The sequence below is a fragment of the Dermacentor andersoni genome, chromosome 1 (genome assembly GCF_023375885.2).
Source record: "Dermacentor andersoni chromosome 1, qqDerAnde1_hic_scaffold, whole genome shotgun sequence".
Classification (NCBI taxonomy): Eukaryota; Metazoa; Arthropoda; class Arachnida; order Ixodida; family Ixodidae; genus Dermacentor; species Dermacentor andersoni.
This window is the reverse complement of record NC_092814.1, coordinates 353,843,502-353,982,652: the sequence shown is the minus strand read 5'-3', so window position 1 is coordinate 353,982,652 and position 139,151 is coordinate 353,843,502. Positions and strand designations below refer to the sequence as shown.

Sequence of the window (139,151 nt, the reverse complement as noted above, 5' to 3'; positions counted from 1 at the left end):
GTCCGCGCAGCAGAAGGCCGCTGCGGTGACGTAAGCTAGTTTCCGGTTCCGTAGTGCGTAGCAGACCTAGTAGCAGACGACAGCGCGGGTCAAGCCGCACATAGAGTTTCCTGGAAACTCTATGAAGCCGCAAGGCGACGAAACCGCGGAATTTGATCACTGCAGTTGAGGTCGACGTAACATTCTGTTTTTCTTTCAGTCTAAACACACATCGGAATAAGCCGGCTTGATGCGGTTACTTTCAAAGAGGTTTCTGCAAGTTTCAAAACACATTAGTGACTCACTGAATCGCCATACTTTTTTTTTCGATCGAAATTAACCGAGCTGCGGTAGACGCTATTAAAATCATTGACGCCACGGCGAGCTGGTGCGGGAACTGCAGGGCGGCTTCGGGGACACCCGTCTTAACCCTGTGAAGCACGAACGTCTCTTCAACGTTAAAATTTATCCAAACGTCAACGTCTTGGGATCACGTACATGATGTCTCGCGTACGTACCGTTTCTATAAGAAAAAAGCATGGCTATGTATAGGACGTACCACCTACATGATTGTTAGCCTCCAGGATAACGTATTGCAGATGCATACAGCCGCGGCCACTGCTAGCGGGAACAGGGGAGCCCGTGGATGGATGGATGGATGGAGTGTCCCCTTTTGGAACGGAGCGGTGGGTTGCGCCACCAAGCTCTTGCTATTATACTGCTTAATGCCCTACCAATGACTCCTTTACTAGATGCCTGTCACGTTGTCCGGTAAACTCGGTTCCGGGCCCTCTTCCTTTTCTCTCCTCTGCGAAAAGGCAACGAGCGCCGCTTGTGGCGGACATCTGCAACCTAGTACACGTGCTGCGGCCTCTGAGATTACCATGGCATCTGTTGCCGTCTCGGAGGCAGCAGGCGCAGCGCGCGGCGGCACAGTTGCGGAGAAGGCGGCTGCGGGAAGCGCGTTGCGCGTAGCCGAGCAGACGACAGGCTATGCTACGTTTTTTGTTTGAATGTTTGAATAAAGAAATGAAATCTCGATGTGTGTTAAGAAATGCCATGAAACATGTTTTTAAGTTTTCGAGAGTGGTTTACACAATTCTTAAACGCGCTTTACCAATATTGGGACAACAGTTGGAGTTAGCAGACGTGTTGCTTTGCATCAGTTTGTTTGTGAAGGATTTCGAGTTGACAAACGTACTTCGTAGCAGGACTTGTTTAGTTGAATGCCGGCTCTTTACGCTCGCACTTCCTGCACCTTACCCGCCGTAGTTGCTCAGTGGCTATGGTGTTGGGCTGCTGAACACGAGGTCGCGGGATCGAATCCCGGCCACGGCGGCCGCATTTCGATGGGGGCGAAATGCGAAAACACCCGTGTGCTTAGATTTTGGGCGCACGTTAAGGAACCCCAGGTGGTCGAAATTTCCGGAGTCCTCCACTACGGCGTGCCTCATAATCAGAAAGTGGTTTTGGCACGTAAAACCCCATAATTTTTTTTTCCTGCACCTTTTATCTGTCATTTATCCATCAATTTAAGGCCTCCTAAATGTGAATCCTTCTACCCGTGGTGTCCAACAAAGACTGCAGTCTTCATGCATTATTGCTGTGTGCCGCAATGTAAGTCAAGCACTCAATGCCGACGTCCCGGCGTATCGTTTCATGAAATACCGGTCGACAGCAGCTTGAGTGAAAGATGACTTGAAGCTATTCCTAGGGAGAACTGGATGCCCACACTAACTTCAAACTGTTCTGTAGTTTGCACTTTCGGGAGTGCGATTTCAGAGAAAGCTACAAAATGCGAAGTCGACTTAAGCCTGGAGCGGTTCCCAGCTTGTTTAGCGAGCGCTTTTCGCGAGAGCCAGACGCCGGGTGTACCATAGCGGAAAAACGTAAGCGAGATCCGTTGCCCACAGGCGCGCTTGGCTGCATGCTGCCTTCTGAAAGCAAAGTACTTTGCTCGCAGCCACACGATGAACAGTCAGCCGAGACAAACTTCAACGAGGACCCTTCTGGAACTGCCACAGAATTTTGCCCAATAGCTGTTCCCGGTTGCAGTTTGGAACCTGTCCAGCGAAACCAAGAACAACCCGCTATGAGCAACTTTTTATTTGGCGTGGCAGCCAGTAAAGATACACTATACGAGGACTCGGCGCCTAATCGGAGCCCTGGCTGTACTATTCCGATTTGTTCCTTGCCATCTGGTGGTTTGCAAGTTAACTCAGAAAACAATGGAGCGCATTTTTCAGAGCCTGCTGCAGGGAAGGACAATGACGCACAAACAGAAGACCAGAGCGCTCTAACAGATTCAGTGAAGTCTGCATGTAAGAAGAAGAAAAGGCAACCAACAAAGGCTTTACGCTCGTTCGAGACGCAAACAAAATGGAACTCATTCACGTCAAGCGTGTTTGTAGAAAGAAAGCAATGGCGACGAAAAGAACATGCGCTGCGAGTAGAAAATTATAAACTGCGCAGAACTGTAGACGCCTACAAAGAAGAACTTCAAAAATTGAAAGAAGAGTGCTACGTCTCTGCATTTCTGGAAGTTGTGGCTGACGCCGAGGAGGGTACGGCAAAAGCAGTGCTGCTCCTCGACCAAGTAAAAAATTATAAAAAGAAAACACCACGCTGGTCGGAAGTAACAATGAGGCATGGCATCGTAATGCGACACCGCTCGACAAAAGTCTACGAATACTTGAGGTGCGAAGAGCTTCTAAAGCTACCTTGCAGAACAACGCTACAAAAATACTTCGGTACTACGTCCGGCGAAGTCGTTTTCCCCGAGTTGGTTCGCTCCCGCCTGGAAGCGGAGCTTGAGAATCTGGACACACCACAGCAAAAGTATGTAGCCTCGTTGTTGACGAGATGAGAATTAGACAAAAGCTGCTCTACCACAAGCAAAGGGACGCGTTCGTTGGTGATGTCGACCTAGGTCCTGACCTCGAGTACCTTGCTCCTGCAGCTGAAGGTGAACATCTGGCAAATTCACTGCTGTGTTTTCTGCTTGGTGGCCTGCAAGCAAGATATAAGATCCCTGTTGGTTATTTCTTCACCAAAGGTTGCGCTGGAGACCAGCTCGCCGAGGTCATTCGTCACGTCGTCATCAAAACAGCCACCATTGGTTTTGACATCATCAGAGTTGTAACCGACAACCACAAAATCAACGTAACTGCTATGGAAATTCTGAGTGGCGGAGAAGCAAAAACAAGGGCACCACATCCAGCAGGTCCGTCAATTGATATATTTTTCGCATTCGATCGGAGCCACGTTATAAAGAACATCAGGTCTCAATTCCTGGCCAAGGAATTTGGTGAAAACAAGGAAATTTCATCAAAATACATCGAAATGCTCTACAAGATGCAGAGACAATCAACAGTGCGGCCAATCAGGTTCCTTACAAGAAAGCCCGTTTTACCGTCGAATATTGAAAAAATGAATGTGAAGACAGCCGTGCAGTTATTTTCTCCTGCAGTAACTGCAGCACTCAAATACCTCAGGGATCAGGCAGGTCACAGCTGCGATTTTGAATTTGCATCTGTGGGGCCGACTGTTGAGTCCATGGAAGCCTTCCACAAATGATTCACATGCATAATTGTAAGCAATCTTCAGCAGCACATCCATTGCAACGACGAAGATACTCGTCAGTTTTCTGAAATTTTTCTGAAAAAAGCCAGTTATGTAGTGTTCTTTGAAAAACGCATTTGCCGCATAGTGAAATTTCACTATGCGGCAAATCACTATATCACTATACGGCAACGCAAAGCTAATAAGACGTATGAAATGGATGATCTACCAGCACCGTGCTGCATAATATAAGACGCGGGCAAACAGTTGCGATAATGAAAATGACTAACGAACGAACATATATATATATATATATACTCTAAGAAGAATTCCGGGGAAAACGGGAGTAACTACGCAGTTAGTTCCAAAAAGGGCGCTTTCATCCCTCAAGGGAGTAACTGCATGAATGTGCGTGCCGTGTGCAAATTTTGGAGAGTAACCGCCGTATTCATAAATGTAACTTAACTTCAAGCTCATGCTTGACTTGATTTAAATGACGCCTGGCATTAACGTGCCCAAAGACGCTCACTGCGTTTCCTTCGGCACGTTCCCTATAGGCGTCACTTAGATCAAGTCAAGCATGAGCTTCAACTTAAGTTGCATTTCTGAATACGGAGGTAAGTGTTTAGTCCCTGGTCGGAAAGAGAGCAACGGGAGGAGGAACGGCAACAGTTACTCCCCATGCGCTCCGCTGTTTTCGTCCGTGTCGTGCAGTGATGCGGCAAAAACTGTATTGTCTATAAATCGTGAATAGTTCGAAGTTCGTGCACTGTCTATTAAACTACATGCAAAGCAGCACTTTGCCTCTTCGTGAGAAAATTGCGTGAAATTTAAAGCTGGAATGTGAAGAGCCATGCCCTTCGTGCGCACACCATAAGTGAGCGATACACATTAAACGCGCAAGTCATTGATAGACTGCCAGATTTTGTTGGTCACTAGTACCTAATTCCTTCCATTCCAAGGAGATTACGAACTTAACTGAAGCGATGTGTAGCTCAAACGGGACACACTAAGCGACAGAGCAATTGTCCGTCTCTGTCGTCTTAGGTGCCCCGTTTGAGCTCGCTACACGTTTACATCGCCTAGTGCCTCAGTTTAAAGCACCCTAAGAATACTCGGGCAGATTTCCTTTCGCACTCGCTTATGGTTGCAAGTACACTTAACGTTACACTCTCCCCGCACAGCATACACAAACTGCCGAGTCGCTTTTACATTGCCGCGCCTGCGTTCTCATGCTTAACCTGTCTCAATTTCCTACCCCGTCAAGCAATCTGCCGTGGTGCAGTGGTTAGAGTAGCTGACTTGAGGACGTGAGTTCGAATCCTACTTTCGAGTTTTTTTTTTCTCTTTTTTTTCAGCTCAGTAATCATTTTTATTAGGGTATAAATGCCTAATTTCATTAATTCCACCTTTGCGGAGCATCGGAAATAATGACCGTTACTCCCTTGAGGAGTATCGGAAAAGAGCAACTGTTAGTCCTCGGAGGAGTAACGGCATGGGGAGTAACAGTTCATCCCCTCGCACTTACCTCCTCAAGGGAGGAATGGTTGTGGCAGATCAGTTGCTCCCCTAAAGGAGTAACCTCAGTACCCCATTTCCTCCTTTTCTTCTTAGAGTATATATATATATATATATATATATATATATATATATATATATATATATATATATATATATATATATATATATATATAAGGACGCCGACGAGAACGCTCGCTAGCATCCGCCGTGGTTGCTCAGTGGCTATGGTGTTGGGCTGCTGAGCACGAGGTCGCGGGATCGAATCCCGGCCACGGCGGCCGCATTTCGATGGGGGCGAAATGCGAAAACACCCGTGTACCTAGGTTTAGGCGCACGTTAAAGATCCCCAGGTGGTCTAAACTTCCGGAGTCCTCCACTACGGCGTGCCTCATAATCAGAAAGTGGTTTTGGCACGTAAAACCCCATAATTTAATTTTTTTAACGCTCGCTAGCAGGCGCACCCGCATACTGGCGCTTAGAGTTACTGTATATACTACCACAGCTACCTTTGGTAGCATATACAGTAACTCTACTGGCGCTATCGATGCGCCAGCGGAGGGGCTTTAGCCGGCGGAAGCAGCCAGCCGCGGCTGCCGCCACCGCCGGAAGTTGAAATAAAACCCCTCAATTTTTCAAAAGTAGCGCCATTCTTAGATCTTTCCGCCACCTCGCTCACTCTGGCGCTTCCTGCTCCACGCCTCCTGTCTCCCCAGCCTCCTCCGCTCCCACATTGGCCAATCTGTGTCACGTGGAAGCAGGCGCCGCACTTTTGTTTATTTTTTTCTTTCCAGAGCGGAGCAGGCGCCGTGCTTTTGTATATTTTTTCTTTCCAGCGCGCTCCGACCTCCATTGTTGGGCCTGCGCGACGACAGTACGGCAGGCGGACAGACAGAATGCGTTAGGGCCGATTTACGCTCGAGCCACCCATCGCCGCAAGCCGCACCGCACGCTTGCGGTCGCGTGAAAAATTGCACGTATCCCGCACTTGTGCCCAAATTACCATTTACACTGTGTGCACAGTGTATACCTTACACATTGTAAGCCGAAATTTGTGCACAAGTGTTTGATACGTGCAATCTTTCGTGCGACCGCACGCGTGCGGTGCGGCTTGCGGCGATGGGCGGCTCGAGCGTAAATCGGCCTTTAGCGTAATAGAAGGTGTTGGGGCCGACAACTTAATTGCGATGCCGTGCTGCTGCGCCTTCGGTTGCCGCAACAGACACAACGAGGGCAAAAATCTTTTTGCTTTGCCATCCGGCGAGCGCAACGCAAAAAGAAAAAAAAGTGTGGATTCACAGGATCGGGCGGGTTGACTTCGAGGAAGCGGCAAAGAACGCACGGCTTCGTGAAGTGCCACGGCTCCTCACAACCTCTTCTTTTGAGCCTAGTTGACACCTTCCGCTTCGAAAAAGTGTATGTGTTCATTCTCTGCCTGGTTTTTAGCGCGTTGAAGTTGACCTTTTTTTTTTTTTAATGTGCTCTATCTGTTTCATGTAGTTTGGTCCTGCGGTGAAAGTGCACGCATTTGCAGCTGGCCTGTGATAGCAGCGACTTTATTCTCGGTGTGTTTTGAGCTCCACCAGAAGTTAGCACATTCTCGACGCTTTTGCAAGGCTGACTATGACTTATGGATGCACTCTTTTAGCTTCGAATGTACGCCCGCATGTATTGATTTGGTGTGTGGTAATTAACGTTTTTAACGTCCCGACGCGTCTAACGCTACGATGAAGGTCGTAGTGGATGGCTCCGGATAACTTTACCTAAGTCGCCAGGGGATGTTTAAAGTGCACTTTGATCGTAGAGTCATACGTGGGCCGGTAAATTCCTCGTTGGCGTTTCATAATTCTCGCGCGGTCGCGCTAGCGCTGCTTTAGAAGTTGGCGCCTCGGCGCGATTGTATTCAATATATTTTATTTACTAGTTGTAACAACGTGTCATTATTTCGTACTATTGACGGCGCCTCCAGTGCAATGGGAGCACTAAAGCTAGAACAGTGCTGGATCGGCCTGTGCATGCCAAGGGAGTAAAGATAGGCTGCCCGCTATAGCGGACAGCCAATTTTGTATGCTAAGACTCCCTGCGCCGCCTGCTTTATTGTAATGTCACGTGCTCTTCAGAGGCCTCCGTTAGCCGTTACATGTGCCCTCCTGGAGCAGTACCTGTAAAAAGAAAACAATCTATCGTCACGATTACCAAAGCACCCCGCAATGAAAAAAGCAGCCCTGTTGCCAGGCATTGCTGACCGCAGACAGTCGGAATCTCTCACGCGCCGGCCGAACAAAAGTATCCTGCAGGTACGTAAGTGAACCTACGAAACCACGTACACATACTTTCACGCTGTCAAAACCTGAAACTCTGATAATTGCACGCGTGTTTGAGCACACCGCGTGCTTGAGTCGTGTTTCAGCAACACGAACACAACGTGCGCGCACTTTACGCCTTAAATACGCCTTGAATAATGGTCCTTTTCTCTATTTCTTCCACAATTCCAACACTACATTTTTAAGGCCAGTTACCGACTGACGAAGCAAGATCTCTATTAAAAAGACTGCTCCGCAGGGCTCGAACAAGCTTTTCCGCGGATTTCCTCCCGTAGCGTGTTAGCCATCGTCTGCTACGGCAGGCCCAGCACCGGCGGCGCCACCGTCGAGGCCGCGCCGAGCGGAGGAGGAGGGAAGTGAATGGCGCTACTTTGGGAGATTGAGGGGTTTCAAGTTGAAAAGGCAACGAGCGCCGCCTTACGGAATTTATGCTGAACTAAGGGGGGACCCGCCGCTGCAATGGGAAAGCGAGCAACGCGGCGGACATCTAGTGGTCCTACCTAGGTTAAAAAGAAAAAAACAAAAACACTATGAACTCCCACAACCAAATTTTCTGACGTACCCCCTATTGCGAACTTTGCTTTTGTTTTGTGTCGTTTCCCTACTTTTCTTCCTCCAATCCTCCAATCGCCTCTTACTAACATGTTTACTTTTCCCCTGCTCTCGCCGAACCCAAGGGCTTCAAGGAGGCCAGTGGTGCATAAATCGACCGCTGGGCAGACGTCTTCACATTCTAATAAAACATGCCCCATAGTTTCCCTAGCTTTACCGCACCAAGCACATACTTCTTCTTCCTTCTTATATCTCGCTTTGTAGGTGCGTATTATCTCGATCTCGCTTCGAAAAGTAATGAGCTTCCTTTTGATCGAGTTATCATAAAGTGTTTCGCGGTATCGCTTCGGTGACCGCCACCACCGGCGCCTCGTGAAGTCTTGGAACACGACTCATCATGACATATAGGACCTCGCCAGGCTTTTCGCAAATCACTTTTATCGCGCCTAAATATATCGCCTAACAATTAGGCGTCCATTCTGTATACATATAGTCGACAAAGAAATATTTGAAGAAATCCCCTCTTGAATGAAGGCCGGTCCCCGCGGCCGTAACGTCGAAATTAGATTTGTTGTGGTTTTCAACGTGGATTTCAAGTGTGTGCGTGCGTGCGTGCGTGTGTGTGTGTGTGTGTGTGTGTGTGTGTGTGTGTGTGTGTGTGTGTGTGTGTGTGTGTGATCCACGATGGTGGATCAGTCTTGTGTGCGCAACGGAGAAAAGCGGGGAGGAAGCGCGCCGCCTTCCGTCGCGCGCGATGCATCGGGAGCAGTGGAGGGAGGGAGGGAGGGTGGGCGGCTTAGGATTCTGTGATCTGTGATTGCGCAACATGTTTATTTGCCTGGTTTGACGCATTCTACAGGGTCTTTCAGCTAACTTTAGCCAGTGTTTAAAAATATGTCGATGCACTCTAGGACGCTACCAAATCCATGTTGCTCACTTTTGTATGAAGTGTGTCACGATATTTCTTGTATTTTGTTTAATTTGATAATTAGTCAATGAATTAACCAACTTCTGAATCAACGATCGCAGCTAGGAAAAAATTCAAATTAGAAAGTTGCAGAGCGGTTTGCAAAACGTCTGAATAAACCGTTTCTGGCTTTCTATCTATTAAGTATTAGTGTTTCTCAGCTTAATGCGGACGCCCGCGAAATACAAAAGAAAACACACACAACGTTACATGCCCGCTTGCGCGTCGTGATTGCACTGCTCCCAAGCGTTCCACGCACAAACAGCCATAGATGCAAGCATTGGCTGTTCGATTTAAGCTAGCAACCGCTATCGCTCGCGCTGCATAAAGCGACTGACGGACGTGGTGGTGGTGGTGGTAGGTGATAGTTCCAGACAACGATAAACAGACCGTACATCGGCTGTCAAAGTACGAGCAATTTCGTGGTGCCTTTTTTCAACGAGGAAAAAGCAGACATGAGCCTTGCCCTAGGAGCTGCAGGCGGACAGAAACGGCATGCTGCAAGCATATTTTGAAGCTGGCACCCGGGTACACGACCGAACCAGATGACAATATTCAACACCTACGAGACGAGTCGCTGAAGCAAACTGGCAGCACCAGAAGGAAGAAGCGTAGAGCTTCAGTCATAAATTATGAGGTTCGCTCCAATGTTTTGTTTTTCATGGCGGCTAAGCCACACCCCGGCACGCGCAGCGTGAGCGCACAGCTCGGTGTGTCCAACTCAACTGTCTGGAGGATTTTGAAGACACCTGAACTGCACCCCTACCATATGCAGTTGCGACAATGCCTGGAGTCAAGGGACCTCCAAAAGAGACTCGACTTTGCGAATTGGATTTTGACTCAGGAAGAGCAGGATTCTCACTTTCTCACCGAGGTACTTTGGGCTGACGAGGCGAACCTTTCGCGAAATTGCCAAGTAAATGTCCACAACGCACACTATTGGAGTGCGCAAAATACCCACTGGCTAGGAAGATACCGCCACCAATATCATTGGTCGGTTTGGTGCGGAATATATGCCAGCACAGTCATTGGCCCAGTGATTTTTAACAACACTCTGACCGGCAATAGGTATGTAAGTGAGTTCCTCAAAGGGCCGCTTGAAGACTTCTGCTGCAACATGCCACTAGCCCGGCTTGACGCAATGTGGTATCAGCCCCACGGGACCCCAACCCACAGCTGCAGTGAAGCACCAGCATGGCTTGATGTTACCTTCCCGGGGCAATGCATATGGAGAAGCGGGCCTGTATTGTGGCCGGCAAGGTCACCCGACCTCAACCCTCTTGACTTTTTCTTGTGGGGCTATAATTAGGACCACGTATACACGACGGAAATGACGACTCCAGAGGACTTACAAGGGAAGATAATTGAAGTCTGCCGCAGCATTTCACCGACGGTGCTCGAGGCAGCGACAGCAAGCCATCTCAGAAGGTCCCAGTGTTGTGTCACTGCAGAAGGTTATCTCTTCGAGCACTTGCAGTGAAAGCGCGTGAAAAATGAAAAATAAACGTAAATTCAGGGAAAGACTGCGTCGGGCCATTTAGGATACTCTTATTCTACCATTCTCAGCCTTCTGAAAACTGAGTTTCTTTATTTAGGGATGTTCAATTTGCTTACAGCTATCGCGAAATGACGGACCTGTTGCTTCCGGCAGCGCAAGCGATAACCGCTGCGTCTGCTTATCGCTCTAACGAACTTTCGCGAGGGGAGCACATCGCTGGCGTAAATGGCACAGCCAACGCCTACGTCGCTACCCTGTCGCCTTTTAAGTGGCAGCGCGCCTATGGCTGCTTGTGCGCGGAACATTTGGCAGCAGTGCAATCACGACGCGCAAGCGGGCATGTCACGGGGTGTTTTGTATTTCGCGGGCATCATCAGTAAGCTGAAATGCACTAATACTTAATAGATAGAAAGACAGAAACTGTTTATTGGGATGTTTTGCAAACCGCTCTGCAACATTCTAATCGGAATTTTTTCCTAGCTTAGTTGCTTCAGAAGTTCGTTAATTAATCTTGACTAAAAATATAATTAAGCAATATATAAAAAATAACTTGACACACTACATACAGAAGTGAGCAACATGCATTTGTTAGCATGGTCTTAGAGTGCATCGGCATAGTTCTAAAATCTGGCTAAAGTGAGCTGAAACACCCTGCATACAGTGACTTTTGCTTAGATGCGTATATTTATTAGAGATTTATACGTATATTTAAATATCTTGTTATGAGATTTTGTGGATACATGCAGTGAACTTTGTTTCCAGTGACACTTTTTTGTCCTTTATCAAACTTTATCTTCGCATTTGTGTATTCCATTGCATCTTCGCATTTATAGTGTATATTTTGCAGAACTCCTGCTTTTTATATGTGATCTCTGTTGCTACTATAATTTCGGAGCAATTACAGTGCACAACCGGTGACAGCTACTCCTGTGCAATACATTGGGACGAAGAAGAGCGTCATTTAGATTTTTCCCTGGCCGTTGCATAAATACAAAAATGTAAACAAGTTTCATTAAAATATTTTACCTCAACTTGCTCATTTCACGGCATTTACATTTATCATATCAGTGGCATGCACTGTTTTGCTGGTTTCGAACTGATATATAGTTCTAAAGTTCATGTGATATTTTCTTTACTTATTAAATAGACAAAAACATGGAGGCATTGATATTGTTGCTTCTGCCACAATTTTTGGGACACACGAATATATTCTTTTATGAAAAAAATACATATATTACTTGTCTTGACAGTGTGTAGCATCCAAGAATTCCTTTGCAGCATCTTTGGCAATGGCAATGCAGTTATTATTCTTGTATTTGATCCCTCGACAAATTATGTAAGGAGGAGGCCGATCTCCAACGTGAGCCCCCCCGCACCCACCCCCGAACGAAATTTCTGGCTATACGCCACTGCTCTACTCTCCTAATTTCTGATTAAATTCACTTTTAAAACGTTCACGAATTCCATAAGCTATGCCAGGTGAATGTTCCAGAAGAATGAGTACTCTGCACGTCCTCATGGTGAGCGGGCGCGCGCACATATGAGGCACGTGGTACCTACCTTTCGCCTCAGAAACACTCCAAGACGCGCTCTTAGAATGTACTGTTTCGCCAGCTTTCTGGTAGTATAGTTGCACGCATGTTTTGGGTGAGGTTCCGAGCAAGCACGCGTTCTCGTGATGCCTTTGTGTCCCTCTGCGTGTTGCGGCATTTGTGCTCTAGAAGCGACGCGGCACATGGCCCTCCGACGTTCTCAGCCACAGCAAGCTATGTACCCGATGCTGCTGCGCTTGCGGGGTGTATTGCTAGAATGTTTGTGGTTTATATACCTCGTAATGGGGCGAGGAGGAAAGGGTGCGCGGCGAGCATTTCCTCCTCTCTGGCTTGTGCGAGCCGGCGCGGCGCTGCTTGAATGTGCCATCGCCTGCTGCGGAACGATTTGGATATGTTTTAGTTCATTCTCCGTGAAATTTACATGATGGCCGCTCATACGAGGTTGTCAAAGAACCACTGTGTCGCCAGTATGCGAAAATTTCTGCGCATACATACATGCGCATACTTGCGACGCGCACCATCAGCCGCGGTGTGTGTATGTGTGAACTGTTTTGGCTGTATTGGTTTTACAGTGGAGCTGTTAGAAGCTCGCTGGGTTTCTCTTGACGTTCGCAGCTAGCTGGGTGAGGGAGAGAGAGTGAAAGCAGAGTATAAAAATAGCATCGCGCAGCATAGCGACGCGGCGAGGGTGGGTGGAGCCTAACGGGGGAGAAGGAACGGCGCGGCGGGGACACAGCTGGTGTGACGTCATTGCTCTCCGATAAAAATGCGCGCTCGCCACGGCGGATTTCAAGAAGCTACCAAGTACACGGCGTCGGAGTTATAGGCGCGGCGATTGGCGCCGCGTCACGTAGGTGCATCGTCTGGCACACGACACCGACGCATATGGCGTCTCAACAAATCGCTTCTGTTGCGGCGGGCGCCTCAAATGGCGCGCCATCCCAACCGAAACCCCCACAGGGGAAGACGGCGTGGATTCTTGTGAAGCCTTCCCTCAGCTCCGCTGGTCTCTCTGGTGATTGCGATAGCAGGGCCACGCATATTTTTTTTACTTGACCACGCTATCAGCGTGATCAACGGCCAAGGACAAGAGGTAGCAGCGGCCTCGGTAAGCACTCCAGACATTGACTGCGCGGAAGAAACGGCGATAGCCCTGGCGGCCACTACGGGCCAGCGAGAGGAAGATCTAATCACGATCATCACCGACTCACAAACAGCATGCAGAAATTACCAAAAGGGCCGCATTTCCAAACAAGCCCTGAGCATCCACGAAAAGCGAGACAATTTTCCAGAGGTGTACATTGTCTGGGCCCCGGGACACGAGTCCCTGGCGGGTAATGTAGCGGCTAATGCCGCTGCCCGAGATGACATTCTCCGGGCTATCCCACCAGGTTCACGAGCACCGGTAGACCAACAAGATAGCGTCCCGAAAAGATACGCCGATATCCTGAGCCACTACAGACTGGATAGAAGAATCTATCCACCCCCGCATCCCCAGCTGACAAGAGAAGAGGCGGTGATCTTCCGAAAACTACAGACCGGCACATTCCCGCACGGCACCCTGCATGCTACACGCAATGTACCCTACGACCTATACTCACAAATGCGCCTTCTGCTCTACGCCCAATACCCTCTACCACATGGTATGGGAATGTCAACAAAATCCATCGACACCGCCCATCACCGGACCAACCGTCGAGCAGTGGGAGGCCCAACTGATAAGCTCGAGCCCTGAAGACCAGCATCGCCTGGTGAGCAGGGCCAAGCTATCAGCTCAAGCCCACGGTATCCTGGACTAGGGACGCCGCCCACCTCGGACGATTTTACCGTCGGCTCATTTCAACTAATAAAGTTTATTCCTCCTCCTTGACGAAGAGCAGCGGTGAATGTGAATTGCCCGTGTGAATTGGAAAATTTCACTATCTTAACGCTTGGCGTAAGAACTAAAACAACAGTTCAGGGGGATCTCGTATTTCACAGAAGTGCCGACCACGCACCGCAATCCCCACAGAGTAGTCGTGTACGGCCAACCCATGATGCAACCCCGAAACACCTAAGCGCGAATCGCTACGAAATATGAGTCAGCCACCGACACTGTTCTCATGCACTTCAAGTCTAGTAGACCTCCAAATCACTACATGCTACGACTACGTTAGCCTCCTGTAAGAGGTCGATAAAGTTGTTCTACACAGCAATCACTGCAGTTGGTAAACCAGCATGATATACATATATGATTTGTGTTTCGGCATTGCCTTTTAGAGCGCAGCTCTTATATGCGCCCGTTCCTGCGGCGAGCGTCGGCGTTGTCCCTCGTAATCGAGCGAACGAACACAGTGAAAGATGAAAACGAACGCGGATTGCAACGGGGGATGAAAGACGCGATGAAGAAAGCGGAGGAGGAGTGGCAGCGGAACCATGAGGCGGAAAGTAGAGGAGGAGGGTATTGCGAAAGGGTGAGAGAAGCATAGTGCGGCGACGGTGGCTACGAGATGGCTCCAGAGTCGCGTGCTTCGTCTAGGAGGTCTGTCGGCGGCGGCTGCTGTGAATCGCGCCACGCGTCAGCCACGCGCTGGCTTTCGCGATCTCCCGATCAGCGAGGCAGTGGCGACACGCTTCGCTCCGTTGGCAACGTGCCGCACGAGACAGATTGTCCGCGCCAGCCAATATATCGCGAAATGACAACACATATAGAGCTGCGCTCAAATTTCGCATTAGGGAGTATTGTAATCATCGGCGAATTGTTTTACCTGTAATCAGTAATACCCAAAGGGGATGGCATTAAAGGAACCCGACTGCCGTTTGTGAGGACATAATTTCCCTAAAACGGGCGAATGCGTCGTAAGGACGGGACGAACCCAGTGACAACAATGACGTCCTATGGATATCCTTTTGACTACACGTATCCTAGGGATGTGTCGAACACGTCCGGCGGACGCCCCTCACATGATCGTTTGGCCACACTTTCCGTGTCACGCGGACATCCCTTGCATGTTCGCGAGGGGCCTTATGGAGTCATTTAACGAGTACACGCTGTGTGGCAGATATAACAGGCAGAGTGCGCATGCATCAGGCACAGACACATTGTGTGCGAACGTTACTGCGCACGCACTGTGACAGCGCAGTGTTACGTTTCGCCTACGACGCGCGGTATAGCCGGCGCGGATGCAACGGACGCCGGGGCTTCGTTCAAAGCGGCGGACATTTTGGCCCGTTCAGCGCTGCCGCAACGCCTCCCGCTGCCGCAACGCCTCCCGCCAAGCGCGTCCAGGCATGTTTCAATGCCACGTGTCTTCGTGTGTGCGTGTGTGCATGTTGGTGCCCACGCTTGTCAAAGCGCGGCAGCCGGGGAGAGGAGCTCCCCAACTGTGAAGCGAGGAGGTCCGACCGGCGCCGGCCCGGCGGATGCGTCACTTCTTGTCTCAACGTGTCCGTGCGCCGCCGTCACGTGCGCCTCTATCGAGGCGTTCCTTCTTGCCCTCGACTCCGAGAGTATAAAAGCAGCTGCCCCCGGACGCCAAGAGAGGCTTCGATTTCTTCCGTCGAGTAACGTGCTCTCCCGTCTCTCCACTTCGGTCTACCTGACCGACCGCTCTTTTGCGATGCTATAATAAACAAGTTGTTCTGTTAGCAATTGACTCATCCTTTGCCAGGACCTTCGAATGCTTCCAGCTGTGCCCCAGGCCGCCAGGCCAACGCTACCCTTGGGGCTTGCGACCCATTTGCAACAGCAGTATCTCCTCATTCTTCTGGGCCTTCCGCCAAGCGCAAATGGCTTATTCAAGTGACTAAATTTTCCAAAGTAAACTGCGTCAGAACGTAGACACGAGCTGTACTCATTATAGCTTCGGATTGTAATTCGAACATGTTACGAGGAAACTTATGAGACATAGCTTCAATTGGAGGACAAATATTGACGTGCATGCCGAAAAAAGTTCATGTGCGATATCCTTGGGACTTCCGCGGTCGGATATCCGAAACTGGACGTCCGGCGTATGTAATTATTTCCGAACTGGTGCATAGAAATTGGGACCTGATTCAGGCGTCCTATTAACGAAGTGTTTTCACTGGTAACAACAACAACAACAACAACAATCGGTTATTTCATCCTCTCTATTCGCTAAAGAAAACGAAAAGACACTGGCTAACGCTGCAATAAGACCTCCCATGGCCATGCCACTTGGTTGGACCATGCGCTATAAATAACAAACATATCTATAACCCACCACCTGCCACTGCTTCGGACGCTCGCACAGTGCGCAGCCGGTCGCTCGACCAGTCGACAAGTGTGAGTCACACTGTACGGTGTGCTGTTATTACCATTGCCGTAGCCAGGGGGTAATCGAACCCCCCCCCCTTCCCCCTTTCCCACGGAAGAGAAAGTTTCAGGAGGTGGGCTCCGAAAGAGCGACATGGATGAAACGGAAAGCTTGAATGAGAAAGCAAGGCCAGGGCTAGTGGCGGACCACAGGGGTGTGGGGGGTGATCACCTCTCCCATGCGCAGAACATTGCGGCTCCACTAATGGCGCGCCTCTACTTCATTCCGGATCGTGTTCACCATAACTGCTGAGGAGGGATAAGCGCTAAAAAAGTCCCCGCACAGATAAAGATGGGACGAGCGCGTGCATAAAGCATGGATGCATTGTTGCTCGCCACCAGGCCTTCGTGTCGTCGAAGAGTTTCTAATTTCTGGTACTTGATTGTTCCGTCGACCACGCTGAGCGGAAGAAAATCATTCCCAAAATACAGAGACTTGCTTGTTTAGAAAACGCATACCCCGCCCCCCCCCCCCCCCACTTTTTTTTTCTTCTTTTTCTTTCCCTTGTCTCCGGCTTCCATCATGTTAATAAACTTGAAAACAGCTTGATGTTAAGCTAGTTTGTACACACTGTGAAGAATTAAAACAGGGCAAAAAAACGGCAAAAAAAAATGACCGACAGAAAGCTGACTTGCGCACGGCAAGGAGGAGCAGATTTTAATGAAGAGAAAGGAGGAGAGGTCAGCCTGGAGAGCGTCTCTAGCCGGCTACTCCTCACTGGGGGAAGCGGGAGATACAGGGAAAGGTTGGTGGCAGGTGATGATGATATGATGATATGAAACAATGAACAACTACTTACATGTTGCCCAGTACGCGGATGCGCGCTTTAGACACAATACACACAGGGACAATCTTGTCCACAAAAACGTTATCGTGCAAACACATTTCGCGCTGTCTTTGCGTCTCACAGGTTCTAGAGACGACCGTCTAAGCTAGTCTCACATAGAAATATGTCAAGGACGGGGGTGCTGGGCCATGGTAGCTAAGAAACGGCCGCAACAAACAGGCGGGAGAATGAATTAATGAAACCACGTTTATTCCACATTAAAATGCGCCGAAGACGCTGCGGTGGAAAGGGAGGGGTATTATTGCAAAAGGGGAAGGGTGAGGCTGCCTCCGTTTTATTAACGAACGTCCTGGAGGCAGCTAAGTGGGGGCCGCATGACGCTTGTGGCTGTCGCGGAGCCGATCGCCGACGGGTGGTGCCGCCGGGCGGGAGGGCAGGTAGGTGAATGGCCTCGAAGTAGATGGGGATAGCTATAGGGGCTTGCTTTACTAATGAATGTGCTCTCGTTTTTACCGCTATTCGTGACTGTCTTAACCCACTAGAAGTGACCTTTGGAATGCCATGTGACGGGAGGATTAGATTCCTTGACATCAAGTTTGTGCTCACCGATAACAAAACCTGCTGGTGTTACGAACCTAGGGCAAGTAAGCCACTTTTACCATTTCATTTCGCGCATGCAAAGCTTGTGAAGAGGAGAATCGCGAAGATGTGTTTCAGCGAAGCATTGAAGAAGTCATGCCAGCACTTAATGCACGATATCTATAAACAAAAGAAAGGTTGCTGTCATATGCCCTACATACATAGCTTCTCCCACAGAATAAAAAAGATTGCTGGAAGGAGCGGCATCCGCGTTGTCTTTTCGGCGCCTAATAAATTGGTGAGCCTGTGTAGAAACACAAGGCCAGAAAGAATCACACGTACTGCACGCGAAAAGGAACATAAAAAAAAATTCATTGGTTGCATCGCGGGTGTGGTATACCGCATTCCTTTCGGTACACTGGACGATCCTGCATTGGTCAAACAGGTACATGCATAAATGACAAGCTACGAAAACACAATAACAAACAACGTGGCTGCCGACTGCTTTCTTGCCATCCATTGCTAGAGATGCAAATGCAAACCCAGATTTAAAGAAACAGTCATCATGAGTAGAAGCAGGTGTGAGACGACGCGCTTGATAATAGAAGCTAGACGCATATCAACATTTGGTGGCACATGCGTCAGTAAGCCTTCCATTTCATTATCCACGAAAGAGCTCGATTATCTTTGTTCGCGTTGAACGCGTACATGTATGTGAATATGTGAGGCAAAAAAGTGCTTGCATGTTGTTTCCTGTTTTTTTTTTTGTGTGTGTGTGTGTGTTCATTTTTACCGAAATTTTACTCGTGTTGCATGAAGTTTCGAGGGTGTATTTATAGCGATCAGAACTGGAAATAAATCTATTGCTGAAAGTTAGCGCTGTGTGTGTTGCATGTGCCTTTTTGTTGTCCTTGTCGTTCAGCTTGCGCTACAACAAAATAAGATACGCCTCGAAGTCCACGCAGAAACAGCAATACTATCTGAAATGATAGCGGCCACCACGCCGCTTAACAACTCGGTGAATGTTGAAGAGTATGACAGTGACAAATGCAAAAGAACTTTAAGAAGGGGAGTGGGGTGATGGAAAGAAGTTGGCGGCTAATTATGGCCACAGGGAGAGCGTCACTTCACTGCCCGATCGCTCAACACCAGACGGTCGTGGCCGGTCGCCTATCTGAGGCTCACCTACCCCGTCGTAACACGTGATTAGGGTGGCCACCCTAATCCGGGTGGCCACCCTAGCCACCCTAACGTGATGCTTGCTGCGGAGAGCCCATCCTAACTAAACGTCTCGGCAATTTTCATAATAGACGGGTGTCAGGAGACACGACACTTTCAAATCTCTCGGAGCTACTGGCCCTTATTTCACTGCGAACTATGGGTGCCGTAATTTTCACAAGGGCTTCTAAACGTGAAGCAGCCCTGCTTCGGACTGTCTGCCTCATGAGTTCCCGAGTGGGACCAAATAACAATGTGCATCGCGTGATGACTACAGTTCCATGATCGCAGGTTACTTCCAAACATTTCTTCAAACAAGTCGGACAGCAGGTCACCGAAAGCGAGTGAAACTTGCATCATATGATACTATGGAAGTTCTATCACAAGAAGCCAACAAACATTGACAACAAGGACAACATAGGGGAAGTTCTAGCGGTTCTAGCGCAAAGCTTCGTTCCTGTTTCTTTAAATCTAGAGAATAGAGCGTGCCCACAACGCCGAATGAGCGATTGAGTGATAGGCGACTTGTAAAATAGTGCCTGCCCTCTTCTGCACGTAGCCGTAGCTGTACCATTCACTAGAAACTCTGGCCGGAAAACAACGGTTATCTCCACTGTTAGCTGGGCTGTAACAAGTATTGCCTACAAACAAGAAGACACACGATATACGCTGTCTTGTTTTCGTTTGGCCCCATTTTTAGCACTGCTAGATTTCCCAAGTCATGTATACCAGCCAGGTCATGACATGCACTGTATGAATGCATCAATTCATAAGTAAATTTTTTTCAATATCATCATTTCAAAAATAGCATAAGGATCATAGCATAATTCAATGTGACTTGGCTGCACGCCTTAACAATGAAAAACTTTTGTCAGGAGCTAAACAAAGTGTTGTTTCGGCAACGCAAAAACACGCATCTTCGTTGTTAAAGGAAATGACAACCACTTTTCATTGCACCTATTTTTTTTAATGCAATAGAAAGCTGACCAGTCAGAGTGTCTAATCATAAAGTGGTAACGCGGAAAAAGCCGTGGGACATTCATTATCAGAATTTTCTGACCTGTAGTGGGGATGTAGTCGCGCAGTGGAAGCATGGTGAAAACGGTGACATCAGGTGACATAGACGGTGATAGGTGAATGCGATGGCGATTGTACCCATTGTGCACCGGCATTAATGGGAGGCAGACGACAAGTGTGGCCGTAACTGTGAGAAAGTATTATTTTGTTTATCAAGTCGATGCTCCTCCGATTTGTGTTTCCGGAAGTGTTAAAGTATTTCTGCGATAATAGCTATGCGTTTTCGCGGTATCCTGTCCAAATGCTTTGTTATTTGACCAGTGAAAACGAAACGCATCGATTCGAAAACGAAACGATGCTTTTACATGTGATATGCAGCAGCATGTTGCCGTAGCCATGCGTGCGCTTTTGATTTCCGAAGCATAAAATAAAGCCAAGTGTCTAATAATAAAATACATATATATATATTATATATATATATATATATATATATATATATATATATATATATATATATATATATATATATATATAGAGAGAGAGAGAGAGAGAGAGAGAGAGAATAAATTTCTGGCTACGCCACTGGTTATTACTATAGCCAAGACTATTCGTGGGCAGGAACCTCGTCCAACAAACGAGGTAGTCGCGCAGTGCATCTGCCTATAACTATTTGAATGCTTGTAAAAGTAAACAGCACAAGTTATTTCGCAGCAGAACGGTACCCACGCTGTTAGGATCATCATATGCTTCGTAACTATTCCTCGCTGCTAAACCAGAGCTGAAAATCGCAGTGAGAATGCTGCAATAAGGTCACATATTCATGAAACGAATTTTGAGAAATACAGAACTGATCTCCAAGGCTGATTGTAGGCTCAGACAGCACGCACACATCGCGCTGCGTGGGTGCTCCGTCTACCTAAACGCCTTTAGAAACTCCAATCATGCCGACTTAAATCCCTTCAGTGCGTCTCACAGGGCCGTTTCCCACGTAGAAGACGTCACGCCATACGAAATACTGTAGACCGCGTGAGCGAGAAGACAGCCACCAAAAACTGCCGCCGAGCGTATACCTGGCATACAACACGGCGCGCTAGCGTAAGCCAACATAGTAAGTTTGTTCCTAGTCCCTTTTAAAACAGGGCAGGCATTCTAGGTGCCACAGGAAAATTAACGTTTTTTGCTGTCTCTCACAGTTCCCTCTGCCAACTGCACCTATAGATGGCGCCACTGCTTGTACAATATGGCGGCGCCCACGAAAAAAAAATTGCGTTTTGCGGTTTTTATGATGATGATCTCTCGATCCACTCTTCGAAGCAGGGTGACGACAAAAGCCGCCTGTACCTTACTTGAGCTAATCATGATTAACTCCGAGTTTACCGAGCGTCCTTTAAGAGTGCCGTGCACGTGATGCGTGGCTTTACATGCCGTGGACAGAGTTTTCGGAACGCATAATCTGAAACAGCTCCATTTTGAACGCTGCTGGGTCTTGTTCCAGCTTTCTTCGGTGAACGTGAATGAGAACCTGCATGATTATTAAATGACCGAACGCATATGTCACTGACTGATTGATTGATCGGCAACGTGCGCCAGGCTCCTATATAGTACACGCGGCCGGGGAATCGCAACCAAGGGAATTCCTGGCTCACGGCTCACTTGTAACCTCAGCAGGCGTTCAAAGTTGATACCATGAGAAAAGGAAAGACTGATTCGGTGATTTCCTGTGGCCTTATATTGTACCTGCGCGTTCCCAGCTCGGATGCCCAAAGGAACGCGCGGCTATCCTGACGTCTCATCCCATGCAGTGTAGGTTTCTAGCGCACAGACGAGGCAATATACGATTGCATCCGGTCGTACCTCATATGAGCGCACTGTTATATAGCCATCCTAGCACCGTTAATTCAGCACATAGGTATGCATTGCCTGCAGTTGTCTTCAGCAAAGAAAACTTGCGTACATCCCTGAATAATTTTTGAAAATCATTGTGGGATGTCATAAAAAATTGTGTGGAACGTAACACTGATAACATTAGAATAAGGGATATCCAAGTGCATATAATTTAAAAAAAAAGTATGTTGCGCCACGCTTCTGGTATCTCTCTCTGCCTTTCTTGTTTCTTTTTCTTTTCTTTTTCAATTAAGTGAGCTGGTGAACCGAATCTATAATCGCTCAGCTGCTAGTTTCGATAGATCTGCCCTGCTTTCGTGACATAATTTCTATATTTCAATTTATTTCTCGTTCATTCAAACGAGGGTAGGCTGAGGCTAAAGACATAAAGCCTGACAAAGGTATCAGTCCCCGCAAACGACAAGTTTGACCGCAGTTTACATATCTATGCACAATTTTGAAAGACGCAACACCGTTGATTACTCTGAAATACCGTGGTAACAATGTCTATTATCATTATATTCAAATGTCATCAAATTTATAAAGCCATATACAGAAACGCCATGCGTACAACAACAAATGATCACATTCTAGTTGTGTGCTAAAATTATGCAAAATAAAATGAAAATAAAAACTGGAAACAGGATATGAACGCACCCAAATATATTTGTCTTAATGTAAAAAGACAATAAAAATTCATCGAAATTATATATCATGTGGATCCTGAAAAGAAAATATATCTCATTCATGGCAGAAACACTATGTTTCGTTCTGTAAGCTCATTTATTAAATTTTAAAGTCCATATAACTTTTGTGTTATTTCTTTTTTAGGTGCCCTTAAAGAAGTATTTAAGGATACAGACTTACTGCATCTGTTCATAATTTTTGCGGAGTGATAGCCAGCCAATCGTTTGTTCCTCGTAATTGGTCCTTATTTCTGGTGTGTGTTGTGTGCTGTTACGTTCATTACTTTGTACACCTGGGTTTCCTTTTCGGATTTCTATAAAGAATAATTTTCGTATAGTATATCCTACCCTCACGCAGCATGCAATATTTTTGGAATAGTGGCGCTGTTCATAGACGTGAAGAACAGCGATATTAATTTACATACAAACGAATAAATTAGTTTTGTAAGATAATCAATTTCGTGTAATTTGTTCTCGTGGCGGAACCCCGAACGAATATTCTGTAGCTAAGTTTTGAACAAATAAGTGCATAATACAGTTGTTTCAGCCACCGCAGGATCAGATGTGCAATTTTATAGATTACACAGATGTTTTTAGATAATTCACTACAAATGAAATTTACGTGCGTACTCCATGATAATCCTTCTCTAAAATGTATTCCCATAAACTTGCGTTATTGCTTGAAGTGTTTAACAAAGACGCTGCTAAACGTTACTTGCGTCGTACCCTCAATGCTTTTATTTGGCGCCTTAACTATACTCAAGGCAGTTGCGTTTAGCTGGAGTTTGTTAGTCGTGATACATTCAGATAAGAACGTTTGATGTTATTGCGATATCAATTATACGGACACTCCAAGTGCATCTCTGCCTTCCCCATCGTCGTGAGGTTCCGTATAGCGTTAAGTGCGATGAGATCGTCGCCGCGCGCCGTATGCTGTATGCGCGAGTGAAAGCGTGCGAGGGTGAGCCGGCGATCGCGGCTCAAACCGGCGCGCGCGAAGGAAGAAAGCGGAGAGCAAACGCGCCGTCTTCCGTGGCGCGAAAAGCCGTGGGGGGATGGGAGGGAGGGAACGTTGTGCTCCGGCAGCAACTGCGCATTTCGTGACTGGGCGCAAAGGGATCTGTCGATTGCAGCTATATCTCGCGCGCCATTTATGTATGAAAGTGGGGAGGTAGCGCGAGAGGGACAGTAGGGCGGCTTAAAATTATTATTAAATTATGGGGTTTTACGTGCCAAAACCACTTTCTGATTATGAGGCACGCCGTAGTAGAGGACTCCGGAAAATTTCGACCACCTGGGGTTCTTTAACGTGCACCTAAATCTAAGTACACGGGTGTTTTCGCATTTCACCCCCATCGAAATGCGGCCGCCGTGGCCGGGATTCGATCCCGCGACCTCGTGCTCAGCAGCCCAACACCATAGCCACTGAGCAACCACGGCGGGTTGGGGGGGCGGCTTCGACTCCGTCGCACGCGCCGTGTCTGGAAAGGGATCTGCAGACGGTTAATACCTTTGCGCGCGCTGTTTTCTCGCCGCTCTTGAATTGAAGCGATAGACAGCACGAAGGTCGCTTTGCTAGCTGCTGCTGCCGCACTTGCTTAAGCCAGCGTTCTGACAGCGAGTGTCCGCGCTCATCGAATGTAATGTGTTCATGCTTGCTCGTGCGCCCTGACACTATGCTTGTTTAATTCTTAGTAAGCGAATGTTTCCAAAGTTATACGGCCGATAGAACTACTATCTCTTGCTTCGTATACCTGTCTACTAATTTGCTCTCGCAATCGATGCTTCACTTTTCGGGCGAAACTACGACTTTTTAATTTACGTACTGCTGCAATTCTGTCCAGTTGTCGGCTGTAAAGAACACATTTGTATCATCTATATCGCCATGTATTGCGGACCTGGTAAATCTGTAATACCATTTACGTAAGTTAGAAATAGTAACGGGCCTAACTTTGAACCTTGTGGGAGACCTCGCTGCAGTGTAAGCATGTCAGGTGCAGCAGTTACCAGCTGAACAAACTGTTTTCGATTACATAAATAATTTATTATCAAATTGTTAGCAACCCCTCGCACTCCGTAGCTTTCTACATTGTTTTTCGGTTAAAATATAGCGGTCAAAAGAGTCAAACGCCTTTCTCAGGTCCAAATATAAGCCAAGCGTTAACTTTTTTTTCAGTTCCATCTTTGTAATTCTTCGATGTTTAATATCCAGTAAACTTGCTCAGTTGAGATTTTTTTTTTTGATAGCCGTATTAGCATTGCGCATTATAATATTGTGCTAAATTGAGCTAGTTTGGAAAAAAACGTCTGTGCACTAAGAGACAAGTTTTCGCGTCCCATTTCGTGGAACGTACATTTAACCGTAACGAGACAGATACTGTCTACTCCATGCTGAGACGTTGCATGATTTAATTTCTTGGTAATATCACATACTTTACCGACGCAAGCTGGTTTCAAGAAAAGTGAATTCAACATATGGCTCTGTCAGGGCCTGCCGACTGAATCTTTAACCGCAATAATTAAGCTAGCACTTAATTCGAGTTTCAGACAATGAGAACAATGCACGGGGGACAGAGAGGTCAACAACGGGAGACGAGAATCTGTCATCAAGTGAAAATGGTATCATCAAGTGAAAATGCATTGCAACGATATCATTTGGCCAAGAAGGACACACACACACACACACACACACACACACACACACACACACACACACACACACACACACACACACACACACACACACACACACACACACACACACACACACACACACACACACACACACACACGCGCGCGCGCAGCAAGACAGAATTCTGTTTGGGCTTGTGATGGTCTTCCTTTCGTGTCCTATTTTGATCTCTCTCTCTCTCTCTCTCTCTCTTCTAAAGTATCCAATAGTTACTATTTCTCAGGCACGTACTCAGGACTTTTTTTCAGGGGGGAGGGGTAGCATTACTATAGAACAAATGTGAATAATGCCCACAATTCGCCATAAAGACGCGTAAACCCACAAAAGAGAAATGAAATAAGGTGTATCTCACAGACACTACGCCTGTGAGATATATACACCTTGCCTTTACTTGGCAAACAAGGAACCACATCAAATGGACTCGCGCAGGAAAGAAGCGCAGGAAGAACACTGCCAAGAACAAGTAAACAAGCGAAAGTGTAAAATGAAGATTTCTAGTACCGTTTTTCGGATTAGCTCTGCAAGAATTATAGAGATATTTGTAGATAATTATAGAGAATTTCTGGGGCGAGGGCCGCCCTCCCCCCTGGGTACGTGCCTGCTCTTTCCCTTCTACATTGGTGCATTTTGCATCCACAAGTACCTTAATTAATGCGATTGTATACATTTTTTCACAGATGAAAAAGAAGCAACCTCCTCCATCACCCCCGGATCTGCCGATCACTGCATGCATTGAAGTTGCGCGAAGAAGTGGAAGATGTCATTGCTTTACCTACTAAAGAGCATTATAAGCAATCGCTCTATGCATCGAAAGAAAATGCGACTCAGCTCAGAACAAAGTGAAAGTGTTGCAACCAAACAATTGGAGGCTCAGCCATGGAAAGAAGCCACCAGATGATTAAAAAAAAATGAAGGCAGACAAAGTAAGGGTTGTTCTTTCAGAGCTTATATTTTTTAATAATCGGTAAAGGCTATGGTCCTTTAAGTGGCACAGTTGTTAAAGCAAATATGCCATTTACTCAATGCACTAGCTGCTATCTTAGAAAAGACAGTAGCTGAAATAAAAATATTTTTCATGATACTTGTATGCTGTGCTTTAATCCTTACAGGTTAAAGAAATATGCAAAGGACGGGAAGGCCTTCTCAAGTACGTTAGGCCTTGGCTCCATGATGTTCCTGCCTATGGCAAGATGACCGCCGCCCGCATAGCCAGGCTTCACTCCCTAGCATTGGCACCTATAGGAAGCCTCCACTGCAGCAAATTTTATTTAACCTCCTTGTCTATACACAGGACAGCCGACTAATCAAGCGATAGACAACACTAGAGGAAAAGATGCGCGAATAAAGCGGCAACCGCAAAGGCGCCGCCATGTTGCTAAGAATCATTTTAGTAGCACTAAGAATATTCAAAATAATATGCAAAAACGAGCATTTACACATAGCACGTACATAATGACAACGTTTAAAGGGACACTAAAGCGAAACAATAAATCATTTTAGACTAATGAAGTATTGTTTCAGAACCCTGCAGGCAGTCCTTTAAAAAAATAGCTTGATTATTAGATGAGAAAATGAAGGTCCAAGTACCAGTATTTGAATTTCGCGCCGAAACCCCAGCGCTTGTACGTCAGTGTGACGTCAGGGATTCCAAAGTATGTTTTCGCATTTGGGCCGCGTTGGCTGAGTAAAGGTTCTCGAAACTTGCCATGTTTAATATTTGGTTCCTTTAGAACACAATGTAGTCAATCTGTACCTGCATATATAATTAGTAGGCCCTAGAAGATGCCATAAATGTCCATGACGTCACAGCCACCAGGTGCGGGAACTTAAGTATAGGCGTCGCCACCCGTATATCGTTATTGCGCTTTTTCTGGTTTACCAAACGTCTTATCGTTGTAAGAGTTGTGTTTCTGGTGTTGCATAAAGGTAATCTACTGATGCAGAAGAAATCACTTTTCACTTTAATGTCCCTTTAAAGTTCATTCACTATATTCTTTCAGAAAAATCGAATGGCTATTTATATAACTCGGATGCGAAATTTACGGTGCCTGAAAAGCTGCGTTTGCAGATGCCTGCAAACGAAGGACAGAAACGTGCAGACAGAAACGCGCGGAGGTAGACGGGTACGAGGCGTACACTTTAATTGTTTCACTCCTCTCGTGCGCGGTCGGATATTAAATTCAGAGACGTTATCATAGCTAAGCTAGTTTACGTAATATACAGTCAAGAGAGGGTTTATTTTAAGTCAAGGCGGTATCAGGTGGAAGCAATCAGTTAAAGTTAGCAACACGCAAAGCACATCACTTTTTTGCACTCTGTCATACCCAGCTTCGTTATTTTCTCGCCGTCTGCTATGCGGGCCCCCTCTACCGCGTACTTTTTCACTCTTTCCCTTCCCTCAGCTTGAGTAGCTGACCAGAGGAATTTACCTCAGCCTAATTGCCCTGTCTTCCTTATAATTAAACTTTTCTCGAGTTAGATAAAAAAAATATATCTATATAAATATATATAAATGTATATATATATATATATATATATATATATATATATATATATATATATATATATATATATATATATATATATATATATATATATATATATATATATGTAACTTCTACCATTGAGTTCATCCGTCACGTGCGACGCATCTTGAGAGCATCTCGACTGCCCACCAACGTAGTTGTTCATCTGCTGCGTTTCGTCCCGTAATGTTAGAGACGTCATTATAAAGCATTGCACCGTCATGATGGAGTGCACGACCTGGACAGATCTTCAGAGGCGGAGAATTGCTCTTTCACCTCTATACTCCGTTTCATACATCAGATGCAACGCTGTGGAGGCTAGAGATACTTTTTGCAGTGGCTGCGTTCGCACCTATAATTAATAGAACAGTGTCGTGTCTTTTGATAGGTTATTGTGAAAATATTCTTTATATATAAGGTCCGTTCTGAACGTAAATGAGAATTTGCCCTCAGAAGCAAACGAAGCATGTGCTCATTCGGCTGCTAACACGTTCTTTTATACCAATTTGCCTTTCGTTGTTTTGTATTTGCAACTAGTCGCGGCAGCCTCACGCGCATGCTCGAGCGAGCAGACGCAGCTAGCGCGCAGCGAAGCATAGACAGAACGCGCGGAGTGATAAACTTTGGTGACCGCACTTCTTGCGTAGCTTCCACAGCGTCGCACCTTATGTATGAAACGGAGTATAAGTGTAGGTTTCGATGGAATCCAGAGTAATCAGCATTTTTTTACCGTTATATGTACAGGAAACCAGCTTTCCCGTGCTATAGCACTCCGGCGAAAACATCAGTAACTGAACCACCTGTTTTTCGCGCATTGTAGTCGGAACCTTTGCTGTGCCATTAAAATTCGAATTTACTTATCGAACCCCTGAAAGCGTTGAAAGTAGAGTGTACTGACTATGGTCGAAAGCTACCGCGGATCATGGCATCAACAAACACATGGACGCGCCCTGTTTCTTGTGTACCGTGTGTACCCATAGATCGGTAACATCCAACATTATGTACAATCCGGAAGTGTGGACATAATAATTATTCGTAACCACCATTCATGCAGGCGACATCGGCGGAATATTTTACGTGTACTTACGTACAACGCAAAAAAAAAAAAAATTCAGCTTTCGCGCTTTTGCAATTCGCGCTTATTTTAGCACATGGTTGCTAGATGCGTACAGATGCAGCTACTGCTTTAGAGACTACACGGCTACACGACGCTGTACCAGGCACTAAGAAGTACATACAACACAATATCAAAGCGAACAATTTACCATAAAAAGCCAGTGTGAATTAATTGTGTCTGTTTTAAATGACAAAGCAATCACTGTCAGTTTTTAATGGTACAAGCTGCGCAACTTCCCTTCAAAAGTCCGCATTTTTTTTGCAAATCAGTTTGCACATTTAACGTACAGCTGCGCCGCCTAACGTCAATTAGCTAGTTATAAATATGTTTTGACTTTTCTGAAATACTTGTAAGGTATCTTTGAACAACCAATAGATGGGGCAATTAATTTCGTAAGCTAAGTTAAAACTTTTTATTGGTTCTGCTTTTTTAGCAGTAGGCGTTCATCAAAGAGCGTTTGCTTTGCAGGTTAGAGACATTTTGGACTAAATTCAGGTTGCCGTGGGCAACCGGGTTTTGGGTGGTGACTCGTCTTCGGGTGTTTAGTGAATCCTCCTGGCCTCCTTTTATTTTGAGGCAGGCAAGTCAGCCAAGTGTATATCAATGTGCCTAGGACGCGTGTAGTCGCTACTGATCGGGACGTTGGTGAACTGGGGCGCGTGCGATTGTTCGAGTGCGCGCGAAGCAGCTGCCCTACCCGATGGAGGTAGCAACAGCGGCTGTCTTCGTTCACTTCGTGGTGGCGGTGCTTCATCGGATGACAGCGAGCCCATCCTAGCTACGGAATGCGCATCGACGCTCTCGGGTCACTCGTGCATTAGCATTCGTACAACTCACTCCCTCATAGGTTCCCACCGATTTCTTAAATCGCCCGTCGTTTTTCATTCGTCGTGGGCAGCGTTTATGATTTTGGGGAGTGCCGGTTCACGGCGAAAGAAGAGACCGAAGTTCAAGGTTGGAGGCGCCCCTGTGCCGCTCGCACATTTGTTGCTGGTGAGCGGTTCCTTCTTCTTTTTCGCTCAGTTGCGAGCTCGTTCGTGGCGTGTCGAGTGTAAATGCTGCCGACAAGGATCATGTAAAGCCTTTTCGGGCGGGCGCCCCGTGCCTAAAGTGCTCGGAGCGGTCAGCCGCGAAGGCTTACGTGACGGCGTCTAGTCGTTCGCACGCGACGCCGCCACGAAAGGGTTTTTAGTTTAGCGGCGGCGTCTTTGTCCCCCCTGGTGCTCTTCAGCACCCGTGGGTGACGTTCGACGGACGCCGCTCGCAAGGGGGAACGTGCGGCGAACGCGAGCGCGTGCGTTCGAAACCACCTCGTGCCATCCGCAGGTGCTACCGCCGTCACTTGGAAGACGACGACCATGGCGAGCAGCGACGTGATCGAGGTGTTCATTGAGACGCTGCACGGCACCGCCTTTGAGCTACTCGTCTCACCTGCGGACACTGTGGTTTCGATCAAGTCGAGGATATCAAGACTCGAAGGTGCGTATTTAGCCACCTTCCACTATGTTTTTCTTACACTTGGCGTCAGAACTGCGCCGCATTCAGGCTGCCTCGATGCGGCGGCGTTCTGGAACGCGCCCAGGCAGTATGCGATCACGACGCGAACTGCGGCCGATTGTCCAGTACTTCCTAATTTGGGCTTGCTTTTCCTGTTTTCTTAGCGGCACGGCGGCAGATTTTCGTTTATGCCCTCCAATAAATGTCAACTGCGCATTACAGAGATGGAGACCAACCACCTAGAACGCGTTCTTTCCGCGTCTGTGTGTGTGTCTGGGGAAAGCCGAGCCGGCATTCGGCACACCGGACGCGGGACACCAGGAAAGGCCTGTTGATATTTTTATTCGAAGTGGCAGAACACTTTGGTTCGAAACGGCAGCTTTGATTAGTGATACGTTGCGCTTTGTGCATTGGCCTGCTATAATCCCGGCGCCGCACGAGCGGTATCGAAACCAGGGAGGCTTGTCTTTTTCAGGCGCAGAAAAGTGTAGGCCTTCTGGGCTGGTCGGCAAACGTGTTGGCGTTTATTCATGCGGTACCGTGAAGCGAATATATGTTGAGAGGGCGTAGAACAACGTCCAGCCCGTGCCACGTACACGGCTCGTGCCGAAGCGTTCGAACGACGGGGCCCCTTGCGTCGCGCGTGGGTTGGCGACTGCGCGTGATGTTATCGCAAACAAATGTCGGCTCTTGTCTGATGCCGCATTGGTGGTTACGCAGGTTTACGTCTGTCGGCGCTTGTTTTAGGTCCCCGTTACTAAATAAAAGTAAAAAGCCTTTCGAATTGAAGTCTAGGACGATCGTTGCAATAGTAGCATCGGATGGGTGACACGTGCGTCACGATCGTTCACCTCGAACGCTAAGCAGCGTCTGCACTGGCCGTGTTATTATTTTTGGACGTGTTTTTTTTTCCTTTTCCCTCTGGCCCGGAACGTAACGTGGGCGTGCGTGGCGGTGGGTTGTTTTCTTTTTGGCCGCACGTTCTTGCTTGGAGCGTGGAAAACGCGACGCCAAGTACCCATTGCAAGTACCCATCTACTGCATCCATTTCCCAGCCTGCCCACTGTGTTTAAAACTGTCACGCGGCAGCACACGCTCGCAGCGAACTTCCGCCGTCAGGCTGGCCTCGTGACTTTGTTCCACGTCGTTGCCATTGAAAGAAGTAACCGCGGGACTAAAATGCCGCTTTCCTGGCTAATAAGCGCGTACGATACCAGAGAATTTTTCTGTGAACCAGCATTTACAGGGTGAAACAGTAACATTTGTTAACGTTTGCGAAAAATTGGAACGCAGACGAATGGTGCATGTCGCACTGCTACTGCTATCGGGATCTCGAGTGAAGAAATTCATTACTTGTGCAGAATGATGTATTAGCATATAAAAATAGCATAGTTAACATGTTAACTTACGGACTCTGATTCTTCTTTGTTAACAATTGCTTTGAACGGTGCTCATTGTTCGAATGCTTGCATCCAAGTACGATTTTCTTTTCAATTAAACTTGCGCAAGTGGTGTTCGTAATCTGTTCAAGTAATTATTCTTAGATCAAGTCCACTTGTGTGTCATGACAGTCATTATAGCTGTCACTTCTGGTTATGCAGATGCCAGTGCTGCTTTATCGTGCCTCATTTTGCAGCCTGTCTCTACTTTGAAGGCTTTACTGGGGCTGTTGCAAAACCTCCAAATAAATTTTTGCAAGTGCATTAAGTATCCTTGAAGTAATAATCAAACAACGAAACATAGCAGAATTCAGCAGCAAGAGCATGTTCTAAAGAAGTCTTGTTGGTGTATGTCCAACGAGGTCATTTCCATGGAGGATGTTTAATATTTATGGCATTAGGCCTCGTGCGTTTTGCTTGTCTGAATGTCTAAAGGAGAGACTTTTAATTTCCCTACTACGCCCATTTTTGTAGAATTTTTTTAATTCTGCGAGTAGAAGGGTTAATGAATATGCGTGTCAATTTCTGCTTAACACGATGGTATCCTTATGTAGTTATCAGGTTTTTACAAATTAGGAAAATTTGTATGATGCGCACGAGGTCGCGGGATCGAATCCCGGCCACGGCGGCCGCATTTCCATGGGGGCGAAATGCGAAAACACCCGTGTACTTAGATTTAGGTGCACGTTAAAGAACCCCAGGTGGTCGAAATTTCCGGAGTCCTCCACTACGGCGTGCCTCATAATCAGAAAGTGGTTTTGGCACGTAAAACCCCATAATTTAATTTTTTTTAAATTTGTATGAAGCTCTCAGTTCATGCAGTGGTAATTACGTACTCTTTATTGTGATGTCTGCTGTCTTTTTCTTATCTGTGTTGCTTCTTTCTGTTTAAATCACGGCGTTTTTAACACTTGCCTACGGTAGATGACATTGCAGGGCATGTCGACTTGTTTTGACACAGCAATCGGCAAACATAATGCATGGCTTCCTGTTGGAGATCCACTGTTCAAAGGGTACAACTGTTTCTGAAAACGAGAGGGAAGGATGGCAATTTTTCTTTCCTCTTTTTTTATTTCATTGAAGCTGAAGGGCTTCTTTTATCTTACTGATATGAGAAAGCAGCTGACAGTGGTAGGTAATGTTTCATCAGTGTATGATGAGGGACCCATGATGCAAGCTTCTGTGTTGGCAATTGCTGACAGTTGTTGGGCTTATCACGTGAAGAACTTGTGCAATTAAGGGACATGCTGGTTTGAAGTTGCATTGATTTTTATTGTCTAGGCTGCATGAAGCAAATGGAGCAGTTGTTTTAAGAGCCATTGTGCTGGCCTCTCTGTCAGTTGCATCTCGTGCTTCTGCTCCATGCAATCACCAACATTGGTGCATTGCCTTGCCAGAGTAAAGCGTTGAATATATATCATCATCATCAGCCTGGTTACGCCCACTGCAGGGCAAAGGCCTCTCCCATACTTCTCCAACTACCCCGGTCATGTACTAATTGTAGCCATGTTGTCCCTGCAAACTTCTTAATCTCATCCGCCCACCTAACTTTCTGCCGCCCCCTGCTACGCTTCCCTACCCTTGGAATCCAGTCCGTAACCCTTAATGACCATCGGTTAAACTGTTAAACATTACTTTAGTTTTCTGCAGATTAATTTCTAGACCCACCCTTCTACTTTGCCTCTCCAGATCAGTGAGCATGCATTGCAGTTGGTCCCCTGAGTTACTAAAGAAGGCAATATCATCAGTGAATCGCAAGTTACTAAGGTATTCTCCATTAACTCTTATCCCCAATTCTTCCCAATCCAGGTCTCTGAATACCTCCTGTAAACACGCTGTGAATAGCATTGCAGAGATCGTATCTCCCTGCCTGACGCCTTTCTTTATTGGGATTTTGTTGCTTTCTTTATGGAGGACTACGGTGGCTGTGGAGCCGCTACAGATATCTTTCAGTATTTTTACATACAGCTCGTCTACACCCTGATTCCGCAATGCCTCCATGACTGCTGAGGTTTTGACTGAATCAAATGCTTTCTCGTAATCAATGAAAGCTATATATAAGGGTTGGTTATATTCCGCACATTTCTCTATCACCTGATTGATAGTGTGAATATGGTCTATTGTTAAGTATCTTTTACGGAATCCTGCCTGGTCCTTTGGTTGACGGAAGTCTAAGGTGTTCCTGATTCTATTTGCAATCACCGTAGTAAATACTTTGTAGGCAACGGACAGTAAGCTGATCGGTCTATAATTTTTCAAGTCTTTGGCGTCCCCTTTCTTATGGATTAGGATTATGTTAGCGTTTTTCCAAGATTCCGGTACGCTTGAAGTCGTGAGGCATTGTGTATACAGGGTGGCCAGTCGTTAAGGAGCTCGTGTCGCAGAAAAGCCGGTGTCGTCGGTGTCTGCGTCAGCGACGTTGGCTGTGAGCGATAAATCCCAGAAGGCACTTCATAAATAAAAAAGCATCTTGCAAGATGGGCTGGTGGGAATCGAACCAGGGTCTCCGGAGTGTGAGACGGAGACGCTACCACTCAGCCATGAGTTCGCTCCTTCGAAACGGGACAAAATCGTCTCTAGTGAATGCGGTGTTGCCTTAGAAACGTGCCGTAGAAAGTTATACTGCGGTGTATATAGGTAATTATGACCATGTAACTTACAGAAGTCGCAGCTTCACGAGTAGCGAAGTAAGTTTCCGCTACATTTCTTCTGCGCACACGCAGAGCCGTCTTGCGGCAAACACAGAAGACCCCCTCCTCGCAATGTACGGCGCTGCCCCGACAGGTGGCGTGCCACTCGCCCCATGATCGTGTCCGCCTTCATGGCGCGTCAGGGCCCGGCTATCTGTGCCGATCTCTACGTTTGGCTGGTGTAGCGCATTTGAGTAGGTGGTGCGAACGGGGTGCGATAACGCTATCGCGTTCCACTCTTGAAGGCGAAGCTTAAGCGTCCTCCAATTTTTTTTCTAGAACAATCTGCCCACCATCCTTCAACAAATCTGCTGTTACCTGATCCTCCCCAGCTACCTTCCCCCTTTGCATAGCTCCCAAGGCTTTCTTTACTTCTTCCGGCGTTACTTGTGGGATTTCAAATTCCTCTAGACTATTCTCGTCGTGGGTGCTACTGGTACTGTATAAATCTCTATAAAACTCTTCAGCCACTTGAACTATCTCATCCATATTAGTAACGATATTGCCGGCTTTGTCTCTTAACGCACACATCAGATTCTTGCCTATTCCTAGTTTCTTCTTCACTGCTTTTAGGCTTCCTCCGTTCCTGGGAGCCTGTTCAATTCTATCCATATTATAGTTCCTTATGTTCGCTGTCTTACGCTTGTTGATTAACTTAGAAAGTTCTGCCAGTTCTATTCTAGCTGTAGGATTAGAGGCTTTCATACATTGGCGTTTCTTGATCAGATCTTTCGTCTCCTGCGATAGCTTACTGGCATCCTGTCTAACGGAGTTACCACCGACTTCTATTGCACACTCCTTAATGATGCCCGTAAGATTGTCATTCATATCCAACACTAAGGTCCTCTTCCTGAGTTAAAGCCGAATACCTGTTCTGCAGCTTTATCCGGAATTCCTCTATTTTCCCTCTTACCGCTAACTCATTGATCGGCTTCTTATGCACCAGTTTCTTCCGCTCCCTCCTCAAGTCTAGGTTAATTCGAGTTCTTGCCATCCTATGGTCACTGTAGCGCACCTTGTCGAGCACGTCCACATCTTGTATGATGCCAGGGTTAGGGCAGAGTATAAAGTCTATTTTATTTCTAGTCTCGTCATTTGGGCTCCTCCACGTCCACTTTCGGCTATCCCGCTTGCGGAAGAAGGTATTCATTATCCGCATCTTATTCTGTTCTGCAAAGTCTACTAATAACTCTCCCCTGCTATTCCTAGTGCCTATGCCATACTCCCCCACTGCCTTGTCTCCAGCCTGCTTCTTGCCTACCTTGGCATTGAAGTCGCCCATCAATACAGTGTCTTTCGTTTTGACCTTACCCATCGCCGATTCCACATCTTCATAGAAGCTTTAGACTTCTTCGTCATCATGACTAGATGTAGGGGCGTACACCTGTACGACCTTCAATTTGTACCTCTTATTAAGCTTCATAACAAGACCTGCCACCCTCTCGTTAATGCTATAGAATTCCTGTACGTTACCAGCTATATTCTTATTAATCAGGAATCAGACTCCTAGTTCTCGTCTCTGAGCTAAGCCCCGGTAGCACAGGACGTGCCCGCTTTTTAGCACTGTATATGCTTAATTTGTCCTCCTAACTTCACTGAGCCCTATTATATCCCATTTACTGCCCTCTAATTCCCCCAATAGCACTGCTAGACTCTCCTCACTAGATAATGTTCTAGCGTTAAACGTTGCCAGGTTCAGATTCCAATGGCGGCCTGTCCGGAATATATATATAGGTTGATTAGTTTTCCTTGGAAGCAGGCAGCTTGTCGGGAAGAAAAAGGAAATTGCATGTTATAACTGGTGAAAATATTAAGCTTGAATGCGTCTATATTTGAACGTTGTTTGTGTAAAGATTTTATTCAACAGATCTTTCTGTAGACCTTGCTTAAAATCAGGATGAGAGAACCCCTTGCAGGACTATTGCGTTTGGGTATAAAGTATACTTGCTGCCGCTGTCCTCCGGGCTGTTTAGCAGGTGCTCACTCAGGATCACTGCAGTCCTGAGTGCATTATGGAGACACCCGCGGCACTCTCAATGTAAAGGTGTATTCAAGGGTTGTTTCAGCCAAACTTGTGCCAAACCTTAAAAAGGTCTAGGCGTGCACCATGCAAATGCAAATAACCCAGTATAGTTGACTGTCCTCTTGAACAATTAAGTACTTTTTACTTTGAGCATAAGTCATTTACAGAAATTAATGAATGAGCATTTAAAGTATAGATTTAAATGCAATACATTCAATACTAAAGTTGTGGAGAGTATTGAGAAATGCAGTCGAACCCGGCTTCAACAGATAGGCTTGTGCGCTGGAAATATTTCGATACCCAAACTTGCCTATGACGAACCTTTGTAACGTGTTCGTGATGTTCGACTTTATCTCCAGTTGAGAAAAGAAGCTAAGAAGGAATCCACTAAATGAAAACAGAACTATGTGCACTGGCAGAAAGACTGATGCACTTTAATTCTATAATTCTAGAAGTGTATTGTACTAATCTTGCCTAACTTTTCTCCTTGGTGACCCTGTAAATTACAGGAGTACTCCCAAATATTTATGAAGTTGTAGAAACTGCACCACATGCTTTTTGCCAACAAAAATGTGGCACTTAGCTATTGAAAAGCACGGAAAACACTTGTAAGGTATTTTAATTTGATGCTAAAGCTGGTCTAAAAACTCCAAACTTGACATCGGCAATATTATTGTGACATGACACAGCAAACTTTGCTAATGTCATGTAACAGCAAGTCTAGGTTGGATGTCACTGCTCATGAAAAACATAACCAAAATTGCTGTGTGCATTTCTGGCTATGCTCGTGTGTGGCTGTCTCGGTGATTGCAGACATAGAACAAGCTAATATTGTCACGTGGTAGTGACGGTGAAGAAAGAAGCAATACGGTGGAATACAAAACTAGCTTTTATTGGGCGAACCTGTGCCCACAAAAACAGGCTACACTTATAGCACAACGATAGCGGCGAACACGGTCGGCGATCGTCGGAAAAACTGATTAGCGGGTCAAGCGCGTCGGCTTTTATAGATCAGTCGTCGAATGTTCCAGATTAACTGATGGGACCCACGTGTCTTCCACAAAGTTCTACACCATTCGTGTCACGCGATGAAATCTGATAACACAAGGTTCGGCGACAACAGACACGCGGATAGAAGCGTCGATAACTTTCCAGAAACGTCGGATACATGCAGGCGCGTCCCTCGCTGTGCGATTACAGTTGTTAAGCGGCGAAACGTGGTTGCCCGATAAAGATAAGTACACGTGTCAATATATTCCGGCATGCATCCATCGCCTGGGTGCTGAAACTGAAACTGGTTCATAGAAACAGGTATTATGGCCAATTATTTAAAATACTTCGATGCTTACCAGTATTTTTTCTGGGGGTGTTTGTCATTTTGGCATAGGACAAACCAAGATGTATGCACTGCAAGGTAAGCAAGGTAACATTACCAGTAATCTCGAAGGTATAGTAAAAGCCGCAGAATAATTCTATGCTGACCATACAGTAACCAGATGAGTCAGGATACCTCCGTTAGAAATGGTATTGAACAGGGTACAGAAACTCCTCCTATAACTAGTGATGAAGTCAGAAAGGCCTTGGAAGGATACTCTACAATGGATCATATCCATGTCATTAATCAGGTAATCGAGAAATCCGCAGAGTACAATAAGCCTCTCTATATGGCTTTCATAGATTAGGAAAAGGCATTTGATTCAGTAGAGATACCAGCAGTCGTAGAGGCTTTACGTAATCAAGGAGTACAGACCGCGTACGTAAATACCTTGGGAAAATATTTATGGTATCTTCGACTGGTCGCCTCCATCCCCCGAAGCAGAGTTGGGCAGATCCGGCGTTCCCCGAGCTCAGAGGTAGAGGACAAGCGCGCAAGCCGAACGTGCGACTCGCTCTCGGAGGAGGAAATGGCAGATGTGAAACCACGTGACTACTGCCAACGTCCAATGTTTCGCCTATCAAAAGCTCCCGGCGCTGCCGAGAAAACCGGCGGACGCGCCGGTGGCACGAGCGTTCGTCGAGACGCCAGCATGCAGTGGCCTAGGTTACGGTGGACCGTCGCCAACAGCAGCGACGCGGTGCTGCGATGACGTTTCAATCTCGACGACTGCTCCAACGACAGGGTTCGAAGCGCTCGAAGATGGGGGAGAGCAATCGAGAAGAACCAGCCAAACGCAGGGCGCACGTCCTCTTTCAACCAGCCGAAGACAAAGCCGTTCGCGAGAGCGCTCCAGAGCGCTCAGAGGCGACCAGCCGAAGATGGCATTAGAGATTCCACGGCTACCTTAATTCTGCACCTGAAAAGTAGGAAGATATCTATAAAGAAAGGGGTCAGACAGAGAGACGCAATCTCTCCAATGCTATTCACGGTGTGTTTGGAAAAAGTGTTCAAGCTGTTAAACTGGGAAAGCTTAGGAGTAAGGATGGACGGCGAATGTCTCTGCAACCTTTGGTTTGCCGATGACATTGTTTTATTCAGCAACACTGCAGACGAATTGCAACAAATGGTTGGACAGCTTAACAGAGAAAATGTAAGAGTGAGGTTGAAGATTAATATGCAGAAGACAAAGATAATGCTCAATAGCCTGGCAAGGGAACAAGAGTTCAATATTGCCCGTCAGCTTCAAGAGTCAGTGAAGGAGCATGTTTACCTAGGTCATTTACATACAGGGAACCCTGATCATGAGAAGGAAATTCACAGAAGAATAAAGATGGGTTGGGGCGCATACGGAAAACATTGCCAGCTCCTGACTGGAAGCTTACCATTATCATTGAAAAGGAAGGTGTACAATCAGTGCATTTTACGAGTGCTGACATATGGGGCAGAAACTTGGAGACTGACAAAGAAGCTTGAGAACAAGTTAAGGACCGCGCAAAGAGTGATGGAACGAAGGCTGCTGGGCGTAATGTTAAGAGATGGAAATAGAGTGGCTTGGATCGGAGAGCAAACGGGTATAGCCGATATTCTAATTGACATTAAGAGAAAAATATGGAGCTTGGCAAGTCATGTAATGTGCAGGTTGCATAACCATTGAACCATTAGTGTTACAGAATGGGTACCAAGGGAAACACAGTCAATGACGGTAAAAGAGTAGGTGGAGCAATGAAATTAGGAAATTCACGGTGCGCTAGACAGAATTGGTTGGCGCAGGACAGGGGTAATTGGAGAACGCAAGGAGAGGTCTTCATCCTGCAGTGGACATAAAATAGGCTGCTGCTGCTGATGATGATGATTTTTTTTTTTCAAGGAAAAGAAAGAAATGCATGCAATCAGTTTAGACTGACAAGGTATTTCTTCATAGCTATATTTTGGTTTATTTCTGATAAGGAGGTTGATTACAGAAGAGAAAATTAAGGCTGAACTTCCATTTTGTAAATTTTATGTTGAAACACCAGCGCTGGTTTGTCAGTGTGATGTCACACTTTCAGAGGTTTTCTCTCCTACTTGTAGGCCATTGTGGCACAATAAAAATTCTTAAAGAAACTTGTTTAAGTTCAGTCTTTGGCTCTTTTAGAGCGTATAATGTAGTTCGTCCTGTACTCCAGAAATCTAGGCTCGAGCAAATGCCGTCAAAATCTGACATGGCGAGTTCGGGCGGGAACTTCAAGGTGGCATCGCCACCCATCTTTCGTTCTTGCGTCTGTTTCGGCTTGTGAAGCCTTTCACGGTAAGAGTGGGGGTCTTGGTATTGCGGAAGGGTAACTTTCCAATACAGGTGAACCTATTTTTCTGTTTAGTGTCCCTTCAAAGAAACCCCTATGCAGCATTAGGGGCACAAGATTTTTGCCTGGCTGAGACACCTGTTTTCTGTTCTCGCAGGTATCCCAGTGTCCCAGCAGCACCTGATCTGGCAGTGCCAAGAGCTGCCAGATGACTCATCCCTGCATGAATGCAACATCACTGATGGAGCCACCATCAAGCTCGTGCTGGGTATGCGAGGAGGCCCCATCAACACCCGCAAAGGTGTGTTGCTGTCCCTGTTGGAATAACTTCATTTGCCAAAATCATTTTGCCTACTCTGCATTGTTGGAAACAGTTGTATAGCCATTTAAATGTTTGTGCCCTTTTTTTAAGCCATGCCGAAATGCATTGGCTTATGTTGCATTGCTGGGACACTTGTGTAGCCTCTCCAGGTACATACACTTGTACTCTGTGGGGACGATGATCAATTGCCTTTCTTGTGATATATGTAAGTGGCTCTGAATGCGAGAAAAAACCACGCCTTGTGCTTACGTCTGTTAACATGTTGATTTATTGTTGTGAATAGTTTCGATCTCTGTGCATGTTTGACAAGGAGGTTGAAGGAGGTGCAAATTGTGTTGTGCAGGGCTAGTCTTCATTAAGGAAAAGATATTGCAGGGTTCCTTTTGTAATGCTACATAATAGTACTTATCAGGCTGTATACCTGTGTAGATTCACAATGATCCTTTCTTTATATTCTAGTTCTGTTATAGTTTTTCACACTTTGATCCTTGCAGAAAACAATGCTAGTTTGCTGTTATATAGTGTGCTTATCAGTGAAACATTTACTTACGTACTTTTTTGGCTTTAACAATTAAAACGCAGTTATTGTTGAACTAAAATAATAGGAGAAATCTGCTATGCTTGTGATGCTTGTAATGACTAAGTAATAAAAGGTGCCTTCTTTACCACTAGCACTGCAATGCTAATGTTAATGAGCTTGTCCAACTGTTGTAATAACTGGTGCTATTGCAAAATTGAGGGTAGTGGTTCCTGGCGTGTCATTGCTTCTAGTTAGGGTCATGATTGTTAATTTTTGCTTGTGCTGCAACCTGCCTTTTATTCTCCTTGAAGCAAATGTCGGGAAAAAACGTAAGCTCAAATATAATTTTGTTGTCTTTGTCACATTTTATTCGCTCTTTGGACAGTTATTTTTCAGTATAATGCTAGTGACAGCAGTGTGTGCAGCCTATGCATGCTTGCAGCCTATGCATGCTTGCTGTGTTTTTCTGTAGAAACTGGCAGAATATTGCAAGAGGCTTTAAAAAAAAGTGAAGAGACGTCGGTTCTTGATTCTCTTGTTTTTGTGCTGTCGGAGCATGATGTAACAGCTCTTAGCCATCCTAACAACTGGTGGAAGACCATCACTATTCTATTTGCAATAAAACTTCACTATAATAGAACCGAAGGAGGAGGCGAATTTACTTCATTTTACCCATTACTTCATCATAACGTTTGTTAGTGCATGCGGCCAACATTTCCCACAGAGGTGGGGGCAGGGAGGGCGGGGGGTGTGAGCTGTTGGCATAATCATAGGGTAAGCTGTGCCAAAGACCTGCAGCACGTCTACGAACGACTGTAAAAGATATGAGCATTTGACTGCGGTCTCTAATACGCTGCCTAGGCTAATTCATTTTTGCTGCCATCGTGTGCAGAAGTGGCGGCGACATAACGGGTCTTGCATCTTTTCAGGAGCATGCCAGTGGAGAGTTGCGATCTTCAGATTTTGTACAACGCTCGCTGCTGTTCTAGTGCAAACTTTTCTGAACAAAAAAGCTCTTCTTAATGCTGGTATCCAGTGATGACCACTAAGGCGATGAGGGCCTTGCATGAAAAGCCAAGCCAAAGTAATATTTTGTAACAATCCATTTCATCTTCTGTTTGGCTTGCCGAGTAACAGATCTCGACGATAGTGTCTGAGCTAATGACGGTGAAAAGAGTGAAAAACGAAATGGATCATTCTCAAGCACAGTCCCAGTATGTAAAGAATCCTTTGAATATGCAAGTGCAGCAATTTATCGCGGCCACGGTTAGATGGAACAGCATTACTGAAGCATCCTTTCTACATGCAGTGCAAGCCACGTACTCCGCTGTTCGTGTTTTGTTATGGTGTAGTACATGACCTTTGACCAAGGCATAGCATGATGTGTATAGGGTGCAGGAGAGTGTGGGAGATGGCTTCTTCAGTCATGCGCAGCCATATTTGAACTTAAGGGACACTAAAAGCAGATGTCAAGTTATTGTGGACTGTTAAAATACTATTCCAGAAACCTTGCAGCATTTGTTTTGTGCCAAGAAAAGACCAAGTTTAAGGGAAAATCATGTTTGAAGGGTCTATATACCTCTATCGCAATTAAAATCGCCTGCCCCTGAGTGGGCAGTTGACGTTACATATGCCATCACTTCCTTTTGCTGCCCACAACTGGGCTAGAGGGGGAGACGCATGTACACTAATCCCCCTCTAGCGCATGCATCCCCCCTCTAGCCCGGTTGCGTACTGCGGTGGGTGAGTAAAACAGTGCCTGACAGACTGCACTACGGTTTTTGTGCAAAATGCAACAGTGTGACCAGAAACTGAACCCAGACAGAGAGTGTTGGTTTCGCCGCTGTAGCTGCCACTTTTTGGTCAAGTGGTGTGGACCATTCGGGCATCACACGACGTCACATGGACGTGGCATTCTCTGCTACTTGTACTGTATTTACTCGCATAATGATGGCACTTTTTTGTCAAAAGAATTGACACAAATTCAGGGGTGCGATCTTGCGCGGGTTAAATTTCCCGCGAAAAGAAATTTTTTTTTTCATCCCGCATTTGCTGCGGGATGACAACAGGTCAAGCAGGCGGCTGCCGCTGTACAATTGTGCTGTAATAGTGTGGGACACCAAAACAAAAATGGCGGCCGGCGGAGCAAGCCGAACACAATCTTTTCTTCTCATGGGTGCATTATGCGCATTGAAACAGTTCCTTCCGTATCAGTAATGAGTAATGTTGTTAATATCGGCAAGTTTGCGACAATAACATAGCCATGTCCACTTTGAAGGGACAGAAACAGAGATGGGCGTGCTTAGCTGCCACTGACATAGAAACACATGGCGGGCATGCTACGGAAACTGCGGCATTTTTCTTCACTACTATCCTAATATGGCACGTTTCCGCTAACGGTGGGCGAATATCTTAGCTGTGTTACAAGCGTCGGCGTATGAATAGGGTACACTTTTAACGTATCAGTGTAAACGTGGCCACTATCGTGGCCGCTCGCGATTTGTTGCGTGCCCACGAATGCATACGAGAAGAATCGAAAGGCGCTTTTTTTGTTGTTGTTGTTGGCCAAAACCATTATGCCTACAAGTAATAAAGCCAAAACAAGTTTGGTTGTAGCGCTTTTTTTTTTTCATGGAAGTGCGGAAAGTGATGAATGGAAGGGGGGGGGGGGGAATGGGGCATCTGCTTAAGAATGTTTGGCGCACGCAGACCACTTGGTATGTCGTCAAGAGTCATTCGCGTAGCATTTGACAGCATTCGACAAATGGTAAGCGCGATCATCATTAGCTAGACTTGGCACACGACATATCACTGCAACAAGTTCGGGATGCGATCATTACACTGGAAAGAAAAAAAATCAAATTTTGACGACAAAATTCAGGGGTGCGATCATTATGCGAGTGAATACAGTAGTTTGTGCTCGTTTCGCGAGCCCGCAAAAGCTACTGAAACACGAAAGCACTGGCAGTGCAGCGTTGAGCGAAATTGAAACCTTTTGACCACCCACATTCTTGTCAAGGGTATTGTCAAATAGTTCTTTTCTGAGCATCAAATAAATGTAGACAAGTAGCATTTTCTTCCTTCAGTCTTATAATGCAATGCAATAATATTTTTATTATGAGTGGTGGAGTATTAGTGACAGAATTATATTGAGTTTCTATGTCATCGGGCTGGTATTTGAATGTCCCAGGGGAGTCTCAAAAATTTACTGAATTTCTCGATTACTAAAGCTCTTCTCTGGATTTGATGCCTTAGACGTAAATTTTCAATCCAGACTGAAAAAGGTTTGTTTTATCTATTTGCAGGAAATTATTGCTTTGCTCAAACAAGATATGAAAAGCATAGGTTTTTATGGGAATTATGATTACTTCATTATATCTGTTAGCTATAGCCCATCTCGTTATGACGAGGTTTGATGATATTGCACACATTGAGTAAGGGATCTCTCATTCTGTAAAAGTTGCTGCTGTTGTGTGTGTGTCACCTTCAGATCAGGAGTTCAACATTGTTTTGTTCCTTGGTAAGAGCAGAGCATAAGCACTTTTGTTTCAAGGTGTTGGTACACTTCTTAGGACTAACCCAAAGTTGTCGCTGCGATGTCTGTTGCAGCAGTCCATGTGCTTGTTCTGGGACGTTTCATTACACGTATGTATTGTGGTAACTACCATTTTGTTCTGGATTTGTTGCAACCTGAAATGATAGCGTGCTGCAACATAACTATGCCAAAGTCTCAAGTGGACAAGATTCTATTGGTCCGTATTTGCCTCAGTTTCAGACTGCTTTTTTAGCATATTTTTATGCCATACTTTGTTGAGCTGAGGCGATATTGTGTAACTATACATTCCACTTTTCATTCATGTTTTCCTTAATCTGTTACTCTAGGTCACTGATTACAGTGATAACAGTGGCATGGGGGCACCCAAGCCATTGAGGAAGGTTTCGAAAAGAATAAAAAAATTAATTGTTACAATTCCAGTTGACTTTGAGTACATATTCTTGGACAGAGCTCTTATTGGCATCTGTTTGTGCCCTGTGTGCAGCCTACCTGGATGAGCGGCCAACCCTGAATGATGTGGCCAAGTATCTAGACACCAAAGGGTGGGTGTATGCTTTTCATAGCGAGTGTATGACTGCCAAAATTGGAGTGACTGGCGCCATTGTTGTGGTGCAGCTGTACTGAAGAAGACGGTGAAGTTTAGCTTGTGGCAGTGTCAAATGAATTAACTTCATCTATATAGCATTGTGGTTGTGTCGCTGCCTGTAGAGCCAGGTTAGCAGGCGTATTATTGTGTACTTGTAAAGCTGACGCTAAGCCGCCCTAGAGCTTCTTTGTAGAGGATCTATGGACTAAACATTGCTCATTAGTGTTGCAGCAGTGATTAGAAGTAATCTTCTGCAGCTTTGGAATGATTGCAGTGTCAGCGTGACAGAAAAGTTAATTTGTATTTGCATTTTGTGAGAGTGAAAAAATTTAGTAGACCTTTGTCTTACACTACGTTCTTGCTCCCCTGCACCTGTTGTCGCTGTGTAGCGAGGAGATGAGCCTGAATGTCCCTCGAGTGCGGGCAGTGCGCCTGGTCGTGATGCGAGACGGGGACAAGGTGCATTTGTACACTGTACTGGACAGCGCTCCTAGGTCGCCTTCGGGGCTGCTCAGGTGAAGACTGCATGCTGCTGATCTTGTTGACAAGCACTCGAGCTCGGGAAGGCATTAACAGCCGCTAATACGGGTGCTGATGCTGCAGAGCTTTCTTGGGAATTCTGTATTTGAATTGAAACTGCTCTTCAAGGGCTGCAACTCTAAACTGCTAGTAAGCTCGTAAAGTGCAGCTAGATGTCATGGGACTGGTGGCCCTGTGGAACAAAGAGGACACTGTATTTTCGCAAATGAAAGGGCGATATAGTAGTGTGAAGGTACAAAGGAAACCCACAAGGGCTTTCGTGAAAAGCTGCGTGGCTGATAAAATGAGTTCTGCTCTGAGCACAGAGCAAGGTATTGCTGCCTTTCCAGGGTATTTGCTCTACCTTCTGAGCCAACTGTTTCGTTTATGATTGGCAGTGTGAGGGCAATTTCACTCTGTCCCTACCATGGGTGAAATGGCAGTTTTTTTTTTTCGTAGGTTACACTAATTTCTTTTTTTTCTTTTTTTTTTGAAGAAACTGTTGCACTGAAAATTTTATGCAGTACACGAAAGCAAAGCAGAATGAACCCGCTTCTCAGGCATACATTTATTAACCAGATTTATATCTTAAGAAAATACAAATTGCCAATAACAAGATTGCAGAATAAAATTACAAAACTTGTAAAGAAACGCTTGTATATAAAAAGGAAACGTGATCAAAAATTTTGAAAATATACAAAATGTTTCGCTATCTAATAGTCACTGTCTGCTAAGGAATCAAAATTTATCCTTGAAAACTACTTGCACTGAAAAAATTGCTCTCAGAATCGGTCAGCTGAAAAAGCAGCATCCTCTTACTTGCTGTTGCTTGAGCAGTCAATAAAATTAGCCACAGACGCAGCGGAATCGCAAGATATGCGATGTTTCGGAGCATGCACACTGCTTTCATAGGCAGTCATTTTCGCTTTCAACTCTGACGAGCATGTGCGTGTGTTAAGAGCCGACTCAAAAATCGCGGCAAAGCGGAAAAAACAGTTAACTCCATAAGAAAAAGTTTAGTTCTCCTACTATATGTCAGCTGGCGCAGTGTGTCCATAAGGGACACTGAAGGTCTCGAAAATGGCGTTGGAAACCATTGTTAACGGGCCAGTGATGCCTAATGGGCACAGTAGGGAAAGAGTTAATCAACTAAAAGCACTTGAATGTGAACCGAAAGGGTGTATGGCAGCTTTTCCTTTAACAAATCTACCTGCACCTTGTGGGCGTCAGCAAGCAACCCTATGTCTCGCCATTATTTCTGTAAACAATGGCGAGACGTAGGGTTGCCTGCTTTGTAGTTATTTATGGAATTGAAATGTCGCCTTTGTAGTGTGGTGCTAGCGATCCTGTGACGACATGCATCCATTTTGGATCTTTTACTTGGTATTTGACTGTGGTGTGTTCAGCACTTTGTTCTTCAGTTTTGTAATTTATTGGTCTAGTTGGTGTTGCATTGCTTACATCTAGTCGTGTTACATCTGCATGGTAGAACCAACATATGAATCTTGAGCTAGGCCTCTCACCCCGTGGGGTGCAAGTGCTGAGGGTGAGATGCATTAATCCTAGTTTCATAGATGATCACCTTGAGCAGCGAAGTGGAACCAGTTTTTCTTTGTCAGCGAACTTTTGGAGAAGGTTGTGCCCCTATTGCAATAGTGACATGGCTATTTTCAGGCAGGCAGTGATAACTACTTTGTGCAAGATTCTCAGGTCTTCACAGAATATGTGCAAGAGGTGAATGCAGCACTGAATTCACTGGGAATTTAGATGTAATGAACAGCTTGGTGCTCCATAAAATCTGTAAAGATGAAGCCAAAGCACATGGTATACATGTGAAAGGCCCCACTATGTGGGCCATGAAACTTCAAATGACAGAAAGCTGAGCGGTGAGGATTAGTTCTTTGAAAAGTTGAGCATAGAAACTAAGTACACTGCAGGAACTAAAAGGACAGCCCAAACTCTTATGTCTATGTCTTCTATGCTGAACTTTGAAATCGCAAACTATGTGGGTCAGTCTTTGTGCCGGCAACTGTACTTCTCTGTTGCAGATCACAATAAACTGCACTAATCGTGAGAGAAATCGTGCCTGAGGTGCACTTTCACATGCTAAGTGCAGTAGTGTGGCTAGCAGCGTGCAGTTCGTAGCAAATTTTGGCAGATAAAGAATCCTTCGAAGATGTATGAAGCACTTGTACATAAAAAAAAGCATAACTGCATAAGTGAATTCTCGCACCCTTCGTCTGAGGTACTATGGGTCTGTTTGCTGGCTGTTCTTATTGATGTTTCATCAACAACGCCCTGGTTATATGGCTACTTCGGGGCTCCCATGCCAACTGCATTGCTTGCTGCTTATTACCACCACAGCCATACAAACTCCTAGCTTATTTCCAATGTGAAGCCAGTAAAATAAAACTTTAGAAGCAAAATTTATGATTACTGGCTGAAAAGAAAAAAATGTGCAAGGAAGGTGTTAAATATTCATGTGATGTGTATGCAAAGTAAGTATTATTTTATACATTGATACAGTCGAATCTGAATATATCGAATCTGAAGGAGATTGCAAAAAAGTTCGCTATATATAAAAAAAGTTTTATAGAGAAACTATGGAGAGGATTTTACTGCTGTTCGTTACATACAATAATTTGGTACAGTCGAACCCGACTATATCGAACCCGTTTACATCGAATTATTCTATATATCGAACAATTTCTGGTCACGGTATAGTTACAATGAGTATATATAGCAAAAATTACGCTTACATCGAACAAATATTGCAGTGACTCCCGATATATCGAACGTCAAGCGGCTGAAAAGTGCCCCCAGAGGTTGGCTTTCCCTCGCGGTAGCGGGGAAACCCGGCGGCGCGGCTCCACCCAACCGCTCTCCCTACCGTGACCGCGCTATCTCGGGCTGTTCGGGCGAGCCGTCGACACTCCCCGTGTCGCGCATAGTGGAGTCTATTAGGCATGGAGGAAGGAAACTAAGGAGAGGCCCTACCCCCTCCGCGCGCTAGGAGAAAAGTGTGGCGGAAATGACGTAGTAGGTTCTCATTTTTTTGCTGCTTTTTTATTTTTTTTTGTTGTATGGCCACGCCTTTTGGGCCACAATGGCGGCGTTGTTATGGTTTTGAGCGCTCACATGTGTTGCTCTGGTAGGTTTCGGGCCGTGGCAAAGGCGCTGAGTGGGCGGGTTTGCGTTAGTCACCGTGTCTTGTTGCGCTGTGTTACTTGCACCGTGCTCTGCCAGATGTTGCGCGAGCGCGCGCGCGACACCACGCGCAGCGCGGCGTGGTTTCGCGAAAGATGTAAACAAGAGAGGAGGGTGGCCCAAAAGGCGGAGCATCGCCATGAGCAACGCCAAATTCCGCCTTCACTTTTGCTTCACAAAGACAGGGCCTCTCCTTAGTTTCCTTCCTCCGTGCTATTAGGCCACCATCCTCCCTCTTTTTCTATCATCTTTCACTTGCCACCCCTCTCCCCTGACGACGCTTCGCCGTGCTCCCACACGGGTTGCAGAATCAAGCGTCCTTCCTTTCTTTAGATCACTATCTAGCGACACTCCCCAGCAAAAGATGATCCTGGCCCGCCTACAGCGCTTGCTCAGACAGCCAATCAGAAGCTCTTGCGCTCTCTTCGTGCAAGATGGCGAAAGTGCGAGTTGTCTGGCTGCTTCTCTGGTTTATCGTGTTTGCGCCTTGTGGGCCTTCTCCCGCAGTGTTGCCGTGATGAAGCGGCAGAATTCGCCTTTCGTCGTGAAGCTCGAAATCATAAATCGCGTCGAACGCGATGAGAAGTTGGATGTCCCCGCAGCGTGCAAGATTCCGAGGAGCACTCTCGGCACGATTAGGGCTAAAGTGGCCAGACTCGCAACCCGGCGCCCGACGCATACGCACGGCCGTGTACGAGGGGTTCTTCATACGTGCCGGTTTCCGCGTGCTCGGTGAGGACTGTAAATTCTGATGAATGCGATGAAGCCGTTGCCGGTGTTGCCGAAGTTTGGAGCTAGCTGACAAAACTTCCGGGGCATTCGAATCAACGGTGGACGAGTTTGTGAGTGCAGATGATGGTGTCGCGACCACGGTAGAGCCCGGAAACGAAGGCTACATCGCCGACATCGTACTGAGCACAAATGACAGTAGGCACATTGAGGAAAGCAACTACGGTCCTTTGCCCATATCCTCCGAAGTGATTGGTGCACTCGCATTAGTCCGGTGCTTCTGCGCGAATGCGGAAGGTTGCGGCCTCAGCTGCTCAGACTCCTTAGACAACGTGGGGAAGTGCGTGCGTCGCAGGCAGCGAAATTACCCAAGCAGAAGAAAATGCAGGACTAATTTATGCCAAACTAAGCTAGTTTCCTCAATAAAACTATTTTATAAATGGTATGTGCTTTTATGACATCCAATTATTTAGCAGGCTTATATCGAATTATGCTCTATATCGAACTGATAGGCGTTTTTTTGCGAGTTCGATATAGCCGGGTTTGACTGTATATGTGGGTTCGATATATTCAGGTTCGACTGTAATTACATTTCAAAGCAACAATTTGGGCCTCAAATGCAGCTTGCATTCCTGGTTGATACCGAACACAATGCCATACAAAAACGGCTGCAAAGCTTCCCTTAACAGCTTCGCTTTAAGATAATTTTTTGCTTACTCTGTGCGTCGTGCAAACTGGTAAGACACATCAAGATGTGCATGACAGGGAATCCACAATGCAAGTTCTGGCAAGCTGTACTAGTACGATTACTAAGCTTGACTAGACTGTCAATAGCAACATTGTCATGTACTTCTGTGTCCACTACAGTGGCCTTGGCCTAGAATAGAGCAAAATGTGTGCGCTATTTTAGTTTGGGGGTTTGATGTTCAGTATGAAAATATGTTTGTATGGCAATTACTAATAAGCAAAAGAGTTCAGATGACATCTTTTGGCTTCTTGTCTGTTATGAGCAAGAAAGTGTGTGCCTTTTTAGGACTACATTTTTGTTTTTGTCTATCTTTCTGTACAAAAAGGTCAGTAGGACTAGGTTCTGATGTGTCAACCTCTGTTTACTATGTTTTTCCCCCCACATTTATAGTGAATATTACTTACAAAATATCTGAAAACAATTGGGAATACTGTGTTATGGTCTATGTCAGCAGCCACTGTTTGCACTCTGTTTCTCAGAGCCAATTGGTTGGTTGTATTGATAATGTCCAAACTCTCCAATGCACCTGATTAGACAAAAAGCCATTTTCTTATTCATCATTACTGCTTATCGCTTTTGGCAGGACAAGGAGGATCTACTTTCTTTCAATATATTTATCTTCCATTGGTACTGTTGTCTAAGGTTGAATAAATTATACAACAATCATTATTCTGACTTTTGACTTGAGCGTTGCTTGGTAGTGGACCTAAATAACAAAAACCCTGCTTTTGCTTGGGAATGCCTTTAGGTGTAACAAATGGTGAGCAGATTTTGCAATGAATGGTAATTGTTATATAGTATTTAATACAGCCATACACATGTGCATATTTGAATGCCAGTCTTAATGCAGTTAATTCAAGACTGAGGCTTTGATACCTGCAGCACCTTTACTTGTTTGGTTAACACCATGTAAAAGATTTCAACTTAACCTAAAATTAGGGGGGCTGACTCTCATTACTTCTCTTGCAGAAAATGATTTCGTGTAAAATATGAGAATATGTCTAAGTTGTGTGACAGTGCCACCACTGCCTCATGGAACTAGAACCAATTCACCCAATTCCTGACACCTGGCTATCTGGTGACCGCCTTCTAACACTGAACCTATGAGATGAGGACTTCAGTTCTTGTGAAAGTAGTAGGTATATATAATGGGCCTGGTGAGTGTGGTGAACCCATTACCAAGCCAGATGTATTAAAATGTAGCAATACTGCATTTCCTCAATGGCACCATAGTGGCAAACGTTGACCTACAGGCTTCTTGCATTTAGATGTCAATGCAGCATAGCTGAGCCATTAGCAGCAATGCACATGCCAAAAGTGCAAAGTATATTTGTCCTTCCTCGAGCTTATAAGATAGTGGGTGAATATATCAGAGGGACTGTGCAATACCTCTTTCATTATGTTCCCTTCACTTTGTATTTGCCTTTAAACCTAGTCTTCAAAACTCTATGCTGAAATGGCAACACCGGTTAAGCTCAACCAATGTTGCGGCATACCACCAGCTGGGCTGCAGAGTTTTCCTTTGAAAGCTTAAATGTATGCCTAGAAATTAATCTCTCCACGTAACTGATCCTAAGTGGTAGGATGTAAGTGTAGTTGAACTTAATCTCAGTGTCTATGTAACAATGGGCACCATTCTGTTACTCCAAATGCTATTTTCTTCACATCTTAATAGTGTGCTTGTATTAACCACTGCTAACAGCAACTGTAGCAGCCAGTGCTAGTCAGGTGGGATTGCTTGCAAAATGCCAGCAGAATATGGAGGGCCAGTGTCTAGCCCCTTAGTTACACTTGTTAATTACGTAGTTTCCTTGCCACTGTTGAAGTGTGCAAGCTAGGTGAACTTTTCTGCATTGGTGCCGATGCCTACTGCATGGTTGTCTAAAGATGGCTATAAATGTAGCCATAAAAATGGCTACATTGCTTCATTAAAAGGGGTATGTTGAGCGTTTGAAACAAAATCTGCTTACCTTAAGGAAGTTTGTCGTTTTTCATTTATTGCAGAAATTATATCTTTTCTGGTCAGCCAATCAGTAATGCTGTAAATGTACAATGCTTCTATATTTCAACTTTAGAAACTCTATATTTTCTAAGATGTCAGTGTTGTTCAAGCAGGCAGGAATGGTAAGAATATTCAGCAAGCCCTTCATATTCCTGCGTTGTGGCTATTTGAGAACTTTCTGAGCCATGGTTATTAAGACTTTCATGATTAAAATAAAATTGCAAAAGGGAGACTTGCTTCCACAGATAAGCAGTCCATGATGCTTGCAAATGACAGGCAAGTTGGCTATGATGACAAGGTGCTTATTGGCAAAAGGAAAATTTTGCTTCTAAGGTGCCATTGGTATTGTCTTGGACAGATAAAGAGACGCATGGGAAGCCTGCAACGACCCTGCATACTACCCATGCGTTTCTGCCGCCTGCGAAGGGGATCGGAGCGACTTTAGCGTGGCCTCCCCCCACCCACTTTGCTGTGCACTCTCTGGCTGGGAGAACTGGTGCGCACCCTAAGTGCATGCGTGACTGGCAAGGTGCAGTGAGGACAACACGCCTCGGGAGCTGAGCGATGAGGACAGCGCCTCCGAGAGCCGCCGGCACAGAGAGAACCAGATCACCCGCCAGAAGCTGGAGCAGCTGCAGAGGAAGATGCGTTACTGCCGGCTGCGCAAGGTGAATACTCGCCCATTTCTGATAGGTCTATTGTTTGGGTAGTTGGGTGCTGGAGAGATGCTACCACAGAATTCTGTTTGATGAATTGCCATGGGACAGGAGTCGCTACACTTCTGAGTCTTGGAAAGCCCACTATAGTCGCGCTTCAATATAGGGCTGTCAAATGTAACAAAATATTGGGTTTAATGGCATAACTGGAAAAAAATAAAAAAATTTCACTGACAATAGCAATGGTTGAATGCATGCTTATTACAAATATTGGATATAATGAAGGTATGTTTGTGTCAAGTGTGACTTCGTTAAAACGAGGTATGACTGTATATCTTAAGAATCTTAATGTGCCAAGGAAGCCTCCCGATATGCGTGCAAAATAGTTCCTCAGGTGCTTGGCTCTTCAGGAACTGCACATCAATACCATTTTCATATTGATGCATCTCTTATTCTTGCGAAGAGTTGAATTGTGGTCGGCCGAGTTGTATGTCGACTGTGTCTTCTAGCCAGTTCTGTTGCTTGTAATTGCACATAGTACTGCACGTGAATGCCTCTTTGTGGGCATATGTTGCGGTAGAAGGCAGCAGCCTGTCGCCTACTTCCAGAGTTAGACTGTGTCCAAAATAAGCATGGTGGGGATGTTTTGTTTGTCTTCATTCTTGCTGTACGTTCTCGCATAGTAAGCATTGTGTTCAGTACTAATCTCTCCCAAGAAACACACCCCTGGAAAGCCGGACACCTGTCAGGGGTGGTGGCGGGGATGGAACCATGCACCTCTCGCAGCTGAACTGGGCGTTCCACCCACTGGGTCATGACTGTGGTGGTGAAATGGTAGAGCTCCCACCTTGTATGTGGAAGGCACTGGGTTCGAATCCCGTGGTCGCCAGTAATGGGTAGAGGCGTACCACAACCTGGAGCTCAGTTATTTATATGGGTTCTCATCTCGAAAGGGGGTCTTATAGCGATTTGTGAGGGTCTCTGGGCACCCCTTGTCCCTACCACAGCTTTGGTGAAATAGTCTAGCATCTGCTGTTGCCTTGAGAAGCAGACGAGTGCTGCCAGCGGGCACCTACTGGTAAGATAGGTACAAGCATGCTCCCAGCCTGGTGCTCGGGCAAGTTGGCGGCATGGGATTGCCAGACTCTTGCAGCATGGGATTGCCAGAATCTTACGGTATGGGGCTGCCAAAATCCTTTTCTGATGGGCAAAAACCCTCGTTCACGCAGTCCGCAGCTGCTATAGTGTCTTTGTAACGTCGAAGCTGCAGTAGCTGTGCGTCGGTTGAAGAAGCTCCAGCCGCAGCTTACGACCATCACAGAGGAGCCTGCTTAAAGAAGGAAAGGTTGACAGCCTTCCGCTCGTTCATTTATCATTGCCACAAAGCCGAAGCCTAGAAGCAGCGGCAAGTAGCATGGACAATTGTAAGAGAACCAGAGGCAGCTGGTCCGCAGAGCGCGTTTACAAGCTGATTGGGTGCCCACATGAACTATATTACTGCAGGCAACCAACCATGCACCTCACAACCATTCATACCATACCACCATGCCCTGTGGAGAATGTGGCACTGCCACTTAAGGGGATTGTTAAACTTTTTGAACGAGAACTGTGAATTCAGTAGACATCCATTAATTTGACTATGGTTACTTACATTTTTTAACTAATTCGATCTTGGCTGAAGGTCCTGGCCGGTGCTCTTGCATTTCTGCGGGCCCAAGCTTTCGTTATTTTGATCTTGAACTTTGCCTTCGCCAAATATATCAAACTTGACTAGTTAGCACACACGTGCCTGACCCCTGGGGGTCCCTAGTAGAGACCACAGGCAGTGTCGGTGGGGCTTAGGGGACAGTGAATGCACTGAACACGTCAAAAATCTTCTGTCAAAAATGTTTATTTTCGGCCTGCCCTAGGAAGATTTCAAGCAGGAATCATAGCCCACAATGTTGTTTATGGTATTTACCCAATGCTAGCACATGTTTTTTTTCTCAAGTAAATTGGGCCGAAAATTGCCTGCGTGGTGCCAATGGACACGATAACAAAACAGACTTAATTTAAAGAACAAGGAAACTCCAACCAAAATTTATTTCAATTTTAAAAGCCCAATATTTCAGAGCCCGACTGGCTCCTTCTTCAGGGATGAGTTCTTTGTTCTTCAATCCAGTTGTCCTGAACCAGAGAGATATATCTGCAGAGTATTTACCTTTGATACCAAAACCACCTTTGCAATGTTCGAATGCTTTACCGCATAGCACGGATGTATTGCGGCGAAACTTAATCTGGAAAACCAGTCGCTATTGTGCAGCACATATTGGACCCCTGGCCATTCTCTTTTTTCTGGGAAATCTGGTATATGTATAACTCGCACTACATCGTTTAGTAGCTTTAATGCCATATCTATATTAGTTTGCTGCGTTGGACATATAGAAAGTGGGCACACATATGATTCTGGGTGTGTTAGAATTTGGAAAATACTGCCAAGTGAATCAGTGGCGTGTTTTGAGGTTTTTTGTGCATCCTGCTTAATTTGACCAGCTGGATAATTTTATCAATTCTGTCGGTCCTATCAGGGTCGAATTAATGAAAGTTGACTGTATTGTATTACAAATATTGCTGTTGTGAATTATGAAAGTACTGGTTCTATTTTCCACAATAGGGCAAGGTCCTGGCACTCGCAAGTTATAGTTCATCTGTAAGCTTTGACAGTGAGGTGGTTTTATCTAAATCGAAGCTAAATTGAAAGGGGGGTGTTTATGTAAGTTATGATCATTGACAGCATCGTTGTAGTAGTCTGTCTTGAATTACTTTCCAGACGTCATGTCCACATATGCTAACTATAATGTTTAGGATTGTGAACATGTTGCTGGTTATTGCCATACCATACTGCAGGGTTCTCCCTACGGTGGGCAGCAGTGGAAATGTTGCCCACCATTCCGGTTTCCTGCCCACCACTCTGATCGAAATTACCCCCCCCCCCCCCCCCACCGCAATCCTCAATTGGGTTGTATCTCTATCACGTGAGGGAATATTAGAAAAGTGATGTAAAAATTGACAAATTCACACTTTTCTAGCATCCTGTAGACAAAAATAAGGTAGAAAATTGTGTGTCGGGAGGTGCCATAGCACCGTGGAGCACAGGACCTTTCATTGATGCAAAGCCGTCATTTTGGAACCATCATAAAGAGATCAGAGATCTTTGGATAGCTGCATCACCCTATTTTGCCATAGAAACATAAAAATAAAAGCAAGGGAAGTGAATGAAAAGGGCAAAAACTAGCGTCACAATTCATTACTACTGCCACGGGGACACAGAAGTGCTCGTACTGGCTTATGCAGATTCGAATTCTTGGTGCATCATTAGTGAACAGCAAGCTGTGCATTTCCTTGTCCTGACGAAGTTTGGTGATTGCGGTGGGATGCATGGCTGGCTCACAATAGTTCTGTTATAATGTCCAAAGTGCAAAATTGGTGAGTGCAGTTCAAAGTGACGGAAGCTCATATCTGGCAAAAAAAAAAGGCTTAATCGTGGTATTGCCCCTGGTTGCGAGATGTTCACCCCTCAAAAATTGCTCGGGAGAACCCTGCCATACTGGTACAGTATACCAGCCTGTGGCTGATAACTATTGGTAATCTTGTGTGCTTGCCAGGAGGGCAGAAGGGAAAAAGCTCACGTTGCACTATATACTGCTGATGTTGCACAGTTCGGTTGCTTGTAACTTGCCACATTCAAAGGTGAATACTAAATGCATGGTTGCTAAAAGATTCAAGTATACTTCAAGTGCAAAACGAGGCATAAATGTGCATAAGTGAGCTTTTTGGGCTGCCAGCAGAATAAAATAGAATGACTTTTTGCACCATCCTGATTTCTGGTATGTGTTCACTGTACCCACTGTACCCAAAAGAACTGTTAAGCATCTGCATGTTATGTATCAACATACCAAATTAAATGGTCAACGTACACATTTTGTGCAGTTTTGGTATCAGTCAGTAGTAGTACTTGTTGGTTTCGAAAGTTGTCGCCTACTGCTACCAGTATGTGTGTCCTGGTGTTGTGTGTTAATACATATTGATCGTACTATGTGTTGATTCGCTGAGTTTCAAAAGTGTCTGAGAAGTTGTGTAAAAATCGGAAGTGAACGAGTCTGGTGCAAAAGTGAAACAAGTGGAGCTTGTTTTCATCCAGGCCTCAGGTGAAGACAGGCTCTCTTGTCTTGCCTTTGTTACTGGACTGAGTATCCATCATTAGTCACCTCTGTGGGCAGTGAAATGTCTAGAATGCAGGAGGCACTCCCGCCACATAAGCGTGTTGGACGTAGTGGCCAGTTCTTACTAGTACTCTGTAAGTGAATTTAAACTTGCTGATTTCGACCCCCCCTCCTCCCCTCCCCCCCCCCCCCCCCGGAAAAAGTAATTTCGTCTAGTTTCTCTTATCTATGAGTCCTTTGACGGTGGCTTAATTTTCAAGTTGCCTGGACCAAGAGTATTCATGTCAGAAAGAGGAGCGTAACCTAGAAGCAACCTACTACCGTTGTTTAGCTTTAAGGAAGCATGGCAGTTGATGGTGGTCGTGTTTTATTTTTCTGCATAAGATTGTAAAATGCATTCATGTATAATGTACAATTAGACGTGTCTTGGGCTTTTTCTTTTGACTGGTTATGTTACTTTTGTCTTGTCTTTAGAGACCCAGCTGCCTATTTGCCAAGAATTTCTCTGGCCACCATGGTTCCCTTTCATATATTGTAGGTGCAAAGAGCAGGTGCCTACACAATGGTTCTGCAACAATGGACATACCACAGTTACACACTGCTTACACGTAAACAGCAAAGATCAGTATGATTGGGGACAAAGAAGGTAGCACATCATGCCACATGCATAGTACACTTGATCCTCAGTACAATGAACTGATATAACAAATTATCAGATATAATGAATAAATATGCTTATAATGAGTACAAGATATAATGAAAGTATTTTTGTGTTGGATATATGGCTGTTATGAGACTCAACTGTAATGTAGGGGAAATTTAAAGAATATTTCTCATCATTAGCCTGATTAAGTCTACTGCAGGTTTAACACCTTTCCTAGAGATCCACACTTAACCCTTGCTGCAGGAGCAGAAAGCTCACCTGTCACCTGAAAATTTCCCCTGTCTTATCAATACATCTGTTTTCTGTGACACCCTTGACTGTGACGCCAGAGCAGTAACTGCACACTAGAAGTGAAAAGACAGACTATTTTACGATTGTTCACACGACATTGTGCCAATAACAGAGGTCGCAGCCTTCACATGACTGGAACTCTCGTTATCTTTGTTGCATTGTTGGCACGAAGGTGCCCTTATCTATAGTGTGACACGCTAAATAAAAAAAAATGCAAAAGTGTTCAGAGCGCTCATGTTTAACTAGCCGAACATAAAGCATGCTGCAAGAGTGCTCCCGGATGTACAGTGTGGTTCGCTGTTAAAGGAAACGTCCTGATGTGTGGTGCTCGTATTGCGGGTGCTGTATAGCTGCAAATGCCAGCTGAAGCTATGTCGATACAATGCACAGGCATGTAGGAAGATAGCACCACCAACCGCAAGTCACGTGCTGCAACGCCAGATGATTGTACACTTGCTAGGGTCTGTTATTTGCAGCATAAAAGTAATGTTTCCTTGTCATCTTTAGGAGGGTCAGCCTGTGTTCATTGACCTGGCTACAGAAGAAGGCACTAAGGCTATCGCCACGGCACCAAAGGCTCTCCTGCCACCGCTCGAGCCGCCGAAGGCCCGACCTCCAGCAAAGCGGGATGAGGATGCTGTGGATCGGGCGCCTCGGCCGATCATGCCACGAAGCCCTCTCCCACCATCTAGTAAGTAGGCAGCAGGTGCCACACATGTGCTTGTCCTTTTCTGTGCCCGTGTCTTCTGTGCCTGTGTCTTCATTTGTGCACTCATCCCTATCTGGCGTACTTGCAAAGCTCCTGGTGCTGCACTGCTACAGTTGATCCCGGATATATCAAACTTGGTTATATAAGATTATTGCCTATATCGAACAGTTGTAAAATCCCCTTAAAGATTCCTTGCAAAATTATAGCAATGTACTACATGTACTATCGGCCAAAAAAGTAAATGGACCACGGCTTAGGTGGTCGGAGCAGCTGCAGGGCCACATCGGGGCGCTGCTATCTCGCTCCGCGCTCTGACGACGAGAGTGCCCCGGGTGACGCCAGACTTCGCCCTCACTCTCACGCGGGGCCTCATCATGCTTGATAAATTTCTAGTGCACCGTTCGGTTGCTCTGCTGCTGACGGTCGCGATGAAGCGTGGACCGTGCATCGCCAGTAGTCCAGCACATGACTATCTCGCGCAGTAGCGGGCGGCCGCAGGGCATCAAACCACGGCACTGAGAGGGAACGAAGACCCGTTCTGATTGTTGTTTTGCTGATATTCACCTTGTCTTTCATATTAGTGCATGTCGTCGACGTCCACCACTGCTCGATTTTTGGCAACATCGCGCAAGTAGCTGCAACGGTGGCTTCGGTGACGCGTGCTCTTTCACGTTGACGTGCTAGAGAGCGGGAAGCGCTGCACGGACGTTCGAAGCTATAGCGGCGGCACTCTCGATGCCAAGGCGAGTAAGCCAAGTCATCACGGTCGGTGGCAACTTTTCATCGCACTGAAGACCCCTTCAAGCCATGGAATGCTTCCGTTAATAAACTTTCATGACTGACTAGTTATTCCGATTCGTCGTCCCAATTATCTCTTCGTGGCCATACTTTTGTAAAGTTTCATAACGGCCTACGCATTGTAGTAGCTAATTAAAGCAGTTTTCAGAGGCCTCGCTGATATAAATATTAAACGCACTGCTGGAGACAATGCCGGGAAAGTAATTTCCACAGAAAAGCCGTGCCCTCAGTAAAGCTTGGCGCCTGTAACTTATCACGCTGGCGTGAAAGAGCGCGCATCACCGTAGCTGTCATTGTGGCTACTTGCGTTACGTTGCCTAAAATTGAGCAGCGGTCGTTCTTTCTCAGTGCCGCGGTTGATGCCCTGCTGCCATCCGTTACTGTGTGACAGCGCCATGTTCTAGACTATTGGCAATGCACAGTCTCCTTCGTCGCAACCGTCAGCACCAGAGCAGCCAAACGGCGCACTAGAAATTTATCAAGTGTGATAAGGCCTGGCGTGAGAGTGAGGGCGAAGTCTGGCGTCACCCGGGGCACTCTCGTTGTCAGCGCGCGGAGCGAGATAGCAGCGCCCCGGTGTGGCCCCGCAGCCGCTCCGGCCACCTAAGCCGTGGTCCGTTCACTTTTTTGGCCGACAGTACATCGAACTCTCCTTCACCACCACATTCGATATATAGAATTCTGCACTGCACCCCTGCAAGTGCACTTTTCCTAACACAGACACGATCACTTCTTGTGTCGTCGGGAATATTTAATGCTGATGAATTTCAAATGGCACTGTTTTGGCAGGTGCTGTCAAACAGGAGATTGAATCTGAAGGGCAATATATGCCATGAAGGAAAAATGAGCAGCAGGGTGCTCTGTTTTGCTCGCTGTTCATATGGATGGCTTGTGCAAAACTGCGGTCATTGTCGGCAGGAGCAGATCGCTACTCTGCTTCAAGAAAACGAAAGTTCTCCCGGTCCGATACGCAGTGCAGGGCATGGGATGCTTAAATGAAACCCACCCTGACAGTCCGCCTGGTAGCCCACGTATGACGATCTGCCTATTGTTCGTACTGTAACGAACATGGTGGGGCACATTCGCACACGATTTGCAGTGCAAGTGCGCTGATGGCGGGAAGGTGCATATCCATAAAGGCTAGTTTGCTTGTGCAGTGTGTCTATTCCTACCTTTTCTGAATAAAAATGTGCAACAAGCACTTTGACATGCGCTAGGTGCACTGCGGTCTTTAGTCCGGGTGACACATGCTTTTAGGGTTAGCGTTGTGATCAGCATATGAAAGACCATTCTGCAGTGCGATTGTCTTCGAGTTCAATATATCTGGGTTCGACTGTGCTTGCATCCAGGAAGGCAGAAAAGGAGGAAAACTGGCATGGACAGCATTTGCGAGCTTCGCTACTTTGCATCAAGGGAATTTCAGATAACTTCAAATTTGGTCTTAAAAGTTTGGACTTAAAAATGTGTCACGTAAAAATTTTGTGCATCACTGAGTGAATCATCAAAAGTACCTTGAAGCGGGGAAAAATATAGTCTCAAATTGTTGGGATTCAAATGTGTTATTTTCCATTTGTGAGCCAAATGCTCTAATCGCTGCACCATAGTAGGTCTATTTAAGTGATATAACAGTGGGCTGCGGCCTTGCATTTTTCGATCCTGGCTGCAGCGGCGGCATCTCAGTGGGGGTGAAATGCAAAAACGCTCTTGTTCAGGTCGATCCACTATTAGAGGGAACATGCGAACGCGTAGCTCATGCTCAGTGCAGCACCAGGTGGCGAGAACCACGCTCATGCCTGGAACACTGCAAAGGTGGCACATGCCGTGCATCGTCTGTGAGCGAACTACCCCTTCACTTCTGTTGTGCATGTTATGTGCCATTGTTGCACTGAATGTGATTTCGAGGGGAAAAGTTCCACTTCTCTAGCCAGCCATCTGGACACTACGAAGCCCCTTTTAGCCGATGCCAGCTTTGCGTTTGGTCCTTATTGCACGATAGACCACAAAGCATTAATTTTGCGGACGGAGCGTGGTGTAACATAATGCCAAGGGGTCTTGCTGCGGGCACGTTGTTTTTGACACTGCTGTACATGGCATAGCTCGGTGATGCCTGCCTCCGTCATGGTCAGTTCACGGATTGACGGAGATGTGAGTGGTTGTGCAAATCTGCCACTGGCGAATAATAATAAGCTCCCACGGCGCCACTGTGGTAGAAGTGCGTACTTATATGCTTTCCATGTCTCATGAGTGGCAGTGTGTGAAAATGTTTCCCCATGATGGGCGATCACATGGCCAGGTGGCTGTGTGCGCGGGTGAAGTGAAGAGGTGGTTCCGCAGCTGACGACACCCGATGTGTGGTGCCTTTTCGGCATTTCACGCATGCGCTTGCTTTGCGCAGCTTCCTGTGCCTGGCGCTATGCTGAGCATGAGCCACATGCTTGCATGTTCACGCTAACGGTGCCTCATAATCAGATTGTGGTGTTGGCACGTAAAGCGCCTGAATGTAATTTTACAGCTTGCATTGAAATGCTTAGAATTACAGCCAAGTATTGAAATGCTATGTTTGACAGTGAAAATGCAGGTGTGATGAGATGCATCGCATTGCACATGCTTCGAGGAGGAGAGTCTGGTGTGTCAAGTACTGCAAGCACTGCATGACAATGAAAAGGGAATAAAGAGTTTTAGCGTGCCTGGTATTCTGGCAAACACAAGCAATTTGGGTGGATTGCCAGGTGAGCAGGAGTGTAAACATGAGTACCTGAAGTGGTGTCACCTGGTGGCACAGAGCTCAACCAGACAAACACAGAGCTATTACTGCAGTTACCAAGTGTATTCTACATTGCTGCTGGTGTGCATATTTGGCAGGAACACAATTATGCTGCTGCCGAAAATTTACACCATATTCTGGCAAACGCGGGCGGTTTGGGTGGATCGCCAGGTGAGCGGGGGTGTAAACGTAAGCAGCTGGAGGGGTGATGCCACCAGGTAGTGTCACTACTCCAGTTGCTCACGTTTATGCCTTTGCACACCCGGCAATCCACCCACTTTTGGCAGAATACCGGACACACTTAAAATTCTTTAATGTCAGTGTTATGAGTAGTCTCTACACACCTTAGTATGGTCTCAACATTGTAAATGTTATTAAGGCATTGTGAAGAGCTTGCACAAACATTTTTATCAGAGGAAATGTAGGTTTTCTTTTGTCATTGTCGTTACATCTTGTTTGTTCTTGAAAGCTAAGTCAAATAGCTTTTACACAGGCCAGAAAGCATGCATGCAGCAGCAATTATTAGCAGTTTCTGTGTGTCTGTGATGTGTGAAGCTGAGCGACAGAAAGTTTGGCAAATTAGTACGTTGTAATTTCTGACAGAGGTTGGTGCAAGAAAGCTTGGTGGTGATGGAGGAAGTGCTTCAGATGCATGTTACTGGTGCAAACTTTGTCAAATTGAGGTTTGATGATGCTGGGAGTGAGAAATGGGGTGTATAGCTTCTGTGTTATTTTGCAACCAGTGAATTGTGCCTGAGGACAATGCTGAGCAGGGAACCTCGTACAACTCCATGGCATTGGTTGCATTGCCGCAGAAAGTTCTGTCCAAGTGTGACCCACAAAGGGGCTTTGTAGCCACACCCTTGGATACACACCAAGCTTACAGGACAAAGCAGCTGTCATGATTGCTGCAGGGCCATCGTAATTGCAATAGGGGCTGGGACTTCGAGAAGCCTAGAATGAAGCAATATATAACCACAACATGGAAACTAGAAGCAAGATTGAAAGAACGACACAAAATGCTTGTCTGTGAGTGTATCACTCTTTCAGTCTTGTGTCCTTGTCCCCATGTTGTGCCACACTTCATCCCACTTCAGTGTGACTGACCAACAAACCCATTGTTGGTACATTTGTGAAGTGTCTGTCAATTTGTTTGTTGGATACTAGCATTACATTATTTTGCCTCCAGTTCACTGTCATCACTACTGTAGATATTGTGGTGCTGCACACTCGCTTTGTTTCCAGGGATTAGCTGAGAAAAATGGCTCTAAATTTGCAAGGATTTTACATCACAGGGGTGCACAATGCACATGCTTGCTGGAATTGGGCATGAAATTTGAATTACTTCTGAATTAGGGTTGAGCTAACAATCCTTTATCATTGTGACTTATTTAAATGCTGTCAGTGTGTGCATTGCACATCTTGAAGCATACCTGTTGTATATTTTTTTTACTGCTTCAGCAGTCAAACTGTAGTTTCACGGCTGACTGACGCACTGAAGACGTAGGCCTCATTTTTTATCCATGCTTTAGTTTGTATACAATCAGTATGCATAACTTGTTTTAGTGGGAGGAGCAAGCGAGCACATTATTTCTGTTGAAAAAATGTTTAAGTGGTATCATCCAATGGTTGACTCAGGGCCTTCTGCAAGTGGGAGGGGGCACAGCTAAGTGATGTATGTAAAATAATGTTCAGTTATGCTGATACTGCATCCAACTCGACTACGCTCAAATGCAGCAGCAACTGTTGTTGCAATTGAGGGCAGTCTTGGCTGGAAGTGCGCAAATGTGGAAAAAAAAAACGGTAGTATGTTACAGATATGTATTTTTTTATTTTTTTAACTTTCCTGTGAATGTGTTCAAGCCATCCTTACTGTTGCAGATGTGCCAGTTTTTGGAAAGAAGAAAGGTAAGTGCAAATGCATGGTAAGCGTTAATTTTTGTTCGACTGCTACAGACAGTGCTGCATGAAAAGTGAGTGTCTCAGATGGTTCGTCAGTGCAGGTGAGAACAAAGCAGTTGGTACTAAATCAGAGCAGAGAGAACTTGGTTGCAAGCACTGTTTGTCCAGGATGTGTATTGCACTGACAGCCCTCCACTTCTATGGTGCAGCTGAGAAGGCTTTGGGCAGCACGGTGCTTCCCCAGCTGCAGACAGCGTCATCTGGCTGCAGCCGTATTACTCCTCGCCACTGGAGGTCTCCGTCATCCCTCCAGAGGTGAGCTGCTGGTACTCCAACTATTTGCTACTCCAGCCTATTTTGTGCAAGAAACCAAAACTGAGAAAATGAGAAATGCCCCTTCGAGCATGCAGAGAGTATGAGGTGGTGAGGACCGATTGTGACGTCAGTGTCACTAAAGAGCTACCACAAACCAGACAATGCCTTGAAAGATCCGGCAACCATGTAGGGCCCATTTCCCGAGTGCCAGTGTGCAAGTGGGCAGCGAAGGAAAGGAGGGGTTCTGTTAGAGAAGGGTGCCTTGCCAAGGCTAACTGCCGGACTTAGTGCTCTCTCCCAGTAGTTTTTTCTTCCTCCGTGAGCCAAGTGAATCCATTGGATGTTCACTACATTGATGTGTGTTTGCAACTGTGTACTTGCCTCTTGATTGTACAGGTGCGAGGTCTGATTTCCTGGGTAGCGGCTTATGCTTTATGTGCTAATAAATGTTATAATTTGTGGGAGAATAAAAACCAGACAGACGCTGCTGCCTGGTGTCCACAACTTGTGTTGTAGCCAATCCTGCTCAATCAGGCGGAAGCCTGATTTTGCAGATTCCACTGCTCATGCACGGTCAGCGCACTGGGCATGTCATCGTCTTTTGTGACCAGACCATTGTGGCATGTAGTAGTGAGCTGCACATTCATGGAACACAGCGGCCTTGCAATAGCCATCACCTAGCCCAGTTTGCACTCTTTGCCATGTTGTGAAGCCTACCACACTACAGCAATTTCGCTGATGTTTTTGCTACTATTTGACCATTCACATAGGGCTTGCCTTGTTTTCGTCTCATCATCAGCAGCAGTGCTGGGCCATTTGGGACTACCATATTTTTGGCTAGGTGGTACCTATGGAATTATTTATTCCATGCATTCACTGTTTGAGACTGTAGTCCTTTTTAAGCTAGCAAGAATTCCATGCAAGTATATCGGAAGTACTTTAGAAACAGGACAGGCCGCCATTGGAATCTGAACCTGGCAACGTTTAACGTTAGAACGCTATCTAGTGAGGCGAGTCTAGCAGTGTTATTGGAGGAATTAGAGGGTAGTAAATGGGATATAATAGGACTCAGTGAGGTTAGGAGGACAAAAGAAGCATATACAGTGCTAAAAAGCGGGCATGTACTGTGTTACCGGGGCTTAGCGGAGAGACGAGAACTAGGAGTCGGATTCCTGATTAATAAGGAAATAGCTGGTAACATACAGGAATTCTATAGCATTAACGAGAGGGTGGCATGTCTTGTTGTGAAACTTAATAAGAGGTGCAAAATGAAGGTTGTACAGGTCTACGCTCCTACATCTAGCCATGATGACCAGGAAGTCGAAAGCTTTTATGAAGACGTAGAATCGGCGATGGGTAAAGTCAAAACAAAATACACTATACTGATGGGCGACTTCAATGCCAGGGTAGGCAAGAAGCAGGCTGGAGACAAGTCAGTGGGGGAATATGGCATAGGCTCTAGGAATAGCAGAGGAGAATTATTAGTAGAGTTTGCAGAACAGAATAATATGCGTATAATGAATACCTTTTTCCGCAAGCGGGTTAGCCGAAAGTGGACGTGGAGGAGCCCGAATGGTGAGACTAGAAATGAAATCGACTTCATACTCTGCGCGAACCCTGGCATCATTCAAGATGTAGACGTGCTCGGCAAGGTACGCTGCAGTGACCACAGGATGGTAAGAACTCGAATTAGCCTAGACTTGAGGAGGGAACGAAAGAAACTGGTACACAAGAAGCCAATCAATGAGTTAGCGGTAAGAGGGAAACTAGAGGAATTCCGGATCAAACTACAGAACAGGTATTCGGCTTTAACTCAGGAAGAGGACCTTAGTGTTGAAGCAATGAACGACAATCTCATGGGCATCATCAAGGAGTGCGCAATAGAAGTCGGTGGTAACGCCGTTAGACAGGAAACCAGTAAGCTATCGCAGGAGACGAAAGATCTGATCAAGAAACGCCAATGTATGAAAGCCTCTAATCCTACAGCTAGAATAGAACTGGCAGAACTTTCTAAGTTAATCAACAAGCGTAAGACAGCGGACATCAGGAACTATAATATGGATAGAATTGAACAGGCTCTCAGGAAAGGAGGAAGCCTAAAAACAGTGAAGAAGAAACTAGGAATTGGCAAGAATCAGATGTGTGCGTTAAGAGACAAAGCCGGCAATATCGTTACTAATATGGACGAGATAGTTCAAGTGGCTGAGGAGTTCTATAGAGATTTATACAGTACCAGTGGCACCCACGACGATAGTGGAAGAGAGAATAGCCTAGAGGAATTCGAAATCCCACAGGTAACGCCAGAAGAAGTAAAGAAAGCCTTAGGAGCTATGCAAAGGGGGAAGGCAGCTGGGGAGGATCAGGTAACAGCAGATTTGTTGAAGGATGGTGGTCAGATTGTTCTAGAGAAACTGGCCACCCTGTATACGCAATGCCTCATAACCTCGAGCGTACCGGAATCTTGGAAGAACGCTAACATAATCCTAATCCATAAGAAAGGGGACGCCAAAGACTTGAAAAATTATAGACCGATCAGCTTACTGTCCGTTGCCTACAAAGTATTTACTAAGGTAATCGCAAATAGAATCAGGAACACCTTAGACTTCTGTCAACCAAAGGACCAGGCAGGATTCCGTAAAGGCTACTCAACAATAGACCATATTCACACTATCAATCAAGTGATAGAGAAATGTGCAGAATATAACCAACCCTTATATATAGCTTTCATTGATTACGAGAAAGCGTTTGATTCAGTCGAAACCTCAGCAGTCATGGAGGCATTACGGAATCAGGGTGTAGATGAGCCATATGTAAAAATACTGGAAGATATCTATAGCGGCTCCACAGCCACCGTAGTCCTCCACAAAGAAAGCAACAAAATCCCTATAAAGAAAGGCGTCAGACAGGGAGATACGATATCTCCAATGCTATTCACAGCATGTTTACAGGAGGTATTCAGAGGCCTGGGGTGGGAAGAATTGGGGATAAAAGTTGATGGAGAATACCTTAGCAACTTGCGATTCGCTGATGATATTGCCTTGCTTAGTAACTCAGGAGACCAATTGCAATGCATGCTCACTGACCTGGAGAGACAAAGCAGAAGGGTGGGTCTGAAAATTAATCTGCAGAAAACTAAAGTACTGTTTAACAGTCTCGGAAGAGAACAGCAGTTTACGATAGGTAGCGAAACACTGGAAGTGGTAAGGGAATACATCTACTTAGGGCAGGTAGTGACCACGGATCCGGATCATGAGACTGAAATAACCAGAAGAATAAGAATGGGTTGGGGTGCGTTTGGCAGGCATTCTCAAATCATGAACAGTAGGTTGCCACTATCCCTCAAAAGGAAAGTGTACAACAGCTGTGTGTTACCAGTACTCACATATGGGGCAGAAACCTGGAGGCTTACGAAAAGGGTTCTGCTGAAATTGAGAACGACGCAACGAGCTATGGAAAGAAGAATGATGGGTGTAACGTTAAGGGATAAGAAAAGAGCAGATTGGGTGAGGCAACAAACGCGGGTAAACGACATCTTAGTTGAAATCAAGAAAAAGAAATGGGCATGGGCCGGACATGTAATGAGGAGGGAAGATAACCGATGGTCACTAAGAGCTACGGACTGGATTCCAAGAGAAGGGAAGCGTAGCAGGGGGCGGCAGAAAGTTAGGTGGGCAGATGACATTAAGACGTTTGCAGGGACAACATGGCCACAATTAGTACATGACCGGGGCAGTTGGAGAAGTATGGGAGAGGCCTTTGCCCTGCAGTGGGCGTAACTAGGCTGATGATGATGATGATGATGACTTTAGAAATACTGCCAAGTCTTTCGCAGTTTGCTTTGATATAATTTGAAAGGGTGAAGTCAGCAGGTGAAGTTGGCAACAGCAGTGTTGCTTAACAAGATGTTTTGCTTTTCTTTTCTGTCTGCATCCATTTGCACTGGTTTTTAGTCTTCAAGCTTTACCAACATGCTCAATCTGTGTTAACCAATTTTTTTCTCTGTGCGCCTTTCGAAATGCGTTCAAACCAAAACACAAGAGAAGCTGAACATATTATATTTGCCTTGTATTTTTGAAACCACAGTGCCCTAGTGCATGGCTCTTTATTGTTGTAGCTTTCAGTGAAGACCAAGCTTGTCTACAGTTTTTTTCTTTTTTTGATCAGTTTATCTGTTAAAACTATTTGAAAGTGTGACACCTCCTTTTCCTCCTGTTATGTCTATAATGTGAAGAGTGCAGATATCGAAATACATTTATGTAGTCGCTGTGGGCGCTTCAGGGTTTCCAACTATTCCAACAATATGCTTAAAGGAGCACTGACTGAAAAATGTTCTATCCCCTTTAGGTGCGCTGCAGTGACCATAGGATGGTAAGAACTCAAATTAGCCTAGACCTGAGGAGGGAACGGAAGCAACTGGTACATAAGAAGTCTATCAATGAGCTAGCGGTAAGAGGGAAAATAGAGGAATTCCAGATCAAGCTACAGAACAGGTATTCGGCTTTGACTCAGGAAGAGGACCTTAGTGTTGAAGCAATGAACGACAATCTTGTGGGCATCATTAAGGAGTGTGCAATAGAAGTCGGTGGTAACTGCGTTAGACAGGATACCAGTAAGCTATCGCAGGAGACGAAAGATCTGATCAAGAAACGCCAAGGTATGAAAGCCTCTAACCCTACAGCTAGCATAACTGCAAGTCGGCCTAGTTGGAACCTACAGCTAGAATAGAACTGGCAGAACTTTCGAAGTTAATCAACAAGCGTAAGACAGCTGACATAAGGAAGTATAACATGGATAGAATTGAACATGCGCTCAGGAACGGAGGAAGCCTAAAAGCAGTGAAGAAGAAACTAGGTATTGGCAAGAATCAGATGTATGCGTTAAGAGACAAAGCCGGCAATATTATTACTAATATGGATGAGATAGTTCAAGTGGCTGAGGAGTTCTATAGAGATTTATACAGTACCAGTGGCACCCACGACGATCATGGAAGAGAGAATAGTCTAGAGGAATTCGAAATCCCACAGGTAACACCGGAAGAAGTAAAGAAAGCCTTGGGAGCTATGCAAAGGGGGAAGGCAGCTGGGGAGGATCAGGTAACAGCAGGTTTGTTGAAGGATGGTGGGCAGATTGTTCTAGAGAAACTGGCCACCCTGTATACGCAATGCCTCAGGACTTCGCGCGTACCGGAATCTTGGAAAAACGCTAACATAATCCTAATCTATAAGAAAGGGGACGCCAAAGACTTGAAAAATTATAGACCGATCAGCTTACTGTCAGTTGCCTACAAAGTATTTACTAAGGTAATTGCAAATAGAATCAGGAACACCTTAGACTTCCGTCAACCAAAGGACCAGGCAGGATTCCGTAAAGGTTACTCAACAATAGACCATATTCACACTATCAATCAGGTGATAGAAAAATGTGCGGAATATAACCAACCTTTATATATAGCTTTCATTGATTACGAGAAAGCGTTTGATTCAGTCGAAACCTCAGCAGTCATGGAGGCATTGCGGAATCGGGGTGTAGACGAGCCGTACGTAAAAATACTGAAAGATATCTATAGAGGCTCCACAGCCACCGTAGTCCTTCATAAAGAAAGCAACAAAATCCCAATAAAGAAAGGTGTCAGGCAGGGAGATACGATCTCTCCGATGCTATTCACAGCGTGTTTACAGGAGGTATTCAGAGACCTGGATTGAAAGAATTGGGGATAAGAGTTAATGGAGAATACCTTAGTAACTTGCGATTCGCTGATGATATTGCCTTGCTTAGTAACTCAGGGGACCAACTGCAATGCATGCTCACTGACCTGGAGAGGCAAAGCCGAAGGGTGGGTCTAAAAATTAATCTGCAGAAAACTAAAGTAATGTTTAACAGTCTCTGAAGGGAACAGCAGTTTACAATAGGTAGTGAGGCACTGGAAGTGGTAAGGGAATACATCTACTTAGGACAGGTAGTGACTGCGGATCCGGATCATGAGACTGAAATAATCAGAAGAATAAGAATGGGCTGGGGTGCGTTTGGCAGGCATTCTGAGATCATGAACAGCAGGTTGCCATTATCCCTCAAGAGAAAAGTTTATAACAGCTGTGTCTTACCAGTACTCACGTACGGGGCAGAAACCTGGAGGCTTACGAAAAGGGTTCTACTTAAATTAAGGACGACGCAACGAGCTATGGAAAGAAGAATGATAGGTGTAACGTTAAGGGATAAGAAAAGAGCAGATTGGGTGAGGGAACAAATGCGAGTTAATGATATCTTAGTTGAAATCAAGAAAAAGAAATGGGCATGGGCAGGACACGTAATGAGGAGGGAAGATAACCGATGGTCATTAAGAGTTACGGAATGGATTCCAAGGGAAGGAAAGCGTAGTAGAGGGCGGCAGAAAGTTAGGTGGGCGGATGAGATTAGGAAGTTTGCAGGGACAACATGGCCACAATTAGTACATGACCGGGGTAGTTGTAGAAGTATGGGAGAGGCCTTTGCCCTGCAGTGGGCATAACCAGGCTGATGATGATGATGATGATGAGCAGATAGCTGTTGACCCCATAACTAGTGTCATGCCAGATTTCCTCGAGCGTGAAAAAAAAAAAAAATACTCGCATTATGCTTTCCTTTAAGGTGACTGTTTCAAAATGCTTGTGAAGTGGAGCACAGCTTCTTGGCTTAGGGTTAGTTTACAAGTTACTTCTGTACATCATGAAAATATGAAGCAGTGGTCGCCGAAAGTTGGATGCACACTGCATAAACCAGTCTTTGCTCTCTCACTCTGCGCTTCTCCGCCTTCCACATGGGATAATAAGCTTGGCCCCGTACTGTTGTTGTCCTCTGAAATTGTGGCTTATAACCACTATGGGGGATTGGCTGTTGCTTTTGCTAGAGCTTGCAGTGCCCTTCGTCCTTCTCACATTCTCTTCCCTATTATTGCATCACCTACTGCTTTTGACAGAGCGATCACAGTGCGGCTTCAGCTAATGCACCAACCCATGCATCAGTGATGCCATATGGCCCCACCTTCGCAATTTTCCTGGTGTACACAGATTAGTTGTAAACAAACCATACGCCAAGAAACTTGGCGTGCTTTTTGCATTCATGATTCATTGCACGTTCGAGGTATTGATGCATTGTACCGGGATTGTGGGGTCCACGATAATTTTAACAGAAAAGAAAAAATTGTACAAAAATTTTCGTTCTGTTCTCTTTTAACCCCCAATCCCGAGCTGTACTCGTGTGGGAGGTTGTACCAATGTTGCCAATGGCGCGTCGCACATGCTCGTTCAGCCCAATATTGTGCTGCTACCACCGCCAAGGACGAGTTATGGTCTATAATTGGCTTTGGTTTCAGTTTTCAACACTAGAGGGCTGGAGGAGTCTGGAAAAAAACATGTTTTGCACGTTAACCATGTGTTTAGTCTGGCAATGGTGATTTAAAAATGGCGGCACGCATGAGAAATGCTAGTGGCGGTGGTGTCTCTAAAAAAGAAATAGCTCCTTCTTGGAGTAGTTCCAAGGGCAGCATTGCTGAAGACCTAAAGTTTGTCTCAGAGGGTGGCTTTCTTTTTTTGTGAGTACGAGATGGCTTCAGATGACGATGAGAGAGAGACAGCAACGATGACGATGTGTTTTGTGCACGTAAGTGGCAGTGCGTGAGCACTCAAAACCTGCCACCTGTGCCTCTGTAGTTTCGCTTTTGTGTGCCCGGCATCGTGTGCCAACCCACTGACAAGACGTTCTCAGCTGGTTCCAGTTATCCCATTATATGGCATGCATTGAGGGAACGCTACCCTCAAGAGCAGCTTTTCTAAAATTCCTGCATTAATTCTTACCATAAACCACTCAAGAACATAATATATTTACAGAATCGGAATGGCATAGAAAAGGGAAATCTGGTACCACTGTGGAACTGTGGCACCGTTGGGACGCTGGGATTTTGGTGCGACAGGCTTGTCTTGAACACGCAAATAGTTACCTTACAATGAAGTCATCACAAGTCTTTTACTTTTGTAACACGTAGGCGAAGAAAACGGACAATATAAACTGATGCACAGTGAGCGCTGCCCTCGTAGTTCTTTCTCCAACTTTAAAGCACCACCAGTACTGTTTTGTTTGTTTGATATAGTAGTACAACCCAGCATTTGGTTGTCATGGCTTAAAGTGTCCTTCCGTAAGAAAAGACAGCATTTTACATGATGCTTTAGTTTAAAAAATGTGAACCAGTGTATACGGATGTCTTCAAAGTGCCCTGGCTCTCTAAGAAAGATGTCAGTCCATATTGACTACTTCCCAGTATTCCCATGCCTACAATAGCAATGCATGGCCAATTTTTCCTCTAGGTAATTATAAGAAACTCTATGGTATTTGAAGTAGTATTGTCAAAGAGTAGAATCTACAGTGTGTGGCTGAGGCAGACCATTGGCCTTTTAGTGGAGCTCTCGTTGCATCGCCAAGGCATTGCAGCTTGAGAGGGGGACCACAACTGCAGCCCTCGCCTCCCAGATGGTTTTAGTGCTAGAAGTCTGCAGAAGCACTGGTGTGTTAGTGTCATGCATGTTGTGGCCTGTAAACTTTAGTACTGTTGCTTATGGTATACTAATTAGTTTGGAGGGGTGCACGGATATTTGAAACTTCTGAATAATGAATTAAATAGTGTCCTATTCAATTCTATCTTTGAATCAAATAGTCTCTATCTGTAAATGCAAATATTTTTCGATACTTTTAAGATATTTTGAATACTTTTCAAATATTTCAGAACATCAACTGCGCCCAATTAAACATAAAATTTAAGCAAAAGTATGATAAATTTTCACCCCGTGGGCATAATGTAGACGTAAAACGTCGTAACATGCATAGTGAAACTGGCTACATCGCTTAGGTAGCCATACTTTACAGCTTATGCAGCGATCATTTACACTCTGAAGAGTCCAGTGCATGCGAAGAAACTACTTGTTTGCTCCTTATGCTTCAATTGTGCTTTTAGTAATAAGCAACGCTTCATTATGTATGACAGAAACTTGCTAACTTTAAGAATACTAGGATGTGAACATCATTTTATAGTAAGTGTGATAACAACTGTTCATTATTCATAAGCTATGATATTCAATTCGCTTCTGGCACTATTCAATTAAGTTTCAAAAATCAGTATTCGCGCACTTGTATTTATTGGTAAACTCAGTTTACCGAATTGTTAGCATTGTGTTTGCATGAATATAATGCAAGTTGTTTTTCTTTGTTTGTTTGAATTTACCAGCCCAAGAAAGCACCTTTTGCCGTCATATTTGTAAGTGCTTGAAGTGTAATGCAACATCTTTATTTCCTTTCACCCTTCATTACTATGCAAGCGCAATGACTTAGCTGTGCAGGAAAGCCAGCCTCTAAAATCTAGGTTGTTGAGCGTGTGCCTACGAGGAAGCTTGGTAGTAGTGCAGAGTTCATTGCAGTGGTGCATGCCCACTGAGCCACATCAGCAAAAATGCAGCTGCTCCTGTATGTGTGCTTATGTGGCCTCTTATTGCAGTGCGTTGCAGTCCTAAACTGCAGTTTCGTAGTGATGCCTTCTGCTTGATTCTGTGCCACTCTTATCATCCACCGTTCACGCCTGCCTGATCCAATGTATAGTGCTGGTGGAGTGGGGCTCTGATCACTGACGAAGTGTGAAAAGGAATAGCAGCAGAAAAGGCATCACTACAATATTGCGGCTTATTCTCAGGTTTGACAGTGGTGTCACGGGCATTCAATTGCACTAACATAATAATTATAGCACAGTATTTGTTAGTGAAACTTTGGCATAATGAACAAGTAAGGTACTGTGCAAAGTGTATAAATAATGCCAAAATGAAAGGTAGGACAGAGTGCAGAGTTTGTTCAGCATGAACCAGCTAATCTGCAACAAAATACTTCGCATAAGTTGACAGTAATGGATGTGGCCCTCTTATCAAAAAAAGCACAAAGAAACAAGAACATCGACAATATGTCAACACTGTGAATAGTGCTGATGAAAGCTTTCTTTCCCATCTAAAAGAATGTATGAATATGTATACCAAATGCTAAACATGACCTTTTGAAATGGTAGCAGCTGAAGCAAGGTGGTTGTCAATCCTACTTGTTGCAACTTGTCCCTGCAGAGTTAAATTGCAGCCTTACGCTGAAGTGTTTATGGCTGTGCACGATAACAGTTTGTGAACAAATAACCAGGTTGTTTGAAGAGGCATGCTGATGTGCCTGTTATGCTTGCAGCAGCGGCGGTGGTCATGTGACCCACCATCTACCAGCAGCTGTTGCCAGAGCTGAAGCATCTGGGGCATTGCCCAAACGCACTGAACGGAGTGCTGGGGTCCTGCACAGTCGGGCTGGTGCTGGCTTCCAGGGACGCTGCCGTAAAGTGAGTGCACATACCTGCATTTTTATTGATTTTTTTTTTTTCTAGTGTTAGTGTGGATAGACTGCCAAGAAAAGAAGAAAGGAAACATGCCATGAGAGGCTTTCTTTCTTTTACTAAGCCCTACAGTTGTATTCAACTATGAGGTCGAGGAGGAGGAGATCATGTGGTGATGAAATTTGAAAATTTGCAGACATAGGACAGTCAGCTGACACAAGACGGCTAATTGGAGATTGCTGGCAGAGGGCTGTGTCCTGTACCGGGTGCGTGAGGTACTTAAAGACTTAACATCAGAATAAAATATGGCAACAATATTTCAGCAAAGAATCGAAATGCTTGTTCCAAATTTTTTACACTGTTTCTTTTGCCACTGTTTTCTAATGCTGTTAAACCATCTTTGGCCTCAATTATTGACTGAATACGACTTTCATAATGACTGCATGCTAGGATCACATAGTGTGGGTTAATTTTGGGCACTGTTTCCACAGTAGCAGTTCTAGCAAGTTTTTAACATTGTGTGGCTGCTAGTTAGTCTCCCTCTCAGTGATGCCTTGCATACACAACAACTTACCAGCTTCATGTTGGGAAATAGGGACATCACATTGACGGTAACGTAGCGTAGAGAATATTTGCATAAGCTTAGATTAGACACTTTATGTATTTTCCACAGTAGCAGTTCTAGCAAGTTTTTAACATTGTGTGGCTGCTAGTTAGTCTCCCTCTCAGTGATACCTTGCATACACAACAACTTACCAGCTTCATGTTGGGAAATAGGGACATCACATTGACGGTAACGTAGCGTAGAGAATATTTGCATAAGCTTAGATTAGACACTTTATGTATACTTCCACTGGCACATAGCTTTGTGTTTTACCAGAACCTTTATCTGATCTTTTCTAGCTTAATAGAGAGAAGGATCTAGACGATGTCTTTAAAGATGGATACTGGACCTGAGGAGGTCATTGCATTATTTTCAGTCTGACAGGTTGGAAGTGCAGTGACATGTTTGCAGAATAAGCTAGAGTTACTGTATAGGCTCCCTTGGGGAGCCAAAGCTGCATATCTGTTTTCCATGCCCTACTTGTGCCACCATTCACCAAGCGCTGTCACGTGTGTCAAGCGCTGTCATGTCAAAGTTGAACGGAGAAACCAACTCAACAGCCACACTGCCCATGTGCCGATTTCAGTGCTACTGAGAGAAGCAACATATAAATTACTGTTCGTTATATTCACTTATGCCATAAGTCTTCGTTTAAGTGTTCACAGTATTTGAAAGATACAGAATACAGAAGGTGCACACATACAAATGTTTCTCATGTAAACTGCCTTGTTTCTTGTTTGAATTCAGCACAGAGATGACCATGACAAGTATCATGCATGCTGTCTCTAAAATATTTTGCACTTTGTTACAATGTTTGCATATTCTCTTCAAAATAAATGAAAGTACGTTGACAACTGCAGGAAAGCATAAGCAAGGCAAATGCTAGCATAAAGGGCTAGTTGTGCCATCTGTTTACTTTTCACCTTTGCAAGTGGTACCGTATTTACTCGAATCTAACGTGCACCTTTTTTTCGATAAAACGGGTCCAAACATTGCATGCGCGTTGGAATCGAGTACGACCCTAAATCCGCGTTACCATATCACCGTCGGCATTTGAAAATGGCCGCTTCGTATGCACTTCTAGCCTAGCTGCCGTAGCTTCCTCCATATGTGAAGTAACTCGAGAAGCAGTTGGCAAGGAACGAACGCTTCATTAAAGGTTAGTGTAGCTTTTATAGTCTTTATCTTGTGACGTCACCGCAGCCACTGCAGATTCACAAGAGGCATGGCTGGTGAATCTAACAAAACAAACACGTGTCAGCGGCGCATGCTGATTCACAACAATTCTTCCCCCTTAAGGAGGGAAGCGGTTCGGGGGCCGGGGCATCCGCTTCGACCTACGCAGTGTCACTTCAGCCCGGTCAGTCACTTGCGGCTCGCTGGTAGCAACCTCGGCTTCGGCCTGCCCATCTGACGGCGTTCGAGTGTCGGTGCCTACTTGAGCCTGACTGTGACTGCTGTCATGTCCTTGAGACTGCGAGTCTGCCGCTGCGTTCTGGCTGCCTTTAGTCATTGGTACTTGCATGGGGGCCTCGGGTTCCACCGCTTCTCCTCTCACGCTGGTCCTCCTGGTTTTTAGCTGGTCGAGGTGGCGGCGATGTTGCTCCCCATCTGCAGTCTTTACCGTTGCCGTTCGCGAGCCTTCAGTGGACTCTACCACGCCTGGTTTTCATTTGTCACCCACTCCGTAGTTCTTGAACCAGACGTCTTTGCTCAGCGGTGGGCCACTGTTGCACGCACCTGCAGAAGGGAATGGTCGTGACACGACGTTGTGCAATAAAGAACTTGGCTGATATCCGAGAAGCATAGTAGCTGGGGTTTGCCTATTTGGCAAGGGAGTGCGCCGATAATGCGAAATAATGTGGTCCAGCCGAGCTTGCAAACTGCCGCGTGTGTTTTTGTTTAACCCCTGTTTGACAGTCCGTACTGCTCTTTCCGCCAGGCCATTAGACTGCGGTTTGTAGGGAGCTGTCCGCAAATGAGCGATGCCATTGCGCTTCATAAATGCCCTGAACTCTTCGCTAGTAAACTGCGGCCCGTTGTCCGTCACCAGGGTCCTCGGCAAACCTAACCGGCTGAACATAGTCTGCAGTGCTTCAATTGTCTTTGCCGAACTGGCGGTCTTCATGGCGGTAACCTCGATCCATTTCGTATGGGAATCAACCACGATCAACATGTTACCTTCCACAGGACCCGCAAAATCGACATGGACCCTAGACCATGGCTCCTTTATGTCCGGCCAAGGCACGGTTTGTCGGGCAGGAGACATGCTGCCCCATTCTATGCATGTTGGACACGCGTTGACCAGCTTCTCAATGTCCCGATCGAGCCCTGGGTACCAGAAAACAGAACGTGCCAGGTTCTTCATAGCCGTTATCCCTTGATGTGCATCATGCAGCATACGCAGCATTGACTGCCGCGCACTTGTTGGAACAACCGCTCGATGGCCCGAGTACACAATTCCGTGGCTGTACGTCAGTTCGTCTTTCCTGAGCATGTACACGCGTAACGGCTCCTGAGCCGGTTGCAAGTGCCGTGGCCAGCCATTCTGAATGTAATCGCGGACTTGCGCGAGGTCGCTGTCGTCAAGTCATTTTAGCCAAGTCACTCGCCGACAGAGGACAGGTATTGAGGTGATCGGTCAGAAGAACATACTCACGAGCGTCAACTTCTGCAGCCTTGGTGTTGTTATGCTCCTGCCGCACCGGTAAACGGCTGAGGGTGTCTGCAGGAATCAACGTCTTTCCTGGCTTGAACTGAATTTTGTAGTTGTAGGCGCTTAGCAAGAGGGACCAACGCTGAATCCGGGCAGCGGCCATGGCGGTAACGGGCTTGTCAGGGTTGAAAAGGCTCAGAAGAGGTTTGTGATCTGTAACAAGCGTGAAATGATTCCCGAGCAGATATTCCTGGAACTTTGTAACCCCGAAGACAACTGCCAATGCCTCTCTTTCAATTTGCGCGTAATTACTCTCAGCAGCTCAAAGCGTTCGCGACCGGAACCCAATTGGTCGATCTTGCCCATTTACTCTGTGATATAGCACTGCGCCGACGCCACACAATGACGCATCTGTTTCCAAGATAAGCGGCTTACTTGGATCGTAGTGCGCCAAGAACTTAGCTTCCTCTAGCAGCCGCTTTGTTGCTCGGAACACGTTATCTTGTCTCGCTCCCCACTGCCAGCGTGTGTTCTTTCTTAGCAGTTCATGCAGCGGCTCTAGAACAGTAGCCAAGTTTCCCAGAAATTAGTGGTAGTAGTAGGTCACGAAGCCCAAAAACGCCCGTAGTTCCGCAACACCGGTTGGCTTCGGCATTTTCATTATTGCAGCAATATTGTCCATCTTAGGTAACAATCCGTTCGTATTTATACGATGTCCCAGAAATTCAACTTCTGCTTGTCGGAACTTGCATTTCTGCGGATTCAGCTTGACACCGTGTTGCCGGAAACGTCTGAAAACTTCACGCAGCGTCTCGCAGTTGCCGTGTTTCTCCACGACTACCACATCGTCCAAATACACTTGAATGCCCGGAATGCCTTGCAGGATGCCGTCCATACGTCTCTGAAAAATCGCAGGAGCAGCGGCTACACCAAAAGGAAGCCTATTAAAGCAAAACAGGCCTTGGAGTGTTTACGACCAATATCTTCTTCGTTTCCTCGTCAAGCGGCAACTGACTGTAAGCATCCTTCAAGTCAATGGTGCTGAATACTTCACCACCGTTTAGGTTTGCAAAGATATCCCTTATTTTTGGCAATGGGTACTGCTCCGCGACACATACAGCGTTTGCGGTCACCTTAAAATCGCCACACAACCGAATGGAACCATTCTTTTTGATAACGGGAACCAAAGGCGTAGCCCACTCTGCACTGTCAACAGGTGAGAGAATGCCATGCTTAACAAGTCTGTCTATTTCATTTGACACTTGCTCCCGCATTGCATACGGCACAGAACGTGCTTTGCAGAACCGCCGCATCGCATTTTCCCGCAACCGCAAATGGACTGTGGGGCCATCAATTAGCCCTAGACCTGGCATAAACAAATCGCCGAACTCCTCTAAGAGTGCGCTAACCAAAGTACTGTCAGGGACATCTTGCTCACCGGAGGTTTCCTCGCCGAGAATGCTGAAGACGGGCCTTCCGCTACGCTCAAATGCGCTGATGACGTCTCGCCCGCACAAGTTCGGGCCATCGCATTGCAGAACAGTTAGAGTTGCATCTAGGGTCTTTCCCGCGTACGAGACCGGAAGTTTCAGCTGACCCCTCACGGGAAGCTTGCCAAGACAGCAGGACAACTGCAAGGACGTCTTGCGGAGCGCAGGCTAGGCATGCCGTTGCTTGCAGTATGTTTTCCACGTAATGATGGAGACAGGCGATCCGGTGTCCACTTGTATTGTCAGCGGAATTCCGCTCCAGCAGAAGGTGCGAACCACAGGCTTGACCAAATTTACCGACGTAGTGTACAAACTCAGTAGACAAAGTTCGTTGCTGTCGCTCTCTGAAGAATGCTCCTCACAAAGGGCCACCCCTTGTTTCCATACACACATCTTAGCTAGGTGCCCTTTACGTCGGCAGCAAAAACACTCTGCCCGGCGAAACTTGCACTTTGCTGCCTTGTGCTTATTGCTACCACAGCACGGGCAAACGACGTCTTCGCTTGGTCGAGAAGTGCTTGGATGAGTGTTGTGGTAATACGGTTGACCTTGCACCTTGCTCCTCACGGCATGGACGTCGCCATAATCCTGTGTCCTCTCCATGTGATCAACGTTGAGAGCTGCCATCTCTGCTGCTAACGCTATATCTTCGGCTTCTTTCAGCGTCAGCGAAGGTCTGGCCAAAAGCTTCCAACGAATGCCGGCATCACGTAGACCACAAACAAGTCTGTCTCGTAGCATCCTGTCCCGTGCCTCGCCAAAGTTGCAACTGCAGGCCTTCTTCCGAATTTCCACAGTGAAGTCCTTCGTTGCCTCGTCGGGACGCTGGCATCTGGTGAAGAACTTGTAGGACTCCGCTATTTCGTTGCCCTGTGGCGCAAAGTGTTCTGCCAGCAGTTCAAGCAGCTTCTCGTAGGTAAGGTCTTGAATCTTCGCCGGCGCGCACCGTATCGTTATTATGCCAACTGTTGCCGTGCTTAAGGCTGCCGTTAGCAGGGCTCGTCGTTTCTTCGAGTCGACGATATCGTAAGCTTCAAAGTAGGACTGCAGACGCACCTGGTAGGCGTCCCAACTGTCTTCCGTTTCGTCGAAAGCCGGTGGTCCGGCGTGGGCCGCCATGGAGCAGGCACGGCCCGGTGGTGGGCAGCCTCGTCGCCACTGAAGTAACTCGAGAAGCAGTTGGCAAAGAACGAACGCTTTATTAAATGTTAGTGTAGCTTTTATAGTCTTTATCTTGTGATGTCAGCGCAGCCACTGCTGATTCACAAGAGGCATGGCCGGTGAATCTAACAAAACAAACACGTGTCAGCGGCGCATGCTGATTCACAACAATATGCATACCTCCATGTTCTAGGTGTAACCAGGCGCTGGTGCAGTCTAGTCTATCGTCTGTCTTCCCGTTTTCTGTGTTTACTCAATCAGCAGCATGGAAGCGCCGACTGCGAAGACACGCCGAGTCCACCATGATGCCGCATTTAAAAGGAAAGTTATCCTGTGTGGTGAGACGGACAGAAATGGGGCCACATTACGGGCGTTTGGAGTTCCCGAAACTTGGTGCGGGACTCGTGCAAACAGGAGAATATTTTCGCCAGCAAAGCAACAAGGAAGGGTTTCAGTGGACCGAAGCAGGGCCACTTTGCCGAAATAAGAGCTGCTCGCGGAATACGTGCAAGAGCAGCAAGTGGCACAGCGGCCTGTGATGACCGATTGCTCAATGTATGGGCGATGGAGTTAGCCCTACATAAAGGGCTAATGCGCAGCGGCTTCAAAGCGAGCAGGTGCAGGCTATCAAATTTTATGAAAAGAAAAGGCTTTTCTTTTCGAAAGCGGACAGGGATATGCCAAAAATTGCCTGAAGAATAGGAAGTGAAATTGCATACTTTTCTGCGGTAAGTTTTGAAGTTGTGCCATAGAAGTGGCTACCACTTCGGGCAGTTTGGAAATTCCGATCAGACGCCGCTCTACTTCGACATGCCTGCCACCACAACCATTGAAAAGAAGGGGGCAAAGCAAGTGCGCGTTTTATCTTGCGGCCACGAAAAAACTAGTCGCTGCAATGCTTTGTTGAACTGCGGATGAGCACAAGCTGCCCCCGTATCTTCAGACGGAAGACGCTCCTGAAAGGAATCGTGTTTCCGAGTGGCGTGATTGTGCGCGCAAATAAAAAAGGTTGGATGACCATGGACTTCGTCTCAGACTGGATAGATAACGTCTGGCGAAAGAAACCCGGTGGCAGTTTGGGTCTCCGTGGAATGCTTGGGCTTGATGCATTCAGGTGCCACCTTGACCAGCGCGTCAAGGACAAGCTGGCTGCATGCAACACCGACCTTGTCATGATACCCGGTGGCATGACATCGCAATTCCAGCCGCTCGATGTTTGTTTGAATTAGCCAGTGAAAGATAGAATTCGGGCGCTCTACACCGAATGGCTTGTCAGTGGCTGCCACGAATTGATGCCCTCCAATAGAATGAAGCGTGCCTTGCTGCAGGACTTGCTGGATGGGTGAAAGATGCATGGTGCATGATCCTGTCTGCCATGGTCAAAAAGGCCTTTAAAAGGTGCGGGATTTCAAATGCCATGGACGGCACCAAGGATGAAGTGCCTTGGTCTGTTGATAGTGATAAGGGAGTTGTCTGGCAGCGACTACCAGTGATATTTATTGCCCCACGCGACTCGTACCAGCATAGTGAAAATCTTGGCGGCAAGGTATGCCGTTTCCATTTGTGTTTTTATTCATCGCAACTTTAGCGTATTGGGAATAAATCTGTTTTTTCCAAATGAGAGAAAATAGTATGTCTGTATGAAAGCATGTGGTGCGTGATATTGTACTCTTTCTTTTTTTTTGGTCATGGAAAATGGGTGCGCATTAGAATCAAGTAAATATGGTATGTCCTCGTGTGTCAGATCTTTCTCACGAGTGGGGGAAGGGAGTGCGTCACGAGAGAGGGATAACTGGGGAGCGTGTAGTGTGCCTCTCCCGTGTCTATGCCGGCTCTCGACGCATCCGCAACGTGCGAATGCGATGACGTGAGTACGCGGGAAGAAACGGACACCTGTGCTATCCACATCTCTAGTAGTTATTGAGTTCTAAGGTTGGCAGCTCTGCCTTTTAATGGAGTAATGTATGTTATTCAAGGGGGTCTGTGATTTTCTTAAATATTTATTTGGGCTACTTGTTCTATCTTCTAGAATGGGTATGTACCAGGGTGGCACAAGAGATGCAGAAAATAAATTTAGATATGTGTCATACTTCTCTATGTCATACACCACTTATCACCAATGTTCCCTCGACAAATATCATGCATCGCCTTAGTCCTTGCGACATTACGTCTATGTCTCGGTGTGTATTCACCAGGCTTGGTGTTTGCATTTCATTATAGCTTCTGAACAGTGTAATGCATAACAAAAACATTGTATAAGGTTAGTGATCTATGTGTTGCGTAAACATAAACATTGTATGAGGTTACATGTTGCATAAGATAAAATGTACACCATCGCATGCATCACATTTGTTATAGCATTTAATTAACCCCTCAATCACTAAAGCTTCACTTCACATTGATTTGAACCTGTGTGTGGGATCTGCATAATGCTTTTTTCTTTTCTTTTTTTCATCACTTTATAGTAAAATCTCTTTAGCAGCCCTGAGCTTCGAAACTAAAGTTGTGTGCACCATGCTGCAGGTTCTCTTGCTGGCCACTCTTGGGCCAATGGGTCCATCATCATCCCGTTGTGCCTCACTGCCCGAAGAAGGCACTGCCTGCACTGCTGAGCCTGGGCGCTACTATAAGGTGGGCACTGTTGAGGGTTTTCACTTGTACAACTGATGACTGTGCCAGTAAGAGTCCAACTTTGGAGACATAATGTATGGAGGGGTGCACAAAAGTACCGTAATAGAAAATCTGAGTCAGTTCTGCTAAAGCTCACAAGATGGATAGAAGTTAATGAAAGGGAAAAATTGTCAAGAGAAACCCATATCTGAGAAACCTGTGTAGGTTTCCTTTGTAGCTTCCTTCTATGATTGTTTAAATCAGTTTTTCTCATTCAAAAAGTAATAGAATTGTGCTTGTAGCTTATTTTTGAAGTAGTATTGTTCAGCTTGTTTATGCAACTTGGAACTCTCCATTACTGGTGCCGGGGGCAGTGGTATGGACCTTGCCATGTGCTTTTAAGCCGCGATATGCATGTAGGTGCTCAGCAGTTGCCCTTCAAAAGCTGAGCATGATACACCACACATGCATGGCTGGATATTGTGTTTAGCACTAATGTACGGTTCATGTTTGCACTTTCTTAGAATTTTTACAAGCTCTGTCATGCGTTATTCTCTGGTTTAGAGGGGTGTGGTTTAGTAGATTTTTATTTCTTCTGTACTGCACCGATTGATCAATCTCGTCACATCGACTTCGTGGTAAGGCATTTTAAACCGTCGTCGGTCAGCCAAGAAAAGCTTGGCTGAGTGCGCTGATATTGAACAGGCAAGTAGAATTAACATTTTTGTCCCTGGCACATTTGGCCATTGAACAATAGCACTAACTGGTGACAATATGACGACAGGTTCACTGAGTAGTGTTTTGCCAGTCTAGTTGGTGTTTTTACATCGCAGTGGACATTGCAAAAATGAAATGCAGTGAGGGTGGACAACAGAGGTTCTTGCACATTGTGCCTGTGTTGTTAGACATTGTTTACTGTCCTGTCTTTCTGCTCTGCAATGTCGAATTGCAAACACTGCAATTTTGGCAACAAGAAAGTGAAATTGTCAATAAATGCCTGGAAAAAGGTATTTTTGTTTGCCCTCGTAGTTTGTGCCAGATGTTGTCCTTGCATCAGTGTAAATGAGGTAGGGAGGGACCGCCAGCAACCCAGAAAAATAAAGATGGCAGTCACAGTGAAGATGCATGATGTGACTGCAGCTAAGATGCTTCAACACAACAATGGTGTACACTTGTGTGGGCCCACCTACACAAGTGTTCAAGCTTGTAAAGATGCCCATAATTGTGACGAATGCTTCATTAGACAGCGCCAGAATTTGCCCGAGGATCTGAATGTGCACGTGCTGTGGCAGTTGCATATGTACAGACGAGACCATGTGTACACGAATCACAATACTAGATTAGGCTGTTGTGTTGCTTTTTGCTGACACACCTTTTGCGAAGGTCTCAACTCGTCGCATGCGTGTGCCTCTATTCTGCTAAAGACATCGAGAGAGGGGCTTGGTGATCAGGGATGTGTGCTGCTGGTTGCAGGTGCTGCCCCCTGTGGGCCGTCAGGAGCAAGGTTGCCTGCCATGCCTGCCTCCTGACTGCGAACGGCAGCCTGGTCAAGACCTGGCTTCTGCTGTGGCATCAATGCTAGAGCCACTCGAGCTGGACTGGGCTGACTGTGGCCGGCCCCGGACCGCTCCGGCACGGTTAGTTTTTCTCAATTGTGGTTTCTCTTGGCTATGCCAAGGTTGATCTTTTCAACATAGCTGATGGAAGCAGCCACACATACCGTATTTACTCGCATAATGATCGCACTCGCGTAATGATCGCACCCCTTAATTTTGTCGTCAAAATTCGATTTTTTTTATTTCCCTCGTAATGATCGCACCCTGAACTTGTCGCAGCGATATGTCGTGGGCCAAATCTAGCTAATGATGATCGCGCTCACTATCTGCCGAATGCTGCGAAAACGACTCTTCAAATGTTACCGAGCGGACTGCACGCACCAAACAGATTCTTAAGCAGATGCCCCATTTCATTCCCTTCATCACTTTCAGCACTTCAAGAATAAAAAAAGATCTACAACTAAACTTGCTTTGGCTTTATTATTTGTTCGCTTTATCATCGTTGCCAATTTAATGATCTTATTCATTACTGATACGGAAAAAACTGTTTCAATGCACGTAATGTACTCACGCGAAAAAAAAAAAAAATCGCGTTCAGCTTGCTCAGTCAGTCGCCATTTTTGTTTTGATGTCCCGCACTGTTACAGCGGCAGCCGCCTGTTGGTTGACGTGTTGTCATCCCGCAGCAAACGCGTTCCGACACGTTTCGCCGGACACTGCGTTTGCTGCATTTTGCAAGGCGGCCTTTGTGTTTGGTTTTTCTGTGTTGGTGCCGTTTCACCATGGGACGCTATGCGAGTTTTACGGCCGCGTTTAAACTTAAAGCTGTTCACTACGCGCTGGAGCACGGCAACCGTGCTGCCGGCAGGCATTTCGGCGTCGACGAAATCAGAATACGCTATTGGAAAAAACAGCGTGAGCAGCTGATGGCTACCGATAGGACGCGCCGGGCTTTCCGCGGACCCAAAACCGGCAAGTTCCCTCAAGTTGAGGAGGCGGTCCTTAATTACGTGGAGGACCTGCGCAACGATGGTTGCGCTGTATCATTGGAAATGATACAGATACAGGCGCGTGCTGTTGCGAGGAAGCTGGGAATCGTCGCAAAGGATTTCGGCGCTAGCTCCGGCTGGACGACTCGTTTCATGCGACGAAATAGACTTTCACTGAGGCGGCGGACGTCGTTGTGCCAGCGGCTCCCATCCGCGTATGAAGAAAAGGTGGTCGACTTCCATCACTTCGTTATGAGGATCCGCGAGAAGAATGGCTTCCTCTTATCGCAAATAGGGAACGCTGACCAAACTCTGTTGACCTTCGACATGCCCCGAAACACGACAGTCAACGAGATGGGTGCTCGGAGCGTCCTCGTAAGGACATCGGGTGCTGAGAAACTGCGATGTACTGTAATGCTTGCAGTGACGGCAGACGGGCGGAGGCTTCCACCATACGTCATATTCAAACGGAAGACTATTCCGAAGGGAAACTTCCCCCGTGGCATCCACATCCGCGCTCAAGTTAAAGGATGGATGACAGTGGAACTTATGGTCGACTGGATCAAGACTGTTTGGGGACGAAGACCAGGAGCGCTTCTGCTTCCTTCGCTTCTTGTGCTGGACAGCTTCCGAGGCCATCTTGTGGATAGCGTTCGAGCCGAGCTGAAGGAGCGACGCACGGAAATTGCAGTCATCCCTGGAGGTCTCACGTCACTGCTACAGCCTCTGGATGTTTCCCTGAACAAACCGTTCAAGGACAACGTTCGACGATTGTACGCAGAGTGGATGGCGGCAGGCGAACATGATTTCACGCCGAGCGGCAAAATCAGAAGACCGTCCTTGGAGGTGCTTTGCTCGTGGATCGTCGAAGCGTGGAGTGGTGTCTCCGACGAGCTAGTGGCGAAGAGCTTTAAGAAGACCGGAATATCCAACGCACTGGACGGGACAGAAGATGACTTTCTGTGGGGCTCCGAAGATGCCCCCAGCGACGACACTGCCGGTTCCGACATTGAAGCTGACAGCGATAACTGTGAAGATTCAGACTCTCAGTAAAGTGAGGCACCCTTTATTCAATTAGAAAAATAAAAGCGCAATGTGCAATTCATGTAGTGCCTATGTAATGTGTGCGTTTATTATAAAGGTAAGCCTTACTCAACTTTTATGTTTGGCTATGTTTACCATAGCCATCGTAAGAATTCTCACCCGAAACTTGCCCTTTTGCGTCTTCGGTGCTCAAAAAATTTTTTTGCTAAAATTTTAACCCGCGTTGATCGCACCCCCGACTTTGCGTCAATTTTTTTGACAAAAAAAGTGCGATCATTATGCGAGTAAATACGGTAGGTCTCTACATCCCGGCACTGATGCAGCATAACAGAATTGCTGGCATTTGGAGATGCCCAGAGTTTTAAACAAATTCTGGAACTTGTCTGATGCTGATGGCAGAACGCTTTCATGGATTTTGTTCTGTGAAGATGCTGTTTCAGTGGATGGTTTCTGAATTGAAGTTTCATAGCTGGTTTGACTGACAGATTGTGAAAGCCTGAATATGATGCGAGGGTCAATTTTAGGTCTGCCAAGAGGGGAAAGGACTTTTTATGTGCATATAATGTGTATCATGAACACTTGCCAGACTTCGATAATACAGTAAAACCTCGTTAACCCCCGCTAATGTGAATTACTGCACCATGCAGTTAAAGTTCACTTTAGAGCAAGTATGGCAATGTTTAGTTCTGAACTGAGATTTTATTTGTTTGCAGTTTCGTGCGTGTATCGGTCATCCAGCGTACCAAAGCGACCCGTCCCATTGTGTCCTCACCATGCACTCCCGACAAAGGCCATGCCTGCAATGCAAAGACTTCATCGGCAGCTGCAAGTGCCAAGATGGCTGGGGAATCTGCCCTGCCTACCTCTCTGCCCATGAAACCCCCACCGCTTGCTACTGTCCCATCCAGTCCACTGCCAACTAGCCCCAAGCCATCGCGTCCAATCTCATCAGCCACGCTTCCCGAGATGCCTCTAACTGCTGTGGATGCCTGCCGCCATGACCTGGCTGCTGCACGGAAACCCCCTCCTCCATCAGGTAAGCGAAATAGCAATGACCGTGTGTTGTGTCAGCTTTGGAAAGTGTGCAGCTTAAACCTGTAAGGGATCTTGACGACCTCAGGTTGTCATTAGCTACGCACCACTTTTTGGCTTATGATGGGCCCACCTTGTTAAAGATGTCTTGCCACTTTCTTAATGGCTTCTTGAGTGCAAACGGCGTCAAATGGTGTTTTCTTTCACAACAAAAATAGCACTTTCCATGTATTTCTTTCATTCAGCAGGACTGGGGTTTCCAATACATCGTACACCTTCTTTTAAAATGTTTACTGCTACATTCGCCGACCGATAATTCGCACTTGATGGGGACCTCCAGTAAGTCCGAATAATTGGGAATCCGAAATGCATGATTCTGCCAAAAAATAAGTGACCTTTTATTGCACAAATGGCCAAGGAAGGTATGCCGTACTCTCTCAGATTGTCACTTTCGGAGATTACTTCAGTTTCGCATAACTAACGTCATAGACATTGGTGTCAGCAAGTGATGTCATTCTTGGCAAAATGTCAAGCATGCCCTCTTGTCACGGTATGAAAGCATTGCTCCTCGTTGATGCATCCGTCCAATGCTAGTCACGCGAAATATTGTGAAAATGAAAGTGTCTTTGAAAGTGATCGTCCAAGCATACGGCCCAAGTTTGTTAGTGCAATGCTGCATGTGCGTGTGCTTGCCTTTGGTCTAGCCATTTTGTGGCTGTGATTTCCTAGCAATATCTTATGCAGTAAAACCTCGTTAATTTGGATTTCGCGGGATCGAAAGAAATGTCTGAATTAACCGAATGTTGAATTAGGGTATCAAGAAAACAATAAACAAATGCCTACTATGTCAACACGCTTTTATTTACTGAGTGAATGGGCCAATCACGTTTATATTTTCTACAAAAGCAGTGCGGAAGCTGCACTTTTCGTCATCTCGTGGCTGATTAGCGCTTGCAGCGGTGAATGCCTTGCGACTTCCTTCGCAGCATGGCCGTGGCGTGTGTCTTCGTCTGAGACTGGCTGTCTACTGCCGTGGGCACATCCCGATTATTTTTTCGTCGGTGAGCTGGTCGCTGTCCATAATGATGTAGCCGATGCTCTTTATCTTCGAAAGCTTGTCAAAACGAAAGTACTACTTGCTACAACCGCTGTGGACGAAGCTGCGGCCGCTGCTCATGTGACCATCGGGTGCTGAAGGTGCGCGGCTGATGCACGCACAGAGTCAAAACCGTTTGGTTTTGGTTTGGAATTGAAGCAAACTACCGTTTGCTTCAATTCCGGACGAAACTGCAGTTGCTATCGACGCGATCATGGATGGCGACTGCACAGTTATGAAGGCATGCGACTGACATGCATACAGAGTCAAAACGAAACTACTCTTTGCTGCAACTGTCACGGAGAAAACTGCGGCCGCAATCGATGCTATCATGTATGGCAACTGTGCAATCATGAAGGCATGTGGCCAACGCGGTGCTGTGCGTGGCAGTAAACGAGCGAGAATAAAGGCTTTAAAGGCACAAATAGGCACTTAGCATTCTGGTGTTGCTACAGTGAAACCTCGTTAAACCGTAGTTGGCCGGAGCTCGGAAAAAGTATGTACTAAACGGTAGTACTGCTTAACGAGATTGTCCATTTACCTGTCAAAAACGGAACTTGGGGAGATTGCAATGAAAGGTAAAAAACATGCAGTATTTATTCATGTCCCGCGACAAAAGTTCATTATTTTGTTTGATGCCGCGGCAGCCAAGCAGCGACGACAGTGGTCTCAAACTTACTGAAGCTGCGAACCATATTTTCAGTCAGCCCCCTCTTCTCGGCAAACACGCACACGGCATATTCCTTGTTGCCGTTGCATATTCTCTGTGCACTGGCACGGTAGCGCTGCACAAGTCGCGGGGTGCCTTTTTCATTGCGGGGTGCGGTTCTCGTCCCGATGATTGCATTCATGAGGCTCACGTAACGCGCAACTTCTGCCACTGTCGGGCCTGAATCGCCTGTGCTGTCGCATTCCGTGTCATCCTCATCATTGTCATTAGGCGGCACTTCAGCAGCTAGCCATTGGCGAAAAGTAGAATCTCGGAGCCGATATCTCTCCGCGGTCGCAGCAGCGCTGCCGAGCAACTTCACCTTCGAAAGGCCGCACACCATAGTCAATAGTAGATCCCTGTCGCATGCCAGCGCCGACTTATTCATGCCACTTTGATAGCACGAACAATGTCTAATTTTTCTGCTATGCTGGGCACCCAGTGTTTTTTACCTGAGCTTCGGCATGACGAGAGTCCTAGCTTGCATGACACCACAACGCTCTCTGGCACGGTACTGAAATGATGTTGACGTTAATCTGGCTTCAGTTGCAAACGCACAGAGTGCTTGGAGGCCGTTGTTCGGTTCTCCGAGGCTTGTTGTTCTGCCGGGCCGGCCAATGGGGACGACGCACTGCCGTGTTTGTGCGACCAAAAGTGGAAACACCATGTGTTGACCGATACGTATGCAATAAGCTGGTACGGTTTATGCAGGTACAAAATGCGTTATGTTCAATGAACACTGTGTCGGGAATTTGACTTTACGACTTTTAAAACGAAACTACTGTTTAAGCGGGTACGGTTTAATGAGGTTTTACTGTATCATTCTCGTGCGCTTTCCACTAATGACTATGGTGATAGGGACTAGCAATGCGCTAACGCCATTTCTGCTCTTTTGCGTTGCTCTTTTGCGAAGCTCCAGCACTCACCGAGCTCTGAGAGTTGTCCGAATTAACTGATGTGCAGCCAAATACGTCTGAATTAACGAGTTTCATTGCGTTAGATAATGCATACTCCTGCCAGGACCAAAGGACGAGTCTAAATTATCTGATTTTGCAAATATATTGAGGGTCGAATTAACCAGGTTTTACTGTACAGTAAAAGCTCGTTAATTCAAATTCCACGGTGATACTACAAAAATTTAAATACAAAATTCGAAGTAATGAAAGTTGGAGAACAAACCACTTGGTTAAGGCGCGCATATAGTCCGGCCTAACATGAGCACGTGTGTGCACATGCTATGTCACGTTGATGAGAACAGCAATTTCTATAGTTCAACATAACTAGACGCAGCCAACACTGTTTGATGTGCCTGACGTCAAGATGGCTCTTGCTCCATGCGCGTGTTCGTTGCACTGACTGCGCCGACCCACAATGCATCGTGCGGGGAAGAAAGGTGCCTAAGCGGCTTCACCAGCGGTCGCAGACAGCCATTCAAAGCGGCACGCAGGTTGGGGATTGTTCTGCGCGCTCTGAAAAGTATAAAGGGGACAGCATTTCGACTGGCGCAGAACAAGCAGCGTAGCGTAACTGGCTGCAAGCGACTTACGCCGAAAACATCGGATTATAAATGCGCCTTTGCACCGTCTAACTCTCCCTGCACGAACAAGAGCTGCACTCTAAAATGCACTCGCGAAAAGCCCCACAATCTGTTATGACATTGGTCTCCGTTGTATACTCTCGCAGCTGCACCGGCTGCACGCTGCCGAGTTCCACATTACGTATAGGTGGCATCCAAACATATGTACCAGCGATACTTTCCTTTTGAGTAACAGCTATGAATCTCAAAGGCTATGCTTTTTGGTTCTGCAAGCGCCCATAAACGTCACGGCTGCCATGTTTAGACATTACCTAGTGTTGCTTTATAGCAGATAGCCTCTAAGCCTTCTCAGCAAATAGCCTCTAAGTTGTAACATGAAAAGAGAGAGAAAAAAAAATCGGCGCCGGGTTTGCATTTTTACCTTGAAGGTCTTGAGAGAGGGAGAGAATCGACCTAGAACAGAGGAGTTGACCATGCCTGGCCAAGCGCATATGTATCGCTCTCCACTCAGCCCTAAACAAAGGGCCACCGCAATGCCAATGTACTCCCGCATACTAGCACTCACCCTACCCAGGATGGCGCGGAGTTTGAATTATCGATGGCGGGGCAGATTTCACTGCGAATTAACGGAATGCGTTGCACATTGCTTTCAATATATTGTTAGATGGACCGCGGTGGCTAATTCGAATTATCCAAATTTTCAAATTAACAATTTCTGAATTAACGAGCTTTTACTGTGTGCTATTCCTTTTCACGCTTTTTTCACTCCGTAAGTGGTCAGAGTGACGCTCTGCATGCGTTAACAGTATCAGTTGGTCATGAATGGTGGGTGATAAGAGTGGCATAGAATCAAATGGAAGGCAGTGATACAAAATTGCAGCCCTTATCCTCGACTATAGTCATGCTGTTGCTACAGATAGGTGAAAGTACTGTCAATGCATGCACCAAATTCTCATTGATTGCTACTAGATCAACTAGGTTTTGCTAGTTTGTTTCGCGGAGGCACTGATGACCAAATTGGCAACGTCTCAAAATTAAAATGCAGTTGAATCTCGATAATTCGAACTCGAAGGGGCCCAAAAATTTGCTCGAATTAAAGGAAGCTAATTTAATGGAGGACTTTCCTGCGGTGGCGCATGTGCACCGAGCTAACACGTCAGTGGGAAGTTTAACAAGATTTATTCACACGTATTTACAAATGACAGTCTGTTATTAGGCGGATCAGTGCTCGTACCGTGATAGACGGTGGATGCATGCGTGCATAATTAAAGGAAACACACCATGTCCTGTGACAATTGCCCCTTCGAACTTTTGGTATGCTTGACCGCGTAAGACTGCTGTATTGGGGCGAAGTTGACTGGGAACCAGCATTATGCGACACGTCATGGTTTCTGCACTCTGAAACCATTGGCGAGAATCGCAAAGGTGGAGTCAGCGCCATTTCTAACAGTAGCAAATTGTTTGAATGAGAAATACGGGGCCGAACTGCAAGAAGATTGGTAGCGAATGTCGGAAGTAGCTAGGCCTAGCGTTGCTGCAGTGTGGCTACGGCTGCCAGTGGATCTGCGTGTGAGAGCGCCGGCTCAAGGCGGCGCGCTAATCGAAATGGTGGTGGTGGTGGCTTCGATTAATGCCATTTCGGACCTGCAGTCATGGCTCAAAGTCCGGAAAATCGGATGGCAAAGGTTTTTTTGTGTCCGAAATTTCAGGCGTTCTTATACGTTGACTATGGGTTACATGGCAGTGCCGCAACACTAACAGAAGTCACAAACTCGTCACTTAACAGAAGTACTCGGTGATGCGCGCCTGCACACGCCTGCGCACAAATTTCTGCCATGGTTTTTTTTCTTCTTGGTGCGCGATGTTGAGGAGTCTTTCCTAACCTCTTCTCTATGGTGGGGTCAGAGGAACGCTGATCCACTTGTGATTTGGTGTGCTACTGAGAGCATTGTCGAAGCACAATATGTTCGAATTAACCGTCGCAAATGCTCGCGCGTTCGAATTACCTGCCATTTTCACCCGTTGTAATACTCATAACTTTGACGGGACCACGGCGTCAGTTTGAATAAACTGAATGTTCGAATTAAGAGTGTTCGAATTAACGAGATTCGACTGTGGTACTATTTTTGCTCGGCTCAGTGGTGTGCAGTCAGAGTCCAAATTATCGCACAGCGCACTATAAGGAGTCTGGAATTTCTGTAGTCCTTATATTAGGGATGGTGAATTAATCTTTTATTCGATTAATGATTAATCAGTCATGATTCTAGCTTTTAATTAATAGCTTTTGATGCAGGGTTTTTCTCAAATTCTTGATTAATCAAAATTTTTGCTGGGCACTTTAAATAAAAAAGTTATCTACGTCACTTAGGTAGCCATACTTTATAGGCTGTACAGCTATCATTTGCACTCTTTGAAGAGCCCTGTGCATGTGAAGAAAGTACTTGTTTGCCTCTAATGCTCCATTTATGCATTTAATAAGCAACAGTTCATAACGTATCTTGTAATGACCAAAACTTGCTAACCTTAAGAATACTGGGATGTGAACATCACATTATATTAATTGCGATAATGGCTATTTCTTGTTCGAAAACTACTCGAAAAGTATGTGATATTCAATTTGCTTTTGGCATTATTCAATTCGTACTCAGTTTGGTCTCAAAAATCTCTATTCGCCCACCGTTAGTAAGTGTATTAACTAGTAAAACATCAGATTTAAAGGTGTGAGTTAGGAAACAGAATTAAGAAAGGCAGCGCAAACAAAATTGGACGATATAGCAGACATAAAAACGAAGTAACCAGGAGCATATCATTGGCTTTCCACTACAGCAGTCGATCCATGCAGAAGAAACTGTCTGTGCCGAAACTGTGGCGGAGTGTTTCTTCAATTTTTTTTCAGACATGCAGACTACAGACATGCTCAAGCAACTGGGCTCTTTAACGGAGTCCTAGGTTCGGTGTTCTATGGGTTTGTTGACATCTGCTTTGCTATTTGTGGAAGACTCCAGGGGAACTTGAATGGATCCTGAGAGACAGTTGTTTTTCCTCATCTTTGCCTCGGCTCCTTAGAGTTGCCACTGCTGTCCACCAGTGGTTTGCATTCTTGTGGTTGTAAAATGGTGTACCGTCAGCTAAGCCAGGTGTTTAGTGACATTGACACACTAGGGTGGCTTAGTGGCTATACAGAACCGTCGCTGGCCAGGAGGTGCCACGACAGTTTGAGTGTGTAACTGAAACATGCTGATGCGTTCCAGTAGGAAGGCTGTGAGAATGACAGGAAATATTGAGCTATAACAGATGTGCACTTGTTAATGCTTGCTAACACTCGACGTGTCCAGCCCAGCGCTGTCTATGGTCCTGTGTGTTCCGAGGTGCGCATGCTCTCTCTTGTTCCAGCACGCTGGTGCCAAGCCAGGTCAGAAGCTGGACACACTATGCTTCAAGAGGAGTACTGAATTTGTTGACATAAAATTGCAGCGTGTGCTACTGAAAACTGTTTCCTCTACCCAGTAGGCTCTGTGTTATGGTGCTGCTGCTGGCATGGGCAGTTTCATTGCTGGTTTTGCATAGTTCTATGCTTCCGAGCAGAAAGTTGAGAGTTGGTTGCCCAGCTGTGGTGCGTGCATTTCTGCTTTGGCACCTTTCATAGACCAGCTGCAGCTTTGGGACCTAATTTGATGGAAACAAGTGCAAGCTGTTCCAGCTGCTGTAAGCTTGGGCTATGATTATGTTTGGATGTCTCTTAGTGGTGACCAAATAAATGCTTTGGAAGGCATTAGGGCTTTTGGCCTCTATCCTGCTTGGAAGTATAATGAAATTGCTGCTTTTGTAGAGGTGAATTAAAGATATGCTAATGGCAAACATAAAATTGGGTTAGCTTGATGCAGTACTCCTTATGAAGAACTCTTCAAAACACAATAAGGATGACATACAAAGCAGAAATCTGTTCTGAAGGATGACAATCGCCTTGTTCATTCCTCTTGAACACTAGTCGTGTCCCCAGTTGCTGTCATAGTTTGTGGCATCAGGTGGAGCCATTTTTCGAATTGAGCAATGTCTTATGAATTTGTGCTGTGCCGAAAGGTAACTTATACTCCCTGTGAAAGTTGCTTGTTGGCTATTTCAGAAACAAAATCTACCAAGCTGCATGAGATGATTTATTTTAGCATATCCCTCAATGCTGGAAGCAGTCTTGCAGTACTTTATTGCTTTTGTATTCCTCAGCTGGAAGTGCTGAGGGCATCCGCTGGGCATTGGGCGATGGTGGACGTCGCACCACAGTGCCGTCGCCGAATCGGCTTCGTGTGGCCCCACTGCTGAAGCGTGTCGTGCAGCAGGAGCTGTGGAACCTAGAACAGGAGTTGAACAACAGTCTGTCGCGCTGGGCACGTCTGGCAGCTGATAACGATGGGGATGATCGAAAGACACCACCACCAAGTGAGTGCAAGGGGCGTACTGAATTTTATTGTTATGCAGATCAACAGGTACAGGGGGCATCTTTTATTCATAAGAAAGGCAAAAGGGTCACTGCTTAACTATGAAAATAAGTTTTTGGATTAATGCTTTTTATCATTACGCGGGAGCCTGGTTTGATGATGCTCTGCGCATGTTCTAAGGTATACATATATGGCTTGTGTTCTTGTTTCTGGTGTACTTCCCTTGTTTGCACAGAAAACCTTCCCTTACATATGCACCAACAAGCTCCAAAATGCACCTTGCTGTAGTCGTGAGACATGCAACAAATTCAAATTCTGGGTTCCAGAAGTGTTATGCAATAGCCTGTAACCTAGCATCAGCTTAGTTTGGCAAAAATTTTTATTTGCACTAAAGCATCGGAACACATAAATTGAGTCTATTTTACTGTTTTGAATTGTTGGAGCATGGGGGCAGAATGCAAAAACGCTTACGTACCGTGCATTGGGTGTACATGAAAGAACCCCAGTTGGTCAGAATTAATCCAGAGTCCCTCGTAACAGCTGGCCTCATAATCAGATCATGGTTTTAGCTCATAAAGCCACAGAATTAATTTTTTTTTAATTGTTGGAGCTCTCCTGCCTTTTTGTTGTATAGTACCCTGCCCCTTGTATTATTCTGAAATCATTTGACTGCTGACCCACCGTTCTTGGTACCTTGGTGGCTGGGAACAACTGTTAGAGGAAGGCAGCTAGGAGGGGAAAAAGAAAGTTTTGGCAGTCTACGATTTCTGTAATTTACGTCTGTACAGTACTGTACTGTACTGTACGTCGTCTGTACTGCAGGAAAAAGGCATACCAGGAGTTTTTCTTCCCTTGACCACATCCACTTGTGCGCAGATAACACCATGCCGACATCTAATGGCCCTTCAAATGGGAGCCCCGAGAGGTCTGCTGGATCTTCGACAGATGCCTCTGGATCTTCTGTCGCTGTAAGTGCTCTTTGACATTCTTTTTTTAATGCAGATTAGCATTTTAAAATAGGGGGTTTAGTAAAATCGCTAGACATACCAGTACCATGATGTAGGGAGTCAGAGGGGGAAAACAGGCATGGGACAAGGAACTCTATAAACACACAGTATTTTGGCATTCTTGCTTGGTGAAGAAAATTGAAACTCTGCAGCAGTGATGTGGTGATCTTTTTTTTTTTTTTTTAGAATGACGGAAAGCTGAGCTAGTTATTGAGGATTCATTATGCGAAAAAGAGGTGAGGCGTGCAGACAGGACACAAGAGTAGAGATAGAGAAGTGGACAACACGAATGCCGACTATCAACTGAAGGGAGCACTGAGGCGAAAAAAGAAAGAAGACACAAAACTCACCTGCGCAAGCTCAGGAATGGTAGCACCACGTGTCAGTCGGGTACAAGTGCCGGTCTACGTGAGAGATAACTGTTAAGGTACTTAATCTCTTCCTTATGTAAAGTAATCGAAGGCTAACTCACGCATGCACTTCCACCATTATAGATATGCCATGCCTCTACCATAAGACGCGCATCTTCATTCTTATGCCTGTACAATATTGTGCATTCATCCAACTCTGGCGTGCAGTTACAATCTTGGCAATGTAGGAAAAGATTAGAAGGTGATCCACCGGTTAACGACCTTTTATGTTCCATTAGCCTCTGATTGATACCCGTCCCGTTTGCCCTACGTAGAACTGGCCACAGCTAAGGGGAACTTTATAAACCACACCCATACGACAGTCAGTAAAACTGTTGTTCTTATTGTGCTTCACTGGACAAATATCTGTTCTTTTCTTGCCTTTTACCTGCTCCTTTTTTCTTTGTACGGCAGCGCATACCTTACCTAGCTTATTGGGAGCAGTGAAAGCAACATTAACGTCATATCTACTTGCAACTTTTTTAAGCCTGTGCGACGCTGAATGAATATACGGAATAGCCACTACTCTTTTTTTTTTTTTTGCTATTACTGCTTTCTGTAATCACGTCCGTCCCTCTCGAAATCGACTTCTTTAGGTGCTCAGCCACAGTGGCCACTGCTACACTAGGATAACCTGCTTCTAATAGGCGCCGGACCTGCGCATTAAAACTGGCGCTCATTTTGTGCATGCAGGATCTGGTGAGAGAAGACTTAAGGCACGACATGGCAAATACATTTTTTACTACATTGGAATGCTTGGATTGAAAGTTTAGCAACGGCTTCGAAGATCTTGGGGAGTACTGCCAACAAACATGATTTTGTTCGAAGACCAAGGAAATGTCAAGAAACTGAATTACGCGTTGCTGAGGAACTTCCTTGGTAAACTTTAATCCTCCTCCATAAAGTTCAAATTGCTCACTTACTGAGGTAGCAGCGGAATCGAATTCTTCCCTATTGCAGAAAATCAGGTAATCATCAACGTAACGAAAATATCTTGATAACGCTATCACCTAAGGCTTTCTCTAAGCAGTTGTCAACCTTACTCAGGCAAATATCGCTAAGAATAGGGGCAACCTTTGAGCCTATACAAATGCCTGATTTCTGCAGAAAAACGCCATCTCTCCACCCAATCAGCGTCGACTTCAAGTACATGCAAAGAATTTCTAGAAAAGCTCCTGTGGAAACACCGCATCTGTCAATAAAAGCCGACTCTTGCACTTGTTCTTTAATGCACTCATTTACGGAATTTAGCAACCCGTCATGCGACAAGGAATAATACAGGTCTTCGATCTCCATACTAAAAGCTGTACAATCACCAGGATTTTCCTCTCTCAAATACTGAACTAGTGCCTGAGAATTACGCAAGCAAAAGGGGTCTGAAAAAACTAGCGAAGCTAAGCAGTTCTGTAGGTAACTAGCGACACAGACCTGCCACGTCCCTTTCCCTGACACTATAGCGCGAAAAGGAATTTCTTGCTTATGGGTGTTCACCGAGAAAAACAGTTCTAAGGTGAGGGATTTAGCTTTCTTGACATTACAGACGAGCCTATCAAGAATATGTCTTGACAAGAGGTCAACTGCACTTTGCTTAACTGCCAAAGGCTTGAGTTTTACTAGCTGTAAATTCTTTTCTATGGCTGAAATCGCTTTTTCTGAAAACATGTCATCTGGCATAATTACGAAATAACCTTCCTTGTCAGATATTACTGGGCTAAGTTTATGCTCCACAAGGTAATTAACTAACGGTCGGACAGGGTCAGACGTATTAAAATTAGAATTTGATTGGTTAATGCTAGCAATGCAATCTGAAATACAGCGCGAGCGTACTTCTTCCGGGTCGAACCTGGTTATGCAGCGCGGTATGCTTAATATGTCAATGGGTTTTATGTTAGGCTTAAAACAGTGCTTGGGACCTAAAGCAAGGGTTCTTCTATGGGTATCACTTACGATGGCGTCTCCAAGAACCAGTACGTTATTTGACGGTCAAATCACCGTTTGTTGCAATTGTTTTGCATAGCGCATGCTTCTAGGCCCTTGTGTTTCAAGAGCTCTAATGAAGCAGTAATGCTGTAGCCAACTTTAGAATCTGACTTAATTTATACATTGTATCATTCTTTTGCAATGCATCTTAATGCTCATAGTACACGTCATATGTCATCGCCATAATCTTATTACAGGTAGATTTTACGCACTTTATAGCGACTATTTTTAAGGCCCCTTTACAGTCACGCGACATCGTCATATAACTCATAACTACACGGTGAACTCATTACCACGGCAGTGGCGCTCTTTGGCCATATCTGACCCTTGCGCCAATAAACACCACATATTAATTCATTTCTATCACTGCTCACGTGAGCTTGCTCGGCTGCTTGTGCCACTTGCAGCGGTGAGCCGGGAGTTCCGGGAGTCGGTCTATTTTTTCCCCTCTCATTTAGGGTGCTGTCAGTGACATATCAGTGTGGTCTCAGCAGATTAAACATGACGTTGAGGGAGGTGGTCGGCACATTAGAGCAGGCATGATCGAACCAAGCACTGCGTCAAGGGAAGCCAGCATGCGAGCCCACAGCATTTCAGCGAGTTCACAGCTTGATAAGGACGCTCATTTCATGTTTGCACAAAGGCGAGGCCTAAGTGCTGTGTCACTCCTGGGTGTCTGCTAATGGTGTGACAATGGCACTCTTCTATAGTTTCAGCTTTTGAAGTTATATTGTCCGGAATTCATTGTGATGCGGAAAGTAGCAGCATCAGCTTTTTAGATGTCTGGAACAGTTTACACTCGGATGACTGGAGTCAAATATTGCATTAGGATCAGTCAGCTTGACTTGGTGCAAAGCACATACATCGTATTGGGACAGGGCCACTAACCCTTTGCCCATAGAGGTGCTGATGAGAGATGCCATAGAGAGGTGCCGATGAGAGCCTGATGAGAGGTGCCATAGAGGTGTCTGGAGCTGATGCATGCGAAAGTGGCCGAGAATTATATTACTGGTGGCATTTTGGAAAGGCTCTTTGCGGGGCCAGTGGGCTTCTATTCTTGTAATTTCGCTCGTCTCGAAACTCCGCATATCTAGACATTTCTTCCGGTTTTTAGTTTTGAGTTAACAGGGTTTTAGTGTAGGTCCATTCGTCATTGTTGGCAAGGTTCTTTACTCGTTGCACTAAGTGCTTTATGTGGTTGTGATGTACGGCACGCTAAAGCCCCATGCACATTCAGCATCTATGTTGGCATTGGCTGACGTAGCGTCACTTGGGGTCGACGCGGAGCAAGGCTTCAAGTCTGAACATATCTGGACATGCTGCATTTCTCCGTTGGCTGGCGAGATATTACATTTCAGCACTGGTACTGGATCTGGCTTGTTGCCCCGCTGTGCATTGATGCCGAGTGACGCAGCTACAGCTGGTGCCAGTAGAAATGGTAAATGTCCACTGAATGTGCACCAGCCTTAGTGGCACTGCAATCATTTTGAGTTGTTGAATGGCTTGAAACCTTGCTCTTCAAACTTTCTTTTCATTTGAGATGGGAATATGAGTAAAACTTACATTCCTTGTGTCTTCTTCATGGTCATTATTTACCTCTACGGCATTCAGAATTTCATCTTAATTAGGTGACACATTTGCCAAATTGTAAAAATATAAAAAATATTAATGTAGCAGAATGGTACCGAACTAAGTGTCCACTAAAGCAAAAGCGGAAGCTCTACATGAGTTTGAATGAAAGGACAATAAAACCCTTGGGAGCGAAATTTTTTTTATAGTTTGCAATTTACAATTTACAAAATTTGACCTGTGTCACTCAACTCTAATTGCCAGAGCTATCAATCGTCCAGAATTGACATGTTGCAATTGGGCCACAAAGTCAGTAAGCTCACTTTGCCGAGCCTTGCCTTACAGCAATTTGACAGCTCTGAATTTGCACTTCAAGAAGTGATCCATTGCCACATCGTAATTGTGCTCTTCAAAAACCAAACGAATTGTGTTGAAGGCGTTCCGCACAAACCACGGGTTCGTCGTCTTCTCTCGATTTGGTTTGTGGTGGTCGTGGGTATTGTCGGCTTCGCACACGTTACCTATGATGGCCTCAACAGTCATCTCTTCGTGCTCGACAACTTCTTCATCTGCGCGGATGAACTCATCGACGCTGAGACCATCTGGAACTCCGTTTGCCACGGCACAAAGTTCACCCCATGCGTGGGTCAGTGATAGCGGCACTGTGCCATCAGCACTGTCGTAGAGTGCATTCGGCCAAATCATCTTCTGGTACCGCTGGAGCAGCACATGATGCCTGCTGAGTGGCAATGAAGCTGGCGTGTTTAAAACAATTTGCTATCATGGGTGGACATGTTGCAACTGATGCAGCGGCCATCATCTCGAGCGCCATGAATATGTCCACATCAGTGGGACGCTTGAGCTGGAGGTTCAGCAGCAGACACTGAATCAATTTCTTTCTGTAGGCACACTTGACGCTCCAAATGACTCCTTGATCGAGCGGCTGCAGCACAGTAGTGCAGTTTGATGGGGAAAAAAAAAACAAGCATACATTTCTGAGCGCCACGTCATCGTGATGGGCACTGCAATTATCCAAAAAAAGGCAGACCGACCTGCCTGCCTTCCGCATGTCAACATCGAAGGCCTCGGGTCAGCCACCAAATATGGCCCGGATCATCCATGACTTCATGTTCGCGGTGTATTGTACAGGCAGTCTACGATTTCCCTTGAAGCAGCGGGGCTTCTTGCTTCTGCCAATTATAAGCAGTGGCCGTTTGTCTGTGCTGTCTATGTTAGCACGCAACATAATTGGTGCACGCCGCTTGCTGTGTTTTCCCCTGTGGCATTTCTGGCCTTATAAGTCCAGGGTGTTCGATGGAAGCATCTCGTACAGTAAGGCCGTCTCATCCGCATTGTAAATGTCAAAGGGCTTGTACTGGTCCAGTGCTTCTTTGTTGGTCAGCAGCCACGATGATGTTGCCGCAGTGTCGATGGCTGCTGCCTCCCCGGAAATGACTTTGGCCGCTATGTCATGGCGTGCTTTGAAACGGCTTAACCAGCTAGGGCTTGCCTTAAAATTATTGTGTCCGAGCATCCACGCGAAGTCCAGCGCCTTCTGATGAAGCACTCTGCCAGACAATACCACTTTGTTCGCATGCTGTTCACAAAACCAAGCAAACACTGCCTTTTCGACATCTGGGAACACCGCAGCCGTCATTAGTTTGTTTTTTGCACTCGCACCATTTCCGAGCGTGCCGAGAATGGAGGCCTTATTTTTCAAAATTGTAGAAATCAAGCTGCACGCAATTCCAAATTCGTCGGTGATCTCCATTTACTTGCTGCCAGTTTCATCCTGGGCAATAATCGCAGCCTTATTCTGTAGTGTCATAAATTTCTGCTTTTTAGCTGGTGACGGCATCTTAGCTGGTCCAGGCTGGCAAAGCAGATGGTCCAATCACCACAAACACAACTGACGCACCATGGCACCAACCACACGGATCGACCACACTGCACACACACGACCATGTGCGGCGGCACACAAAGCATAAAGCATCACTGGGGCTATCCGAGCCTTCATGTGTGGATGAGTCGGCATGCTATGCAGGCGTTTTGCTCCAGGTTAGCACATGCTGTGATGGCACACAGGATTATAATAAAATGTGCCCACTGCGAGGTCACCTTCGGTTCCTGTCTTTTTTTTTTGTAATTTGAATACTAATATGTATTGCATTTTTGGTCCAGACCCGTTCCAAGGGGCAAACCATCACCATCATCACTGTCGCCCGATGCGAGGTGCAGCTGCTCCACTAATAGCTCCACTGCAGTTTCTTTTTTTTTCTCTCTTTTTTTTTTTTGTAAACAATGGCGATGGCCATGCAAGTGTGCCGTGGTGGTAGTTTACGCAATTTAAGGGCACAACGAATTCATTTGAGCAGTTTATGGATACAGTTAGTGTTATGTTACATAAGTAGGTTATTTTTGGACTGCCCTTTCAGAAAATTTTGTTAAGGGATTGCTGTAAAACAAGTTTCGTTGTCACGAGAAACAAAATGCTCCGATTCCCATGGGCTATTCGCCGAGGATCCAAAAATATTTCATTGTGGAGAGAATTTTGTTGCCTTGGGATTTTGTTATTGCTGGTTTTGGCTGTGTGATCTGTGAAAAACAATCTATAAATTCAGCACGTCAAAATACATACAGTGCTAGTAACGCTACATTGTCCATACCTGCCAACTCTCTTGAATTTTTCGTAAAGTTTATGAATTTGGGCTTCTTTTGCGATTTTACAAATGATAATGTGATTTTAAAGGGACCCCGAACGATTGTGTGGAAACGTGCTGAGTTGGTAGGGTAGGTCCTTCTGATCATTAAGACAGATGTAAGCGCTCCGTCTAAACCGTTTAATAAGGTTTTAATAATGTGCATCGCTAATGATTGCAGCGGCGCCACTCCCTTGCGTTTTCAGCTGCCCCTCTCTATGCTACGGGCGTTGGCAAGTGATGTGACTCTGGCAAGGGATCCAATTCGTTACCCACATTACTTCATTGGGAATGCTTTGAAAGATGCTGCTGCATTAAGCTTATTCTTAATAGCACACCTATGCATAGTTACTTAGGTACCCTTAACAACAAATACACAAACACAATAAATCTAAGTGTTTCTTCAAACAAATGGCCCACTACTGCCTGAGAATGCGGATTGTCTGCTACAGCTCTGGCAATAGCAACCAATGGGGCATGGAGGGATTCTTGCATGAAAATAGGAACAGCACTTTCTTCTTTGGCTGCAGGAACGTGAATGGTACCAGCGCTGTATTACTCATTTTGTGCTGCAGGTCTGTGCAGGTAGTAAACTACTCTGACTGCACGCTGTACAAGGCATCAGCGCTGCACGTCAATGTCAACGCTAACCTCCTTGGTCATCACAGCGATCACTTGCAATTGTGAAAATAAAGGAGCTTTTAGTGGTAACCACAGGTTCCACATTTGTGAGAGAGCCAAGTCTTATATGTACTGTATTTACTCGATTCTAACGTGCCCTCGATTGTAACGCGCACCCGTTTGCCGGGACCTAAAAGAAAAAAAAAAGTCCTTTACAGTACCGTGCATGCACCTCATTCTTTCATACAGGAATACAACTTCCTCTCATTTGGAAAAACAAAGATTTACTACCAATGCACTAAAGTTGCAATAAATAAAAAAAGTTGCAGCTTCACCCGAAAGGTGAAGCATCGATTACGATAGCAAATTAGTAGACTGCTATACGAAGAGTGAGGATAGTTGTTTCATTGGCCGTATAAACTTTTAAACATTCGTTTGCTAATTAAATCGGCAATCATGGTGTCTCGCGTGCATAAGCAAACATGAACACGCCTCATGCAATGACCGCGGAAACTTTTTATCAAAATGCTGGAGTGGGGAAGTGTGGTAGCAGGGGTGAGCGAATTGACCTTTGGGCGGCGTCTCGCTTTAATGCGCACTAAGCGACGAGAAGATGGCGCAGTGTGCCTAGATGTGTAGACTTCGTCTCTGTCGCAGATCACTTTAAGATAGGGACTGCGCGTTCGCGCCGCACGTAGCAGCCGCCGGAGTAGAAAGCTTCTCCTGTTTGTACCAGTCCTGCATGCAAGTTTTGGGAACTCCAAACGCCTGTGATGCGGCCCCATTTCTGTCCGTCTCCATACACAATTACATTCCATTTAATTGGGCATCGTGATGAACTCTGCATGTCTTTGCAGTAGGCACTTCCATGCTGATAGAGCAAACATGGAAAATGGGAACACCGGGAAGACGGACGGTGCACTAACCTAAGAACACATACTACAGCACATGGAGGAAGCTACGGCAGCTAGGCTCAAAGCGCGTGCGAGGCGGCCATGTTGAAATACTGATGGCGATATGGTAATGCAGATTTAGGGTCGTACTTTAATTTTAACACGCACACAATTTTTTTACCTGTTTTATCGGGAAAAAAGTGCACGTAATTTGCCCAGAATGACAGCAGAAAAATATCCTAACAAGCTGAAGTTGGGAAAGAAAGGCATTGCGAAGGCAATTGACCATGCTTTACAAAGTCTCAGCTGAAAACTTTTATTGGTATACAGTATTTTATGTTGATGTCAGTGACGATGAGGTAATAAAGAAAAAAAAAAGTAGTGTAGTGGTACCGTCTCCGCCTCCCATGCAGGGAAAGTGTGGGTTCGATTCCCATTGTTGATGTACATTCTTTCTTGCCTTTCTTTGCCCGCTGATTTTTTTTTTTTTTTTTTTTATTTCTAGAGTAGAGGAAACATTGTATATAGCCAATTTCACCACATTCACAAGTTAGTAGGGAGCGCTTTCTCTTTCTGCGGTCGGCTACAAAGAAATTTAACGACTAACATAGAGACAATCGTGAACATAGGTATTATTAGATATTCATGCAGAAACGGCAACTTTGTATAGTTTGGACATGGCATATGTGTTTGCAGCAATGCGACGAACACCTGCGGTAGCATCTGTCTCTTTTTGCTTCGCATAGCGTAAGCCAGCAAACATTGTGCTAGTGCTGCCGCGTCTCCATCCACCACGCGCAGTTAATTTTAAATTTCCCTGGCCATGCTTAGCGAGAAAAACCATGCAGGAAAGAGGCAGAACACTCGGTTCAAATCAACTGCAAGTAGACAACACTTGCGTCACCGCACGAAGGAGGTGGGACATAGCGATTCCCGCACAGTGTAAGAGTTGAGGGGGAATGCCATGGCTAGAGGGGAGGGTAATGTTTAACCACTTGTACTTGTCGTAGGGGAAATCGATGACACCAAAGTTGCTAGCAATGGTGTTACTTGTCAATATTTGCTGTGCCAAGTTTGTTGCTGCTTGCGTGTTGCATATAAAGGTAAATCATCTTTAATAAAAGCCACATGTGCCACAGAAAACATGTGCACTCGGGTCAAGATTTAAAAATAAATGCCTGCTATTGCCCCTGCTCCTCCGCCTCTTTATTAATCGGTGTCGTGCCCACATGATCTTAATGATTTTAAGGTTCACAGGTTGTCAGGTATGTCTCAGTTTTAGTGAAAAGCAAGCTCTAGCTATTATTAGCACACTACCGAAACTACACACTACAAAACTGCAGACAGTTTTTTTATTGCGAAAGCAATACTGCTCGCACTTTCGGCCCATCGGTGGTCGTGGCGCCTCCTTACACAGCTGCGCTTCACGTGACCGTGTGACGTCACGCCAGACCGAGAGACGGGGCCCCAGCTCGCGGCATCGATGGTTGAGGCAAAGCCTTGCGCGCCGCTGTTGCGGCGCTACCGAGAGAGGGCGCTTGCTGGTGTGACGTCACGCTAGGAGGATAAATGGGGCTACAGCTCGGCTCCTCGCAGTGGTCGGCGCGCTGCCTTGCGCTATGTTGGATGATGTACATGTATAGCCATAAGTTTAACAAAGGGCAACTATGTCCACACCATCAGCCGAACCAAGGCGCAGCCAAGGGTATTGCTTTCACAATCTTCCAGGCTTAACCAAGCTAAGCCTTCAGCCAATTTTTTTTCCATATGCACAGGAGTTGTCTTTTTTCTAAAGCAGTTCGACTTTCTTTTTGTTGTTGTTGTTGGCAAATCAATTTTCACAAACTAGCCTACTCATTCAGGTAAGGGTGTTGTTAATGATTCTGATCAAGTTCCAGTGAGGGTGGAATGTAAGAATGTTTCTGTACCACGCATTAGTTGCATGTTGAATGACCCCCAGGTGGTCAGAATTAATCTGAAGCCCTCCACTATGGCATCTCCAATGGACCCTGTTTCACCTTGGAATGCTAAACTCCAGACCTGTCTCAATCCACTTACAATTCAAAGTAGCCTATTCAGGTCAAAATGACAAGGAAGACTCAGTTGAGAGTGGGCCATGTCAACGATTTTCAAAGTAATGCATTTGATTGAGTGTTTCGTGTGGTTTAATGCTGCAAAGCAACACAGCAGCTAATGAGTGGTGCTGTAGTGGGGGGCTGAGGTTTAGTTTCAGCTACCTGTGTTTTGTTAATGTGCTGCTTGAACCTATAAGTACACGAGAGTATTCGCATTCTGCCCTATCATATGACAGCTTTGGTGAGGAATCGAACCTGTGACCTTGTGTTCAGCTGCAGAATGCCATTTGCTCATGCAGTCGGGTACTGGAGCTTCCTCCATTTTCTGGGATGCCCTCCCAAGCACACCCTAAGGTTATCAGCTGAGGTAGAAGCAACTGTTGCCAATCTGGAGGCTAGCATATAGGCAACATCTAGTGCATCGCTGTGCTTCTTCATTCTAGCTGGTTTCTCCATCCATTTGCAGGGTGCCAGTGTGGCTGCAATGCCTGCCGAAGGGAGCTCTTCGGCAGTTAGTGCAGCTGGGGCAGCTGGCTCTATGTCAGCTGAGACATCTGCCAGCATAACTGGGACCGCCAGTGGCAGCGGCAGCAATGTGGCACTGTCCGTGGACGTGGGCACTGTGTCCTCTGCCGAGCTGAGTGCTGGAAATGGAAGCGAACTCCTGCCAATCCAGCTGGACGATGACTCAAGCAGCACCTCAGAGTCCAAGACTGATGACATGCCAGTGGACCCGCTGCACCCATCCCCTGGCAAGGCCAAGAAGAAGGGCAAGCGGTGCTCCTGGTGCAACAAGAAGACTGGACTGGCATCCACTTATGTTTGCAGGTGAGCGTCAAAGGGGCGCACAATTTGAGCTGCTGAGAAACTGTAGAGCAAGGATTGACTGCATGAGACGTTCTGATTGTGCCAATCAAAGCATTTCCTGCGCAGCTAGCTTTTAAGAGATGTACCTTCCACAAGTCTTGTGTGCTTTGTGTCGAACAGTGTGATCACTTTTGTTAATATTGATGGTGTGGGGTTGAATGTCACTGGGCTCTGAAGTTGATCCTTGCAGCATTGCAAGTCAGTCGTCAGGGGTGTTACATTTATCGGCGCTTTTGTTCCTGTGCAGGTGTGGAAGCACGTTTTGTGCTACTCACCGTTATGCTGAGGCACATGCATGCTCTCATGACTACAAGGCAGAGGGGCGCTACATTCTGCAGCGTAACAACCCTGTAGTCAAGGCAGCCAAGTTGCCCAAGATCTAGTTCCTCTGTGACCGATGGACAGGAAATGGACATCGACGACTATGCCTGCTCTGGAGGGGCGGGCTGTGTGCAACCCTGTTCTTCTCCAGCCATGCAAGCTTTTATTTTTCTCTCATTGACACAAGCATGACACTAGTTTCAACTCTTTATGCAAGCCCATGGTTTTCCTGGCTGGAAGAATTATTTGCTAGCAAAAGAACTGCTAGTGTACAACTTGCCACCAGACAGCTGCGCACTTGCAGACGACTTGTCGACAAAAGACCTCTCTGCCTCAGAAGATGTGTTGATTGGTGGACCGGTGATGCAACCCGGAGGACTAAAGTGGGCGACTGTGACCATGCAACTTTTTCTTCTCATTTTTCTTGTCTTTTGTGTGGCTTTGAATTTTCAGCAAAGCAGTCCTTGCAGTGACACAAGGCACTTATGGGGCACTATGTTGGTGCATTTGTATTGCCTTGTTCTCTTGCCTTTTTTTTTTTCTTCCTACCAATTAGGACTGGGATCTTCTGGTTGCCAAGACTGGCTGCTTCTCTTCCCATTTGGCTTGATACCTCCAACTTTTTTTTTTTACTAGGACTAATGTTTTTGAAATTCTATCTGAATAAATTGTAGTACGTCTGGATATTTGAAGTCTCTGTATGGCATGCCTTTTGCATGCTGGTCATTTGAAACAATATAAAATAAAGTTGGGCTCATTGAATGCTCAGTGGCTTTCAAGATTGCTGCCTTAAGTCTGAGGATGAGACAAATATACTTTTGTCTCTGGAAATGTTTGTTGCATCTAAATGTGCAAAATGCACCGAGAATAAGGATATTCAAGAAAACATTTTCAGCAGTAGGTTTATCACAGATTATTGCCCATCAGCAACAGCAGGCACTGAAAGCAAGCTTCAGCCAAAGCTGCCTATGGCTTCGTTAGGAACTTTCATTGTAGAAGAGTCTTGTTGGATGTGAAACAGAGGTGTACATTGCATTTACTCTACATTGTGTGATATCACTGCAGCCAGGTATTTTAAAGAGGTCTTTCTCCTCTGATCATGCTTTCAAGAGAAAATTGTGTCGTACTTCTTCAATCCCTGTTCCTGCTCAAATTCAACAAATGACACTTGCTGCCTGCCATTCAGTGTTTACTGAAGGCGTTTAGCCAGGAATCCTATACTCAAATCCAAAACTGGACTTCTCCATAAAGTGTTAACACTGGCTAAGCATTCAGAGTAGATAGCATTGCATAAATACTTGGATGTTCAAGTATTCACTCCCCTTCTTTTGACCTGTGTCTGCCAATTATCAATTGATTCTTATCAGAGCCAGAACAAAACTTGTTACACTGCACATTTTCAATCCAGGATGCTGTGGCATTGCTGGTCATATTGGGAGTCCACTGGCATGGTGGTGGCATGACTGATAGGGCATGGTTTTCATGAATGACAATAGAAATAGGATATGGAACCACATTGACATTGTTCTGCCCATTTGGTTCCTTCTGTATCCTGTGTTTTGCTGTTACATCTGCTACTTATCAAGATGTGTACTAACCAGCCCTACTGAGCATGCTGTCAAATAGTGTGCATTTGCAGTGCGGAAGAAAGTACACGTGGTCATTGCCTGCAACATTCTACCGCGGTAACATGCAAATCGACACTGAAATAGAGTTAAACCTTGATATAACAAGTCTGTAAGATCGACCATTTGATTCGTTACATAGAAAAGTTGTATTAGAATTCGACCTTTTGTGCAAATAAGTACAGTCGCCAATCGATTTTTCTGGCATGGAAAGGGGCTGCAGAATTTTCTGAATTATCAGGCAATCTAAAAAAGCAAATTTGAATGAGAAAACAATTCACTTTGATAAATTTGGGAGAACGCTATCGCATTGTGCTCAGCCGCCGCTGATAGCGTCACCCATACTGGGACAACGCTATCAAGAAAACCGCCCGTAGTGGGGAGGGAATGCTTAGTCTTCCTCTTGCTGCAACGGGCCACTGAAATTTGAGATTGCGCAACCTCCAATACTAAACACGCGAGAAGACTGCCTACAAGATGCCACGCTGTCTTGGCATGTCCACTCTTTGCTTACACGCCAGATTACCTCTAAAGCAAAGTGCGCGGCTGCGTATGCACTCAGCCATGCGCAGCCACGGCCAAGACGAGACGCACACCAACTTACCCCCCCCCCCCCCCCCCCCCCCTTCGTGCACCTGCTTGATCGCATTACCTAGTGCTCGCCCTCTTTACCCCTCTTTCTCTTTGATCCTGTGGGAAGGCGGCACTTTGTCAAGCCCACCACCTTGTCTCACCCTTGCACACTTTCACTCGCACCTAAAGCACACAGTGTGCAGGGCGCGATAGGATCTTATCGCACTTGTACTTTATATGGAACATGATGCGACTCCACTTCGGCGGCCACTTGTTGCGGGGCACCCGATTTGAGAGGTGCATTTGCAAGCAGCCGCTTGTGATTCAATCATTCGACCATCTGAGTCCGCAGAAGTTTGCATTTATTGTCTCGGCATTCCTTTACGGCGGCAGTGAAATTTCGTTATATTGAAATCTGATACACACTTCGTTATATTGAGGTTCTAAATACATGGTGTTCTATGGACAAGAGGTTATGAAAAGTTATAGTTTGTTAGATCGAGAATTTCGTTGTATTGAAGTTTGTTATATCGAGGTTTAACTGTATATAGATGAATAAAAAATTTCAGTATAGTGACTAATACCCCAGTAAGATATGTAAATTTAGTGTCACTTTGAGCGAATGTACTTCGCCAGTACTAGTGTCGTTCGCAGGCTGTCAGATGAAGGTTTAGTGATGCTTGCCATCGAGTGTGTTTGTCAAACTCACTGTGCTGCATCGAAGTGTGTGGCCTCAATAGCAGTACTTCAAAAATAAATTATACTCCGTACTTTGCCCACCTGAGGGCGAAGGGGGAGATCTTTCTCTCTCTCCTTAGTTCACAAATAAACATTTATTTCTCTCTCTCTCTCCATGCACTTGTCCTGAACCTGCATTTTTTTGAGATTTCAGATGTTGTGCCATAAGCAGTCATCTGCAATTGAAATTGCCATTCTTCATCAGCTTGCCTTGTGTGCAATGCGGTCTTGTATTGGATTGTGGTTGCATTGAATCTGTTTACACTAAACGTTGCATTTAACGCAGTGTTTAGTGTTATCTTGCAAATGTCACCTTAAAAATATATAATGTACATGCTGATCTGCTCATCGACATTGCCATGAAAGCAAAAGGACCCTTTATTATTCAGCGTGACAGCGTGCCACCACAGTGACACTTTGTTCAGTGAAATGCCCTTGCTCGAAGTGTCGCTAAATTTGCCTGTACGATCGGGGTATAATAAGGTCCCCACATGGTTGCTATGTTAATCCTTAGTATTTTGACAGTGACTGAAATGTTGCTGTGCAACCTGTGCTTTCTATCTTCTGATTGGCGGTGGTACAATGGCAGCCCAAGCCACATTGTGCCATACTCAAAGGTAAGCTCCCCAAATAGGGTAGCTTTGATAAATGTCCATCGTTTCCTGCCTATCTCATTGGTGCTTCCTTCATGGTTTGAGTTGGTGCATAGTTTCACTAGTTTTTTGGTGTAAAGCATCAGCGCCACCACGTTTGAAGCGTGCTGTGCTGATAGGTTGATTTGGGAGTTCGGCATGCGCCATCAAGTGGTGTCTCATGGATCACTAGGACCACATAAAAAAGCCTAAGCAGATATTTACTGTACATGGCTATATACAGTAACTCTAGGAACACATGCGCCGCCTGGAAGCGCAACATCTAGCAACTATTGTCACGAGCGCTATGCTCTTGAGTCTGACCGTTGAGCAAGCGAATGCCAGCAGATTGCAGTGATGGGGAGTGGTTTTTCGAAGGCGCACTGGTGTACATTTAAATAGAAACTTTGTCTCCCCGTGGTTTGACGTGGGTCAGTGGGTCGCTGGGTTCCTTGCCTCGATGGCTGTGTGGGGGTCTTGGCGTTCGCACTAGAAAATGTCTCCGAGACCTAGGCTGTCGCTCATGGGTAACATAAGCACATGCCCGCGATTGAGGGATTTCAACCCGCATCCACCAGCTGACAAGCCTGATGCTGTGTGTACTGTTATGCCACATGTGCTTTTTCTTTTGATGAGTAAAGGGAGCATGCAGTACATGATGGGGCAAGTTTAAGCGGTGAATACGGTGTTGCATAAGTGTGTGTTTGTTGACATTGGGCCTCATCGATTAGTCCCGGGCTGCTTGGGACGGCTGTCCCACATTCAATTTTCTCTACCAGCTTCGGAAGCTCTGCCCACCAGTCCGAGAGCTGTCAGAATCACGTTCGTTTCTCACGAACCGGAAGTCGCGGACTCTGGAGCTTTCAGCAGATTTTTGCTCGCACTAGTGCAAGCAGCTAGCAGACGACGGCTCTCTTAAAAAGATGTGCGCGGTGTTTGACGCCATGTTCTGAAAGATGCCATGTGCTTCTACGTACTTTGCGCGTTCCAGACAGCAAATATTGTGCACTTGGCTATTGGTTTGTTATATCTGTGTTTTGTGTGCCATCATGCGAGTTTTTCACGAGTGGTCTAATTGCTGCAGTGTTTTTTAAGAGAGAAGCACAGTGATCATGCGCACATGCTTGCTTTTCTTGATGTGTTTTGCTTAATCTGTCATGCTCATTTCTATATGCATAGCAAACAGTTAGATTTCGCTTTTCAGGTGAGTGAAACTGGTGCGCGAGGTAGCATATCATATTGCATGTGGCTATTTGATGACGGTAGCTGGGGTGGTATGCGATCGCAGCTTCGCCGATTGCTGCTGACATAAATGTTGATCCCTTCTGTTACCAAGTTCGAGCATTTGCTTTTGGACATGCAGGATCAGTCGACGGCGTACACGCGCTCTGTCTTAGACACGCGTCGGGCGTTTAGTAGATGGTCCCGCGAGCTTTCAGGATATCGGCGGGTGCTTTCTGCGTGAACAGCGATGTGGCACAACCGCGATTTTGCTTATGTCCGTGCGGGAATTCTGCTTAACTTTCGCAGGCAATGAGCTAGCTTAAATACAGCAGTTAGGGGGCACGAAGAGCGAGAGCGCGATGGAAACTGCGCTTTGCTAACACGTTATATGCCCTCTGGCAGCGATACCACTATGCAAGCTCTATGGATGTGTCGGCGACGTGGCCTCTGAGACTGCACCATTTCGGACGCCACGCTAATGAATTCACTGGGTAGGGGGCTATCTACGAGTAGCCAAGAGCAAACAACGGCAGCCAGGGGAGTGACTTCCGGTCACGGCGCCTTCGAATAGAACCTCGGACAGTGCTCTCTCTCCCCTCCCGACAGCTGGATCACATGACTGTGACGCGTTCTTCTGTCGGGGCTGGTCAGACCGGAAGCCACAGACGGCTTGTGAACAGTCGATCTGGGTATAGTCCGGGACTGCATAATCGGAGAGTCTCATTGTAGTACCTGCATTCACATGCCCATAACGTCATCGCAATTTGCCTTATGCGTGTAGTGTCACTTTCTACTACGCTTCTGCCACCTGGCTCCCACATGCTTTACCTTCGCCCTATTGATCGCCGCTGCGCACCTCTATGAACATGTAGCATTGCTCCTAAAAGACATAGATAAAAGAAGGAACACTGTTACACACACAGAGCGTAGAAGTTGGTATTCCCACACTGTACACTTCCATGTTCACACTTCTACGTGGCACATTGATGTAGCTGGGGGAGGGGGGAGTGTTGCAGGACCTCCCCTTCTCCCGTTCCCACCAGGGGCGTAGCCAGAGGGGTAGTCTTATGGAGCTTCAAACACTCCCTGAAATTTTTTCGTGCTGTCCATGCACCACCGACCAAAGCAACCCCCGGCGCCGGAAATCATTATGGATTTTGTCTAAAATGTCTTTTTCACGCTCGAAAAAACATTTCACTGCGAACATTGCGAACTCGGGCGTGATTTCGCCACAACATCCATGCACACGAAGTCTCATAACGCAGGCAGCCCTATCCGAGCACAAAGTTTCGAGAGCGTTTTGATGGCAAACTAAAGCCCCTTAAACTTCGTAAAGTGGTGCCACGCTTTGAAGAATGCCGCCGCCTCCTCCTCGTGCGCTCTGATTGAGGCAGACTCCGTGTCGCTATTGGCCTAATAGCATCAAGTGGGCCCTTGCCCCGTGCATCAGCGCCATTTTTGCTTGAGGAGCGTCTACGGAGTGGCAAGGAGCGCATGCTGGCGCCGTTGCTACGCTCGAGCAGTGTAGGCGGCGGCATGGTTGAGGAGGGAGTGTCAAAAAGAGGAGAAACGAGGAGTGAAGGCGGAGGAGGAGAGTGTCTCTACTTTACTAAGTTTAAGGGGTTTTATGGCGAATGGGCTCGCCACGACATCTCGCGGAGGCCGTGGGATTTACAGAGCGCATGGATGTCAATTCCAAAACTTTATGGGTATAAAGTTCTCATAAACTTTTGATGTGAAAGGTGCATTGGCATTTCCAAAGTTGTACTTTAAATTTTCAATTGCGGAACTTGGTATAATGCTGTTATAAACATTTGCCGCCAAAGGTGTATTGGCTTTTTCTAAAGTGGTACATCAGAACATACAACAAGGTAAGCCAAATCAACGCACTGTCAGACAAGTTGAGAAAGCACGCAGCGAGGTCCGATGAGACGAAGCGTTGTGGTGGTTCATTTGTGCCGCCATCTCACACAAAAAAATATCGTTTTCTTTCGCCTACTCCAAAGCATCCATGTCAAGACACTAAAGCCAGCAAAGGTAGCTACGTTCTTATTTATTTTTTCTGCTTAGACTTTTATTCACGAGGACACATTGAGACTCTTCAATTTTTTGGTTCTCGCTACCCTACCCGCGGGCTGCCAGAACCAGCCAGAGTGTATGCGTTTTTCTCGTGTTGCCCCGACCACTGCGCGACACACTTCGGTGCGCGTTCGGTTTTCTCTGGCCGAATGGATTTTCGCCTAGCAGAGTTTTGGATGCTTCCTGGCTAGCAGACGAGAAAGAAACAATGGACGCTTGCCGCCATCACTGTGGGGACTCGACAGATTGCACCGCGTTCGCTTGAGAGCAACATCTCCGGCAAGTCTTGTCTAGCCGGTGTAGGATACCAAGCAGTACGCGTATGGTTCTCGGTAGACCAAACGTCTCATGTTTTCTTCGATATTCCTTCGGTAGCCACACTAGGGGCCCAAAGTAGGCATTCGATTGTGGCCAAGATACTTTCCTTTGCGTTTTTTTTTTTTCATTTCGGTGCCACCACCCCACAAAAGGAAAAAAAAAAAGAATCTTGTGGCGCAGCGAATTGTCACATGGTGAAAGTTCGATTTTGTTACTTCTTCTTTTGCGGAAAGGAAAGCAATAGGCCACGGGACGCTTCACTTGCCGGATACTCTTATTATATTATTGAGATAACAATTATATGGACACTCCGACGCATTCCTGCCGTCGCCCTCACATTCTGTATAGAGTCCAAGGGCAATAACATCGGGACCGCGTACCGCATGCTGTATGTGCGAGTGAAAGCATGGAGGGAGGGTAGCATGGGGGGGCCGACGATGGTGGCTCGGTCTAAGCGTGGAGGAAGCGCGCTGCCTTCCGTCGCGGGCGATACATCGGGGGAAGTGGATGGAATGGGGGCGGGATCTAGTATTCCGTGAATCTGTGGTTGCGCACATGTTTATTAGCCTTATTTGATGCATTATATAAAGTGACTTTTTCTTAGATACGTAGATTTATTGGAGACTTATTCGTATATTTAAATATCTTGTTGCGAGGTTTTGTGTATACGTGCAGCGAACTTTGTTTCCAGTGACACTTTTTGCCCTTTATCAAACTGTATCTTCGCATTTGTGTATTCCATTGTATCTTAGCATTTCTAATGTACGAGGGCGAGTCTAATGAAAGTAAGTCTACCCACCCCGCGCAATAATGGTTCGGTTCATTATCTGCGAAGCATGCGCGTAGCACACAGGTATCTCTCATTTACAAAAGTGACACACAGGTGTGAGGATAAATGTTCTTTAATGCTCTCATACACTGGGTTGAACATGGTTGCGTGACGTAATGGACGCTCCAGAAGTTTAGCAGCGTGATGCCGTGAGGTTTTTGACAACTGAAGGCGTTTCCTAAAAAGAAATTAGTCGTCGTATAGCTGCCATGTACCTAGAACATTGCATTTCATTGGCCACTGTGAAGAGTTGGAGCAAACGGTTCAAAGAAGTACGTTAAAGTTGCAAAGACGATCAAAGACCGAGCCAAAGCCACCGTGTAATCACCCCCAACGCAATTGCAAAGGTTGATGAGCTGATTAGACAAGAACGGAGGAATAGCATCGATGAACTGGCCGAGCGTGTGAACATCAGTCGCGGTTCGGTTCACACCATAATTCATGAACATCTCGGCTATGGGCCCTTGTGTGCGCAATGGTTGCCCAAGATTTTGAACCACCCCCAGAAGACTGAGAGGTTTAGCACTACCTTGACTCATATGATCCGGCATCACAATGAGGGTGACGACTTTTTGTCTGCAGTTGTCATCGGGGAGGAATCATGGTGCCATCATTACGAGCCTGAAACACGACGGCAATGCTTAGAGTAGAAACATTCGAATTCACGACTCCCAAAGAAAGCAAAGGCCGTCATTTCCGTTGGAAAGGTGCTGTTGACTTTTTTTTTTCAATCGTCGGGGGCAATTACTGATAGAATTTGCTAAATCTTGAGAGACTATCAATTCTTTCCGATATTGTGAAATGCGGGATCGGCTACGTGTCGCAGTCGAGAACAAACGACGTGTAAAATTGACTAATGGGGTCATCTTGTTCCGCGACAATGCCCGTCCCCACGTCGCTTTTGTGGTTAATATAAAACTGGCGAATTCACATGGGAAACGCTGCAATATCCGCAATCAGCTCAGACCTGTCGCCTTGCGCCTTCCACATTTTGGGGCAACTGAAAAAAACTGCTCAAAGGAACCAGATTCTTGTCAGACGATGACGTGAAAGAGTAAGTTGCAGACTTTTTGGAGCAGCAACCCAAGGAGTTATAATTATGAGACGGCAATCACGCGACTCGTTACAAATGTCTAGTTGCTCATGAAGACTACTTATAAAGTACTCCGTTTGTCATATATCGCATTGGATCACTTTCATTTGACTCGCCCTCGTATATTTTGCAGAACTCCTGCATTTTATACGTGCTCTTTGTTGTGACTATAATTTCGGTGCAATTACTCGCGATACAGGACTGGTGACAGCTGCTCCTGCGTAATACATTGGAGCAAATGACAGCGTCATTGAGATGTTTCACTGGCCGTTGCATGTGTGCAAGAATGTAAACAAGGTTCTTGAATGACGAAGTTTCATTAACATATTTGTCTTCAACTTGTTCATTTCATGGGCTTTACATTTTTCATATCATTTTTTATTGTTGAGTTAGAGTTTTAAACTTGCGAGTTTCATTTTCCGAGAATTTGCGTTTTTTGCCAATTTTTAATAAAGAATTGACAATCTAAATGAAAAATTCGAAACAGTCACTAGAATTTAAGCTTTTCTTTTAAATGCAACAAACCTCGTCAAATTTGGTGCAGTGTTGCCGAGAAAAACGAATTCTCCTTCTGCATGTATTTTGATAAGAGCACCCGAACTAAAGCTTCCTCTTGAGGAGGAGGCCGAACTACGTGAGCCCCCCAGAACGAAATTTTTGGCTAACGCAGACCGCAGAATAATGATTTCTTTATTATGCCTACGCGTTTTAACCGCGCCATAGCGGTTAATATGAGTGCCAAAGAGCAGGGCGGCAAGTATTTTTTGTTTCTTTTTGTTTTGTTGCTTAGTTTCACCGAACGTGCACGAATTGTAAAGATTGCCGTAATTAATTGTGCCTATAGGGTGCTTTATGTTTTATGCCTTTCCATTCACTATTATTTACCGCCGCGCGCGAGCTCGGGTGGAAAGGCCGCCCAAGGGCCGCCACTCGGGAGGCCAATCAGGGCGCGCGTCCCGGTGGCGTTTTTACAATTGCTAGTAGGTACAGCTAAAGCCCTTAAACTGCGTTTAAGGGGATTTAGGTACAGCGAGGCGTGGCGTTTCTCAAGGCGCTCGACGTTTTTGCGCAGGCGCGAGTAAGAGCGGGTGCGAGAGAAAATCTGGGGGCCTTTTCTTCTTGAATATGGGAGTCTGCCTAGGCGCAACGGTGGAGGTTTCTTAGCGCGTGTTGTATGCGTCTGTCCCCTACACATGCCGGCATTGCGGAGTGCGGTCAAGTTTGTTTACCGTTGGCTGCCCGCGCGGTTAGGCAGTGGACGCCCCATCTGGTGATCGCTGTGTCTGAAGGGGCAAGGTTCTGACTGGTGTTGTATAAGTCGCGGGTCGCTTTTTAGTCGCGACGATAGATAGCATATTTTTACAAGCACTGCTCCAGGAGGGCACATGTAACCGGCAAACGGAAGCCTCAGGAGAGCACCTGAGGTCATATTAAAGTAGGCGGCGCAGGATCTCCAGGGCACCCAAGCGGTACCGGGGGGATCAAAGCTGGAAGCAGGGCGGCCTGTGGGTTGGGGCCGTGGAGGCCGAAGCGTGCCAGGGGGTGTTCGCATAAAAAATTGGCTGTCTGCGATAGCGGTGTTACGATCGGCCTGCGGGGGCTGGCGATCTTCGGAGAAGCGACCTCCGAACCCTTCCCAGTCTGCTGCGACGACTCGCTTTCTAAGGACAACAATGCGCCTCCTCAACAGCTCAACGGCGCCGGCGTGTCTAGCCGCGTTCGGTGGACCGAGAATTGTTAGTCGATTCGCTGTCGCCTTCACGGTTTGCTTGGAGCAAGAGAATTCCTGGAAAAGGATGTTTTGCGGTGCATTCTCACGGGCCCCAGAGGCCGTCACAGTCAATGGACAGACGCGGCGGCTACTGACTGCAGGGTCAGCTCTGGGATCAAGAGGCGCCTGCGCGGGTCAAGACCCCTCAGTGAAACCAAAGTGCGGAAGTGAGTGTGTGAACCTTCCCCCTCAAAGGCGGGTCGACTACGATGACTTTGGACGCTCCCATTGGTCGAAGGTTGAACGGCCGTTTTCCCTCACCCAGGGATCTAGGGAGGACAGAGTGTTTTTAAGCAGCCGTTTTGCGGCTGCTCAGTGTGCTTTTTTTCAGTCATGCTAGACTGATGAAATGTAACGTTCTCCACCCTCATGTAGATACATTAAATAAATCCCATATTCCTCGTTCTCAATGAGAACAAGTCCCTCCCTTCAACAACGTCCTTAGGGTGGATGAGTCGGACGACAGCATAGGCCAGCTACCATCTATTTCATGCCCGACCCCAACTATTACAGCGGACAGCCGATCTTAGTCTACCCTGGCACGCGCAGGCCTCGGCGAGCCCCAACCCACGGACCAGCCCGGGTTCTAGCTTTGGTGTCCTAGAGGCGCCGCAAATAATGCGAAATGTGACTTGAGAAAGCGGGTTCTTGATGACATATTTTGTGCAAAACTAGGTGTCACCACCAACACAGTCGAACGGATACACAGAATAGGTAGAATCAGCGATAAACCTAGGCCTTGTTAGATATGGGGCTGTTTCCTGAGCCTACTTCAAATTCCCCAGACCACATCGAATCGCAGCACATTCCAGAGGATCGCTCGAGCCAACAAGTTCACGTGCCAACAAGTTCGTACGCCGCGGTAGCTATTCAATGCTCGAGTTTTCCAGAAAACGAAGGGATCGCCCGGCATTGTTGCAAGGAAAGTGGGTCCCGAAACATGACGGCTGCGATGTTCCGGGAAGGCCTGGCAGCGTCGCACCGGTCGCCTTTGAAGAGGGCATTTGCCACCTCAGCGGGGCCGTACCACCGGGAGCAGGTGAGCCTCGGACAATGGGGCCCAATCGTGCCCCTTCTCCGCCTTTGAAGAGAGCATTGCACCACAGCAAGGCAAGACTGCGGGGAGCCGCCGGGTGTGACATCACCGCACGGGTGTCTACCATTGGCCGAAGGTGGCGTCATCTGAGCGGGCTCTCCCATTGGCCGAACTTGACGCGACTTCCAGTCCTCGAAGGGTTTAAAAGAAGCATTCCAGAGAGACCAAAGCATTCCCTGATTCACCTCTCTCGAACTTCTTGCCGCGGGCCGCAGCGTCCGAGTTGCTGCCGGCCCGTAATGACTGTACGACTGTTACTTGACTCTCACCTCTCTGTATATAATGTAAAATAAACCTCCCAAGTTTGGTTTTCATCCCGAAGTCCGTCCTTCAACCCCGACAACTGGCGCCAGCGGCGGGACTTCCGTCCCCAACTCCTACAACCGGCGCCAGCGGTGGGATTTCCGTCCCTCAACCCCTACATCTGGTGGCAGCGGTGGGATGTCCGTCCCCCAAACCCCTACGTCTGGTTGGCAGCGGTGAGATCGCCTCCGAATGCAACAGCTGGTGGCAGCGCTACGGATCAACCTTCGTCGAGAGAGATCCCAAGGAACCGGGAAGAGCGAAGAAGAGAGAGCCTTCGTCGAAAGAGGTCCGAAGAAACTGGGAGTAGCGAAGAAGAGCGAGCCTTCGACCCAGGGAGTCCGGAGGAACCGGGAACAGCGGACAAGGGAACCGGATGGCAGGGTGCTGCAACCGTAAGTGAGCGCGTGGTTTTTTTCCTTTTGATTCGCCAGACTGAAATGTTGTGTGTTCATTTTGATAGTTCTGGGAATCGGGAATTTGATGCATTGTGTATTTGCACAAATTAATTAAGGAAAACAGTTCTAACCACCTGTCTGGACAGCTGCCATGGATCTTAGAAGGTTGACGAGGTTAGACTTGCTGTTGGTGTTGTTGGATATCGCACCGCTGGCACGAGTTGTTGCAATCTCAGCGCTGACGCCCGTTGTTGCAAATGGGTCGCAAGCCCCAAGGGTAGCGTTGGCCTGGCGGCCTGGGGCACAACTGGAAGCATCCGAAGGTCCCGGCAAAGCATGAGTCGACTGGTAACAGAACAACTTGTTTATTCTAACATCGCAAAAGAGCGGGCGGTCAGGTCGACCGAAGTGGAGAGACGGGAGAGCACGTAACTCAACGGAAGAAATCGCAGCCTCTCTCCCGGCGTCCGGGGGCAGCTGCTCTTATACTCTCGGAGTTGAGGGCAAGAGGAAGGCCTCGTGACGAGACCACGTGACGGCGGGGCACGGACGAGCTGAGAGACAAGTTGAGACGAGTGTAGTGACGCATCCGCCTTGCCGGCGCCGGACAGACCTCCTCGCTTCACACTTGGGAAGCTCCTCTCCCCGGCTGCCGCGCTTTGACAAGCGTGGGCACACACACACACACGCACACACGAAGACACGTGGCACTGAAACACGCCTGGACGCGCTTGGCGGGGAGGCTTTGCGGCAGCTCCGAACGGGCCAAAATGTCCGCCGCTTTGAACGAAGCCCCGGCGTCCGTTGCATCCGCGCCGGCTATACCGCGCGTCGTAGGCGAAACGTAACAGACCGCCCCGCCGGGGGAAGGAGATCCCGATGGTCAGGGGACTGCATCCGCTGTCCGGAGGGATGTCGCTTGATGATGCTCATAACCGAAGTCGGTCGTCCTTCGGCGTTTCTTGAGCGCAGCGCACAGAGAAGGCCTCGTTCTCTCGTTCAGGTTAACACAGGACACTGCAAAGTGACTTCGGGAGAGTTGACATTTTTGTTCTCGTTCCCGGCAAGCGGTAGAACTACGCCGAAACTCAACCGCTCAGTCAGCAAGCACGAAACAACCCTCACCAAGTCCTGCCAGGCTCTTTCCCCTTTTATACCACTACCTAGTTCCTTACAGTAGTCTAGCAGCACTCAGAACGCGTCCACAAATTGGAAAATTGCACTAGAAAGCACGTCATCACTTTGAAACACTACACAAAAGCAATATGTTAAAAATCCTGCCTCAGGAAGAAAAACATCAGTAACAAATAACTCTGAGGCTGATTCCTACGTTAGGGGCTTCGACTTAAGCCATCGGCGTTACCGTTGAGACTCCCCTTTTTGTAACGCACCTCAAAGGAATGTTGTTGCAAAGCGAGGCTCCAGCGCAGGAGGCGGCCATTTGTGGAAGAGATGGTCTGCAGCCATTGGAGAGGGCAGTGATCCGTCTCGAAGCATGCGAAGCGGAGATCGCAGCGAGCGACCGTACACTAGCTCAGCTGGCGAAAACCCCGTAGCAGCATGCGGCGCGGTCCTCAATGCAAACATCACCCCAGGCAGACACAGCTCCCAGTCAGTTTGTTGTTCAAACCACAATGCTCTCAACACGCGCTTCATGACGGAGTGGAGCTTCTCAACGGAATTCGACTGTGAGTGGTACACTGAGCTGTCTAACAGATTTACCCCACACCTTTCGAGAAAGGCTGTCGTCAAAGGGCTAGCAAACACTGTGTCCTGATCTGATTGGATTTCCGCAGGAAAACCAACTCGCGCAAAAATGGACAGTAGTGCACTGACTATCTCAACTGAGCGGAGTTCTTTAAGCGGCACTGCTTCAGGGAACTTTGTGGCTGGGCAGATCACAGTCAAAATGTGTCTGTACCCCGTGGCTGTTACCGGCACAGGTCCCACTGTATCAATAACGAGCCGTCTGAAAGGCTCCGTAATGATAGGTACCAACTTCAACGGCGCCCTCGATTTGTCCCCTGGTTTGCCCACCCGCTGACAGGTGTCACACGTCCTCACAAAGTGGTCTGCGTCCCGAAAACACCCTGGCCAATAGTACTCTTGCAAGAGACGGTCCTTAGTTTTCTTAACTCCTAGGTGTCCGGACCACGAACCCCCATGCGACAAGCGCAACAGATCCTGACGGTAGCACTGAGGCACGATCAGCTGATCGAACTCCACTCCCCTGCGGTCTAGATACTTCCGGTACAGGACCCCACCTCTTTCCACAAAGCGAGCATTTTTCTTGGCGATACCTTCCTTGACAATGCAGCGTATGTTTTCTAGGCTGCCATCCTTCTTTTGCTCGGCTATCAAAGCCGACCGGCTGACTTTTAGCAACCTATTAAGTCCGTCTGACGTAGGTGCGATGAGCAAATCTGCAGATAGCTCTTCTAACTTTCCCGTGTCGGGCATTTCCTCTCCAGTATCTGGTGCCTTTAACGCTACAGGCTCAATTTTATTCAGTTCGGGCGTGCTCTGAATATCAGCTTGCTGCGCCTCGGACCCTTTCTCATCGTTCGACAACGTCGGCCCCGCAACTACCGCCTTTGCAGCGAGCTCCCGAACCTTTGATCTGGTTAAGGCCTGAACGCTAGCCTCACCAAACAAAAGCCCCTTCTCGCGCAGGAGGTGATCGGACCTGTTCGAAAATAGGTACGGGTACTGGGGGGGCAGCATAGATGACACTGCGGCCTCCGTCTCAAGCGCTCCGAAAGGTCCTTCAATAAGCACTTTTGCTACGGGCAGACACACGCTATGAGCTTCCACGGCTTGCTTGATCCATGCGCACTCGCCCGTGAACATATCGGGTTCTACGTAAGAGGGGTGAACTACATCCATCGTAGCTGCGGAATCGCGAAGCACTCGGCACTCTTTCCCGTTCACGAGGAGGTCTCGCATGTAAGGCTCGAGAAGCTTCATGTTCTCGTCAGTGCTGCATAATGACAAAAACACGACTTTTGTTTTTGTTTCTGGACACTGCGCCGAAAAGTGACCCGGCTTCTGACACGTATAACACACGCGCACTTGCCTCGTCTCGAACCGCTTTCTGCGTTCGGCTTCGGCTGCCGCCGTCTCCTTACGTTCGGTCGGACTGCTTTCACTCGCACCCGCACTACGTGTGTCCCCCTTTGCTCTCATGGGCGTGAACTTTGGCCTCTCAAACTTGGAGCCAAATTCACCCTTTTGACCGTCCTTAGCTACACGAGCCCGACGCGTCACAAACTCTTCGGCTAGCTCAGCGGCTCTAGCCACCGTACTAACGTCTGGCCTATCCAAGACCCAGTACCGCACGTTCTCAGGTAACCGACTATAAAACTGTTCCAGCCCGAAACACTGCAGAACTTTCTCGTGGTCACCAAACGCTTTCTCTTCTTTGAGCCACTCCTGCATGTTTGACATTAGCCTGTAGGCAAACTCTGTATATGACTCACTTCTGCCTTTCTCATTTTCCCGAAACTTCCGACGGAACGCCTCCGCTGACAGCCTGTACATTTTTAGCAGACTCGATTTCACTTGGTCGAAATCCTCTGCCTCCTCTCTCTTCAAGCGAGCGACTACGTCGGCCGCCTCGCCGGGTAGCAAAGTGAGCAAGCGCTGTGGCCACGTTTCCCGAGAGAACCCCTGCTTCTCGCACGTTCGCTCAAAGTTCACCAGGAACAAACCAATGTCCTCTCCAAGCTTAAACGGCCGCATCAGATCAGTCATTTTGAACGATACTCGTTCTCCTGCACCGTGTGCCTGACTTCCATTACGAGCGCGTTCCATCTCTACCTCGAGACGCTTCATTTCCAAAGCGTGTTGACGGTCGCGCTCTTCTTTTTCTTTCTGCTCTTTTCGTTCGCGCTCATCTTTCTCTTTCTGTTCTTTAAGTTCACGCTCCTGTCTCTCTTTCTGTTCTTTAAGTTCACGCTCCTGTCTCTCTTTCTGTTCTTTAAGGTTGCGCTCCTGTCTTTTTGCCCTCTCCTCAATGGTCTCAAGGCATTCCGACAGCTCGTCATCCTCCGCTTATAACTCAAGAATAGCCCTTAGCAGTTCTGGTTTTCTGAGTTTGTCTGAGACATCCAGACCCAACTCTCTTGCAAGCTCCAGCAATTTCGGTTTGCGCAACGACTTCAAATCCATGGCTGCTCTGAATGCTGCTTTCTCTACTGCCTACTATTGTCTTGCCGCAAACTAACCCGGCAGCAACGACAACCACAATTACCAGCTCTGTTTCTGACACTAACAAAAGCCTGGCAAAACTCAGAAGAAGAAAGTCCCGCACTCACCAAACCTCGCAGCCAAGAATTCAGCGCAGTCGTTCCGCTGCAGGCAACCAGTCATCACACAGGGCTCGTTGCACTGCTCCCGGATGGTCGTTGTGCTGCTCAGCATACAGTCAACCGCATTTCTTCGCTGCTGGCCTCCGTTGTCGCGATACCACCGCTGCCACCAGTTGTTGGATATCGCACCGCTGGCACGAGTTGTTGCAATCTCAGCGCTGACGCCCGTTGTTGCAAATGGGTCGCAAGCCCCAAGGGTAGCGTTGGCCTGGCGGCCTGGGGCACAACTGGAAGCATCCGAAGGTCCCGGCAAAGCATGAGTCGACTGGTAACAGAACAACTTGTTTATTCTAACATCGCAAAAGAGCGCGCGGTCAGGTCGACCGAAGTGGAGAGACGGGAGAGCACGTAACTCAACGGATGAAATCGGAGCCTCTCTCCCGGCGTCCGGGGGCAGCTGCTCTTATACTCTCGGAGTTGAGGGCAAGAGGAAGGCCTCGTGACGAGACCACGTGACGGCGGGGCACGGACGAGCTGAGAGACAAGTTGAGACGAGTGTAGTGACGCATCCGCCTTGCCGGCGCCGGACAGACCTCCTCGCTTCACACTTGGGAAGCTCCTCTCCCCGGCTGCCGCGCTTTGACAAGCGTGGGCACACACACACACACGCACACACGAAGACACGTGGCACTGAAACACGCCTGGACGCGCTTGGCGGGGAGGCTTTGCGGCAGCTCCGAACGGGCCAAAATGTCCGCCGCTTTGAACGAAGCCCCGGCGTCCGTTGCATCCGCGCCGGCTATACCGCGCGTCGTAGGCGAAACGTAACAGTGTGCGACGATTTGGGAGTTGAGGCGCACGAACGGATGAAGACGCCAGCTATCATAAAGGCGATTGAAGATAGTGGCAATGATGATAAAAGCATTGAGCTTGCTTGGGAAGTGATACAGGAGCCACGGGAGCGTGAGCGTCGTGAACGTGTGCGTGAGCGTCGTGAAAGTAAGAGTAAGTGTAAGCGTGAAGAGCGCGAGAATGAACAGAAGCGTGAGCTTCAAGAACTTACTCTTTGGCGTGAGCGTCAAGAACGCGAGAATGAACGCGAACGCGAGTATCACGAACGTAAGCAAAAGTATGAGAGAGAGAAGGCAGCACTGATCAAAGAGATACAGTATTGTGATCAGTTAATGGCACAGAGACAACGGCTGTCTGAGAATTCTGTAGGTAGTACAGAGCGAAAGAATGAGGCAGAATCGAGCGGATTTTCGCCAAAAGCCGACGAGAAGAGTAGTACCTGTGAGATTGGCTGCAGATTCATAAGTGAAGGGAAAAGGCTAGCTGCTAACGATGCCTTAGTGGCAACAGAGGCCGTTAAAGGCCAGAGTGAGAGCGACGAGGTGCTGTGCCAACAGATGACTGTAGAGACAGCTAGGCCAGCTGCGAACAAATTGGCACAGTTACCGCGCGTGTGCGTCGCTTGTAACGTTAGCGAGGTTGCTAGCGAAGAAAAGGGTACTGCTGACCCGACAGACGCGAGCACCCATGTAGAGCCAGATGTGCGTGCAGAAGTGAAGTGCGAACTGGACGATGCAGTTGAGAGTAGTTCTCGGGATGGCGAGCTCCGTAGTTCACGAGAGAACAACTGCATTGTTCAGGGATCGGTGCGGCTCTCCGCCAGTCTAGATAGCCTAGATAGGGATGATTCAGTTGTTAATCATTCGGACTGTGCGCGTGAGACAGCGATCGATACCGACGGGCTGTGTGCCGATGCACAGCGTGAGCTGGGCAATGTAGTAGAGGGCAGTTCGCAAGAGTGCGATTTGTCTAACCCGAGTAAAGCCTGCTGCATTGTGCCAGAGTCGGTTGGGCTGTCCGCCAGTCGAGGCAAAGTGAGAGTAGATTTAAATGTAAATCACTCAGACTGTGCGGGTAAGAGACCGATCCGGGCCGACGAAATGTGTACCGGCCAGCACGAGGCACGAGAAGGCGACATGAAAGCGAGTGCAAAGAGAAAGCGTCGTAAAAAGAAGCGCGGTAAAGACCGCAAGTCGGTAACTAATGTAGCGCCGCCAAAGATGGCGAGAAACCCAAAAGGGCAGGGCGCGAGGAAAAAGGTGCGGTCGTCACTGACGATGTTGACGCATCGAAAACGTTCGAGCCACCGGTCAAAGGGGGACCGCGAAACATGTTCTGCACGGACGCGGACAAAGGGCACGGGGCAGTTAATCTCCTCGTCGTTCCGTAGTTCTTTTCAAAGCTCAGCGTGCAGTACGAAGAAGCGCAAGGTGGCAAGACGAGACCAGGTGGGGAGTAGCGACGCGGTCAATCGAGTTTGTGAGGAAAGCGGGGCGCCAGGACGCAAATTGGCAGGAGACCGTAACGTCTTGGGGGAGCTGATAGTGAGTCAGCCCTTTTGTTGTTCCTCGGCAGCCAGAGTAGCTTTCAAACCGCGACCACCTCGGGTACGACTCAAAGTATGAGTCAGACGTAAGCGTTTGGAAAGGGAGGCCGAGAGCCCTTCCGTAGAAATGAAGTGTGTTGTTTTTTATTTTGAGCATCGGAAAGTTTTCGCGATTTGAGACTAGGATTTCTTTCAATATGTAAGGTTTGAGCTTTGTTTGTGTTTTCGTTTGAGAAGCTCGGAGATTTGAAAGATGAAACATGTAGTCTCGCGAGTGTTAGTTAATGAGTAAATAGGCTTTCTTTTTGTGTGTGTGAGTAACCTGAGGGTCAAGGTTATTGTTGAAAGGCCTATCGTAACGCGCGTGTGTGGTATTTAACCTTCTTTCTTTTTGAGTGTTTTTGAATTTTCTAAGGTTAAGCGCGTAGGTTTTCAGTGAGTGCATGATTTGCACTGAGAAGCGTTCTTAGTTCCATTAGCGCGTGTCCTGTGTGGACGGAAGGAAGCAGATTTATGGCTGGGTTGCTGGTGTGTGTTGAGGGCAGCCGTATTCTGACTTCTTTAGTGAGCGTGCGTGGGAAGATTTAGTAGAAGACGCATCATTTTAAGAGTTCTGCGGAGTGTGTAAGTCCCGCGAGTTTAATTGTTCGTTTAAGTCACGTGTCCTAGAGGGACTAAAGGAAGAAACGTGAGTAAGCGTAAATGAAAAGTTTGCCTACAACGCAAGTACGCGTTCTGTTTAGTGACCACAAGGCTAGTGCGCTTGTGATTACGTACTTGTGAGGTTGACCAGATTGTTCAGTGGCACCAATACGTGCGATAAGTACGCCACTGCGATAGATTGGAAACATGCTGTTCGTGTAGTTAGGCCACTTAAGTTATGTTCGGCTGTTTTCATTTGTTGTTTGCATCGTCAACGACCCTTTGTTTTGCAACAACAATAGTACTCTGGTCTTGTCGGCATTCGAGGAGAAATGGATAGCGGTTTGGAAAGGTGGTTGGAACTGTTTAGTCAAAATTGGGGAAATAAAAGATCAGGGTTCATTTTGACTCAATAATAGCCTGGCGAGTCAGGGGTGAAGAGCCTGCGCTTGCACGTGGTGCAGCGCTGTGTTGTTTTGTTTGTTTGACGTATGTTCTCCAGGGCCCAGGATCCCGAAGTTCGTCAAACGAGGCTCGACACCAATACCCTGCAGGTTCTTTCGGCGTTCCTCATGGCCAGCGAATTGAGTTCACCGGCCATTCAGAACATCCGGGGCGAGGACGAGCTGTTAGATATGGGGCTGTTTCCTGAGCCTGCTTCAAATTCCCCAGACCACATCGAATCGCAGCACATTCCAGGGGATCGCTCGAGCCAACAAGTTCACGTGCCAACAAGTTCGTACGCCGCGGTAGCTATTCAATGCTTGAGTTTTCCAGAAAACGAAGGGATCGCCCGGCATTTTTGCAAGGAAAGTGGGTCCCGAAACATGACGGCTGCGATGTTCCGGGAAGGCCTGGCAGCGTCGCACCGGTCGCCTTTGAAGAGGGCATTTGCCACCTCAGCGGGGCCGTACCACCGGGAGCAGGTGAGCCTCGGACAATGGGGCCCAATCGTGCCCCTTCTCCGCCTTTGAAGAGAGCATTGCACCACAGCAAGGCAAGACTGCGGGGAGCTGCCGGGTGTGACATCACCGCACGGGTGCCTACCATTGGCCGAAGGTGGCGTCATCTGAGCGGGCTCTCCCATTGGCCGAACTTGACGCGACTTCCAGTCCTCGAAGGGTTTAAAAGAAGCATTCCAGAGAGACCAGAGCATTCCCTGATTCACCTCTCTCGAACTTCTTGCCGCGGGCCGCAGCGTCCGAGTTGCTGCCGGCCCGTAATGACTGTACGACTGTTACTTGACTCTCACCTCTCTGTATATAATGTAAAATAAACCTCCCAAGTTTGGTTTTCATGCCGAAGTCCGTCCTTCAACCCCGACAACTGGCGCCAGCGGCGGGACTTCCGTCCCCAACTCCTACAACCGGCGCCAGCGGTGGGATTTCCGTCCCTCAACCCCTACATCTGGTGGCAGCGGTGGGATTTCTGTCCCTCAACCCCTACAGCCTGTCTTGCTTAATTTCTTTGACTACAATTAAAAAGTGTCTGTATTGAAGAATTGCTTTAAGCTCAAGAACACAGGTATACCGATCTGTCACGATTACTGTAAGGCTACGCTGACTAAGCGTTCTCATCTTTGGCGGTAGGGTAAGCAATTTAAAAATGAGGCGCGAGAAATTTCACTGGACTATGACCGTCTACGTGTAGACGACAATATATACGAATGGGACGAAGTAAGCTCGCAGGTTGTCGCGCTTCATAAATCCCGATCTACACGGACATCCAACTGACCTGAAACGAAAGAACTCCGAATTGTTTTGCTTAATGCCAGAAGTCTTGCGAATAAGTCTAATCAGCTTGAAGACATTCTTTTTCTTCACAACCCTCATATACTTGCCGTAACTGAAACGTGGCTTACACCTAACTACGAAATTATACCGCCTTCCCACAAAATAATAAGACGCGATCGCGAAGGACGAGGAGGGGGCGTGGCTATAATAACAAAAAATGAAGTACAATGTGTCGAGCTTGAGGGCATTCGAAACCATGAAAGTGTCTGGTGTAAAATCAATTACAAAAATATTTCTACCTTGTTTGGCGTGGTTTACCGGCCACCAAAAAGCAATGTGTCATACCTGGAAGCACTGGCCGCTTACCTAGAGCGCATGCTCAAACCAAATCACAAGCTGGTGCTCACTGGCGATTTCAACTTGCCAAGCATAGACTGGAATGTACTCGCTATCTCGGAGCCCGATGATGCTGACAATGCACGCCTACTTCTCGATTCTTCATTTTTTCATGACTTGAAACAAATACTCACTATTCCGACTCGCACCACTGCAACTGTGCAATCGATTCTTGACCTTGTTTTTCTGAAAAATTTTCCTGAATATTACTCAGTTATTACTGCCGTTGGTATCTCGGACTACAAGATTGTTCAAGTTACTCTAAAAATCAATAGCACAAAAACACCTCCCTCGGTAGCAACTTTTCATGACTTTTCTGCTGCAGATGATGAATCTGTTCTAGATGCAATGCATCTCTCACTTTTTGATTTTGAGCATGGTGGCGATGTTTCTCATCTTTGGAACGAGTTCAAGAAATTAGTGTCATCATGCATTGACAGGCTTGTTCCTTTGCGTAGAAAGATTACAAAGCGTCGGAACCCATGGATTAGTCGGGACATAATCCATCTAAAGCGACGTATTAAACGAAAAAGGAAGGGTAAAACTACGTCAGCATTAACCGCTCTTCAAGAACAGCTGGTTACTAAATTGAAGCTTGCGCGTAGTAAATTTTATGGCCAAAATCTTACAGCTTTCTTGAAGGAATCTCCTGAGAAATTCTGGCGCTACTTGTCAGGTTCCCAACCGTGCGTGAATTATCTAAAGATTAATGGTAACATGTGTACAAACCTTACTTTTGTTGTAAATGAATTTAACACTACTTTTCACCAAGCGTTTACAATACCAAATGTTCAATATTTACGAACGCAAAACTCTGACCCACCGCCCGTTGCAAACTCAATGCCTGACCTAGTTCTTGGTCGCGAAGGAATACTTTCTCTTCTTTTAAATATAAAAATGAAAAAGTCAAGTGGCGCTGACGGTATACCGAATGCCTTCCTTGTACGGTACTCAGAGATTGTGTCCCATTACCTTTATGTTCTGTTTAACGCATCACTCAACCAATGCTCCTTACCCGCAGATGGGCTCACGGCAAGAGTAGTTCCCATATTTAAATCGGGAAACAGGCTAGAAGCTCGTAACTACAGACCAATTTCTCTAATAAGCACATGCTGTAAATTGCTGGAACATGTAGTAGCTCACCATATATCTCAACACCTTGAATAAAAAAAATTCTTCGTTGAGTATCAGCATGGTTTCCGGAGGACTGTCTCAACAACTACTCAATTAATTTCGGTTATACATGATTTTGCTTCCGCTCTAGATAATTGTAGGCAGATAGATGCGGTTTTTCTTGACATGTCAAAAGCTTTTGATCGTGTGCCACACACTTTACTCATTGACAGATTAAGGGATGCCGGGCTTCCTGAGAGATTGATATTGTGGTTGCGGGCTTATCTGAGTAATCGGTCACAGTTTGTGGAGTGTGCGGGTGTTAGGTCTACTAATCTGCCGGTATTGTCTGGGGTTCCACAAGGTTCAGTGCTTGGTCCTCTGTTGTTTTTAATTTATATAAACGGCATTGCTTCTAACATCGATAATTCTGTTACAATAAAATTGTTCGCTGACGACTGCGTGATGTATAGTGTTGTCAATAGCTCCTCTTGCCAAACACTACTGAACAATAGCCTCTGTAAACTCGCGGACTGGTGCGAACGAAACGGTAAATCAATTTTGATAAAACAGTTGCCATGGCAATAACCACAAAGAAAAAGCCACTGTCTAATACGTACCACATTGCTAATAAAACTATTCAATCGGTAACGTCTGTCAAATATCTAGGACTATCACAAGCAACTTAAAATGAAACAAACATTTGTTTGTACAGCAGCGTTCAATAAACTTTGTTTTTTGCGCAGGAAACTAAAAGACTCGCCGTCAAGTGTTAAACTCGAGGCACACCGCACTTTGGTTCGACCAGTCCTTGAGTACGCTTCCGCAGTATGGGACCCATACTACGTTAAAGATATCGCACAAGTAGAACGAATTCAGCGCCTCGCTGCCCGATTTATTGTATCTGACTATCGGTCTTCTTCATCTGTTACTGACATGTTGCAGCGACTGAATCTGGAAGCCCTCCGTGTCCGCCGAAAGATTGCGAGACTAAAAATGCTTTATTTGATATATCAGAACAAAATCGGTCTCCCGCGCGAAACTTATCTTTCCCGCTCACAACACAGGTCTTCTAGAATTAATCACTCGAATGTTATCCGCCCGTACTTTGCGAGGACGAAAATGTTTCAGAAGTCTTTTTTTCCGCTCACAATCGAAGAGTGGAATTGTCTGCTAGCGTCTGTTGTTGATTGTGCAAATGTAGATTCCTTTGTGAAATCTTTGTCATTGCACTTGATGTAACCCTCTCCTGCTAGGGCAGCATTGCTGCCTGCAGTATTTTGAAATGAATAAATAATGACACGTTGTTCTAATCAGTAAAAAAACACGATTGAATAAATATATTTACGTCCAGCCGCCAACTTGCTATTAAGTGCAGCACTACCACGCCCCGCGACTTCCTCCGGCACGCCTAGGGACAAATGCATACAACACGCGCTGAGAAACTCCTCCGGAGGGCCTAGGCAGAGTCGTATATTCAAAGAGCAAAAGTCCCCACATTTCATCGCTCGCACCCGCTACTCGCGCATGGCGCGCAAATGTCCGTCGTCTCCGCAAGTGCCACGCCCCGTTTTACCTACTAGCATTTGTAAATACGCGTCCCGGTGACGTATGCTCGCGCGGTGACTCGACCCCTGAAGAGGGAGATGCACGGTTTGTGCAGGAAATTAGCTCCGGTACGCCAGCCGGGTCCGCCATGTTGTCCTGGCGGCGGCAGTTCCGGGAGATCGAGCTAAGCACAACGCGCGAGCTGAGGCACCAGGCGTGGGAAGGGATGTCGATCCCCACAGTATATGAGGCGGAAGATTGGTAGTGGTAAATTTTTTTGGAAAGTTTTAAGTCCCACCTGCGCTGCGGTTCTGATAAAGTGAAAAGGTTTTTCCCACTTCGGGTGTTCGCTTGACAACACTTGAAAGCCCTATAATAGGTATTGAAGGAAGGTATTGAATAGGAATAGCTTTGAAGGTGTGCAACATGACAGACAACGGAGCCCGGTGTCAGCCTTCAGACGTACCCGTAGGACAAGAAGTCGGGCGAAGCTTGGATCGCGAAACTTAGAACAGGCAAGCAGCCATCGGCTACAACTCAGGTGTGCAGCAAGCACTTCCGCGAGGAAGATTTCTGCTACGACGTCGGGGCTGCGATGTTCGCGGTGAGTAGCAGAAAGCGCGCACTGATACTTTAGCCCGCGCGCGCTGCCCGGTGTTGGAACCTCAGTGCTGACGCCCGTTATTGCAAATGGGTCGCAAGCCCCAAGGGTAGCGTTGGCCTGGCGGCCTGGGGCACAACTGGAAGCATCCGAAGGTCCCGGCAAAGCATGAGTCGACTGGTAACAGAACAACTTGTTTATTCTAACATCGCAAAAGAGCGCGCGGTCAGGTCGACCGAAGTGGAGAGACGGGAGAGCACGTAACTCAACGGATGAAATCGGAGCCTCTCTCCCGGCGTCCGGGGGCAGCTGCTCTTATACTCTCGAAGTTGAGGGCAAGAGGAAGGCCTCGTGACGAGACCACGTGACGGCGGGGCACGGACGAGCTGAGAGACAAGTTGAGACGAGTGTAGTGACGCATCCGCCTTGCCGGCGCCGGACAGACCTCCTCGCTTCACACTTGGGAAGCTCCTCTCCCCGGCTGCCGCGCTTTGACAAGCGTGGCACACACACACACACGCACACACGAAGACACGTGGCACTGAAACACGCCTGGACGCGCTTGGCGGGGAGGCTTTGCGGCAGCTCCGAACGGGCCAAAATGTCCGCCGCTTTGAAGGAAGCCCCGGCGTCCGTTGCATCCGCGCCGGCTATACCGCGCGTCGTAGGCGAAACGTAACAGACCGCCCCGCCGGGGGAAGGAGATCCCGATGGTCAGGGGACTGCATCCGCTGTCCGGAGGGATGTCGCTTGATGATGCTCATAACCGAAGTCGGTCGTCCTTCGGCGTTTCTTGAGCGCAGCGCACAGAGAAGGCCTCGTTCTCTCGTTCAGGTTCACACAGGACACTGCAAAGTGACTTCGGGAGAGTTGACATTTTTGTTCTCGTTTCCGGCAAGCGTTAGAACTACGCCGAAAGTCAACCGCTCAGTCAGCAAGCACGGAACAACCCTCACCAAGTCCTGCCAGGCTCTTTCCCCTTTTATACCACTGCCTAGTTACTTACAGTAGTTTAGCAGCACTCAGAACGCGTCCACAAATCGGAAAATTGCACTAGAAAGCACATCATCACTTTGAAACACTACACAAAAGCAATATGTTAAAAATCCTGCCTCAGGAAGAAAAACATCAGTAACAAACAATTTTGAGGCTGATTCCCACGTTAGGGGCTTCGACTTAAGCCATCGGCGTTACCGTTGAGACTCCCCTTTTTGTAACGCACCTCAAAGGAATATTGTTGCAAAGCGAGGCTCCAGCGCAGGAGGCGGCCATTTGTGGAAGAGATGGTCTGCAGCCATTGGAGAGGGCAGTGATCCGTCTCGAAGCATGCGAAGCGGAGATCGTAGCGAGCGACCGTACACTAGCTCAGCTGGCGAAAACCCCGTAGCCGCATGCGGCGCGGTCCTCAATGCAAACATCACCCCAGGCAGACACAGCTCCCAGTCAGTTTGTTGTGCAAACCACAATGCTCTCAACACGCGCTTCATGACGGAGTGGAGCTTCTCAACGGAATTCGACTGTGGGTGGTGCACTGAGCTGTCTAACAGCTTTACCCCACACCTTTCGAGAAAAGTTGTCGTCAAAGCGCTAGTAAACACTGTGCCCTGATCTGATTGGATTTCCGCAGGAAAACCAGCTCGCGCAAATATGGACAGTAGTGCATTGACTATCTCAACTGAGCTCAGTTCTTTAAGCGGCACTGCTTCAGGGAACTTTGTCGCTGGGCAGATCACAGTCAAAATGTGTCTGTACCCCGTGGCTGTTACCGGCAGAGGTCCCACTGTATCAATAACGAGCCGTCTAAAAGGCTCCGTAATGATAGGTACCAACTTCAACGGCGCCCTCGATTTGTCCCCTGGTTTGCCCACCCGCTGACAGGTGTCACATGTCTTCACAAAGTGGTCTGCGTCCCGAAAACACCCTGGCCAATAGTACTCCTGCAAGAGACGGTCCTTAGTTTTCTTAACTCCTAGGTGTCCGGACCACGAACCCCCATGCGACAAGCGCAACAGATCCTGACGGTAGCATTGAGGCACGATCAGCTGATCGAACTCCACTCCCCTGCGGTCTAGATACTTCCGGTACAGGACCCCACCTCTTTCCACAAAGCGAGCATTTTTCTTGGCGATACCTTCCTTGACAATGCAGCGTATGTTTTCTAGGCTGCCATCCTTCTTTTGCTCGGCTATCAAAGCCGACCGGCTGACCTTTAGCAACCTATTAAGTCCGTCTGACGTAGGCGCGATGAGCAAATCTGCAGATAGCTCTTCTAACTTTCCCGCATCGGGAATTTCCTCTCCAGTATCTGGTGCCTTTAACGCTACAGGCTCAATTTTATTCAGTTCGGGCGTGCTCTGAATATCAGCTTGCTGCGCCTCTGACCCTTTCTCATTGTTCGACAACGTCTGCCCCGCAACTACCGCCTTTGCAGCGAGCTCCCGAACCTTCGATCTGGTTAAGGCCTGAACGCTAGCCTCACCAAACAAAAGCCCCTTCTCGCGCAGGAGGTGATCGGACCTGTTCGAAAATAGGTACGGGTACTGGGGGGGCAGCATAGATGACACTGCGGCCTCCGTCTCAAGTGCTCCGAAAGGTCCTTCAATAAGCACTTTTGCTACGGGCAGACACACGTTATGAGCTTCTACGGCTTGCTTGATCCATGCGCACTCGCCCGTGAACATATCGGGTTCTACGTAAGAGGGGTGAACTACATCCATTGTAGCTGCGGAATCGCGAAGCACTCGGCACTCTTTCCCGTTCACGAGGAGGTCTCGCATGTAAGGCTGGAGAAGCTTCATGTTCTCGTCAGTGCTGCATAATGACAAAAACACGACTTTTGTTTTTGTTTCTGGACACTGCGCCGAAAAGTGACCCGGCTTCTGGCACGTATAACAAACGCGCGCTTGCCTCTTCTCGAACCGCTTCCTGCGTTCGGCTTCGGTTGCCGCCGTCTCCTTACGTTCGGTCGGACTGCTTTCACTCGCATCCGCACTACGTGTGTTCCCCCTTGCTCTCATGGGTGTGAACTTCGGCTTCTCAAACTTGGAGCCAAATTCACCCTTTTGACCGTCCTTAGCTCCGCGAGCCCGACGCGTCACAAACTCTTCGGCTAGCTCAGCGGCTCTAGCCACCGTACTAACGTCTGGCCTATCCAAGACCCAGTACCGCACGTTCTCAGGTAACCGACTATAAAACTGTTCCAGCCCGAAACACTGCAGAACTTTCTCGTGGTCACCAAACGCTTTCTCTTCTTTGAGCCACTCCTGCATGTTTGACATTAGCCTGTAGGCAAACTCTGTATATGACTCACTTTTACCTTTCTCATTTTCCCGAAACTTCCGACGGAACGCCTCCGCTGACAGCCTGTACTTTTTTAGCAGACTCGATTTCACTTTGACGAAATCCTCTGCCTCCTCTCTATTCAAGCGAGCGACTACGTCGGCCGCCTCGCCATGTAACAAAGTGAGCAAGCGCTGTGGCCACGTTTCCCGAGAGAACCCCTGCTTCTCGCACGTTCGCTCAAAGTTAACCAGGAACAAACCAATGTCCTCTCCAAGCTTAAACGGCCGCATCAGGTCAGTCATTTTGAACAATACTCGTTCTCCTGCACCGTGTGCCTGACTTCCATTACGAGCGCGTTCCATCTCTACCTCGAGACGCTTCATTTCCAAAGCGTGTTCGCGCTCTTCTTTTTTCTCTTGTTGCTCTCGTTCTATCTGTTCTTTACGTTCACGCTCCTGTCTTTTTGCCCGCTCCTCAATGGTCTCAAGGCATTCCGACAGCTCGTCATCCTCAGCTTCTAACTCAAGAATAGCCCTTAGCAGTTCCGGTTTTCTGAGTTTGTCTGAGACATCCAGACCCAACTCTCTTGCAAGCTCCAGCAATTTCGGTTTGCGCAACGACTTCAAATCCATGGCTGCTCTGAATGCTGCTTTCTCTACTGCCTACTATTGTCTTGCCACAAACTAACCCGGCAGCAACGACAACCACAATTACCAGCTCTGTTTCTGACACTAACAAAAGCCTGGCAAAACTCAGAAGAAGAAAGTCCCGCACTCACCAAACCTCGCAGCCAAGAATTCAGCGCAGTCGTTCCGCTGCAGGCAACCAGTCATCACACAGGGCTCGTTGCACTGCTCCCGGATGGTCGTTGTGCTGCTCAGCATACAGTCAACCGCATATCTTCGCTGCTGGCCTCCGTTGTCGCGATCTCACCGCTACCAGCCAGTTGTTGGAACCTCACCGCTGGCACGAGTTGTTGCAATCTCAGTGCTGACGCCCGTTATTGCAAATGGGTCGCAAGCCCCAAGGGTAGCGTTGGCCTGGCGGCCTGGGGCACAACTGGAAGCATCCGAAGGTCCCGGCAAAGCATGAGTCGGCTGGTAACAGAACAACTTGTTTATTCTAACATCGCAAAAGAGCGCGCGGTCAGGTCGACCGAAGTGGAGAGACGGGAGAGCACGTAACTCAACGGATGAAATCGGAGCCTCTCTCCCGGCGTCCGGGGGCAGCTGCTCTTATACTCTCGGAGTTGAGGGCAAGAGGAAGGCCTCGTGACAAGACCACGTGACGGCGGGGCACGGACGAGCTGAGAGACAAGTTGAGACGAGTGTAGTGACGCATCCGCCTTGCCGGCGCCGGACAGACCTCCTCGCTTCACACTTGGGAAGCTCCTCTCCCCGGCTGCCGCGCTTTGACAAGCGTGGGCACACACACACACACGCACACACGAAGACACGTGGCACTGAAACACGCCTGGACGCGCTTGGCGGGGAGGCTTTGCGGCAGCTCCGAACGGGCCAAAATGTCCGCCGCTTTGAAGGAAGCCCCGGCGTCCGTTGCATCCGCGCCGGCTATACCGCGCGTCGTAGGCGAAACGTAACACCGGCTAATGTCATGAAGCTTTGGTCTATGAACTTGTTGATACTATATACTGGCAAGTTCACTGCAATGGAAAGGGAACAGTGAAAAGCACATTAAAAAAGTCATGACATATGCTCATGTTTGTGGTAGCACGTACCAATCAATGAATGTTCTGGATTAAGAAAAAAGAAGCAGCGGGAAATTGCTCGCTGAGGAGACCGATAAACATACAGTGCGGCGCAACTTGAGAAATAATGATGTTGAAGCTTCCAAGAATTTAGAAGAAAAAAAATATTGAATCGTCGCGACGGCACATCACAATTTGCCGTAGGGCCCGAAGTCCCTAGTTATAACAAAATTATTTTTGAGCAGCTCTGATAGCCCACGCAACAATGGTTGCTCGTGTACTGTGAAATGCTCATATGCTGCGGCCTAATGCTCACGACACGAAGCGAAACATTGTGCGCGGACATGCATGCAGACGCGCAGTCGGTCGCTATTAACCAGTGCGATCGCTGCACGCATTGAGGCTTCATTCTGTTATGCCCCATTCGGTTACACA

General features: G+C 46.8%; 1 protein-coding gene across 4 annotated transcripts; it reads left to right on the top strand.

The window, feature by feature from the left end:
- The first annotated feature begins 29,278 nt into the window (after window positions 1-29,278).
- LOC126516400 (uncharacterized) lies at window positions 29,279-111,358 on the top strand. Of its 4 annotated transcripts, none has more exons than XM_050166510.3 (18): window positions 29,279-29,766; window positions 30,100-30,252; window positions 40,240-40,383; window positions 44,965-45,022; window positions 45,456-45,581; window positions 52,807-52,939; window positions 58,592-58,775; window positions 64,237-64,263; window positions 64,467-64,572; window positions 73,823-73,852; window positions 74,809-74,953; window positions 83,382-83,489; window positions 84,942-85,105; window positions 87,771-88,093; window positions 95,653-95,865; window positions 96,741-96,832; window positions 107,585-107,946; window positions 108,233-111,358. In XM_050166510.3, exons 2-18 carry the CDS (start codon window positions 30,132-30,134, stop codon window positions 108,366-108,368), a joined length of 2,472 nt encoding a protein of 823 aa, XP_050022467.1. In that variant the 5' UTR covers window positions 29,279-29,766; window positions 30,100-30,131; the 3' UTR covers window positions 108,369-111,358. The 4 variants fall into 4 exon arrangements, with proteins under 4 accessions (XP_050022467.1, XP_050022466.1, XP_050022468.1 ...); XM_050166509.3 differs by having other exon boundaries at window positions 52,801-52,939; XM_050166511.3 differs by lacking the exon at window positions 64,237-64,263 and having other exon boundaries at window positions 52,801-52,939.
- Window positions 111,359-139,151: the final 27,793 nt, after the last annotated feature.

What these genes read in the sequence shown, in the direction of transcription:
- LOC126516400 (XM_050166509.3), top strand. Translation starts at nt 30,132, where the DNA reads ATGGCGAGCAGCGACGTGATCGAGGTGTTCATTGAGACGCTGCACGGC. An exon ending in CCCCATCAACACCCGCAAAG is followed by an intron (nt 40,384 to 44,964) that starts GTGTGTTGCTGT and finishes CCCTGTGTGCAG; the next exon opens with CCTACCTGGATGAGCGGCCA. An exon ending in CCTCTGGATCTTCTGTCGCT is followed by an intron (nt 96,833 to 107,584) that starts GTAAGTGCTCTT and finishes ATCCATTTGCAG; the next exon opens with GGTGCCAGTGTGGCTGCAAT.